At 36.0% G+C, this 144179-nt stretch overlaps 1 protein-coding gene across 3 annotated transcripts; it reads left to right on the top strand.

The window, feature by feature from the left end:
• The first annotated feature begins 57337 nt into the window (after nt 1-57337).
• RB1CC1 (RB1 inducible coiled-coil 1) lies at nt 57338-122739 on the top strand. 3 transcript variants are annotated; one of them, XM_015618636.2, is made up of 24 exons: nt 57338-57421; nt 69872-69989; nt 71962-72089; nt 74478-74604; nt 74866-75036; nt 84967-85169; nt 86347-86779; nt 90713-90883; nt 92696-92880; nt 93782-93968; nt 94051-94132; nt 94962-95023; nt 96033-96136; nt 98535-98661; nt 103696-105611; nt 109321-109480; nt 111686-111794; nt 111915-112155; nt 113742-113793; nt 114840-114887; nt 117870-117928; nt 119688-119815; nt 121349-121419; nt 121763-122739. In XM_015618636.2, exons 3-24 carry the CDS (start codon nt 72019-72021, stop codon nt 121838-121840), a joined length of 4785 nt encoding a protein of 1594 aa, XP_015474122.1. In that variant the 5' UTR covers nt 57338-57421; nt 69872-69989; nt 71962-72018; the 3' UTR covers nt 121841-122739. The 3 variants fall into 3 exon arrangements, with proteins under 3 accessions (XP_015474122.1, XP_015474119.1, XP_015474118.1); XM_015618633.2 differs by having other exon boundaries at nt 119688-119824; XM_015618632.2 differs by lacking the exon at nt 57338-57421 and adding an exon at nt 61065-61084 and having other exon boundaries at nt 119688-119824; nt 121349-121418; nt 121761-122739.
• The last annotated feature ends 21440 nt before the right edge of the window (nt 122740-144179 follow it).

Genomic DNA, 144179 nt, shown 5'->3' with positions numbered 1-144179 from the left:
ACCCCCACTTTCATCAGCACAATTTCATGCTTGGGATCAGAGGAATGGATTGCAGTGCTGAAAAGTCAGTTCAGGATGCAGTTCCTGAATTCCTAAGGATAATAATAATAATAATAACAACAATAATAATAATAAATCCTAACTGCACTAGGTGGTGAGCATATTTAATTTGAACTAGAAAATCCATGAGAATTCAGGAAATATGGGAATCCTGAAGAACTGTGCAGTTGTGCAAATATTTCTACATCAGGAAATTAGCATGCACTGTACCACTCTGGCTCCTGTCAGTAAAATGGTGAAGGAAGACATCAGACCCCTTTAGCTTCATTAGCAAAACTACATCTCTTTTGAAGCTAGCCTTTCTGTTGGCTAATTAGGCATTTTTTTACTAGTTCTGAAGGTATTGATTTTCATTTCTTAACAAAATCAAACCAAAAAAACTTAACATCTTCAAAGAAGAAACTATTTTGAAAATACCTTGTGCTGTGACTGTGAGCACTCTGGCACTGCCCATCCTTATCGCTTTGCATGTGGAGTGATGGAGTGTTTCCACAGTTGCCTCCCAGAACACCATTAATCCAGGCTGAGAACAATCAAATGCAATGTCCCTCATGTCAAGTGATTGATAATGACAGTTGTTTACCACATTATCAAGCCCTTTTTAATATTCTGCAATTTGATTTTCTGTGGGTTTTTTATTGACTTCCTCTCTGATTGATGAATTTATATTTTTGTTTGTGTTCCTTGATGTTTGTCTTCCACAGAGGGAAATAAACAATGATGGAGACTTCAAGGGTTTCAGTGGGTCTTGAGGAGGGTTAGCCTTAGACACAGAGTATCAGAATGCTTCTTTTTCAGGTGGATTTCAGACTTTGCTCCATTTATGTCTCATTCACCTTGCACAGATGCTGCCCCAGTACAGTCTCTTTTCTACACCAAATGTGATGGAAATGAAGTTTGCCTGCCTTGGAATGCACTGTGATGAAGAAGGCTGTATACAGCTGGTAAAGCAGATAAGGTGTAAATCTGTTTGGATGTCACAGTTATCCATTCCATGCCTGCTGAGATTCATATTTCCAGTACTGGAAATAGCAAAAGACCTGGAATTACCTGAGTCAATGTGTGTAAAAATCACATTGCAAAACTTGTCTTTGGCCCAAGACAGCATGAGACCAACATTTAAAAATTCACATTACAGTGTATTGTACCTCCTCTTATGTTTCATACATCTATTTTTTCCCTTTTATGAATGAAATAAGGAGCGAATCTTGTCATTAATCATGCCCAAATACGGTGCTGTTTGCTCATCAATAACAGGTTCTACTTTGTCAGTTGGATAAATTATTCTTGAAATAAATAATTCTCTTGTCCTGAAAAGATTGCAAAGAAAACTGTCAGCTGCTAAACCAAACATTATTCTTTAGCAAGAAGCAAATTAGTCCATAACTGCTTACTGTTGGATGGGACATGGCCAGGTTTGCTTTTATTCTTTTGGAACTTTTTATTCCTGCTGAAAAATTAGCTATCTGTCACATCTAAGTATTTTAACATAAAATCACCAGTTTAAATGTAGAATATTATAGTCTAGGAAAATCTAGAGCTCTTCATAGGAAGTGTTTCTAGAACATCTAGATTGGCTTTACCCAAAAGGAGCAACACTTAGCATGGTAATTAGATAGAACCAGCAATGAATACATGAATGAAAAAAGGGATTCACAAATTTTAAAGTTAGAATATAAAGTATAGGATAATCTTTACACAGGGATCATCTTGTGAGTGTATGGAGTGGCTACTAAAAAGCAATCAAATGTAATATATTCGCTAGAGGTCCAATTCTTTCTGAAAGATACCTATTTCAACTAACATTCTGGTAGTCTAGATCCTTAGGTTAAGGCCCTCCAAAAAAAAAACTATAAAACAAAACAAAACAAAAACCAAAACAACAAAAGAACCACACACAGCCCCACCGTCCAAAAAAACCCAAACCCAAACCCAAAACCAAACCAACATGAAATTGCTGTTGGCATTAACAGAGAGAAAAAGTTCCTGTTCCCGTGAGTGCAAAGACCTCACAAATCAAACTGTTCAGATACCAGAAAAAGAGAAACATTGACTAGTCTAAGGGTCTGTTGGCAGCAGTGTTTCAGACTTGTTTTCTCACTTAGGTACAGCAGCTTCAAACACAGAGCCACTGCGTCATGTGGAGCAGAAAGGTATCCCTGGGGTGTAATCACATCCCCTCCTAATGACAGGCTTGTACTAGGAAGTCACCTGGCTTATACCGAGATTTTACAAATCACACTGCAACAATGTATATTTTTAGTAAATGCCTGCAAACTAATAGTAGTGATAACTTTGGCAAATGGAAATTTTTAATCTAAAAAAAAGTCAAATGATTGAAAAACCCTGAAGTTCTACCCGCCCTTCCCATGCATCTGAGAGTTTTTCCATTTATCGTGTTGTGAAGAATAATTTATATTTTGTTACTTGAGGCTTAGAGAGATGTAAAAATTTGGGTTTTCTTCCCCCAAAGTACAGTATCTTAACAGATAATTTACACTTTTTCCTCAAAGTAAGTATCATAAAACTACCTGTATTATGAAAGGAGCAGGTATCCATGGTGATCAGCAATTTACTATCTTTTGTTCTCACTTTTCACTTCAAAGAAAGTAAAATAATGACTCACTATTTTGCCTAATGGCTAATTTCTTCATAAGACAAGGTAAATTGTAAGATTTTAGAACAGAATTATAAATTACTTGCTAAATTAGCTAAACTCATCTGTCTCAAACCAACATCTTCAATAGAATCATGTTATTGATAAAATATTTTCATTCTAAATGAAAACAAGATATTGCAAGATTTTATAGAAGGAGAGGTAAGTTACTGACATTTTATCTGGGCATTTTTAGTTTATTTTACATTAAGAAATTAGAAACTAAAAATTAAGAGATCTGCCAAAACTGAATCTCACAATCTGCACAGGATTAAGTAATAGCTGTATGAATATCTGTAGTTTCCTCCTTTTTTAGCTGCAGAGTGGTTGCAAATTCTGAAGATGACCAAGTTTAATCCTTTCAAATCCAACACGTCAATAACATTAATGTTATTATTGATAACATTAATAGCATAATAATGTTATTATATTATAATATTATAATGGAATTATATAAATGAAAATATTATTTTAAACTTTTGTTTTTTCTTGTGTAAGAACCACAAGACCTCATTTTCTTACTGTAACTTTTATTTATCATCTTAACTCTCACACACAGTATTAAAAGACAGAGATGTTCAGCAGCTGAAACCTTGATGGCTTTCCTCCATGTCGTACTAAAACATGCAGAGAACTCTTTAGGTTAAAGAGTTTATTTCACTTTATTTCACTTTATTTAGTGAAATAAAGGGGGAAACCAGGAAAATCCTTTTTTGCTGTAATGAATTGTGTGGGGCTGAAAGAACTTTCCCCTTATACCTTGGCACAAACACTGGAGCCTGCTGAATCAGATGGCTGGACTGAGAGTGAGTGAGGAGGGACTCTGTGTCCTGAGCTGTGAGGAGAGGGTAAACTCAACAGGATGTGCTGAGTGGGCTTGTGTGAGATGTTCACTTGCCTGCCTCTCCTGCCAAAGAGGTTTATTATCTAATTTCTAGCTAGGAGATACTGCTAGAGCTCTAATTTCTGGCTAGGAGGTACTGCTAGAGCTCGTGGCTATGGCCATGGCTGAGGACAGGCTACCAGGCTGGATGGGTCTCTGGCCAGACCCAAACCCAGCTGTGCTTACACTCCTCGTTCCTTAAATAGCCAGATGTGCAAATGAATGTGTCTTCAGCAAAAGAACGGAAATGAGGTATGCTTCAGAATTATATAACCCTATCAATCTTTTATTCATTTATCATAGATTGATGTTTAACTATGGGTTCATTACATGAAGATCTAAAAAAAGATGATGGTGAAGTTTATGTATTTTCAAGGAAAGCAAAACTTCTACCTTTTACACTTTCTTACTCTTTATTATACAACCAAAGAAAGAGATTAGATAAAAAATAAGATAGAGATTAGAATTTGAGTAGAAGTATTTCATGCTGCAACTTGGAATAATTCTAAAAAGGGGAAACTAGAATAGGTTATTATTATTATTATTATTATTATTATTATTATTATTATTATTATAATATTTTATTTATTATATTTATTATATTTTATTTTATTTATTATTATTACATTATTATTGTTATTATTTATATTATTATTATTTATATTACTAAGAAAAAAAAGAGATCAGTATTGATACCACTTTATGAGAAATTGTGAGTTTTACATCAGTGGATGTAGAGGAAATAAAGATATGGATATCTTTTTTGGTATTTTATTCTTCCAAAACTACAGAAGATGTTGCAAGTGAAATAGAGCAGTTTTCAATAGCAATTAAAATGTCATATTATTTGATTTATTAATCCAGAATTTAAAGAAAAATGTGAGGAAAAAATACTGCTCCCCTTGATGAAGCCTAGATATAGGACTGTGTTTTTGAGTCCTATTAGTCTTGCAGGCTGACCACTCCAAATTAATTAACCTTCTAAGTACAAAAGGTAGATTTGCTGGCATGCAAAGACTATTAAGTCTGTATGTCTGGCTTGCAACTCTGAATTCAATGTCTGCTTTTAGATAAATGTAGCTATTAGAACATGACACATTTGTTACCACGCAGAGAAATATGTTTCTACCAAAATGTATTGGTAAATAAAGCCCTTTTAAATTGCTTTTCAAATCAAATTAATGCTTTTCTACCTCTAAAACAAATATAAAAAGGTAAAGATTGATAAAAGTCCAGACACCAGACACCTTTTAGTGTACAATCTCTCTGTCTGCATTTAGATTATGCTTTTCCCCCAGCCTTTTGTTATAGGATATTTTAGCGTGGTTTTGATTAAAAGTAATTTGCTTCCTTGCTCATTCTATCTGTGCAGTAAATGGATGGTCCTCTGAATCTTTTCATATACTCTAGAGCACAGTATTTTGCAGATATTCTGGTTTTCTTACAAAAGCTCTCAAACAGCTTTTCATGGAGAAGTTTTGATGCTGGAGATGCCTAAATAGGTAGCTGTGTAATGACGGTTCATTCAACCTTCATTCAAACCTTCAACTTTGTTCTCTCAAAGTGATATTCTCTAGTAGCACTACAAATTATTTTCCAAAATATCATCTGTCACAGCTGTGTTTCCTGGCATTACTTATAGCTGGATTTTACTCAGAGCATGTGAAAAATAAGGGAAGGAAGTCTTTGCCTGAATGTTATTTGTAGTGCCCATAGGGTTTCCACAGGTTGTAAGTTGTCAACACCACTATGGAGCCACATGGGACACCAAACCCCTCTCACCCATAAGCCACAGAGAACAATTGCCCAGAAATAAACTGTGGATAGCAAATATTTAGAATGGAAACCAAGTAAATAAAAAGGAGACTGCTCTATGGTTAATGGTTTCGTTTCAGGTTTTCATGCTGTGACAGAACTTAAGCCAAGAGCTCTTTTTTAAAAGGCATCATCATTCAGTTTGATTTGCTCTTTTCCAGACATGCAAAATGTCCTGAGTCTAACAGCCACACCCAGAATGGGGTTGCTGGAGGAAATTTTTCTTCCACACCTTTACCTGTACGCTGATGCAATGTCTAGGCATTCAAGTGATGCCAGAGCCCCACTCTAGACTGCTTGGCCAACACTTTAAACAGTGTGCTCATCTTTCCTCTCCCTCTTCATGGTCTCAGAGAGAAATGAAAATAGGAGTAATAATAAAGTCCCTAAAATACTTTTTCCCAAAGTATGTTGACAAAGAAAGTAAGTCTTTTATCTGGTTTGATACTTCAGGGAAGAGTATTGGGCTGTCTTTAGTGAATGAATAGTATACTTTTGTCCTCAGGCCACAGAACATAAATAATAAAATAGTGGCTCATTTTTAGACCAACAGTTTGTCAGATCTAGCCTTCCTAATGTTGGAACAAAGTACTGTTTTGTTATATGATTAAATATTAAGAACACTTGCTGGAAAAGAATATTAGTTTATCATACTAAATGCCAGAGCTTTAGAATGAGGAATTGTTCTGAGCCCTGTGAGGTGACCAGTAGCAGGTGTTTGCTAGCAGGAAGGTGTTGAATTTTCCTTCAGCTTTATCAGATTAGTTGCCTGAATGTTTGTTTTTTTTTCTGGGGAGCATCTTTTCTGTAGCTAGGTGAAAGTAATGCCCAGGCATGGGGGTAGAAGAGCCTGGCAGTCTGGATTTTCTACAAGCAGTTCTTAACTCATGAAGACTCCAGGCAGAGTCAGTAATTCTGACTGCCTTGGTAGGGCTGCAGCCAGACTTCTGTATCATCATACATAGAACCAGTCAATAAACCAGTGCTGCTGTTTTTAAGCTGGGATAGTTCATTGACACCTTCCAGGATGTTCTGAATTCTCAGCAAGTATCCATCACCAGAACAGGAATTCCTCTGAATGTTAACACTACTTTTCTCAAGGGGTCACCTGAGCTTTTCAGGAAAAAAATATCTGCACTGTGGCTGTGGCAAGATTATAACATCATAATTTACTAAGATACATACTAGTCTATTACTACATTTATGTGTCTTTCTGTTCTATTTATTGTTCAGCTATAAACCTTTATATTTACACTTTTTCTTTGTAACAAAAAATGAAATTTAAAGGGATTTCCTGTGAAACAGAACACCTCACTGTAGCTGGGACTTTCATGGACATTCTGCTCTTTTTGTGGAACAATGCCTATCAACAGATTTTTCAATATGATTTGCAGGAGCAGGTTGGACTATGTTGTTTGAGGTAAAAATAAATTATCTAATTAGAAACCAAAGTAGTTCATGGGATGAATTTATAGTTTCTGGTGAAAAGCATCACTGGGTGCTGTGCTGAGATCTATAGCATTCCCCTCAGCTAACCTGAAAGTTATTGTGAGGTGCTCATCTCAGCACTCAGAGCTCAGGCACCAAACCATCATTTGGTTTAATTTCACCAGAAATCACAGCCCACTGTAAGGATGCACAGCACATCCAAACCATCTCCTGCTCCATAGGGCAATAATGCTACTGCCTACAGCCAGTGATTTAACATGTTATCCTTCAGTAATTCAGAAGATTCAGTTATGTCTTCAAAGGCAAACAGATTTGTTGCCAGTGTTTGATATTGTTTTCTAAACTCTTTGTCCGTGCAAAGTATAAACTCAGCTAAGCTTTAATATTTACAATTCAAGCCTTTCTCCCTTCTGGGACTGGAGTGTCACTGGAAGAGACTTGCACAGTTTTGAAATGGCAGTATGATATAAATTGGCATAAATTGAGCTGGTGGCTTGTAAGAAGTGTTTATGAATAATGTATCATATTTTTCTCAGTATTTTGGAAGTTCTGGAGTGTTTCTTATTCTGAAACAAGAAATAGAACTAGATACATAATTTTCATGAGCCTCAACTACTTTGGGGGCATTGTTGTGGGTGTAGTGGCATTAGATAAGCACATTGGGAAATAACTTCTGTTCATTACATGTCAATATTAAAATCACAGAATAAGAATTACAAAGTATCTAATGGGGAAAATGTTGGAATAACTTTCTCATTGTTTCTGTTTAATATTTTTTCCAATTTAATCAAAATTAAAATACAATGAATCTGTACAACCCATGCTAATATAATTTTCATTTTTATACAGTATTGTGCCTATCTTTGTACCTAATGCAGTCATACATAATACAATAAATACTTTGGGACTTAATATTAGTGGTGATCATTTGATCTAGGCTCTAAACACAATATAACTTTATTGTCTATTCCCTTAAAATCTGAAATTTTGAATGCATGTTAGCTTGCATGTTTGCTAGGCATATATCCTGAATTTCTTGGGACTTGATTTCTATGGTTGGACATCAGGAGCCAAGGACTAGTTCTAACTGATATATGCTGCATCATTGGTTGCACACTAGTCTGTGAAATCAGTGTCACAGCAAAAAACTCTTTTACTACATGTCAAAGAATTACTTCACCATGCTAAAACTTAGGGATTTTAGAGGGGCATCTCAGGACCTTTGTCTGCTTCTGGACTCCACAGTCTGCTGGAGTTCACAAAATGCCGTGGTAAATAAATAACATCATCTCTCTGGAGTCAAACAGTGAACAGTTGAAAAGCTTATTTCAACTCACATCTCTCTTGTTAGTAGCTACCCAATTGTGTGTGTATGATCCCACCAGGGAACAAAAGATGAAACATGCATTTATCATCTGTGCCCTCAAACCAGTTCTTTGTCTCTTCTCTCTTGATTTTTCTTAAAATCTTTCTCATTATGAAGGTTTAGAAACTCTCCACTCTTACCTGTTTGGCAGCAGTAGGGCAGAGCACCCTAAAGGATTTTTGAAGATGGGACATCAGGAATTTCAGTCTATTCAGTCACCATTCTCAGCAACAAAAAATTCTTATTTGTGCAAGAAAAATATTTTGGCAATGAGAGAGGTCAATCACTGGAACAGGTTACCAGAGAGATTGTACAACCTTCATCCATTGGGATGCTCGAATTTGGTTGGACATGGCCCTGAGCAACTTGATACAAATTGAAAGTTTGATTTTGTTATCCCTGTTTTGAATGGGGAGTTCTAATAAAATCCTCATTTTTCTTAAAAGAGGTGATCAACTTCTGCATTGAAACTCTTACAGTTCTGCAGCAAGTTAAGAAGAATATAATAAATTACTGAGAAGCTCTATAGAAAATGGCATGTTCCACTTAGGTGCCTTTGTATTTATACTATACATTTAGAAATGTTTAAGTTCTTGGTGTGTCCCAGTGTTCATAGTTCCCACAGGAGAGGAGTAAATGGGGTAAATTATCCTGCTATCCTTTTCAAAAAACCATAATATAAGGTCCAACTTTTTCCTAAATGCAGTCTGGAAAATTCTGGGCTCCACAAGTACAGAGTTAATTCCTGTACCTAATAACTGGGACAGAGTTCTGTGGGATATCAGACGATTATGTCTGCCTGCTCTGAAATTCATGTGGTCTGGTTTGCTTTCTCTTTTCCTCTGGGTTGATTTAATCATAGTGAAAATTCACTTACATATATGACAGCAGAAAACCGGAACCAAAATTTAAAAACCAGACAACTTTTTGACCTTAAATATGGACTCTTACTCCCACAACATTATTCAAGCATATAACTGACCCTGCTTTTAGTAACAATTGAGAATCTTCACTCTGCTAGCCATACTTTGTTTACAGAAAATTCATAGTATGAGACAGAATCAGGAACATAACTGAAAATGGAAAATATATATAAAGCATACATACATATATTTAGTGTACTCTATATATGTACAAAGTATGCTATAAAATATAAGATTCTCACAAGAGAACTTGTATCTTTTGTTGTTGTTTGTTTGTTGGTTTGGCTTCTTCATCCTGCCCACCCTGAGCTAATTAACTGAATTCCAAGACAAGCACACTGCAATCTACTGAGGGCAGCTAATACTTGATAAACACAATGCATTAATCTGGAGACTGTGAGAACTGCAGGCACACTCAGACAAAATGATAATGGCAAATAGACTTGGCCATCTCTTGTGGCTCAAGTTGGAATATGTAAAGACCTAACAGATAGTAAAACAGTTGCTAATTACTTTTCTTTAGTTTTGACTGTAACTTTGAAGCAAAGTGCATCCCTGGAGTCTTTAAAAAGTTCTTTAGCTTCCAAAAAAGGCCACTGAGGAGCACATAGGAAGAATTTTTCATCTACACTATAATTTGATTATATAATAATTGATAATAATTGATGAAAACCTTGAATTAAGATCATTAACAGCAAAAATAGCAAAATTGCCTTTGAATAATCTATTTTTGATAGAGGGTAGTAACTTTGACTCTTATGCAGTTTCCTTACAGATTGAAATTCCATAAGCCAGAGAGGTCTCCATGGTAAAGAAAAGCAGGACTGCAGCTCTCACCTACTGTTTGGGCAACCACTGTAGAATGGAAAAAAATAATTTCTTTCGATGCTTTGGCCAAGGGATAATTAGCATAAAAAAAATTAACATGGAAAATATAGGAATGTATTGAGGAAAAAAGTTCATAACCTGGGACCTCTCATTTTTTAAATAGCTGGTCTTATAATTCAGCCTCTTAATCTGCAGGTGCCACAGCAACAATGCCAGTATACCAATACCATTAAATTCATAGAGGCAGAATAATGAGGCCAATGTTGATTAAAAAATGGTTTCTGAGTTCTGTTCCTGGTCCTGGGAGAGAAATTCTCTGCATCTGAACAAACTGAAAACTATTCATTATTGATTTTGCCCCCCTCTTTTTTTCTTCCCCCACATAGGAGGAGGTTCAGAGTGCAGAAGAAAATGTGAGTTTTTAATTTTCCTGTTGTGTAGGCCAGCTGTTCAGGCAATCAGTCATGGGTCTGAGCCTCAGAGTAGGACAGTATCCAGGGAGAAGGATTATTTCCAGGAGAAATAGGCATAATGGTACTTTTGGAGGCTAATCAAACACATTTTAAGGGAGGGAGTTCAGATGAGGCAGAAATGAAAAAAAAAATAAATCTAGAATACACAAAAGACTGTCTAATCTTTATGTAAAGTGAGGTTTTGAGAGCTTCTCCTAGGAGTGTGAGTAGAACTGGTTAAAAAAGGGACTCGGCATAAATGAAGCCATTGAATTTTGTGACTGCACAGAGATAAGAAAACAGATAAGGACATAGATAGTAATGAGAAATGAAAATGCAGAAGGATGTAGAGATATAGAACCTTTTTGAAGAAGGTGTGATGTGTTTCAACACTTTGGACAATGCTCTTCATCTTTCCTCTCCTTCACTGGCTTTTAACGTACTTTGTTACAAATGGAGAAACAATTGCATGTGCTACAGCTCTATCAGCCTATGCCATCTTCAGATATTTTCAGTCAGTTTTTACCTTTGTTACTGTAATTATCTCTCACCTAAGTAAAAAAAAAGGAGGCTCTCATTCTGCCTGTACTATGTCCAGAAGTAGAAATGGCATCAGACAGAAAATCACAAATTTCAGTAAACTTATTTTTCTTTTTTGTTTGTTTATCCAAAGCATTTGCTAGGAAAATATCAGAAGAAATATTTGGAAGATATCCTTATTGTTGTTCACAGCTGTTATTAACATACATATGATTTATTTCAGCTGTGTAAGTTTAACAATTTCTATAGAAGAGAAAAAGAAATTGTAGTGACTCTGTGATGGAATAAATATTTTCTGAAAGTGAAATATATTCAGTATAAGATGAATCGGGTCACAGTCTGTGCTTATAAGTAAAATGCCAGGTTTGCCTGTGTGCTACCTTGCACTGATTCACTTTGCTACTCATTTTCCATTCCATATTAAAGTAAATACTTGTGTGTTCTACCTTAGCCCTCAACTACATGTTACTGGTATTTGAAGGGACAATTCAATCTCTTAAGCAGAGACTTAAGCAGAGCAGACTATCACTTAAGCAGTACTTAGCTGCAGAAAGGAAGCAAAACAACCTCGTTTTGAGTAGATCTCAGACAACTACTCTGTTTACCACCTTTCAGTATTTCTTTGCCATGTGTCATTAACAAAAAGAAAGGCTTCTTGATGCTAGCAGTTACATTCAGCAAATATATTATTTAACCATCTTATTGTTGATTTTTCTTGAGAGATTCTTTTCAGAATTCTTTATCTCCTTAACCTTTCCGTAAGAGACAATGAGATGGTATCCAAACAACAGCCATTCCTTTCAGAGAATCATAGTTTTTCACAACAGTGTCTTCTTACATAACATTACTCCAAATTATTTCAATGGGCATGTTACAAATGTTTAAAACTGCAGGTGTCTCCTGCTGTCAGCTGTTTTCCTTTCTGATTTCCATAGTCAGAGCATCCTGGTGATGGTGGGAAATGGCACTATTGCAATAAACCAATTTAAAGTTGAAAGCTAAAGCACAATTTTATTTGTTTTCAGAAAACAATAGCAGGATGTGAAAGGGACAAAAGTGACACAGGAAATACAGTGATTTTTTTAGTTGTTAAAAGGAATTTCTCCTGAATTTATTACTGCAGAAAATAAAAAATCTTAGCTGTTAAAAAAATTGCTAACTCACCTAAAAAAGCAGGACACTGTTGCCCTGTTGTACTGTGTTATACCTTCTGTTGAAGTGTCTGGTCCTGGAACAAGTTTGGACTAAACAGTCAGTGAGATTAATCTAAAGCAGAATCCAGCTAGGAGAGGAAATATGTCTGTGAGACTTTGCTGTTGTTTGAGCATAAACTAGTAAAGCTTTCTAGATTCTTTGAAATCTTCCTTTTTCCTGCCAAGTTTTGAAACTTTACTCCTCTGTCATAAGGTCTTGCAGTGTCTGCTCCAACTCAACATAAAAATCCCCTTTCTCCTCTACCATCTCCAGTCAGGTGTTGTCCATAATACCCATAATGGATTGGAGATCCTTTATTCTTCTTTCTGGATGACTAGAAGATGACAAAATTCCATTTGAATGCTCCTTTGTTTACAGTGGGATACTACAGGGTAAGATCTGAACACCTCTCCTAGCTTCATACAGCTGAAAATCTAGTTTGAGGTAGATTCAGCTCCTCTAAAAATTGTAAACTTTACTTACTGCCTCGGTTTCTGTTGATCAGACTATGGTAAAAGAAAATATTTTTATTTCTAGACACATAAAAAAAGAAGAAATGGGAAAGGCAAGAAAAAGGATAATTTGTTCAGTCTCCTATGTTGAATATAAGTTGAGATTCCTTGGAAATAAGTTCATTAACTCAAAGTGTCTGAAAAAATTGCATGGGAGTATTAGAGAAATCAATAAACAATTTGTAATTAGGTGTATTTAGAACTATTTGTAGTTTCAGAAAAATGTCTTCAAAGCTAAGGTCTGCTACTAAACTTCATTAACACTTTTTTTTTTACCTTCAATACACAGTCAGAAGTCTCACAGGACTATGTTTAAACTGAGATAGACTCAGGGACTCAAGCACTACAGAGAAACAGTACAAAACGGAGGATTTGACTGAACCAGTGCTTAATGTTTATAAGAGAGGCCCAGATTTTAATGGATCATGGTGAAATGAAAGTTGTGAAGGAAAGAAGCCCAAGAATACAAACTAGGTTAATAACAGCTTGAGGAAGTATTGTCTCATATCTTCTTTGATATCCAAGATACATCCCACCTCTCCTGGGAGGATGGTAGATGTCCAGACTTTATGTCAGAAGTGGGCAAATTGCCAAGTTCAACTCTGTTGTGCAAGTCATTCCACATGGTATTCTTCTAAAAGAGATGAACCAAATGCTTAAAATCAAATTGATTTTGCTTTAATATGTTTCCTTTGCTTATTTTAAAATGGTGGGAATAGGGAGCCTATGTTGGATTAGATATCTGGGAAACTTTGTATTACAATGGCTCAGTGAAGCCATTACACAGTGAAATCCAGTTTCTTGATTTTCACAGTGCAGCTCTGAGCTCAGATCCATTTCTGCCTCAAAGGTTTTGTTCCCCACCTCATCTTATTGAATATTAGAGGAATTTCTGACTGAATGTTTCCCAAAGGCATGAAATTTCTATGATAAACCCCTGTTGAGAAAACATGCAATACCTTGTATTTCTTTTCTCATATAACTCCAATTAAGTTACTATGTTCCAGGGAATGTAATTTTGCAATACTTTGGACAACTATAAAATCCCAACATGTAATGTTCTGCATAGTAACTGATCTTAGGAAATGGTTTCTTAGCTGCCTACTAAAAACTTGCATTTCATTTTCCCACAGTCTCTGTTTTCAAACAACAATCCCCACCACCAATAAATAAAAAATTCCCCCAGAAAAAATCCAGCTTATCCAGCTTTGCTTTGCTTGTGATACTTTTTCAGCTTGATCCTTCTCAGTGGTGGCCTGGATTGTAACTGGAAGTTTTTCCTCAGAAGTGCTTCCAAAATTTTTCTGGGAGATGTATTAGAAATAATATTTTAAATATATTAGCTCCTCACTCTACATTTGGCAGTTTTTATTTCTCATCATTTGGCCACAAATGTGAGAGTTTTTGTGGCTTTCAATAGGTCTCATTGTACTTTAAAATTTCAATTACTTGAATAATTTGAATTTATATCATCTCATTGTATATAGTAATTTGAATGCACATGACATGTTGAACCTCATGAGCCTCTGACTCTTTGGAAGCAACTCGGAATAACATCTGTCTTTGGTTGATCATAATCAACCAACTTGTGCTTGGAAATGGCCTGCCATATCCAGATCATTCTCAGTTACCTCAAACTTGTGGGCATTTATAGCAGTATCAAGTTAAGTATTGAATTAAGTATTGAGTGCCCTTAATTTTTCCTACAGGATATTTCCATCTGTATTGACAGTGCTCCTAGAATAGGTTTATCAGCAAATATCACTGACATCAAAATAATACGGTGCATGCCTTGTACAAAAAATATATATGAAAATAATCAGATCCATCCCAATTCCCACCCTTCAGGAATTCTGGTAAGGAAGTTTCTACAGGCAAATATTTTTCTTTCCAGTGTTCTCCTTCATCCCACCAAGTAATTCGCCTTTAGTTACTAGCCATTACCAATCCATACTTTTGCTGATTTCCTACAAATTTTACATTTCTTCCACATTTATTATCTTTCTTTTTCTTTAGGAAACCCATCTTTCATTTAAAATATGTATTCTCCTCCAGAAAACAAAAAAACCAAACATTTTCCATTGGAGAGAAGGACATGGTTTTCCAGTCAGCTCCTGTTATTACTGTTAAGTCACTACACTTTTTGGAACTCTGAAAATGCACATAATCCTTTGAAATAAGCTTAAATGAAAGAAGTCTTGCATTCATTTTGACACCAATGGTGAATAATAATCTTTCATTTTTTTAGCATATGTTTATTTTGATTAGTAAACTATGTAAAAGATTTTGAGCTGGTAAACATTCTGTCTCTGTTCCCAGAAAAGTTAAGATCTTGAGTAAATACTGAAAAGCTTGAATGGTGTCACAGGCAAATATTGACAGAATAAAATAAATTACTTGTGAAATGTGGCATAATGCTGTAATCAACAGAAAACTGAGAGGTGGTTAAGAGGCCTGCTTGATGGAAAACAAATGTTCAGAAATTCTAATGAGAAGACTCATCTGCTCATAGATGAACCTCCCTCTCAATATCTGAATACAACATTTAATATCTGAAGGACAACATTTATTTTATACTTTGAAGCACAGAATCAAGTTTAAAGGTTTGAGTTTAAGCAACACGTAGTGTAGTCAGATTAATCTTGAAGGAAATAATTTTCAGATACAACTGTGTGGGAGATATAGATGTCTACAGGACAGATGGAGAGATATTGCAGTTTGTCATTCTTAGATGAAGGAATGTGTTCAAATACTTTATTCTAATTGTATTTTTATGCTTGCTACAGAAGATCACTTATAAAGGCACTATCTATAATCTGTCAGTCTAGCACAGCTTGCTTTAACTGAGAAAAGTAGAGAAGGCATGAAGAAAGCTGTGATATCCTTTAATATTTGTTGAATAAAGTTCCAGAAGGAAGACTTAACATTTTTCCATGTGTCTGTTTAAAAACTCAAAGTAATTTTGCTCAACCTTGATTTCAAGAGGAATTAAGAAGCTTGATTAAATAGGAGGTTTGTTATGGAAAGTAGAATAAGATGTGAAAGTAAGAATGAAATAGGATAAAAAATATACATTATTTGAAGTTTTGAATGAAATGTCTGTGCCAGGCTGTCTCACTATGGGATAACAAAATTCTGGCTCTCAGGCAAAAAACAGATCTATTTTTTTACTTCAGACACCTCTTTTCTGACCATTGGACTCTCAGTTGCATATCTATTTCTTTTTTGTCATCTAAGACTGTTGTGAAGTTGTCAAATGCCTACTGCAGCTGTGGCACTCTAAAATGATTCCATATTGATCACCAACTTCGAAATGTGGATCAAGCTTTTGAATACACTTGGTTCCAAATATTGATCACTTGGCATTTGTTTTTTTTAAGAGATGGTGAGATGACATCTATTACAACTGTTGTCAATGTGAGAACTGAATTTCAGGACTGGGTTTTGAAGAAAACTTAGAGAAATATATTTTTTTATTTGCAGTATTTCTGTAAAACTTCATCTAGAACAGAATTCTTTTAAGCCATATGGCCTCTAGCTCCTCTGGTTTTTAAAGGCGAGTAAACAATTCTTAAGTTTCCTTCCCTGAAATCTACAAGATGGATGGGATTTCTTCATCAGAGGAGCGTCTTTCATGTGGAAAACTGTGTCATGTGTACACATTTCAGGTCATACACATCTAATTGTCCACTTCCTTGAATAATGAGTAAGAATTATTGGGACCCCTGCTTGGGAAGGATAATTACTTCCATTTTGCTCTACTGCCTTGGTAGGAGTTGGTTGTCCCTTAGATACTGACTTGATAGAAATGGTTAGTATGGAAATTCAATTTTAATTTGGCTACAACTCAGAAAAAAAATTCAGCACTCATTAAAGTTACTAATGATGAAGCTTTGATTTTGTAAATTTCTCAATACTGTCTTATTAGATGGAAGTGCCATTTTTCTGATGTAAAATAGTTCATATCATCTTGCAGGTAATTTCAGCCTATGGGGTAACTGCTTCCTAGATAGATGAGATTTATTACCCTGTGAGACTTTTCTCAGAAAACAGACAAAAAAAAATTCATTGAGTTGCCTTCCAAATACCTTTTAAAATGTGTTGTTAAATTTCTGCTTTCTCTCTGTGTGTGGCAAATCCTATAGTTTCTCATAATTCTATCTGTAGGGTATAAAGAGTGTCTTTATGAAAACTATTTTTGTTTTTTTTTTCTTTTTAAGTGATTAAACATTCTGTGATGTTTGAGGGATTTACATTACTGGTGTAATGTGAATATTTTAACAAATAAAATAGTTATTGTTGTCTTTTATAACACTTTATGCAATAGTTTTTAACTTCAATTAGACATATCATCTCAAAAATACAAAGATTTCATGAGTTTTAAGTAGCCTGATATAAAAACTCTCCATTAAATTCAGAATATAATTACAGAATATGCACAATGCAGGTCTGAGGCCTGATTAAACTGATGTTGAATCTTCAATTGTTTTGATTTAGCATTTGGACTGTCAATTAAATTACATTAATTACATTGGTTAAAATGTGTTCCCCAGATACTGTGAGTGTTAAAGTCATCAAATCTAACTGTTGGATAGCAACCATTATTTCCAGACCAGGTTAATAATAAGTAGCAGCATTTGACACAAAACCTAAGTCTGTTTCAGGACTCCAAGATGGAAAACTGCTGTATGCAGCAACAGTTTATCAGGGATTTCCAAACAACATGCTGTTTATTTAAAAGCTGATAAATATGGCACATCAGCTCTCTCTTCTGCAAGGTGTTCACCTTACTCTTCTCATCTTCCCTGCTTGATACACCTTCATTCAACTACGAGATAAAACACCTGCAGACTTGATCCCAAAACCAGCCACTCTGAATTAATTCCCATGATTTAAATACAGTTCCTGAACATTTTGGTATTAAGAGTGAATGTCATGATGGAAGATTTGGTTCCATAATTACAGCCTGTTGAAGTCAGTGGGATTTCTGATAGAGCAAAATCTTACTGAGCATTATGCAAATGAGCCCAAATCATTATACAGTTATTAAATGACTGTGTGCACCAGGAAGGAAGAAAACTGTTGGTGGCTATAAATGCTTATAATTAAAACTGATGGAAAGAATTGGAGCAAAGGGCAATTTAGGCTGAATGTTAGAAAAAAAACACTTAATGGTAAGGTCTATCAAATTGTATAAAAGCTCACTGACTAATGGAAGCAATTTTCAGTTATTACACTGAACAGGACAAAGAACTGAATTGTGTCCTATGAACTTTTTCTGGCACAGTGAGATGAATAGTAACTTTTCAGACTATGTGAATAATTATTTTCCCTAAAAATCTTGTTAGCCAGGCTGTAGCTAGCTAACAAGATTTAGTTGGTCAGTAGCTTCCTTTCTGCTTGAAGATTTTATATTCTGAGTTGCAGGTGTAACATGAAACACGTAACTTTGAATATATAATTCTGTTTGTGTGACAGGTACAAATTTCCCAGTTGCCTTTAGAAAACAAAACCAAGGGAAGTTCAGGACTTTCAGGAGAAATCTAGACTAAAACATTTCATGCAGAATTGAGAAATGGGAGAATGACCACAGGCTAGACAAAATTGTATTTAATTCTTTAATGGTTCCCACAATCACAGAATGGTTGAGGTTGGAAGGGACTGCTGGAGAGCATCTGGTCCAATCTCTGACTCAAGCAGGGTGACCTACAACTAGCGCTGTGTCCAGTCAGCTTTTGATTCTCCCCAGGGATGGAATCTCCAAAGCCTCCCTGATCAACGTGTGACTCTCCTCGGTCATCCTCACAGTCAAAAAGTGGTTTTTGTTGCTCAGAAGGAACTTCCTGAGTTTCAGTTTGTGTCCATTGCCTCTAGACCCATCACTGGGGAAGCAAATTACCTGGTTACAAGCCAATGTAAGCTTTTGGCTTTTGGATGCTGTTTACTAAAATGGCCAAAACCTACCTGCACTATTTTTTCCCCTTTATTTAATTCCCATTCCAGTTGCCAGCAGAGAACTCCTTATAAAAAGAGTTAACTCTGTAGCTGTATTTTAAAACTGTAATAATCTGATCTGTGAGAAGTGAGAAGATGTAGGTTGTGCATGGATTTCATATCATCTCTGTGAGGTGAAGCAGTGAAGCTTGAGAAGGATTCTGAAAAAACTGAATTTGTAGGCCTGGAGTCATTCAATCATGTGTTGTTCAGTCATTAAGAAGCTGCAAAATACAATTCACCCCTCCTTAAAAAATAGGCTGGTAATACCCATACTTTCTGCTTTTATGATTAATGCTTGAATTGGAAGCGTCCAACATTCCACTCTTAGATGGTGACAAAAAGAACAAGAGGTTGAGATAAGAAATCTGCTACCACCCTAAGAAAATGCATCTTAGAATAAGGTTTCACATGGCAGTGTTATTAGTATAGACCTGGCAACAGTTTGTCATAGGTTTTTATGAGTGTATTTGCAGAAGATTCAGAACCAGTTCAGTCCAATATCTACATAGACATGTTTGTGTTCATATGGAGTGCAAGAGGCCTTATATACATACTTTACCATAATTATCAAGAGGAAAATTAATCACCACAATAATATCCTAAGAGATTCAGTAAGCAATAATTTCATAGTAAGCATTTTATGTATTAATATTTATTTGTGAATAAATACGCAGAAACAGTTCCCTATAAGCTGATCTATTATTCATAACAAATAAAAGGACTTGACAGTAATTCAAATACAGAATAACACAGAATAAATTTTTTTTCAATATCAGTGACAGATGATTTTTAGCTTAAGGTGATATAAAATGTTGGAACACGACTTTGGTACCTAACATATAGCTGCTAAGATTTAATGTTGCTGAACAGCTTGCTTGGATGCCTTTCCAATGATGTGCAAAGTTTTGATGATTTCACAGTGATTAACTCTACCATATGTTTTTTTTCAAAGGTCAGTCTTGCCAGGCCATCAGTTTATATGCAGATTAAACTGGCAAGCGTGACCAAACTTTTAGAATCAAGTAAAGTAAATGTTAATTGCTTGTAACTACTTTTAGTTTTCTTATTACAATTAAAAAGTTACAAAATAAAGAAAATAGATAGGTAATAAATGAAATTCCTGTTTGGGATGACAGCTGAGTAGCAGAAAATTCTCCTGTTGTCACGGGCTGTAGCTACCAGTTATTTTACATATAAATCATTTCACTCATCTCTGGTTGGCAGGATTTCTTGGCACCACCAATATTTACAGTGGCTGATTCTCCAAGAGAAGTCTGAGAAATATTTTTCTTTCTCACCGCTTATGAATGATTTGTGTTTGGTATGAGAAAGAGGGCAGATTTCTAAGTACACAATAGAGATTTTGGGCCCTGGAAATGACAGAAACAGGCAGGTATGAATAAATACACCATGAGATTAACTTGGTTAGAGCACAGAAATAAAAATACACCATGAGATTAACTTGGTTAGAGCACAGAAATAACACCAGGATCATGGGTTTCATTCCTGTATGGGGGCTATCACTTAGGAGCAGGACTTGATCCTTGCAGGTGCCTTCCATCTTGAATATTCTGTGATTTAACCAGCAAGAAAGGTGGGTAGAGAAACCTTCCTTCTGCAGCACCCCATTGTCCAATGAGTGATAATAGGTGGTGCTTCTCTGGCCATTGACAATGAAGTGAAACAGAACAGATACTGGTTTGTAGGAAAATGTGAGGTGTCTGCCATAGTAGGCTTCAAACCAGGGTCAGTAATTCATTAATCAAAAAATGCACTTTATTGCTATTGTCGATAGCTCAATTAAAAAGTACACACGCTGGTGTCTGCGTGACTCTCGGACTGGACCAGCTAGAGGTTGTGACAAGAGAAATAAAAGGGATGGGTTCAATGAGGGTTACCAGGAAAATAAAGATTTTAATAGCAGAGTGAAAATAACTGAGGCGGTAAAGCCATACGCGGTATGGGGTGATCCTCAAAGTCCTGGTAACAAGATAAACATAACAATATGTAGGGTATAATCTGAAGGCAGGGGACCAATCATTAATGAGAATAAGAAACATTACCTTATATGTAACATGTTATGAACCAATCTGGAACAGGAACTAGAAGCATAACCATATGTGGAGTAACCTTATCTACATGACAATCCCCATAATTCCATTCTTCTCTCCCTAACCTCTCTAAGTGTCTCCTATCTCAGTGTTCCATTTCCCAAGGCTTTAAGTTGATGCTTCCCTGGCAATCCACTGGGGATAGCTCACTATCTATCCCAATCAGCTGAACACCCACACACACATAATCTCATAAATATATATATTTATGTATGCAACATAGACTTACTCTTTATAAATAGGTGGATAATCCCCTGCTTTTGTCTTGAGATCTAAATCTCTCTCTGCCCACAGGGAAAGAATATTTTGCTCTCAGAAATCTGATGAACTGCTTATATCTGATTATAGATGGCTTCACTTTGACAATAATGTTTTATTAATAATTTATGTGCATGTGAGGAAGTTTTCCCGAGGAAAAAAGCTAAATTCAAAATCTTGACTGATTTCTGCTCTCAGAAATCTTGATGCTATGAAAAGGGACAAGTCAAAAAAAAAAAATGCAGGGAGAGATTTAGGTTTAGAATTTACTTGTGTCTTCGGATCGTAGAACCCTTCTAGTGTGTCAGACCTATGGTTTATGTAAGAGCAGTCACACAGCTGAGTTTGTGGCTAGATGACGAGGGAGGTAAGTGCTAGACGACAAGAAGGGAGAGATCTGACACTGATACAGATGAAAGCTTGCAGCTTGTTTTATTTCTGTGAACCTATTCATTAAACTTTTGTAACTTTATTGTCTAATTCTAGACATGGAAATGAATTATTAATATTCACTTATTCTGTGTTTGCAAAGAACACAGGATAAGTGCAAATACTTAAGCACATAGATAACTACTTAATAAAACTTCTAAGGGTCTTAAGGGAGAACAGAGCCATGTTCCTACTTAGAGGAGCTAAAATATCCTGTATTTGTAATGCAGCTTCTCTGTTGTGGGAATACTTTCATGTGAAGAGACTCTACAATGACTCCCTGATGATGGGAGAAGCCGCCAGAAATTCAAGGGTTTACAGTATTGTTTGTAGATAGCTTCCTGATCTTTTAGACTGGAGATACCTAGAAGAGGTACTGAAAGCAGTCCTTGTTTACACTAGTAGATCCTGGCACTAATTTTTATGTTCCAGGAAAAGGTTTCTATGCTGAACAGGTAATGCACATTCTGAATTAGGGGAAGAATAATTATATTCCCCTTAACCATATTAGTAGCTACCATGGTGAAAAAAGTTAGCAGGATCCAAAAAAAAGCACAACAGGTATTCAGTAGAATGTAGTTTTTTCAGAAGGGATGAGGTGGGAAGTTCAAAGTCTAAAATAGATATCACAGCTTAGAGGGGTCAAAAATTTAAATTAGGGGAGCAAATGAACACGGAATAAAAAAGAGGAAATGAAAACAATTTAATGGATAGCAAGGAAATGGAAATATTAGCTATAATTAAACACTTATTGGGGGAGACAGAAAATTAAGTAAGGCTGTAGTGAGGAAATAAGTGATTTACTAATCAAATCATCTAGGGGAAATCAATAAATGCATCAAGGTGGTACACCCTAGAAAGAAGAAATTGCACCATCATGAATATAAATGACTCAATAGGAAAGAAGACTATGCATAAATATTGAGAGTCTAAATAAACAGGAAGTAAATTATATCTCATTAAAGAGCAGGTGTATGAGTACTTGGAAATATTGCCTGTATTGATAATTTGAGACAATATACATGTCCCATGATACTGGTAAACAAAATCCTTCATTCATTCATTAAGGAATGAAGCTGGACTTACAGATGAACATTTCTCAAACTTAAAACCAAGTTAAAAAATAAAATTATTTTATTATAATATTAATAAATTACAATAATATTAAATAATAAAATGTATAAAAAAGTTAAAAAATAGGATGTCACGCCACATTTAGAGGTACACATCTTAAAGATGTAATTAACTCAGTTAAAAGTTGTAAATTTAGTCTTGTTGTTTTGTACAGAAAATATGTTGTAAAGTCTAAGAATTTACCACATCTCAACTTTTAAAGGACTACCTTTTTCATTTTTAAAGGTATTTTTTGTTTGAGATCAATCCTAGGAAAACATAAGGTTTAGTAGACTAAAACAGATTATGAATAAATAGTAAGATTAGAAACTTCATTGTATGAAGGAATTGACCAACAGAGAATGAAGGTTTTCCAAAGCTCTTTCATGGAGACAATATAGAAGAAAACTTGAGGGATGTGGGAAACTGAATTGTTGACCTCAAGATTTCCATTTTACTTATGGTATCTGTCAAGGAAAATAGAAAAGTTCTAAATCCTTTGTAAAGTTTTTTCCTTCTCACTATGTCTACACATGTACACAAGGAGAAAGCATGACACATGGAAATACAGTAGCACAGAGTAAAGGAGGAAATGGAAAGAAAATAGCACTTAATGAGAAAAGTATATATAACAAAATGCCAAGGCTCATGGACATATTAAGGAAATAGCTGAATTGTATTTCATCAGTTTCATGATGTTAGCCCTTGTGTTAGAAAAATATATTTTAATGAATATACTGAAATACGGCCTTTATTTTTGGCTGTCATCTTCAGAATAAGGGTTAGAAAATTCTCTTTGTTCCCCCTCTCTCTCTGCTCCCTGCAGGAGAGGTAACCCAAAACCACAAGCTAATGCTTACCATGTCCTTTTAAAGGGACACACAGGAGGAAATCTTCCATTTACACTAAGACACATTTGGTGGAAAATGAGTCATTAATACAGAGCCTACTGTTGCCCACACTAAATTTATCATCTGATTGGTGTTGCAAATTAATCTTAAATTAATCAGTTGGCATCTTGAAAAAGTGGATGTGTCTGAAAAAAAGTAATTAATATAATACCTTGATTGTAGACTAAATAACAGGAAGTCATTTAGAGAGCCAAACACAAGCAGTTAGATGAAAGGTACCTAATTTCATGCTAACCTTATGAAGACAAGACTGGTGAGATTGCTACAAAAAAGAAGAAAAATTTTGATTCACTTTAACATTGACTAAAAAAAGTTTGGTGCTCTGGAGATATATTTATGAACAAGCCCCCTTATGATTTCTGATACCATGGCATGGCAGGTGGGTCTTGATGTAAAAGTTAAAACCACATCTTCCTCCTGCAAAATATGGAGATAATCTTCAAACCAGAGGCATGAATCTAGGGCTTGTCTATTTTGCAAGCCCCAAATGGCTGAGGTTGGGAGGCAGCTCTGGAAACAGCAGACCAGCCAGGCCAGCCAGGCCAGGATGTTCAGTGCTACAAGTGGATCCCTAAACCCAAATGTTATAAAGAATATTCAGTTTCTTTCTTCAAATTCCACAGCTGGAGAAAGAGTAGTGATGTGCTTTTAGAGAAATAGCATATCACATAATCACTTTGTTTATGTGCATGCTGGGACTCTGGGAGGCATAACAGTAATCAAGAGATTTTTAGAGAGTAATAGATTTTTTGGATTAGTGCTCCAACAAATATGTTACAGCTTTAGGCAACTTATTCTAGACAGAACCCTCCTGGGAGAGAAAAGAACCCCTTGTGGCTTTCCAGCTTATATAAATATGCTTGTTACTTGTTCAGCAATGTTATTGGTGAGTAATTCTGCACATATAGCAGAGAGATCTCTGCCCAATTTAGGAGACAGACTCCCTCCCCCACTTCCAGCTTACTTTCATGGAATCAGAGATTTCCCAGAGTGAGATAGCAGCTGGATGGGGGTTTCTTGGGTTATTTTGCATTCAGGGAGAAAGTTAAGTCACTCCCTCTCACTTTCAGTACATTTTTAATTTGAGCTGGTTGCTGAAATGCAGTTAGGTAGATGGCAACATAATCATCTGTAAAGTTGTTATTTTCTGCCATTTAAAAAGAAACTGAAAATAGCAGATAAACTGAATTAGTAAGCAATTATAATGACCTGTTAATTGCCACAGTACAGTTTGCCAATCCAGCTGATTTGCACATGATTTTCTCAATCTTCTGACTTTTTCTAAGGGCCCTGAGAAATGTGTGGTTGAGCACCCAGCTGACCTCCCTGCTGCACTGGGTAAACTACACATTGCCTGAATGATTTGTGATCCCACATCTCACTGCAACATTTAAATGCCTGCTCAATCAGATTGGCCACTGGTGAAGGTGAACGAAATGAAACTGCTGAGCCATCAAGTAGGGAAGCAAAGTCAAAAGCATATGTTCCCCCTTCTTGTCTCACTACAAGGATATTTCCTCAGGGATGGGACAGAGAGAACTGTAATTTCTGACTTGCAGAAGGATATCTTGAATCACATATATGTGTGCAAAATAAGAACAAGGATCAACTAGTAAAAATTTTATCTCTCTTAAAAGGAATGGGATATTAGCACTGAAGGAAAGAATAGTCTCTTCCTGTTAGTGTATCTGGTCTGAAACTGAAACATTCAGGATTGTGAGTCTTTTCCTGCTGTCTCCTAGACAGGGTTATGAGCCTTTGTTAGGGATGTGCTGATCTGCAGACTCCTGCAGACCAAAGTGATGGGTGACAATCACACTGAGGTCTAAGTACGTGAAGGATCAGGGTGAGATTTGTTCAAACCCTGGGCACAGGTTGTGATAGCTCAGTAACAGTGAATCAGGAAATGGGCTGCAGGTGAGTTAAGATAAAGAGCTGATAGATATGATTGTCCTGAAATCCCAGTGTGTCTGGGAGGAAAATAAATAAAACATTCCTCTTGTCAAGTATTCCTCTGTACTCATAGTAGAAGAGTATGTAATTTAAATGGAAAGTATATTTTTTTCTACTTTGCCACTGTTACAGGATGAAAAGAATGGAAACTACAGAGCAGCAGTCAAATAGAAATTATGGAAATAGCACAAGGATGGAATGGTTTTATCTGCAAAAAGGAGAGATTTAGATTAGATGTTAGGAAGGAATTCTTTACAGTGAGGGTGGTGAAACACTGGCACAGGTTGGTCAGAGAAGCTGCGGATGCCCCAGTCCTGGAAGTGTTCAAGGCCAGTTTGGATGGGGCTTTAAGCAATCTGGTCTAGTGACATCGTGCCCATAGCAGGGGAGTTGGAAGTGGATGATTGTTAAAGTCCCTTCCAACCCAAACCATTCATTACCATAATTTTATGAAATATTTTGATTCAGGATGAAAAGAAGTTTCAACACAGTTTGGGAGGAGGAAGGAAGGAAAAGAGTGTCATTGATTTTGGATAAATTTTGGTTTGGTTTAGTTATATTTGATAGAATCTACTGTCTTATTAACTGGATAATTTGAAATTAAATTTTTAAAACATTTTTCAGTTTGGAAAACAAATTCCAAACCCATTTTCAAACACATTTTCAGAAAAGCAGAATTCTGCTTTAATGAAAAAAAAAGTGATGTTCCAACTCTTGGTTTTCTTCCACAAGATGGAGAGTAAAATCAAGAATAAACTTTATTCAAAAGCAGCCGAAAGTTTGTTATTTAGACACAGGTTAAGATCCCAAGCCTCTATTTCTCTCAAATACTGCATTCTGAACCAAAGAAAACATCTTCTTTCACTGCTATTATTATTTCAATGATAGACTTCCACAATAAGTCTTTTTAGAAATTTGTTTTTTTTTTTAAATTACACATATATCCATCAAATAAGTGCCATTGTAATATAGCATATGTTTTATTTAAAATCCTAATTATGCCAGACATTTATAGAAATTCAACTTCCTGTTTTATTGTTCTATTTCTTACACACATACATAACATATTTCAGAGCACAGCAGGACTGCATAAATAAAAGGGCTGGGTACTGGTTAATATGGAAGGCTATCATTAGTGAAAATTAAATTAATTGTATTATGCATTATGTGCTGCTGTTTTTTTATTAAAATACTAGAACAAAACAGCAGGATTTCTTGAGAAGGGAAAAATCCTGTAAACAAAGCATCAAATACCTCACCAGGAAGCATTAACTTTCTGAAAACTAGAAAGAAATCAACTATAATTTCTAGCCTAATGGGGATGTTAGAACCACAGTCTCTAAAATACAGTCTGTGCTTTCAGTTCACATCAATGACTGCTTAGTCTTTTTAGCCCATTGCTGGTAAATTCAGGTTGTCTTCAGAGTAATTTTTTTCACACCATAGAAAGAGTCTTCAGACTCTGGACAACTGGATAGGGCTGGATCATATTTCAACACAATGTCTGTATTAGCCAATTACTTCATTCTGCTTGAGAAATTCTTGGAAATTTTTTAAAATCCTTTTTTGTTTTCAAATGATATAGAAAAAAATCTGCCAAGACTAGATTGCAAAAATCTGGCAGAAGGAGTTGCTGTCCTCCATCCAAATAAACTTTTAAAATTTTCCTTTTTATGTCTGTGTGCGTAATTTTGTATTGATTATACATATATTGAATTGTTCCATGAACTTTTAGCAAGATAATTTCTGTGATATCTATTCTAGAATTAAATAAACAGAGGTTAGTCAAGCTTGCTGTTATCCACCAAAATATCCACAGACTTTGAAACATATTGGGTTTTTCAGCGTAAGGGCATAGATTTTGTGGATTACATTTGTGCAGTGCTAAAATGGAGCTATTAAAAGTCTTTTTAATTCACCACAAGACCTTGCAGCCTGTTCTAATCTGGAGCCTGAAAGCTGCATACACCATAAATCTCTCCTGAGTATTTACAGATTCACTTCTCTTTTAAAAAGTCACCAGAAGGAAAATTACCCCATCTGAACACTTTTCCAAATAGAAGCAAGCCTGAAGCATCTATTAAAATGTCTCATTTTTTTTAGTGAAATATTGATAGATAATGCTCACTAAAATGGTAGGTGTAAATACCTAGGCTGTATGCAATGAGGTATTTAAATCAAATGAGCATTAAGAAAATTAAAGTATTGCATTACTGCAGTAATCTATAACTGTTGTTTGCTTGCTTAGATAATTTCCTTTTTCTTTACAGGTGAGAATTTACATAAACCATAACTTTTATTTTAGTAATTTTTTTCTCAGGTATTTAATTTGTTGCTTTACTCTATTAGCTCTTCAGCTGCAAATTGCACTGCAGCTCAGTATGACACAAAACTATATGTTTTAATGGAATAACAAGATGACCAAGAGTTGTTCCAATGGGAAAAAAAGAAATTAGTTGAAGGAGAAACAGTGAAGGACTCTGAGAAGTGGCAGTGATGCAGACAGAAACAGGAATCTGTAAAACAAACCTTTTGATCTGTGGAGTGAACTTGGAGTAAGAGTGCTAAGACACACTGCCTAACATGATGAAAAGCAGGACAGCTGGCCAAGGGCTTAGTTTTCATGTGGGGACTGATATTTCAAAGAAAGAAGGAGAGAAAAAAAGTTTTTATAGAAACAGCCAAATCACTGTCAAAATGCAGTTAGAAAGCTTTAAATCCTACTGAATTCAATGAAATTGTTTGATTTTTTTTTCTTTTTCTTTTTTCTCTTGTGACTAAACTGAAATGAAGAAAACAAAACTTCCAAATGTAAAATGAAAAATATTTATTTTCTGGAACTGATGGTCACCAAAAGAGGTGTAACATAAAATACTTTTAAAAGTTTTTGAATACTATTAGGTCTGTGGTGTTTGTGGGAATGCTTTTAAAACTGTTTTGAAGCTTATCTATCAGGATCTAACACAGAAAAGTGGAGATGGGATGCTGTGCCACATGGTTTTCAGTGATATCACAGCTAAAAAAAGGAAAAAATCACAAAACCTTATATCTGACAAATCTTGTATCTGTTTTTTATGGGTCCTTCTAGGGTAAAAAATTGTTCAAACTAAATAAATTCCTGCAATATCTGTTTCCTTCTGTTTTCCTTAGATTTTGTTGCTTAGGATCAAGAGATTTTTTTTTGTTGTTGTTTTCAGGCCACTGTTAGTAAAAACTTAGGTGATTTAAAATATGTAGGTTTAAATCAGGTTTAAAAAGTTGCATTTATGCATTTGCTATTATTTCCAATTCTGTGCATCATGTGGTAGCAAACCTTTAAAACTGTGGTATCTACATTAAAAAATTTAAACTAAAAAATTTCATGTAAAAAATTTACTTTAAAAATGTGGTAGGAAGTGCTAGCACAGCTTAGCAGGATTTGCTTTACCAACATCCAAAGCATCAGACTTACCTGAGGATAAGTCAGAACTTCTGACTTTTTCTTTGACTTCAGTAGGTGCTAAAGAAGGCTTAGTTAATAGACACTTATTACATCCTCATATAATGACCTTTAATTTTAAAATTAAAGCAATTCTGTAATATCTCAGATATTAATGCACCTATAAAGGTGCATTAAGTGGTGGCTATGGCTTTCTCATTGGCAGGGAACACACGTAGTGTTGTGCCTCTCTGTAAATTACCAGCCAACTTGCCTAAAGGTGGCATCTGAGTGAAGCAAATAAATAATAAATGTCCCTTGTAAGGCTCAGAATTAACACTGGTCTGTGCAGAAGGAACTTCTGTGACATATCCAACATTTTCATAGGAACAGTAGGATAAAGTAACACTACTTCAGTAATATAAATTCAGACCCAGTGGGACCTTTCCTTGTGGCAGACTGTAGAACACTCTTTTGTACAGAAGCATGGATCCCTCAGACATCTTTGGTGTTTTTCTCTCCATTTAGCATTTCTTGCCATTGTAACTCTGATATTTTTTCAGTATCTTTTATTTTGAATTTCATTAAGCTTTTGTCTTCACTAGCATTTATCACAATTAATGACAGCACACAGGACATTTGCTTACTCCGTGAAAATTACTGTTTCTGCTGTGAAATGTAGATTTGGTGCTTCTGATTTCATGCACTGGCTAGGGACTCTCACCTTGGCATTTCAGGCTTATCTAGCTTTCTTCAGGTGTGTTCAAGAACTCAGTGCATATGGTTTTATAATGACCCCATATACAGACAGAGTTTGTGTATCTATACTGCCTTGGACAGCTAACTTGATGTGCACCCCTGATTTGGTCCATCTAGAGGGATATCGTTTACAAAGCCTCTGCAAGAAAGAGACAAGATTCAGTCCTGAAACACTGCATGTGCTTATGTGCATTGGATCCATGCCTAACTCAAATAATAAAAGGCTGTGGCATTGTCTTGGAAAATGCAAATGAACAAGGATCTTTAAAGAAGGCAACAGTCACACAAAGGTAATTGTCACAGTACTCTTCTATTGTATTTCCATGCCTACATTAAGTTAATTTTATAAAAAAATTAAGCATCACTTAATTTTCAAATTATATCTTCATTTAATTTTAACTCATGACAATACAAATGCATTTACATTCAATTTCCTCTATTATCTTTTGTGTAAATCGGAAAAGCTGACATGCCATTCCTTGTTTTTTGAGGCTGACTCTCTCCTCATGCTCATGGTGGTAGCACTACACTTGTTCACAGATTTAACAGTACTTTACCAGATGGATGAAAACAGATGGGCTGGTTTTATTTCTTCTTTTATTCCTCCCTCTTAGTCTCTAAATAAGACTAAATTTCTTGCACCTAGTAAGTTGTCCCTACTTATGTATGGGAAAAAATAATCGGTTCTTTCATAAAGTAATTATTTAGCCATAATTAGCAATTCATGCTTGAAAATTAAAAAACATTCAGAAGGATGTTCATAAAAAAAATATTGAAAATACATAAGTCAATGCAATTCCTCCACTGAACTGTAAGAAACAATTGAAATGCAAATTCTTTTATTATTAAACCTTTGTTAAACTTCTGGCTTATAGTATCACCAATACATTTCAAAAATTCAAATGAGTACTTCATTTTATTAATTCCTCTTAACAATACTGTTAAAAAGATAGGTTGTACAAAACTATGTGAAAACCAGCACTTTTGTTGCCTTTAAATTCAGGTTTGTGCCTATGAAAATCTTCCTTGTTCCTCATTTTCTTCTTCAGAGAGAAAATAAAACCAATAACTCCTTCATCAAAGCCATTTCATGCACTAGTGAAAAGCTAACCAGGTATGTACAGTTTCAGACATTTTAGCTGTCTGCTTCACAGGAAGCACCATCTTCTCAAAAGAGAAATTTGACTGATTGTCTGCTCCTGCCAGCCCAGACAAGTGACGTGATGTGTTTGGTACAGGGAAGGTGTGGGCAGAGCTGCAGGGAAAGCAGTCACTGACACAGGCTGACTCTGCCATGGTCTCTCTGTGTGAAAATACAGCTTCTTGTGAGACAGCTGAGCCTGAAAGAGCTGTGACCTTGGATAAGATCTGCCTAAGGAAACAACTATGCATGCAAAAAGAAGCTTTCAGTGAGGAGGCTGAAGGTTTTTTTTGTTTTGATTTGTTTCTGTTTCAGCAGCACCATGTTTGCAGCAAGCAGCAAAGTCTTGCAAAAGAATATGTAGGAAGGGTTTGTAGCTACAGAAAAATTCCATCCCCCACTCCATAGCAAGTAATAAAACACAAAGCCTTTTGGGAAGATTTACAGAATCACAGAACCATGGAATGCTTTGGGTTGAAAAGATGTAATTCAATGTCATAAGATGTAATCTAGTCCAACCCTGCTGCAATGAGTGAGGACATCAACCAAATCAGGCTGCTCAAAGCCTGTCCAACCTAACTGCAAAGTCTACATTTATTACCTCTAATGTGCTCTCTTTGGGAGAAGCACAGGGAAAAAGACTTGGATCTGGCAGGCATTGCTCACAGTTCTTCACTGAGGCAGCTGGACACATCTGGACAGTCTCCATCTGTAGACTGAGGATCTTGTCCCTTTTTGGGTGTCAGAGGCTACTGAGAGAAAGCAAAGAGTGCACATTGGATGTGGTATGTAGTGTTCCTCTCCAGGGAGGTTTCAGATCATCTGAAGCTATGTCTGGAAGGTCAGTTCTGCTGAGAAGCATTTCAGAAAGGCATGAAATGAAAATGAGCCTACTCAGTCCTTGCTGAACAAGGTTTTCATGTTTTAATAATAATAATAAAAAAGCCCCCCCCCATCAAATCCTTGGGTAATATTTTATTCTTTTTTTCCTTTTGGAGAAAGTCACAAGGCATCAATTATGACTTAATGATGGGACTTGGGGGGATGACACTATGAATGAGACTAAGTTATAAATGAACACTCTTATGCAATATGTACCTATCAACAAAAATGGAATAATGGGTTTTGCTCATCCTTCCACTTGCCAATGGTGCATTTGAATTCCATTTTAGAAGTGTGGAGTTTTATGGCAGAGGCAAGAGACACGGTCTGTGACTGTTCTTTTGAGCTTTCCAAGTGTGGGATGGGTGTCGAATGATGTGTCAGCACTATCATGAATTCATCTTTCTCTGAGCCTTGTAAAACATGCCCTTGTGAAACCTGTCCAAATTTCATAGCACATCTCTTAGAAAGATATGGTACCATCAACATTTGTAGTAGTAAGATTTTATAAGTAATAGTAATTAACAGAGAAAAAAGTTATGTTTTTCTAATTTTAGAGGGAAAACAGCATGAACTGCAGGAAAGATTCTCTACTAAAAACACATATTACCAAAAATTGTGCATAGACATGAGGAAAGAGACAGTAAATACAGGAATTTTATTTTAAGGCCAAAGGAGAAATAGAAACCTCATAGTCATTTCATGACAGCACAGCATCTGGTTAAGCTGCAGAAGATAATGAGTTTGCTTCAGAAATGAATGGGATAATAGAAGTTCTGGTTAAGTGGAATTTTAATAGCACTGGGAATTTTTGTGGCAATGCTATTGCACTACTGCAGCCCTGTGTTTTCAGAAAAACCCAGTTTTATCTTTCAAAAAGGTCTCTAGGGATAAAATATATCCTTACTCCTCTGATATATCAAGTCAATCTATTCCTACCAATATTGAAATCCCTAAACCCATGCTATGGGGAAAGCTCTTGTAGTCAGAAGCATTGCAATAAAAATTCTCAAGGGAACACAAATGTACAGCTCTGCCTTCACCTGTTTTCTCAAATACATTTAAGAGTGCCCTGATTCTGGCCACAACAGAATTAATTTTTGCAGCAGCCAGGAGAGGACACATCTGGGACACAAAGATTATTCTGTACCACTTCATGTTATTTTCCAGGATGAGGGAAGGTCTCCCTTCCATGTCATATAGTGTGGTGGAGGGGGCTGTTGGGTATTATGGAGGTTTCTGTGAGAATCATTTGCCTCTTTCTTGTACCCTCTGTCATTAGTATTGTTGCTGTTACCATACCTTTTCTTATCTCTTTTTTGTTTCCAGTAAATTGTTCTTATCTCAACCCCTGGTCTCTGTGCCCCCAATTCCCCTCTCCAGCCCCTTTCAGGGAGAGAGGGAGGAGGAGTGGGGTGCAAGTGAGTGGCACATGGTTTGGAGAGTCTCAGTGGAAGAACTAAACTGGGGACTACCATTCCTAACCACAACAGCCTTATTTGAAAATTAACCCTGTTTTGGCTGGAACCTGGACAAAGAGCTATTCCAACAACCCTACAAAAGCTCCTGCTTTATACAAATGTAGTTGTGATGATTCCAAATCTATTTAACCTGTACTAGAGTTGGACTCTAGTGTTTTTAAAATATTAAAAAATACCTTATTCTCAACCTTCCTGAGCATAATATTAGTGTATTCCTCTTTGTAACTGTCAACTTTGTTTCCATTTCATTATTATCAGTTTGAATTTCTTGCCTCTATTTCCTGTGTGCTATACATTGTTTGTTTTCTCACAGCTTTCTTTTCAACTCAGTAAGTACTGAGTTTAAATTTAAAGGGCTTTCCTTCTCTGGAACATGCTAAAATATTTTAAAGTAATTCCCCTTTTTTAGTCACATTTATAAAAATTTTGTTTTAAAAAAAAAACCCAAAGCCCTTGATTTGTGTCTTATCTTTCTAAATTAAAAATAAATCATCTTTTCACTTTTTACTGAACATATTAGAAACCAGTTTTCAGCTTCCAGACCCAGCAACAGTATGTCAACATTCGTATTGGACTAACAGCAAGTGGTCATTAATTTTGTCATGACAATGTGTAGGACAATGTAAATAATTTTTTAGAAATGCAAAATATAAATCAGAGGGAGAACTAAAGGATTAACCCACCTGTCTACAACTGTTAATAAAATTGCTAATCTGCTGCTTGCTTAGAAAATGAAAATCAGATCTGATTCATTGCAGCATTTTCATCCCCACAATTTGCAGTGACAGACAAAAAATTACAGGGAAGCAAAGCCTACAACAATCCTAACTTGGTTTAGTGCATATAATTTATCTCTCTATCCACTCTCAATTAAACAGTATGGTATGAAGCTCATCTAATTTCCTTGTTCCAACACAGAGACACCCACCACTGAATTTAATGGGTTTTATATTATTTTACAGAGCTCTTCTAACTAAGTTAATTAAACAGGAACATTTTATTCAGCATTTGCAATGGATAGTCTCTTGCCAATCTCAGGGCCATTACAGCTTGGTTCACACAGAGGGTGTGTCTGGTTAAACACATCCACACACTGATGTGTGCTCCACTCATCCCATGAACACAGACCAGCTGGCTGAATTGTATCATATGAGATACTTGAGATCAGAGCTCCAAGAAGCTTGAGTTAATGTCAGCATTACCTTTCTTGCTATTTTCAATCTCCAGAATGAAATTACAACTGGAGTTTTTGGAAAAACACGCATATTATAAACCTTTGGAAACTTATGGATTGAGCACTGGTGAAGCTAGGGTTGAAATCATGACAGTTTCTTTAGGGTATAGAAAACAATTCTTATGAACAGCAGCTCAGGGAGCTGGAGTTGCTTAGTCTGGAGAAGCAAAGGCTCAGGAGTGACCTCATTACTGTCTACACTCACCTGAAAGGAGATTGCAGTGAGGTGGGAGTCAGTCTCCTCTGCCATGTCCCAAGTGAAAAGATGATGGGAAATAGCCTCAAATTGTCCCAGGGGAGGTTCAGATTACATATTAGAAAAAAAAAAAACCCAAAAAAACAAAACACTGAAAGAGGCATCAGGCACTGGGATAGATTACCCAGGGTGGTGGTGGAGTCACCATCTCTAAAGGCACCTGTATGTGGCACTTGGGAATGTGGTTTTGGGGTGATTATGATAGCGCTGGGTTGACAGCTGGATTAGATGATCTTGAAGGTCTCTTTCAACCTTGATTCATTCTGTGATTCTGGGGTTCTTGCCTTGCTGTACTTTCTTCAGCATGGAGGTGTAGTTTAATTTTCAATTGTACATTGTGAAACATTTGATGTTTATTTTCTTGGTACTTTTTAGAAGTGTTACCCCAATAAAATATCTAATTTCAATGATCACTTGTTCAGAAGGAGCATTACTGTGAGATCTCTTGTATTTTCCTGTGTCACCTCCCATCAAAGATGAAGTAGAAAAGATACAACAGCATCCCTTACTGAAAATAAAATTGATTTAAGTGAGATTAGTCTGAAGTCTCAGTTATTAACAAATAGCACTATATATCTAACAGTGGGCAAGTCTATTTTGGTCCTCTGGAAATAATAGAATTATTATTTGCTATGTATTCCTAGTCTTAAAAAATTTCACAGCTATCAAAAATCACAGGAAACATGGTTGCATTAAACGTGTTCAATGAGTATATTTTCACACCAACACCTAAGAGAAAAAAAAAAGTTCTTCTTTACTTTCACACATACTACCCAGGATTACCATACCAAGAAGACAGAGACTGGTTCTTCCCAATGGAGCAGGGGGAGTATGGAGAGCACAGGCACAAGATGAAACAAGAGAGGTGCTGCCTGGGTACACAGAAGAACTTTTCCCCATGAAGACATTGTCAGTCCCTTACTTGGGTCTGGTAAAGCATATCCTGCTCAGCTCCATCATGTGAAGTAACAACACACACACACACAGTTAGCCTTGCATACAGTTTATGGACATAAAATCAGGAGAGGCAAAAAGTCAAGCTGTCCTTTGGAGGGTTTCAGTTCTTCCTGAAGAATTCTGAAAGATTTATAAGAAAAGTAGTTCAAACTCAAAACCACCTTAATGATGCTTTAGATAGCTAAAGCAGGTGGAAGAGCCTGTGTGTGAACATTTTATTTAGGCATTTGGAAAGACATCCAAAAAATCCCTAATTTATTGCTCTATACTGATTGTCTAACAGGAAGAGAAAGAATTTCACTTTCCTTCTGTAAGGTTTCTGCTAATTTCTTTACTTAATACCCTCTCCTCTTCATTAATAATACCAATAATGTTTCATATGGAAAAAAAAAATTGTGGAAGAAGTATTTCAGTATCATTTCTCTTAAGAAATGACACAAATGTTGCATTCTACTGACCCAAAATGTAGTCTGAATTTTGTATTTTATCAATATTAATCAATATATCTAGATTACTTGCCATTCTATTTAATGAAAATTATTTTTCATTCACCCTTTCAGTCTTCCAAGAGATCAGCTTAGCTTGCCAAGTATCTAACACGGCTCCTCAGTGTGCCATGACCTTTTCCTTCTGGGTGAGCTAGGGGAGGATTTGATGTGGAATAAAAATAAAAGTAATTAATTTTTGAATTTTCTGAAGGATGGGATTTCTGTTTTTCAGTTCCAAATAAACCCAGTCATTGTCTCCTCCATAATCCTTTCTGGTCGTGTTCTGAGAGGGTTATCAAGTTGCACAGACAGATCTCAAGGGATGAAAAATACTAGTGGAGAAAATTAACAACCTGAAGACATTTTAACCAGGTTCCCAAGAAGAAGAATTGAAACTGTTTCCAACAGGAATTTCCATGCCATGCACATTCCATATGCCAAATTGTGCCAAACCTCCAAGTAGAATTACCAGCATATTAAGTTATTTCTTACAGTAAAAGAATAGGCTTCTTCCAGCCCCTATCCCTGCTTCTTGTCCCACTGTCTTATTAATATATTGTGATCAATTGGAGGGGGAAATTCATGGCTGAAAATTAAACCAGTAGTGAAAACAGACTATTTTTAACTTGTCCCTGTTCCTTGCCTATCAAACAGCCCCACAAACAATCACAGAGATGCAAATGAAGCAATGAACTGGAGCAAGAGCTGACACGACTCTTTAAAAAAATTTAAGTATAAACTCATGATTTTCCTTTGTCATGATAAGCTGGGTATAAATGCTTGTGAGTCTTCTTTCCCCTCATAAAATTATCCTTTGAGAGCTGTGAACTAACTAATTTTAATGAAATGCCAACTTTGAAATTTAAAGATGTTAAGGTTCATACTGCACACTGCTTTGTCACTGATGATCCTGGCAGAAGCAGCCAGCTAATGGGATCCTCTCCTGATTCTACATTTCCATTTCAAATATTTGGAAGCCAAATGTACATAAAACACTCAATGAAACTAACAAAAAGTTCTTAGGTTCCTCTTCCTCACTCCATTTATTTCCAGACTTTATGGATGTATCTCTTACTGAACAACTGGAACTATGACTTAGATACATATAAATACATACATATGGTAAAATGGATATTAATATTGGTTCATGCTGTCTTCTTCCCTGAGCATATTTTTGTGCAAAGATTAATATTGAATAGATATTGTGCCATCTTTACTTTTCAGAACTATATAACTCTTAACAGCATTCTTTTCTCTTGCTTAAAGTTTTTCTTTGATTTAGTCTCCTCAGCTTTTCTGCACGTTTCATTTTTCCTGCTGTTTGATATGATTATTGAATGTCTTGAAGACTGAATATCTCAAAATAGTAGCAATCTCCTGGCACCAAGTAAAAATGGATGAAAACAATCTAAGATGGTTTCTTTTTGCTCACATCAACATGCAGCTCTAAGGTCTTCTCAAGCCATTAATGAAACATCCACTGAACATATTCACCAGACACTGAGAAAGAATGTGAATAACTCATTAATATAATGTAGCATATCTTTCTGTTATGAAGACATGTTTCTTATTAAATAATGTAAATGCTGTTACCTAAAAAATCCTTAAGTACTTCCACTGTGAAAATTAGTTCTACATGTAAATGGATAAAGTTTTCTTTTCAGTGATCTTTTGTAATTCAGAAAGTCATTCAACTGACTTGTTGTAAAATTGAAATTTAGGTAAAAGTCTTTAACTTTTTAAACTTTGGGTAAAAGGTTTTAACTCTTTTAGATCAAATGCATGCAGTAGGACCACAGATTTTTAATTGGTTTTGATTGACTAATTAGTTTTGAGGGAAAGAGGTCTGATTTGCTCATACAAAATGTATGTGACCATAAATCTGTATTTAGTGATGACTTCTGAAAGTACTGCAAACTCCGTTTATATTTCAGCTGTACAGAGTAATCTATTTCTTTCATGTTTTCCATTCCTGTTTGTGCTCCTTTCTGCAAACTGTGTTGCTACAGTATATTCCTCTAATTTCTCAAAAATTATCTTCAATTTAGGTGTTTTGTTTTGTTTTTAAAGAGTGGGTTTCAAAACACTGTTTCAGAGCATTTCTTTACGCCTGGAATTTCAAGGAGTATAATTGCAGTTTTCAGTCATTTATCTTTAATAACTAGAGATATTTAAATAATTATCTCTATATCTTCTAATAAATCCCTTAAGAAATTTGGAAGAAGAAGCTATGCAAATAATTTTATCTATTAGTTAGAAAGATTTTTTAAAATTAATTTTCCCTCTCTTTCTTTTGTCTCTATCCTGATTCCCATTATGTACATGGGAAGACAAAATTTTTTTAGACAACTATTTCTCAGATATCCTTTATTTTGACATCTCTAAATCAACTTGAACATGACTTTCCACACTAACAAGTTATTTTTCACTGAGTTGAACTTCATTCACCTTTACTAGCAGCAGGGTGAATTTCTGGAGGAGAGGAAAAATATAATTTTAAATAGATTTTGTATTCAGGGATGGAAAAATGAAGATAACAAGCTGTCACAGTTACAGTACAACTTTTTCATTTCTCATGATGTGATTGCTTTTGAACCTGCAGGTTAGCTTTAGGTGCTTCCATGCAGGCATCAGTTTGGAAAGAGTTAGCTATGGGCTTGAGTGAATTTATTGGCCTGATATCACTAGGAGGAATTTCTAATGAATTTGCTCTAGCACCAAAACCCTTGCTGTTCCTTGACAAAATTTTAGGTGGTTGAGCAATTCAAGCAAATTTTTCAACTTTCACACATTTTGCCAAGTCACAACTACAGATCAAATCAGTGGAAGTGTTTTTCATTTATATAGGTACATCACATTTTTTGGTTTTCCATTACCATGGTCTCATCTCCTGCAGAAAAGCAGCTTTTTCTGGCTGACAGTTCCAAGGTGCTGCTGTTTGAATGGAAGATTGTTCAAGTTCCCAAACACTTGTTGCTATACCAACCCAACTGATAGAGCACAGCCTTGTTACTGAGCAGCTGACTTGATACAAATTGAGGTTTTACAAGCTAAACCACAGAAATATGCCTTGTTCAAATAAAGGTTTTACAAGAAAATCTACAGCTCCTGAAATCTGCCTTAACACATGTGCTGAACTTTAAGTTTTCATTTAAATAGTGCAATTTCTATTCTCATGAAAAATAAGCTGTATTTATGAAATCTAGTTAACAAAATATAACTGTTCTGTAACAAAATTTCTTAGTGACATTGATCTTCATGATCTGTGAAGACACTGAAATTAAAATTAGAGAATTTTCATATATATAATCTGGAGAAAATTCAATTTGCTCTTGCAAAATTCTCTCCTCTTTTATCACACAGGAAATTATTTGACAAAGTCTCAGTACAAGAATGAGGTAGTATTTCAGAATCTCAATTAGAGCTGACTTAAACAAATATAATTCTGTGTCCTCCTCCTCTCCAGCAAAAAAGAGAGTCTGAGACAGAGGAAGAAGCTCAGCAGGAAGGTTCTAATGTGGCTGGGGTGCTGTAATTTAATATATGAGGAGACTCTAAAGAAGGTGGCCTATTTCAGGCTGGAGAAGACTAAAAGTGTAACTAGTCTTCAGCAACATAAATGCAGGCTAAAGAAGACTCATTCCAGATTCTCTATAGTGCATAGAATGACAGACAGTACCCTCAAGTAGTAGCAGGGGAAATTCTGACAGGTACAAGACAAAACAAAAAATAAAACTGAGAGTGGTTAAGCACTGGAATATGTTAACCAAAGATGTGAAATCTCCATCCTTGCAGATATCTAAAAGATGACTAGACAAGGCAAGAAATCCCTTCTGGACTAAAATATTCTGTGATTATAAGGTCAAATTAAGCAGAGAGGATATCTGTTCTTTCTCAGGAAAGTAATAAATGGCTACATTTAATCACTCTGATAAGGTCAGCAAAAGCAATAAATGCCTTCCTGGAACTGCTGAAAATTAATTAAACACAGCCTTCAGCTAACCCAACATTAGAACTACCACAAACTCTCCACTCTTTGCCACTCATTGTCCAGTGACACATTTTGGTAATGATGATTAATCAGATAAATGTATCAATTGCAGAGCTGAAACTTACTTTGTTTAGTGAAACTTCCCTGAACATCTCTGTCATCTAATCGGCACTCCACGTACTATGCTTACAATTAGTCAACCTCGGAGATGAAGGGGTTGGTGTATCTTCTATCTTTTTTAAACTATGACACAGGCACTACTGGACTGCATTACACTGACATTTATAAATACAGGTCTTCATAAAAATGTAATTTTGACCTTATTGAAATGAGCGGTTAATCCCCACTAATTGTAGTAAGGAATTCATCCCGGTCTCTCTTCATGGAAATGGTGTATGGGGAAGAGTCTGGAGAGAAACACCCACAGTTATTTCCAACACCCAAAATAAAGAATGAATGATGCTTTTCTCAGTCATTTATTCAACAGCAGTAGCTTCAGCAGTTTTATAATCACACTCAGAATGTCTCTCTGAGAATGTATGTCATAAAAAATGCCACTGGAGACAGCATTACTGTACCACACATTACAGGTCAGAAAGCTCTGCTATTTGCCACAAAAGCATAGAAATGAAAGGCTGTATCTAAGTTTCCTGTTCAGTCAAAAAATACTTTACGCTTTAAAAAGGTTGCATAAAAATTTTTGAATTTAGCATTATTTTATTTGTTATCTATGAAACATTTCTTTTCCTGCATCTGCCTTGCTTCTACACCTACAACAGCACTATGTCCGGAATGCCTTCAATTTGAATCTTTTCCAAATGATGACACAAACCAGCTGGACTGTATTTTCATTTCCCAGGAATACTTCCTGGCCCAAAGCATGACTCTGTTAAACAGTTTTATCTTTTTTATGTCTGTGAAATAAAACTTGAGTAAAAGGTAATTATTCTCAGGCAGAAATCCCTATTTGCTATCCAGACAGTGACTGTGGCTGTCTGTAGCCCTGGAGCAACGTCATTTCACCATTTTCAGGTTACCTCTGAACACAGAATGACTTTTGTTGCTCTTTAAGAAGACTTCTATAAGGACTCCTCACTGACTTGCAAAATAGTATGTGGCTTGGAAAGATATCCCTGTGTTTGTTTAGTTTCACTTACTTTTCAGAGAGAAAAATGTGGGGCAACACTGGTTTAGCATGTTTCATTCTGCCTTAAAGTTTCCTCAACTGAAAAGAACCAGTCCTCTCTTCAGTTTTCTTTTTTTAACTGCCTTTTTAAATCAGCATTTTTATCAGCATTAACCTTACCTGAGTGTGGCAGTAATGAAGCAATTCATCCATCACTTTTGGATTACTTGCTGTGCTATAGTAGGGACTGCTTGCTGGATATGAGGAGCTCCTTGTACTATCAAGACAACCCATAGTGCTCTATGATATTCAATACACAACTCCACTATCCTGAAACCAATTAAATCATATGGTATGTTAAAAAAAAAGACATACTTTCATTCACACGTTAGATTCACTGAAAAAATCTGAGATAATTCTGTTTGTCATTTGCTCAGACAGTGTCTCATTAACCCCCCAATATTCTTGAGATATGTCTTGGGTGTAAATTTTTCACTTTTTAATAAGACAGGAAATAGTCTTTTCTAGTTTCCCCTCTACACTCTAGATCTGCCTCTACAGAGGCAGTCTGGATCTTATATCAAAACACACCAAAGTCTTCTGAGACCTGAAAAAGGCTTTGTGATCTAATCTCTGGAGAAGGCTCCCTGTTTCAGTGCCAACTATATGTTTGGAACAAAGATTGTTAACTAGTATTTTCAATTTAACTTTCCAAAACATACTTTCTCCATTTACCAAAAGGCATCATGATTTTTAAATTGAGTTCTGGTAGGCTATCTCATGCCTTTAAAATGCAGTGTCCCATTCTCAAAGATTTATATAACTTTTCCATTTTTATTGTGAACAGCATGCTTCTTTTATGTCTGCCCTATTACTTTTTCTTGTTTTCCTTTGAAACAGAAATATGTTGCCAGTTCCTTGGCTTTGCCACATGTTTAACTATTCTGACTGTTTTCATTTCACTCGTTCCAAAGACACTTATTAAAAAGTGTGCTTTTATTAGTCTATTATTACACTCCATTTATTGTTGATAGCAGAAATAGCTCAAGGCAAGAAAAATTAAGATGACTGCTTTTTCAGACTGCAGAGCTTTGCTGCGCTTGAATTTGTATATAAAGTACCTGATTTAATCTAGTTTTCCAAGTCCTTAATGATGAGACTGTCAGTGATGCAAAATTTTGTTTTCTTTCCTTACATACACAATGGAACATTTTTTTTGACCAAATAAAAAATTCAAAAGCAGACCTTTTACCAGAATATACTTTACATCTATCTGGCTCTCTTAACCCTGGCTGTGAGCTGGATGCAGGCAAAAGGAAACTGGAAATGACGGAAGAGTACCTTAACAGGAGTTGACATAGACATTCAATATCTAAGATTTTGGATACTGGATTACTTTTCAGAGATGGACATCTAGTTTTAAAATGACTGTGAGCCAAAGCACAAGCTCACTCCATCCAGAAGCTATGATTTTCAGAAATAGTCACAGAGTATAAGAAAAAAAATCTTTGACTTTATCAGGATAGGGTAATTAGAAATAAAAAGAATGTTTCTTTATTGCCCATACAATTACTTTTTTTTTTTTTCTGTTATCAACCTCTTCTTTCAAGTCCAATATGAAATGAAAGTACAGAGTGGATCCTGTTCTTCTGTTATACAACTTCAGCTCTTAGCTGTGTCACAAAACCAGTAATCCCATTTATCTTTGAATTAATCATGCCACAACTTTCTAAGAAAAAAAAATAAAATTAGGTCATTAACATTCAAAATACTAAACCAAAAACATATTTAAGCACAACTGACAATATCAATAATATTCCTTTTTACATGCAAAATAACACCATAAATAACATTAGTGATCATAGTAGATAACCATACAGAATGTGTTTCCAATTGTCAGTTATCAAAATCTTGTTTGCAATTACTATCTTTCACTGTCATCTAGTGTACAAAAATTCTTTCTGCAAGTGCTTGGTGAAGAAGGAGAATGCAAGAATGCACAGAAGAATGAAACACTTATTTTTCCCAACTTAATTTAAAAGCTTTTAATCAGAAAGTAATTCCTAAAGTTTACTTTTGTCCATCTAGTTACTCGTTCTTGAAAAATCTATACTGCTGAACATGCATGGCCATAAGGAAATATGAAGTGGAGAAGAAATACAGAGCTTTAAAGACTAATACCATTACAGAACATAGAAATCAAGGATTTTAGGCCTCAGTTGTATCAGGTCTTTAAGGGCTACCAGAACATACAGTCAAAATATGTCTGTCAATTTGAACAGAAGGAATAAGTATGTAGTGAAGAAAACCATTAGAATATATTGCTAAATAATAAAAATTTTATTGCCCAAACAAGAACATGAATTAAATATATTTCCTGCTTCCCATGTTCCCATGAATTGTTCATCTTTTTTTACATAAAGTAGCAAGAAAGCAAACATGGCAGGTTTGAGTCAAGCTCTCTTAGGGCATTTGCGAGGTATTTCAGTGAGGAGTGTTTCAGTGTGCACAGTGAAGAACAGAGCCATATTCATAGCTTATATGTTTGAGCCTTACTCCTCACAAACACCCATGCTTATAATTTTAATTAGCAATATTGCACTGAAAGTATCTGATCACCTTTCCAAGGAAATATTTATTAATTTTAAAAATGAAAATCATATGAAACGATTGGTTCTACCTATGTGTTCCTGCCACAGTCACATGACTGAATTTGGTTTTCATTTCACAACATTCAAATACTGCACAAGTTATTCTGAGTAAAGTGAGGAAGTGAGGACTATATTCACACATCCAAAAGGAAATAAAAAATAAACATGAATAACCAGAGACAATTTTAATCCCATTTAGTCCTTGTAAAATTGGCCTCAAGGAACCATGGCACAAGATATCTAAAACGACAAGCTTAATGCAGAGAATTAGTATCTGTCCTTGAGTGTAAGTTTGGTACCATATGTTCATTACCTGTTCACTTCATAAATGTTATTCATAGTGCAAAAGGCGGTATAGTGAAGCTAAGTAACCTGAAACTACATAAGGGCAATTTTTAACATTAAAAATATGAACAAAAGGGTGGTTTTCATAAATCATATCTAAAAAAAGTTGCCTTTGCAACAAAAAAAACCAACCACAAAACAACAAAACCCCACTATTAATAGGAATAATAATAGTAATAGTAATATAATAAGAAGAAGAAGAATAAGAAAAGTAGTAGTAGTAGTAGTAGTAGTAGTAGTAGTAGTAGTAGCATTGAAGAACAGGTGGAAGTTCACTGATTCAAAATTTTTTAAAAAATAGATTCATATTCATCCTCTCATACTTGCAAAGTGGCAGAAATATTATTACAGGTTCAGCTGAAGGAATCTGGATTGATGTTCATACAATTTAAGATTGAAAATAAAATGAAGCCCTCATAAAAATTTTGTTTTAAAATAATAATTCGGCAGTTAGTGGAAGAGTAATGTAAACTCAACCTTCTTTCTTAAGGTAGATATTGGACTTAAAAGGGTAAGGAAAATAAATGTTACAGCCTATTTAATATTACTTTTCTTAATTAATTTTTCCTGTGTTTTCTATATCTAGAAATAACCAATGATATTGACCAGTTTTCAGTGAGCAAGAAAACACTGTTCCTATTTCTTCACTTAGTAACTAACAAAATTTCATTAGTTCAAGGTTCTGAAAGTATTTAAACTCATTTTCTATACAGAAAACAATTTCTTTAAGTTTGAAGTGTCATTTCCTTGCATTTTTTTACTATGGTTATCTTTGAATTATGAACATAGTAATTTTCAATTGGAACATAACTCAGAATCCATTAAGCAATTTCAATCCTTTGTGAAATTAAGTATATGTATCTAGTAAAATACCTCTATTAGTACTTGAACATTTGATGTCATGCTGCATTTGACCTCTACATTTCTGATTGCTGTTTATTAGTGCATTAGAAATATTCAAAGATATAACTTTTGGAAATAGTAAAAGACTTTTGGAAAATTTTGCAATCATTTGACTACAAAAGAAATATAATAAAGTTAAAATAACTTTCTGAAAATTCTCCTAGCCTCACAAAGGATTCTTTATATGACATTCTGCACTAGAATTCAGTAGATATTCCTAATGTTGTCCTTTAAATGAAAAATATCAAAACCAAAATCTATCCTTGTTTGAGAGTTTGGAAAAATACTTAAGAACCAATTAGAGAGAAAAAAAGAAATTGCACAGGACTGGCATGCAGGTTGCTACGACCATTGTGCTTTTTAATGTATATATTTTCTTGTCTCTTCTGGGATGGCTGTCTTACTCCTAAAAAAAAATAAAATAAAGGAACTATTTTACAAATATTTTTTTAAAAAAGTCCAAAAGGAAGTGTGAGAACTTATGAAACATACATCAAGATGGATATTCATCCCATACATACTCCACACCATGCATGTTTAAAGAATTTTAGAAAGCAGCTCCTATCACCAAATTGAGAGCTCCCAATGCCTGCCTTCAGAGAGATAAAAAATGCAAAGACTATCAATGACCTCTAGTGTTGTGGTTTCAGTACTGCAAAACACTCTTGCTAGCAATAAACCACAGCATCCATGGAGCATTCACAGAATTTTAGACTGTATTCAGTTACTAATGCAGCACACAAGAAGATCATTTAAAGAAGAGAAAATATTTTGTCTGTTACCTAAGCTAACAGCAGCAGAAATACCCTGCTACTCCTCCCATTAAAAAAAAAAAGAAAAAAAAAAAAGTAGTTTACTCTTTGGGTTGAAAGTGTCTATATCTGATGATACAGTGGGCAATTTTCTGAACTCCTCTTTGCACCTGTTTCAAGAACAAGGACTAAGTATCAGGTGGGATGCCACTCTGGCTGGCATCCCACCTGATACATCTACCCAGAGAAAGTAGGACAAGGGAAGCAGGAGATAGTGAATGAAATTCCAAGAGGAAGAGTAAATAAGAAGGCATTGTATTTCATGGTATTGCTGGATACACATATTTTGGAGAGAAGAGACAAAGTAGTGTTGCTTTCTGAAATTACCTTCATGCCATTACTGTCCCCTTCAACAGGGTTGTATTTATTAGCCATGAGAGTGAACAGAAAAAGCCTGGATACACAAATGCTGTTACAAAATGGCAAAATGACAGTACTGGGACCTAAACAAATTGCCCATTTAGGCTTGAGAGGAAATGCACTACTTTTATTTGGTAACACCACAGAATTACTGGCCTTACTCTTACAGCTGAGACCTTGCTTTTAGATTTTTTCTGCACTTATTTAAGATGCAGGATCCTTTTTTTTTTTTTCCTCTCTATTTCATATTGAACAAAAAAGTGTACAGCTTCAGTGAAATATGAAATATTGTCATTAGGGACAAATTGCCATGGCACAATGGTTAAAAAGATCATATGAAATTTACTGTGAAATCCTTGTGTGGGTTACCTGACTATTGAGAGGAACTTCCCAAACATAGCTGAACTGAAATTACAAAGTGATCTTCTGACGTTTTCCAGGCCTTCATCTTGTCACCAAGCACTGAAGAGAGTACGGTTTCTGTGTCTAATTCCACTTTTGGATCTTGCTTACTCTCACTTGGGCCTCGTTTTTTTCCTTCTTAATATTTCCTTCTTTTTTTCTCTCTAACAACGTTAAACACACTGTTGATCTGTTCCTTATAGTAAGAGTTTTCATGTGCTCTTTTGTTGCTCTGAAACTTAAACCTTCTGATCTTGTTTTCATAGTTTCTAGTCACTTTCCCAGGAAAGTAACTATAACATAGATGTTTATACATTCTTTGTAAGAAATGTCTTTTGATGGACTTTTCTCATGACCAGTGTGATTGGGAAGGTGGTAACCTACTATCCAATCCCAGGTCATTGTTGAGAATCTATAAATAATGGAGTCAGAAAAATAAAAGTACTTTTTTCCTGATCATACATTAAACTGTGTCTGTGTGTATAATTCCACGTCCTGTAGCGACACTCTTTAACACTTTGGTGCTGTTTAAATGCCTCAATCTTACTGCTACTTTCTATATCAATGTGGATATATGTTTTGTTTTTTTTACAGAGTACACCTGTGCAATACTCTAGCCAATCTATATCTGCCATTTGAGATTATTTTTATCACAGACTTTCAGAAATGTAATCCTGTAGTTAGACACCATAAAACCTCCTGCCACAGGTTTGACTCTGCTGGCTGTCAATTGGCAGCAGCAGTGTGGTACCACAGATGCAAGAACACTGAGCTCAGGCTGGGTTGGCCTATTGTGGATTTCCTCTTCGCTGGCTCTGCCACACAATGTTTCCTAGAGCTGTGTAAAGCAAGTTCCCCTATGCTTTGATGGTCTGAGATCCCATATAGAGCATTAGCAACGTGTGCTCATCCTTAGATTAGCTGCCTGCAGTAAAATCACAAAACACCCCCTTCATGCTAGAATATACTTTAGAAAAAAGTTAATAACTGCAATGACCTTAGTGGTGTGGTGAAATGTGTGGAAAAAAAAAGGCTTTTTGAGACGGTCGTCTGGGGAATTTATGAATTGCAGATAATTGCACAAAATCCTTGAGTTTCTATAGGGCATTGGAGAGCATAATGCAAACTCAAATTTAGGCAGGCTCAAATTATAAGAAGTATTTGGGGCAGATCAAGGTTTCTCCTCTTCTGTATCCTAAGCAAACTCATAAACTGAGTTAGCATGTAGAAAAATAATGAACCAAATTTTTTCTGAGAGTTTCTCCAGCACTGTCTTTAAAAAATAATCTCGTAAGTAATCTGAAACAGACCCTAAAAATTTCTTCTTTAGATAAATCTAGATAAAACTAGATTAACATTTGTGACTGTTCTGTGACCACCAACAGTTTGTATTTTATATTCAAGACAGATATATTTTCTTACCATTAAGGGTCATACGTAAACTTGGAAATTACTTTTGACTAACTTTCCAGAGATCAAAATACTGAGAAAAAATAATTGAAAACACACAAATTAAATTAAAACACACAAATACAAATTAAAACGTAGATGAAAATTGAGTATCTTAAAAAGAATTTAATAAGCAGATAAATCTCCCAAATTTCACAGTCTAGAGAGAGCTCCTTCTAAGAGCTTTTCCAGATTACATAAAAATACAGTTCAAAATTAAACAACAGCAGTAACAAAACTAATCACTATTACGTAACAAAAAAGAGGAAAAGAGAAACTGACAGGAGTAACAAGAACTTGAAGCTATGAAACACGGTCCACAGCCAGTCAAGGCAGGGATCAGTTGCTCATTTTTTTTCCCCAGAGTCCCAGAACTAAACATTGAGCCTACCAAAATGTGCTGAAACTACTAATGACATCAAATTATCTGCTGCTAATTAAGAAGGTGACTGGACAGAGATGGAATTTAAGTATGTTGAGCTAACTTGGGATTTTACACTGTAGTCCACTAAAGTCAGTACTAATAACAATGTGAAAATCAAGGAAACTTCAGAAAACTGGAAGTATTAATGCTGGGGAAATGTTCAAAAAAGGCAAATAGATAAAAGTGCTTAATCTATAGTCTCATCTGATGTCTACAACACACTTTTTCTTTATGATGGCAATAGTGCAATTCAGTTAATACAGACAGAAGGATTAAGAACAATAAATGTTGCTCAGAAAGGTTTTGTGAAAATGGACTCCAACCAGTAAATTTTAATTGACTGTAATTATGTATTTGAGTAAAGCACATACTGCTTACTGAAGTTAATTTCTTCCTTGTTAAATAAGAAACACTGCTAAGCTTTATGTATAAATCTGGTTTTGTACCTAGAATGTAAAAAAAAAAATAAAATAAATCAAAGCCCCAAACCAGTCTTCAAAGAAGCAGGAATACTGTGCCAGGAGCAGGGATTTTGGGCATCTCTAGCTGAAACCTCAAGCCACAAGCGAGCCAACAATGCAGCAGTCAGCCTGGAAATGTACATCACCAGGCACTCCAGTGAGCCAGACTTGGCATCACAGTTTTGACACAATTTTTCTTTCTTTCCTGTGCTCAAATAATTAGGCAGGTATTGATCTCTGTACCTCTAAATTGATTATTTCAGTAGAAGATAGTAATTTGTAATTACTAGAGATCTGCATGTGTCAGTTTCTATTTGGTTGTCCTTTATACACTGGCATAAAAATGTACTAAATGAGATAATTTTAGAAGTTTATTTTAGAAAGACATTAATTTAAGAGCCTTGGTATTTCGAACTGCAAAATAGCCTACCACAATCTCCATCTAGCTAAAGAATTCCCTGTCTACACAGATTTGAACAATCTATACATACTTTTAAAATGCATAGGAAACATAAATGATGCAATCAAACCAGCAGCCATCTGAGCTGCTGTATTGGGAAACTCAAGTGAAGAGCAGATTCCAAAGCTGCAAAGCTCTGAAAGAGGACTCCACCAGCACCCACGCCTGATCTCATCAATGAATATAAAAAAGCTCCTAAGAATGAGTAATGAATGCAAGTGCACTTAGAATAGTCAGTTTTCTTTTTCTTCTTTTTTTTTTTTTTTTGAAAATGATTTAAAACCTAGTTTAAACTAGTCTACTCCTACAGTATCATTTAAAATAATGTAGCTATGTATTTAGGAATATTTGAAAGTTATAGTCTCCTCTGGAAATGCAAAGAATCACCATTTCAGTGCACTTAGTTCATCATTTCAGTTTACTCTGTTAATTGAGGTCAGTGACTAATTCTTTGAATTGAGACCATGGGAGCTGTAAAAAAAGGAAGATGGTTTTGTTTCTATTTCATTCAGAAATACAAGTGAAAGAAAAAGGACTGAATACTATAAGTTACCAGAACAAAGGACAAATAGTATTCAATATGTTAATAGATTATATTTTCAGTTAGCAATTCATCTTTATGTAAGTACAAAGTGGGTTTTATTTATTTGGTTTAGGGCTTCTTGTAGTTTCTTTAAATACATTAATAAAATATATTAAACAAAGAGTTTCAGTATAATGAATTTCTGGTTTGTATTACTAGAAAGGTTGGGAAGGAGAGGGGAATTTAGATGCTTATTTTTAAAAGGCAATTAGTACTTACTAACAAAATGTAAAAAATCCCAAATGTCTAAATTAGTGACTCAGATTAAATATAACCATACTTTTCTAGCCTCTAAAAATAGACAGCACATTAAAAGCTAAATATAGAAGGAGTGGACATAGTCTAGAAGCATTTAACTTTGGAGTGCTCAATGAGGTACATTTCCAGGTCAGTTGCTGTGATGCTGGCTGGCTTGTGACCTGTGGTTTCAGCTGGACATGCCTAAAATCCCTGCTCCTGGCACAGCACTGCCACTTGGATCTGGATTCCCATACTCTTCCATGGGTTATAGTGAGAGACAAGTCCACTGGCATGCACGGCTAAGGGAGAAGCTGAAGCTTGTATCCCTTGGTTTACAGATTCTGTCTTTATGGTTACCAAGCCAGGAGAGTGAGTAATGCAAATGATTAAAGGATTAGAATATATCATCTGTGATAAGAAAGATTATTAGAATGCTATTTTGTAAGTGGGGACAATATTTTTTTTTCACGACTGTAAAAAGGAAAAATACATCACGTTTCTAGCCATGCAGGCCAAACAAATTCCTGGTATAACTTCTTCAGCTGAAATATATGCAATTATATATATTGCAATTATTATATGTAATTAATTTTTTGTTATAAGGAATTAAACTTAAATTTTAAAAGTAAGACTTTATTTGTGAACAAGGAGACCTGCATGGATTAACAAGGAGCTCCTGGACAAAAACAGAAAAGGGAAGCCTACAGAGGGTGGAAGTGAGGTAATCTGGAAGGAATACTGGCAAATTGTCTCAGCAGCCAGGGATCAGGTTAGGACAACTAAAGCCCTGAAAGAATTAAACCTGCCTAGGGATCTCAGAGACAACAGAAAAAGCTTCTATAGGCAAATAAGTAGTAAAAGGAAGACTAGGGAAAATGTGGGTCCTCTCCAGAAGGGAACGGGGGAGCTGGTTACCCAGGATATGGAGAAGGTTGAGAAACTCAATGACTTTTTTTGCCTCAGTCTTCACTGGCAAGTACTCCAGCCATACCACCTATGTTGCAGAAGGTAAAGGCAGGGACTAGAAGAATGAAGAACTGCCAGCTGTAGCAGAAGAGCAGGTTTGAGACCATCTAAGGAACCTGAAGGTACACAGGTCCATAGGACCTGATATCTCACATCCATGAGTCCCAAGGGAGCTAGCACAGAAAGTGGCTGAGCTACTTTCCATCATATTTGAGATGGCAGTCCAGTGAAGTTCCCACTGACTGGAAAAGAGTGAGCAAACCCCTTTAAAAGGGGGAAAATGGAATACAGGCCTATGACTAATGCCAATTTGCTCACCAGTGTCTCCCCAACTCTAGCCTTTAGTAAAACCCTAAGATATAAGACAGAAGTTTTTTACAATGAAGGTTTTAAAATGACAGAATAGCCTGCCTGAGAGGTGGTGAATGCCCCATCCCTGGAAACATTCAAGGCCGGGTTGGATGTAGCTCTGATAAACCTGGTCAGGTTGAAGGTGTTCCAGCCCATGGCAGGAGGGTTGGAAGCAGATGATCTTTAAGGTCCCTTCCAATCCAAACCATTCTATGATTCTATGAACATGGCTTCAGTGCTTTAATATAAAAAAGCTGATAGTAAAGAATGGGAATTCTATTCTCAGTAACACTAAATATTCAGTAATGCTTACACAGCTATAACTTTCTATAAATATTACTAACAGTATTACTGTTATTCTCTGTAGTCCGCACTGTAATGCTGTTTGACCTTGTACTCATTATCATGTGAGTGCTGAGGAGAAGTGGTGGTATTGGAAGGTCTCTTACACAAACGGAGCCTCTTAAATGAAAATGCACAAGGGATTTTTACAGGATTATTCAGGCTGTGTGTTTTCCCTTGAGAGCTTCTGTCCTTAACCACTTCTGAGGGTATGTCCATTCTGACTTTTTAATCTGAGATTTAAATGTCCTTCATATACTTCTGCAAAGGACCAAGGACTGATCTCATGACCTAGACGTTAAACTGAACCTAACTATACCCTTCCTACGAGGAGCTCTGGCAGCAAACAAGAAAAATCACTTATGAATTCAAAACTTGTGTAGTCAGAACTACTGAAACATTGAGAAGCCACACGATGTTAAAATCACTGGTTAGGAATGATCCATAATGAGGTCAGGGGGAGTGGCATGCTTTCAAAATGGCATCAGGTGTTCTTGAGTCACTGACCATTCAAAAACAAATTAGTGATTACTTACGAACCAGTCAGTGCTCTGGAAAAGAAGCAAGAGATGAGATAGGACTTGGTGTTTACCATGGACTGCCATGCTACATTAAAGGATAATCGAAGTTCTTGAAGTCTCTCTCAAAACACGCAGGAGCGCTTGTGTTCTTGGAGACTGGTGTACACTTTGCATATTCCAGGTCAGAATGGTACTTTGTCCTTTAAAAAGTATTCTGTTTCTGAAGTGGTTGTTTAGTTGGAGGAAGACTTAAATTGAAAACAAATACTTGTTGAAGATTACTTTTTAAGATGTCACAAAGCATCAACAGAGAAGGCAGGAACTTGGGTTTAAAACATCAGCCTGACCTAGCAGGGGAATGAATATAGCTGTTTCTAGTACTTGAAAAAGAAAAAACAAGCAAGCAAAAAAAAACCAAAAAAAACCTAACAAAACAAAAATAAGGGAAGATAGCAATGTGTTTGGTTTTAGCTGGGGAAGAGTTAATTTTCCTCTTAGTATCTGGTACAGTGCTGTGGGTTTTTTTTATTTAGTGTGAGAATAATGTTGATAACACACTGATGGTTTAGCTGTTGCTAAGCAGGGCTTATTCCAAGTCAAGGACTTTCCAGTTTCCCATGCTCTGGCAGTGGACAGGTGCACAAGAATCCAGGAGAGGGAATGGCCGGGACAACTGACCCGAATAGACCAAAGGGATGTTCCATATCATAGAATGTCATGCTTGGTATATAAACTGGGGGGAGTTGAGGCTGGGAGGGGCTGATAACTGCTCAAGGCAGGGCTAGGCTTGCCAATGGGCAATGGGTGGCGGATAACTGATTTAGGCATCACTTGTTTGTTTCAGGTTTTATTTATCTCGTTATTATTATTATGTTATTATTAATTATTATTTTACTATTGCTTTATTTGAATTATTAAACTGTTTCTATCTCAACCCATGTGTTTCACAATTATTTCCTGCCTCTTCTCCACATTGCACTGCAGGGGGGAGCTGTGTGAGCAAGCAGTTTTGTGGTACTTAGTGGCTGGCTGGGTTTAAACCAAGGCACAGCAGTAAGGGAAGCAGAAGTACACAGGGAGAATTTCTGGCAAGCAGAGCTAAAGAAAACAGGAAGATGTGGGTTTTGAAGTACTTTTGGAACTAAATAAATACTGACAGTATTGGTTTGTTACCGGCACGCAGATAAGAATTGTACAGAAAAACTGTCACCAGACTTCACTGATACTGTGGGACTGTGCCCCCTGTCCATGACAGTGCCTCTTGCTGCCAGCCCTGGCTCCCAGTTTGCTTTCCCTTAAAGAGCAGCCTGCTCTTTTTGCTCTCTGACTACAGCTGCATAAATAGGTAGTTTAAGAGACATATTCTTTGGTATGCCAAATTTAGTACCCAAAATTAAAAGCACACAGTGAAAAACTCCTTCAGCCCTCTTGGTTATTTCACAGAATGTGAAAAAATATACAGGTTGATCCTAAACAGTATCTTGAAAGAATAACCTATGTTTTGTACAGCACTTTGAAAATGTGAAGAATACTCAGTAACCTTTATTCAATGCTTTCCTTTCGTATATCCTAGAGCAAAACCTTCTTCATAAAATGCTGCTTTTTTAGGATAGAAGTGCTAGATATAATGTTAGATTTTAGGTTTTGTTCAGACAGGCTCATGAAAATACCCTGTAATTAGTTGTTTGGCACAAAGAGGCTTTGGAACACTTTGAGAGGAAGCAACATAATGAAATGTTACAAGAACAAGCCAGAACAACCTGCTCTGCTAGCAGCATTTTGCTTACTCCCCAGAACTGAAGTTCCTGCTTCAGTCCTGCCTGAGCTGCCTCTCAAATCAATCAACAGTTGTCCCACACGTGCTGTGAAAACCAGAACCATGCTTAAGTGCCTGAAGCCTCATTTTATGCAATTGTTGAAAGTCTGACTGGCAGAGGTGCTTTGCCAGAAAACTACAAGCCCTGTTGGTACTGCTGCTTCAGTGTTTCAAGAGATGCTGCTGCTTCTCTTGCCAATGTTTCAGCTTCTCAAACTTCAGGAGGTCACTCTCAGTAGCTTCTCCTCAAGAGAATTTTAATGAAACCTATTTGTGTTTCAGCCTTACCAAACCTCAAAGGTTTTTTGTTTTGTTTTTTAACTTCTGATAACAGTATGCATGCCACTTGTTCTGTCAAGTTTATCTGGATATCACTACTTTGACACTAAAGGTTAGTCCTTCATCACAATCAAAAAGTTTATTAAGAAGATGGCCATTTTAGGGGATGCAAAAAGCAGAAGTCAACGTCTGGAGAGTTAAAATAACACAGCTTTGATATAATCAGTGTTATATTACAGAAAACTGCCTTGAATTGCTTTGATAGAAACTTTTATTATTCTTCCCATTGCATTACACCTGTTTGAGTACTGATGTCTTCCCAGCTCCGTTTATTGCTGTAGTCTGAAGTGGCAAAGATGTGTTTCAGAATTTGGACTCATCTCCCAACAAGCTGCAGAGCTGGGGACTACTTGTTTATGTGGTGCTACAAGGTGGTGACTGGGGACGTTCTTTAAAAGGCCAAGAAATTTCTGTCTGGACAGGCTGTGACTATTCAACATAGCCTTTAATGTGTCAAACAAGCATAAAACTCTCCAACATTGCAGAGGTGGAAACCATAAGCTTGGTCCAGCTTGTGAGAAGTACCTTAAGGTACCGGAAGGCAGCAATTAGGTCACCCTGAAGCCTTTTCTTTTGTGGGATGAACAAAGCAAATTCTCTCAGCTTTTCCTCATAGGAGAGATTCTCCATCCCTCTACTCAACCTAGTGGCCTCCTCTGGACTCTTTCCAGCATGTCAATATCCGTCTTGTGCTTAGGACCATGACATGCTTACACTCTTTTTTGCAATCCTCCTCTGCAGAGTATATTCTAAATCTGAATATACCCTGGCCACAACATTATGCTTTGCCATGACCTGTTGCCTATGGTGTATGCTACGGAAGGAGAGGTGAAGGTAGGCAGCAGAGAAAGTACAATCCAGCTATATGGTGTTCTCAAGGTATCTTGGCTTGAGGATGTCCTTGACGCCAGAATTGTGATCCTTTCCTCCATCGCCAAGTCAAACAAGCCTCCTGCTTGTATTCCTCTCAAATTCACTTTTCTTTGATTTATATGGAAATGTCCTCAACCCAAAGAAAGGCTCTGTGGGCTAAGCCTCCATAGAAACTCATAATACCACAGAAACCAAAAGCGTGTGAGGTTTACTTTTGTTTTCTCAGACTGGAGCAAGAGGTCAGTTCCCACCCTACAGCTTTATATCAAAAGCTCTCCAAGGGGGATGGGAGTCCAGCCTGGACACTGAGTGTACCCGGGGTCACCCTCACATGGTGGCACTGGGATGAATTGAACATTTGCTAAATTCTGCCTTGCAACTGGAAATGCAACAGCCATCATCTTAAATGCTGAAATAATAGTCAATGCCTATGGCAGGGAAAAGCCCTGTGTCCCTAGTGAGAGGGAGCGCTTGATTACCATGCTATGAATCCTTTTCTTTTTATTTCTTTGCAGTTTATCCTTGCTAGCAGGCCTTAAATTTTAGTCTTAAAAAAAATTCCTGTGTGTCTGGGAAACAGACACATCCTTTGATTGGACTGTCCATGGTGATCTCACTTTCTTTAAGTGACAGGTGATACCTAGAAGTTTGATAGGAACTGGTATCCCTGTAAGTTACATTTCATAGCAAAAGTGCTTGGTAAGTTTCTCTAGTAGAAGCTGACATTTTTTGGTTTGTGTGGAGTGTAAGAAAGTTTTGCAAGCAATCTAAAACCATATTTTCTTAAGATTTCTTTTTATAATAACAAATGTCAATTAAGCATGTAAGTTATTTCAGCATAGTTCATTACAATAAAACTCAAAACATACAGGACTAAACCTATTTGTAGATTTCCTAAACTTTTGATCTCTCGTCATCTCAGATTAAAATGAAATTGAATAAACCTCTCGCTCGGGTAAGGCCAAGGGTCTGACTTCCAAAAGCCAGCCGTGTCCTGGGCTGGACCAAAAGCAGTGCAGCCAGCGGGGCCAGGGAGGAGATTCAGCCCCTCTGCTCTGCTGAGACCTCACCTGCAGGGCTGCATCCAACTCTGGGGCCCCAGCACAGGAAGGACATGGACCTGCTGGGAATGAGTCCAGAGGAGGCCGACAAATTGATCAGAGGGATGGAGCACGGCTCCTGTGAGGAAAGGCTGAAAGGAGTGGGGTTGTTCAGCCTGGGAGAGAAAAGGCTTCGGAGGGACCTGATTGAGGTCCTCCAGTATCTCTAGGGAACTTGGAGGAAATACGGGGTAAGACCATTTACAAGGGCATGCAGGGAAAGAGTGAATGTGTTTAAATTGAAAAACAGTAGGTTTAGATTAGATAATAGTAAAAAATTCTTCAGTGTGACGGTGGTGAAGAAATGGAACTGGCTGCCCAGAGGTAAAGTGGGAGGATCTCGAACACATCCCTTGAAGTATTCAGGGCCAGCGTGGATCGAGCTCCGAGCGACCCGTTCGAGTGCACGGTTCCCGTGCCGCGGGCACAGGGGGCTGGAACCGGAGCACTTCAGGGCCCCGTCGCTCCCACACCGCTCCAGTACCGCGCGCGCCCTGCGGGGCCCTCGTGCCGCCGCCGCCGCTTCCGCCGCGCGGTCCCTCCCGCGGGCCGCCCCCTCCCGGCAGCCCTCGCGCCGGAAGCGGCTGACGACAACAACAAATACCGGCGGCGGCGGCGGCCGCGCCAGGCAGGGCTCCCCCCATATCCCCGCGCCCCCCACCCCGCCCCGCCGGCCCCGCCGAGCCGCCTCTCCCGGCCCGCCGCCTCTCCCCTCTCGGCCGCGGGCCCCGCCGAGGCGCTGCGCGCCCCCGCGGAGCCGCCGGGCCCGGCCGCGCGGCGCGGGGGGGACGCGCCGCCACCGCCGCAGGATGAACGGCGCTGCCCGCGCGGGACCCGGGGGTGAGTGCCGAGCACTGTCCGGGGACGTGCGGGCTCCCCCCGCCGCCCCGCTCAGCCCCTCCCAGCTGAAGTGGGGAAGGCGGGGACTTCGGTACCGGGAGGGCGGCCTTGGCGAGGGGCGTCGGTCCCGGCGCTGGGGCGCAGGGCTGTACCTGTGGGGCGGGCGACAAAGAGCTGGGAGGCGGCGGAGCGGGGGTCGAAGAGGATCGGGATCCCGCGGCTGGAGCCGGTCGCGGGGCGGCGGAGTGACCCCAGCGCAGCTGCTGTGGGCAGGCGGTGGCTGCCAGCCCGCAGAAGGGAGCAGCGCCGGGCGGGCCGGGGTGCTCCCTGCCTGCCCAGGGCTCCGCTGCCAGGGCGAGGGATTCGCGGTGAAGTTACTACAAGGAATGACTCAGCCTGGCAGCGCCTCCGTGCTCGCCCTCGGCGGCGGTCGGGCGAGCGCCGTGCAGAAGCGTTGTGTGTTTACAAACGTTGTTCTGCCTCTCCCTCGGTTGTTTACTTGGTCCTGCTTCCGAGGAAGCATGTGTCCTGTAATGAATTTTCCCTTCGGGTTTTTCTTACGGCTCTTTAGTAGACTTTCAGGCTGTTGTGTGGATCAGTGCTCACTCTTCTTTCTCGCTGACCCCCAAAAGTACTGTCTGCAAGTGATCCAGAGATAGAAATACTAATATTGGAGAATTAAATGAGCTGACCTTTGTAGCGTTCATATTTCTTACTTAACATCATCTAAACATGAAATAAAAAGTCATGTCTGGTCCCAAGAAACCCAGAAATGTTAGTTTATACCTCATATAACCATAGCTTTTTTTTCTCTTGTGTCATTTGTTTTTGTCTGAAGTAATTACATGGTATGTCCTGGCTATGAGCCATTTCTTGTGGTTCATATTTTAAGCTTTCACCTTTGTTTCTTTATGGGAAAGAGTGAGGAGGTTGAGGTTTGGTTTTTTTCCCCTTGTATTTGCATATATGTGTGTCAGAAGTAGTTTGTGCTGTCGGGTTTGTGGAAGGACTTTATGCTTCTGGAGGTGTGTGCTTAACTGTATGGTACTTCTGCAATGCTGGAGAAATAACAAGAATGGGAAAGCGTGTTTCAGACAGTTGAATTTTATACAGCTGAGAAGTACTGTGTGGAATAACACTATAAATAGAATTAGAGAATGGCCTGGGTTAGAAGACACCTTAAGGATCATCTAGTTCTAACCTTCCATGCCATGGGCAGGGACACCCTCTGCTAGACCCGGTTGCTTAAAACCCCATCCAACCTGTCCCTGAACACTTCCAGGGATGGGACATCCCCAGCTTCTCTGGGCAACCTGTTCTGTTGTCTCACCATCTTCACAGTAAGGAATTTCTTCGTCATGTCCAATGTAAACTTACACTCTTTCACTTTAAAGCTGTTGCTCCTTGTCTTTTCACGTACATATCCTTCTAAAAAGCTCACCTCCATACATCATGGAAGTAAATTATAATAATGATCATAATAATAATGAAAATGTGCACTATTATAGTATATTTGAGTTGTGAATTTTAAGAATATTTAGTATGTAATACCTTGGGAAATTTTTCAAAGATGAAGCACATGAAAAAATGACCTTACTCTTATCTTGAGGTCTAATACAAACTTCTGTGCCAAGAAGCAAATATTAACAAGAAAGAATTTAGATATTCTAACATCATTAAGTTTAGATTGAAGTGCGCACAGGGTGTATTTGTACTTACTCTAAATGTTGCCTGGATCTCAAAATAGCTTTATTTTATAATGCTGAGAGTAGTAAAGAAAATTACTTACTGAAGAACACATGGTAAGGGATTTCAGCTAGCCCAGTTTTAAAGCTGGAAATACAAATGAGCTCTTTTGGGTAGTGGATTATTGTAAGATAGACCTAACTGTGCTTTGGAAGTATGTTATTGTTGTCCACTCTGTACAAGTAGCTGTGTGTTTTATAGATTGTAAAATAGCAATCTACCTTAGCCACAATTGTGTTGGTGTAGGCTTGTGCTCAGCACAGTTTTGGGTTAGTAGTTTCTGAGATCGTGTTCAAGGGGCTGTCTCTCTCACCATGTCAGGTTACTCTATTTATAATTAGAAGTGTATGCAGCAGACTTGTGCTCTGGCTGGAGAAGAGGGCAAGGGTTATTTTGAGGTCTTTTGTGGTGTCTGTTTAAAAAACGGTGTGTCCCTGCATGTTGTCTGAACACAGCTGTTACATAGCCTTGCACAAACTAAGGTGGAAAACATAATTTCTAAACTGAACTTCAGTTATTTTGGTTAAATAAGGGACTGAGTGTATGTTGGGGATAAGGGAGTAGTGCATGTTGATTTGTTTTTGATAAGAGTGGCAGTTACAGTGGAATCACTGGAAAGAATTTTTCTGTATGTTATCAGTGTGTCCTTAAGTCTTTATTTGGTTTTGAACCAGCAATTACTTTCTGTGGAGGACTGGCTTAGAGAGGTATGAGGGTCTTGAGACTCAATTGCACAAGATGGGTTCATTAGCATGTTGAAGTAAAGAGAAAACAAGTTAAAATGAAAAACTATAGCTTGTGTACCCAGTTGTTACTCGAGCCACTTCAGTCATTTGGATAGTGCCCAAGCAGTCATGTGTCTCCTTCTGCATTTGTAATATTGCTCAAGAAAGTTGTGCTCCTAATTTTTGGTCCACAGCTCTATGACATTATATGAATGGTTTCTGAAGATGAGGAGGAGACAAAAAAATAATACCATACTACTTTCAAGGAGCCTGTTAATAGTTAGCATTCTGATGCAAAGTTGTTAATCAGTATTACTGAGTAGCAAACACTTGATTACAAGATGCCAACTTACATAATAATATTGTATTATACTGCAGGATGTGATTGAATGCAGTGATACCAAACAGGCCAAAAAAAAAATAATTATTGATATGTAAATTACTAATCCAATTACAAGAATTACAGAGTGTCTGTTTTCTAGCTGATTTGCCAGACTAATTATTTTGGTGTACAAGTTGAAAGATCCTCACATGAATTGTGTGTTGTAAAAGCCTATAGCACGATTAATGGTGATAAAAAAATTGTTAGCAATTACTTTTGTGAGCTAATTAAAATTCTGTGGTTCCTGAGAAAGTCACTTTTCTATTTATGAGTTAATTCATAGTGCAGATCCACTCTTTATTTAGTTTCTATTTAAATTTTAGTTTTTTTAATGTAGTTCAGTTGAAAGGCAAGTTGGAAGACATCATAGCCATGTACCAGATCTTTTTATCTTTTCTATTTGTAAGCAGGGTTGGAAGTGGATATGCTTGGCGTTTTCTTACAGGATTCAAGCATAAGTATATTGTTACTGATACATGAATAATACTTCAATACTATTTTTTGTAAGTTGTGAATAGAAATACCAAAACACATTTATTGATGCCACATTTACGTTCATAGATTGAGACAGGGCTGGTCAGAAGAAACAGCGGTGCTGTCAGGGCAATTCTTGCTTGTCTTCCATCCATCTCCTGTTGTGTATTTTCCTTTTGTTGTTCAGGTTTCCAGTCCATGGTTCAGCAGGGTTGTGAGCTCAAGCTACCAGCTCAAGCAACAGCTCAGTGTAGCTTTTTATGACCATCCAAGATGCTGGCAGTTTCTTTTGGAAACAGATTTTGCAGCTGGGCCTGCTGTCTTTATCGCATCAAGGTGAAACGATTATGGTGTGCTATATATAAAGCTCTAGCAGTTTGTGCATCTAGGAAATAAGCTGTGCTAGAATGTGGTAGACTGTTTTCTGTGAATTAGTACAAATAAGTACAGAAAAGGTCTGTTTGAGTGCTGTATGAATTTCTTTCTGAACTGCATTAGTGGAAAGTAAAATGTAAAACTGCTTTGTCAACTAGTTTGGTTCCAAAAATCCTGCATCTGTCTTGCTGTGTAATGCTATAGGATCAATGAGAAGAATGGTGTGTGAATATTTGAGAGCAGCTCTGCCTAAGTAATGTTCTAATGTTTTTTTAACTGACTTCAGAACGTGGATTTTTTTTCTCTTTATAAAATAACTCATGTTTTCTTGCCTTTTCAAACTTTCTTTTAAAACAGTATTTTTGCTTTTTCAGGAGAATAGGAAAGCTGTGGTGGTGATAGTAAAATAGTGTGTTCAGTATTTCAACTGCATGTTGCTTTTATTTGGAGGGATTAGATGGAATTAGTATCTTTATGATACATCAATTTTCATTATTTTTCTTGACGATGTGTTTGACAGGCCAGTATGCTTTTTTCATTTTGAACAGATTGAACATGATTTGTATGTTAGAGGTAGTATGCAGTATTGAAGAACTAATTATAGGGAGAGTTTTACTTACATCATGAATTCAAAAAGTCATACCACTCTTAGCAAAGCAAAAATATAAATTCTGTAAGACTTGCAGTTTGCTGAGGTCTGATTTTTGAATGTTTGAATTAGCTGTTTCTGAGTTCCCAAATTCTGTTTTGATTTAGTTTCGTGATTGAATATGTTATGCTCTTTTGTGTTGCAGTTATAGCTGTAGTATTTTTTTGCTCTTTATCACTGGAATGGTGACTCTCAATGTCAGTGGTTTATCTCAAACTTTGAGTTTGTTGATGCCAAGTAGCTGTGCTGGTATGTCATAAGTGTGAAAATCTGACCCTTATTTATTATAGTTGGCTTAGGATAAACAATTCATACTGACAAAATGGTGCTTTTATTTATACAGTTTTTCTTCCATCCTCCACAGCATGTATTTTTATTAAATTCAGATGAAGTGAAGATTCTTACATAAGAATATATTGTGTAACAGAACTAGAAGCTGTCTTCTAATACATTGTGCTTATGCTATATTGTAAGTGTTCTACTAGTAAATTCAAGCTGACTTATCTATTTAAAAATATTCTTTACAAGTACTTGTGTTGTCTACTGATAGAGACTCGATTCTCACTCAGTGGTTTGAAGACATGACTCAAAATTCTCAGTTCTGTCTGAATGAAGTGGGGGAGGGGTAGTGTGTAAACTTTCTTTTTTATATGAAAGGCTTGGTTGTAAAATACCTATATATTTCAAAAGGCAAATGTATTGTGACAACATTTCCACACGCATGTTATGGTTCTAAACAGCACAACCAGGGTTTAATAAGACAGTTACAATACCTCAGTTATTGCAAGTTGTATTTTTCTTTGGTTTTCTTGGGGTTTCTTTGGTGGTTGTATAGTTCTTAAGTTGGTAAAACTGCATGAAAGAATTTATCAGTGCACGTTGTTAAAGTTATAAACTAGCAAAAATTTATATTCCAGAAAGGTAAAGAAGAAAGATGAAAATGAGAAAAAAAACCTTGAAATTAGAGACAATTTAATATTCTGCAAACTATCCTGCAGCTTTTCTCATTTCTTAGCACATTGCTGTTATCTTCTTTCACACTGTTGCCAATAGAGTTCCAAAGGTGATTTGTAAATATGTGATATCCAAGAAGAGCTAGTAAACTGATCTGAGAAGAATATGACATTTCTGAATATGTATTCCTAGGGAGACTGGGGGTTGTATGAGCTCTGCATCTTGCTGGTGGTCATTTACTTTCAGATACCACTGAAAATAAAAGAATGTTGATGAATAGGGGGGAGGTTGGTAGGTGACATATGAGTTATAAGTAACTTAAAAAAGAGAAATTTGATAAATTCTATCTTTAGATCATGGAAGTTAAAATACTAATTTTATAATTAATATAGGATAAGAAAAATTTGAAACAAGTTTGAAAGTTGCAAACCAATTAAACAGTTTATCAAGACGGTAGTGGATTTCCTTATTACTAGAAAGCATTAATGTTTTTTTTAAGATCTGATTGCTTATGGATAGAAATTAAGGAAGAACCTGTGACTTTAAGGTAGGCAGTCAGACTAAATCACAAGGATCTTTACTTGCCTTACATTTCATTATTGTCAATCTTTGACTTTCTTTTCCATCTGTAGTGTTTTTATTCCTGTGAAGTAAATGTCATTTAATCAGTCTTATGTTCTGTATTTTTGTCTTTTAAATAGTTCTGCCCAAGATATTTTTCTTTTCCACATAAAAGAAAAAGTTGCAGCATTAGGATGTTGTATCTAAAGAGGGAAGAACAGGGGAAATGGCCTTCTAGACGGTATTTTGAGAAACTCTGTCCTTAGTTGCATCTGTAGTAATTACAAATTTTTAAGTTATCTTAGCCTGTGCTGGTTTGGGTTTTTTTACTAGGTTTCCAGGAAGTGATCTATTAGTAACTGAGGATGGCACAAACTATTAGAAATATGAATGATGCCTTCTGAAAATTTTCACCTGTCTTCTTGAATGATGATTCTGGTGTTGAGTATCATCTGTACTCATTGGCCTCTTTGCAGCCTTTGTTGAAGTGTAGTTTGTGAAGTTATGTAATGAACCAGAGCATGGAACCAATTTGAGCTGTCAGTATCCTGGTGAAGTATGCTGTTTCTAACTTACTACAGCAAAGTCATCCAGTTTATTCTGCAGAAATACTGATAATCGAACCACTGAAAGATGGTGCAGGGAAAAGAGCAGAAGGACTGGCTGAGGAAATGGATTCATAAGTCTGGTGCTCTTTTTGTTACCCAAGTTTGTGGTCTTGGTTGATCAGAGTGTTAGTGGAAGAAGTGTTGGTGCCGATTTGTCTGAGTTGGGTATTAGAAAGAATGGAATTTTTGTTGTCTGTTTCTTGCAGAATTGTTTGTAAACACTGAAAGATTTTACATGCTAATTACTTTAAAGAGTATATACCTACAAGAAGAACCTTCCCACCACTCTGGAGTCAGTCAGTACCTTGAATAAAACCACCTGAAGCTCCATGTACCTGAGAGTACCAATCTTTGCAAAGAGAATGTATTAATCCCTGTAATTCAAGGGAGGCTTGTACTCCACAAATGCTTTGAAATGGCAAAATTATACATTAAAACCAGAAAAATCTGACAAAACCTTGAGTTAACTTTGTCAAAAGCTAAGGCGCAGACAGCTGTGTAAAGATTTGTTTCCATCAATTAAAAACAAAAAAAGGAAATAAAGAAAAGGGATACTTCTATGTGCTGTGGGCTGTTTCCTAGCAATAAGATTGTCAGAAATCCTAGGTTTGTTTTCTGGCTTGTACCTGCTAACTGAGGCACAGAAGTTTCATTTTCTATCATGTAAGAGATGTGAGGCTTTGAAAAATATGGTAAAATTGTATTTACTGTTGGAAGAGGAGAACTTTTGTCTGATCTGTTAAATGGACTGTGTTTTGGCAGCTTCTCAACTCAGTGAAAACAGCAGTGTAAATAGATGCTAACCATGAGATTGGAAGCTTTGTAATCATGTCCATATGGAATCATGACACAGTGCCTGATAATGGGCTTGTTGCCTTATGAACATGTTTGAAACTATTGCGTTCCTAGAAGTTTTGTTTGAACTTGTGAGATGCTGCATTGTTTTGGGCCACACTGATTTCAAAGCCCATTCTTTAATGCACAGTGTTTTCTTGTCTGCCCAGGTTTGCTTTTGATCTGCTCTTTCACTTTTGATGTTGCTGAGGACCTCTGAAGGCATTGCAGCACCTACTTAGCTGAATGAGGAGCTCCCACGTAATTCAGAGTTGTAGGAGCAACTCTGAATACGATGGCCATATGTAACTGAAATATTAGATTAGTAATATATAAAATGATTCATCTTAAAGGAGGGGAAACGGGGAAAAGAAGCCTCTTAGACTATGAAATACTGAATTACTGACTTTTGAAATTCCTCTGTTGTGAATTGGGATGGAGGGGTTTAGGAATGTGTCCTGGTTTGTGTGCACAGGATTGTAGCTTGGCTTTTGGCTTGAGTGGAAAAGACTTCCTTTGCTGACCAGCAGCTGAGTTTGAGAGCTGTTAAGAACACAGTGACTGTTGGAGATGCTGTAATTAAGTAACCGCCTCTGTGCCTGATGCACATCTCAACATATAAATAGAGCTCCAGATGGCACCTTACAGATGTCAGGGATTGACAGCCTTTCTTTAAGACTACAGTGTGGCTTGAACATGAGGTTTAGAGGCTTTGATATAAGGTGGTAATGGGAGATAGGATCTCTATCTTCAGTAATATGTATCTCAGTGATTAAATGTGGCCTTCTGATTAAATTTATTTTGGAGGAGTAGGAAAATTAAATTAGTCTCCGCAGCTGGGTCAGGAGGAGCCCTACTACTTACTCATCACACAGCTTAGTGTTTTTAGGTTTTTTCTGTTTTGTTTTGTGAGGTTTTTTTTTAGTTTTTCTTCTTAGTTTTTTAAGTGCCTTTTAAAGCACATTTCCTTTCAACAGTTGTCTATACAGAGAATGGTATGCATTTGCACTGTAGTTTAGAAACATAGCCATTTCTGTTGCATAAAGCACTACTAAAGAATGTATGGCCTCACAATGAGGTTGTTCTTTCTATTCTTCTGGTGGTGGTAATAGTAATATTCTGCAAAATTAAGGTATTTCTGGTTAGATGCATTAAGTTGCAGTGTTGAAGGAAGATCTTGAAGCCTACTTTTAGAGAGGATCTTACAAATGACATTAAGAAAGGTGTTAGTTGCATTAAATTTAGCTTCAGTTTCTATTTTCATTTTCCTCTGATTTATGTCCTGTGAAATACTCTGCTTTTGGGGTCTGCCACCTGGAGCAAGAGAGCATTTTTTGAGAAGGGCACTTGGAAAAAAAAAAAAGTGGAGGTAGAAGGCAGGTTTATAGAAGGAAACAAAATGAATTGTAAGGAATATTCTGCACTGGTCTTGTACCTTTGTCTATTATAGAGTTGCTTAAGTCCAGGTGAGGTAGGAAATTCCGCTCTGAAAGGTGATATCAAGAAACTGAAGCATCTGAGAGGTAAACCTTAAGATTTGCGGTATGGAAATGAAACACAATTTAATAACATGCTAATGTGCTCCAAAGTTGACTCCATCTCGAGAAGTAATAAAGGCATATTGGCCTTGAGGGGAGATGTTGCTCAGATAAGATATTTTTTGAATGAAGGATAGCACTTGAATCTTTTTAAACATGTCACAGACTTGTCAGCTTTTGCCTCAGATGAATTGCCCTTTCAACAGGCAGAAATTCTGTAGTGGTGTCTTATGAGACTCCTGACCCTGGAAGTTCAGGGTAACATTTATGACTCATATAGCCGACACTATTACCTGTAGTGTAGCCTCAGCACTTCTGCAGTAAGGGAAGTGAAACTTCTTTATCAGCAGCACACAGATGGTGATCACACAGAAGCATGTGAATGTCTAATAGCAGTGTGGAAATGCAGGCACTGTGTGAACAGTCTTGCCTTGATCAGGTAATTCAGCTAGATCTGTCTGCTTTCAGGCTTGAGCCCATTTTGATATGGACGTACCCACAGGGGGAAAAGACTTTGGGCCTCTTGGTTCTGTCTGACCTGGCAGACGAAGCACTGATAAGTACTACATTTAGCATTTAGATGTGGAGCAGCACTTCCCTGGGAACAAAAAGCAAGACGCCGTATACTGCTTGTATACGTAACGTTGCTGTTGTGGAGGGAAGTTTACGACACTGAGTTTAAAGGAAAGCCAGTACTTTGGCATAGTTCAGTTTAAATTGTATGGTGTTAAGGAAAAATTTATCAGTATCTCTGTTTGTTCAAGTTTAGTTTGTATTCCAGATTATAAAGGAAGTATGGGAAATGAGATGTCAGAAGCATGAGCATGAACCATTAAGTTAATACAGAGGGAACTTAATAGCTAAAGTGAAGTTGATTAATGTCCCATTAAACCCAAACAGCATAAGTGTTGGTTTCTGTCTTTGTCCTGCTCTGAATGCCATGATTCACTGTTTGGGTTTGTGAAGTTGGAAAGGATTGTACCATGAAACAATGGAACAGTCAACATTGGGTAATTAGAAGCACGGATTCTTTATTTAAGGGCAGAAATGGATGGTTAATGTAGCCATAGGATTATTTGTAGGATGCTGTGAAACCTGTGATGCTGGTGCTCTAATGGCAAAAGGAGTCTGTAAAAAGAAATTAATTTCCTTTTAGGGATGTAACAGTGAGCAAGTTCTGAACTGAGACACATCTCAACACTTGTAAACAGCATGTGTTGACAGTGTTGATCAACAACGACTTCAAAAGTAGTTAGTTGTTGAAGAGCTATTATTGTATAGGAGAAGATTGTAGTAATTGCATTGCAATGTAAATAGAGTGTAGATCAGTGAAATTTATGTTACAACCAGCACAAAGTATTCATGACTAGTTTTGGTGTTTTGTTAACTAATATGACAATAGACATATTTTCAATTAATTATGGAAATTTTTTTATACTTTGTGCCATTCTTACATTTTTGTCATCTCATTTATTTTCTTTTATTTATGCCTACCTTATTCTGTCTGATCTGGCAGTTGTTACAGAAAATTTCAATTGTTCAGCTATTTTTTTTTTTAATGGTATTATTGATAATTCATGGAAGTTGGTCATACAGACTTCTATCCCATAGTGTGAAGGATCTCATTTATATGATAACATGAATCTAATGCTCCAAGTCATGGAGCACAAATAATCTGGGTGGATTAGTCATTTGTGGTTTTGTTTGATTATGTAGGTAGCAGCTCTGTCTTCAGTAGCTGTCAAATTGTCGTTGAACCTCTATTAAAACAAATGAAAATAATTTCAGCAACATAACACTAAAAGCCTTGAAACTTGTAACATTACATAAAAGTTTAAAGCTGAAAATAAATAAATAAAGCCTGTTACTCTCCTAATGGCCTGTTGTGGTAATACAAACAGAGGAAGAAGAAAATGTGTATGGATATATTCTGCTGAATCTTAATGGTGTGACTTTCACTCCAAGATTATGTTGAGAACTTCTGTTACTGCTGGATGATGATAATATTCTGTAATATTTGGAAAAATCTTAAAGGCTGATCTGTGATATGTAGCTGACCTTGCCTGTAGTAGTCTGCAATAACCTGACCTTGGAAAGAAAAGAAACTTAGGCAACTGTTGTAGTTGCATATCCTCTGTAACTTTGAACACAGTCAGGCAGATGTTGTCCAGAGACGCAAGACTAGGGAGAGCTCTCATAATTAATTCTCTTCCAGTGTTGTGAAGACAGGCAGCTGGAGAGAGGAACTTGACATAGTTCCTGCTGAAGGGAAAAAGGGCTGCATCATGTCTTTGTTGGACATAGGTGAATCTGCAGGAGAGGTTGCTCTTTATTGCATGTGTTCCTGGAACCTTGTATACATTTCCTCTTCTTGAAGGTGTCCACTGAAGTTTGTAACAACCTTGAGTGGGTGAATTCAGTGGAATTTTGAAATTTGGTGAATTCTGGTTGTTTCCCTTTGCTTCTGATACAATGTCATGTGTGCATCTTGCATAGGAGTGAGGAGGGAGTGGACAAAAGGGATAATTCCTGATAATTCTTTTGTTTCATGACCATAAAATAATTTTTTCCTTTATTAAGGTTTTCAAGTGTGGGATGGAGTGTTTTGATTTACCTCTAGTAGCATAGGTTATATGAAATGGTTTACATGTTCTAATGGTTTTCAGGCTTCACCAAGCCTATTTTTAGTAATGGATTATCACCCTTTATAGTGCCTGATCATCTTCTCAGAAAGCTTGCTAGGGCATTAACATGATAGAAATAATGTTTACTTGCAGTTTGGAGTTTGTGCACTTGCTTCACTGCCCTGAGCCCAACAGCTCACCCACATGTTCTTTGCCAAGGCTTCTTCTCTTTTGGCTCTGCTACTTAACTGAGCACAGTTAAAATGAGCTAGGGTAGCCTAAAAAGGTGGTTACCTTTGCTGATCTGGCTCATTTTGGTTGTAGTTTCCATTGCAGTTTAAAAAGCAGTTCTGGGAGAGGAAGCCCCTGGCAAAGATGCAGTGACAAGCAGCTGGGAGTGGTGACATCTTCAGCTTATTAAAAAGAAAATAGAATAAATCTAAGACATGTTTTGAACATAGGTGAATGGCTTAGCAAAATAGATTACCTTTCAGGTAGGAAAGGTGATACTGGTTCCTGAAGGAATCTGTGGGAGATAGCTGCTGGATAAGACTGTTCTTTCAATAGCAATAGCATGTGTACCTTTTAATGCTGGCTTTTCTAAAGTAAATTGCATTGTTAAGACTTTCTCTATTGCTCTCAGCATCACTGTATCAGCATTCTGCATCAGTTCCAAAAAATAATTTCAGTTAATAAAAAAGCAAGCCGTTCTCTATAATGAACTAAATTTCTCTCCTTGAAAACACTCAAAAGTATGATTAACACTTTAAACAAAAATGATGAGCAGAAGTATTCAGATGTGTAACAGATCTGGGAAGACTTATGACTGGATGGCATTGTTAATTAACAAAACTCCAAACAGCTACCACATAATTATTCTTCTGGTATTTAACATACACTGATTTCTGTATTAGATGCAATTATGATCATAAAATCTTGACATTTTAGTAGTAATTGCATTCTGAATCTTTTCTTTGCAGATCGACTCTGGCTTTGAACAGCCATGCTACTCTGTTGCCAAAAATCAAGTAAAGCGAATGTGTGCAGTTACTCTCCTCTTGAATTTGAAGGTGGTAGCTCTGAATATAATGCCTGAAGGTAATTCTTTGTCTGAAGTTAAAAAGTTAGAGACTCCTGATGTATGGCAGGTGCTGTCATAAATACTGTTGATCTTAATAATATTTCTTCTTTCTATGCTTTAGTTAGGTTTAATGTTATGGTATGGATGGATAAATCCTTGATTAAAATTTTTCTTTGCGTGTGTGTGTGTATGCTTAGATGGAAATGAGTTTATTGGGTTTTTGTTTGTTTGTTTGTTTTGGGTTTTTTTTTCCTACGTGGTCTGTGATGTTTGCTTGAAACACTGTATTATTTAATACCTGGATCACAGTCACTAGTACCCTTTGGGAAAAGAAGGGTGTGTGCATGAGACTGGTCAATTCTGAAACATGGTCCAAAGAATTTATTAATAAAATAAGGAACATCTAGCTTGTTCTTGGTGTTCAGCAGCTTTTACCTTTCTAATAACTTGGTTTATAGAGTATGTTCTTATTCAAAATGAAGCTGGTGGTACTGAGTACAGTAGAGTTCAGGTGTAAGGACAACAAAACTCTCCTCAGATCCAATCATTTAACTGGTCCATTTTTATTTGATGCGCTTCTGTTTCTGAAGCCTTCTTGTGAAAATGCATGTTTCAACTAGGACTATAATTACTGCTTGAAAAGTGTGAAGATAGCTCCTCTCTAGTAAGCAAACTCTTATGACTTTATTAAATATTCTGATAAAACCTCTCCCCCTCCTCATATTAATGGCTTGTTTGCTATTTTTCTCTGTGGTTTATCAATTTTTCTATGTGAAGGCAAAGAGATAAATGCAAATTTTTGAGGCATATGATTAGCTGCATGGACGCTGTGTATGTGTCCTATTAACATTTCAAGGAAAAAGGGATGACTTATATTACCTGTGTAGTAATCTAATCCAAAAAGTCATATTTATAATGATATAAAAATATTGCTTAGTGGATAAAACTTACAGCTTAACTTTTTTTCTAATTCCTTCCACATAAAAATGTCAGGTAATTAGTGACTACAGTTCTTATATTTCTGCAGCAGCTTTGGTAGTGTGGTGGAAATTACTCATAAGCTTCCTAGCTCCTAAGGAGAAGACAAAAAGCCTCAGGACTATGAAGTACTTCAGTGATAGAATCTCAGATTAAATCTCAGTGTTTTATGTGGCAGATTGAAGTTTATCTGTCACATACACTGGAAAAACACGTGCACAGAGTTACTCACCCAGGTTCTTGTAGGGCACAGGACTGAAAATGTTTGTTGACCTGCACATTCTTGCTTGAATACTTCATGTTTGCTATCAGTAACAAAGAAAGAAGCTACTGATTTAGCTAATGCTGATAACAGAAGAAAATATTTTTTAAAGCTATTACTTATTGTAGAGAAATACAAAAAGGAATTTTTCCTTTTTTTTTTTCCTTTTTTTTTTTCCTTTTTTTTTTTCCTTTTTTTTTTTCCTTTTTTTTCATTTTTTTTTTTCCTTTTTTTTTCCTTTTTTTTCCTTTTTTTTTTTCTTTTGCCAGTGCTTCAATTTCTGAGGGCAAAAGCATCGATAAAGATAGCAATGAGCAGATAGCTTAGTAGCTGTAAGTTGAGGAATTATTAGATTGTGCTGCTGTTTGTAAAATCTAGAAAAGATGCCTGGAAATTACTGTCTGGGGCTTTAAAAAGGTATTTCATAATTGAGAAAAGCCAGGTAATGATCTGGGATGATGGTTTCTGCAATTGGAAGTCATATTTTGTTATTATTTTTCTAATTTAGTTTCTTTTATTCTTCTCAGTGCATATTCTCATGTGTTCTCCTAACTGCCTGTATATGCAGATACTTACCTTGCCTGTGTTTCTGGATAGAGAAACATCATCTCTGTATTTGGTAATAAATAAAGAACTGTGGAATGTGAGCACTGATGTATTCACACACTATCCATCTGAAAGAGTATTTTTGAAATCATGTGTCTTTTTCATAACTCCTGTGAAACTAACACTTGACATTTTTGTTTCAGTTTCTAAATGATTTTGGCAGTGGAAGTTACAAACTTCAGAGACCCAAAGAAATCATCATGAAGCTATATGTATTTTTGGTCAACACTGGAACTACCCTTACATTTGATACTGAACTTGCTGTACAAAAGTAAGAGACTAAATAAACTGTGTATTGTTTGCTTTAAATCAAAAAGTATGTATACTTTTATATACTAAATATTTGACAGATGAAGATTAGGTTGGTTTTTTTAGTACGTAATTGTAGTTTTCCCATAGGTTTTCTGGTATTTGAGTGAATTTTGGTGGGTTCTTCTTTTTTTTTTTTTTTTTTTTTTGTGATTAGCATTTTCAATGCCTTGCCAGGTGACTGTGTGTGTGATTCCCTGAAACAGTAGAGAAGTTATTTACTTTCTGGGACAGTGGCTGACCTGCTCCTTACTGAGTGTGGTGTCATGTTTGGTGTATTTTGAAAAAACTGTCAGAATTACTTCTGATCTTTTGTGGCCTTTTTTTGAGTAGTATTTTTACTTGGGATTTTTCTTTAAAAGACTTAACTTTTACTGTCTGGCATCATAGAGGGAGTTCTGCAAGCTGTTCTTTCTCTTGTCAGTACGTTCATCCTGAAGAAAATGTGTGCTCTGGGATGTTTTTAGGTTGGATGCTAAAGAATTGGCATGAAGGTTTTTTCTCATGGCTAGATGGGTAAAAGTTGGTTTTCTGCTATGTTGTAAGGCTCCAAACTATTTTACCTGATTTTGTATGTAAGCCATGAACTTCTGAATGCCCAACTGCCTGAAGTGTGATCAGAATTAGAGGATCGTGGTTAAGTCCCGACAGATTTTCTCTGTATTTTTTTTTTTCACTGCATACTAAAAGCATCTTGGAGATGTATAGATGCTTTTTAGAGAGGTTTGTATTGTGTCCCTTTTCATTGTTCTCATGTACAGGACACCTTAGGAGTAGCAAGAGCCAAGCTCACCTACTGTCTTCATATTCTGTCAGTGATGAATGTGTTGCAGGAAAGATCTCTGCCACGGATTTTTTTTTTTTTTTTTTTCAAATTCTCTGTTTCCTTTCTCCTGAATTCCTATTTGTAATTTTCATGACTGAAAAAAGACTGTCTCAACTGTTTTTGTGTGCTCTTCTCTAAAGCCAACTGGCAGTCAGGCTGTTACTGAGGATGAAACTGTTACAGCCATTCTGTTTCTACTGGGTCATTTACAGATGTGCCCTGTACACTGTCCGATACATTTAGATATTACATTTCCAAATCATGGTGAGTGAGGTGCAGCATCTAAGATGTCATGCCAGGCTCTTAATAATTTGTTTGGGCCTACTTTTTGCTCAGTTGGATTGTTCTTTGAGAAAGCTTTCCAACAAAGTGAACCGCACAAAATCAAAGGCTTCAGTTGAACAATGTAACTACTTATTCTGTATATTTGTATGTGCAGACTTTTTCTTTCTAGTAAGACTAATTTTCTTGGGTTCTTCACCTGTCTCCTTGTACATGGACAGGCCAAGTTATCTTCTAAAGACCATAGAGGTGATAGGTGAATGATTACTGTACCACAGCTAGCAAGTACAAGCTTGTACTCATGAGAGGATTGTAATGAATTTATGATGTCATGCTGAATCATGGTTGTTTTAAATAACAGATATTTATGATCTTTTTCAAGTAACAGCAACACTGTTATGTTTCCTGACAGTTATATCAAAATTATTGATGCTTATTCACTTCATACTCTGAAGGGTTTTCTATACCATTGCACTGGTGCTGCCGTAGTGTGTTGTGTTAGGTGGGGTCAGTAACTGTATCAGATCAGTAAATTCTTGTTTACTTTGCGGTTTAAAAGTGTCTTAATGACAGTCTAGAACTGTCTAAAATATGCAGTAATGTTAAGATGTCATCAACTAGAATTAAATGTGTGAGGCTAGTGAATTAAAACCAGAAATGGTCTATTGATATACTGTTTCTGTGTCAAAGTGTGTGGTATTTATATTAATTTGTTGTATATATATATTGTTAAATTTCCTGTTATTGTTAAGTGCTTTATGGTACTTCATGTACAGCAAATCAGTCAGAGTTTATTAGGTGGAATTGTGGTTATGTTATGAATAATGAAGTGTTTATAGTCTTGACTTCTAGGGCTTTAGCAAGTCAGCTGTTTGGTCACAAAGTATAAATTCAAGGAACACAATATGACTTTTACAGTTGTTATCCTAAATGCTTGGTGTGACATAATCCAGAATTTCAGCATGCTAACAGATCTTGGAAAAAATATTGCTGGTGGCTTATCAGCAGTGCAGAGGCTAGTTTCTTTTAGCTGATAGGTTATTAACTGAATATGCAGAATGTAACACATCACAGCTTTTACAAAACTTAGAAATATGTCATTGTACAGAATAAAAATATTTCTTTTAAAAATGTTCTGCTTTGATACAGACAAGTCACCTGTGTCTCTTAAAGAAATACATAAAATTAGAGACATAAGTGATCTGAAGCATCATCTTTTTTTCCCATTTTTTTTCTTTTCAGTGTGGCTGATCTGAAACATGCAATTCAAACAAAGTATAAGATTGCCATTCAGCACCAAGTACTGGTTGTCAATGGAGGAGAGTGTATGGCACCAGACAGAAGAGTGTGTAGTTACAGTGCTGGAACAGTAAGTGCATGCTGCATTCTTAGCCTAAACTTTCATTTATAGGGGAATAGAAAGATTAATTACTAAGGAATTTTTAAGTATTTTTCCATAGTGTGTTGTTTGCTGGATTTCTTTGATTTGAGAAACAGGTGCTGATGTATTCAGTGTCTTAAGTGTAGATTTTAACTTGTTCTCAAGACACACTACCCACATGAGGAAATAATTGATGATTCAACAGTAAGTTGCCTTTACTCAGTGGTTTCATTTCCTTTTTGAGTATAGGACACCAACCCAATTTTTTTGTTCAACAAAGAAATGATCTTGTGTGAGCGTCCACCAGCTATCCCCAAAACCACGTTTTCAGCAGAGAATGAGATGGAATTGAAAGTAGAAGAATCTCTTATGATGCCTGCCGTGTTTCATACAGTAGCATCACGAACACAGCTTGCTGTGGTAAGTGGATTGTTACTGGATTTGCATACCAAAGGAAAGTATGTCAGAGGGAAAGTTTGATGTGAAATATGAAATAGTTTCTTCAAAAAAAGGCAGTAAGAATGGTGTATTAATGATGATGTACTCTTCAGAGCCTTTGTCTCAGGGTTTCAAGGTAAATTTTGAAATGTGCTTGCTTCTTCAGCATGTTCAGAGTCTCTTTCAAAACTGTGGTGCATGAGTGATGCCTTTTGGATGTGTACATTTGGAGTATTTGCAAAACAAAAGTAATCAGGTTGCTTTGGACCATGCCTTAATGCACTGCCTTCTTTTCCATGTCCTCCGTCTGCCTCAACCTGAAATGAGAAAAGTAACTTTGAAAGCGTTGTTAACTCAAACAGAAGATTAACACTATAATTTTTAAAAGCATCTTTCCAAGCTTCTGTTACATTTGTTGTCTAAAACAACTGATGAGGAATTAATAAAACTTAGCTTTTTCCCAAAATTCAAGCTGCTTATTACTGAGTTCTGCCTTTTAATTGCATATTGTATATATTTACTTGCAAACAGGTCAGAAGTCCAATTTGATTATTTCTGTGTTGTTTCATTAGGGAAAACTCACTCCTTGCAACATGGTCAGTAAGATACCAAGTGTACATGCTGTACAAAACAGCTGCATGCTCAAGACACTGACATAATGCCTTCATTAGCTGGACTGAGTATGTTTCTGTATTAAAAACTGATCTTGTTTTCTTCACAAATTTTACATTTAAATGGATTAAATTTTTTCATGTATCTAAAGATTATTTAAGCTTCCAGGGGCTGGCAGCAGGAGAATAGTTATGTGGAACACTTCACACATAGTGAATTGTTTTTTGTCTTGGTAATAAAATTTCTTAGTTTCAGTGACAACTGTAATGCAGTCAGGAAGAACGTTTAGCGCTTGAAGTGGCTGGGGTTTAAATACTATACAGCATAATTTAGAGAAAAGTGTTAACTGTTGCATGGTTATTGGTTTCCCTCTTGGCATCCCAGCCTGTCAGGAGGGGGAAAGTTCTCCTGAATAATGTGAAATAATGTGACCTTGACATAATGTCTGATTTAAGGCAAGGATTGAGAGGCACTCTCTCCCCCACCTGTTGACAGTTAGAGCTGACTTTGTAAATCGGACCTTGAGTTATTTGCTATCTGTGAGTCATATGACTGTCATAGAGAAGAGGGGATATCCATGTGAATTCAGCTAAGGAGTAGGAGGTTTGAATTTGTGCTCTGAAGAGCATGAGGGTTCTGATTTTACTGGCTAAAACAGAAAGTGCTTTAAAACCATTTTTTTATGAAGTAATAAGAGAATATTATAAAAGTAAGCAAGACTGATAGCTTCTAAATACTTCCCTTCGTTATGAAGGGGGAGTTGTAGTAATTGCTACAGTCTTTGTGTTTTGTTGAGGGTAATGGAAGTGAAAGGTGATGATACTCATTCTCATGTTTCTCACTGTTGTTTTATCTGGTTTCTCTATTCTGTGCCCTGTTTTCTGCTCTTAGATTTGTAATTTGGTTTTCAGTTTGGTAAAATTACTATACAGCAATGGAACATATTTAGTCCCTCTGGAGTTAGCTTTTTTTATTCCAAGGTTTTATAAAAAAATCTATTTAGATTTGAAAAGATTTGTTGGTGCTGCCTAATCTTCCCCCTTTGATTCTAATGTTTGTATTAATATGCAGTTCATGCAAGTTTATTGCAGTGCTTGTATCTTTAAATATATTACTCAGATCTTTACTGTCTCATTCTGGTGGCAGGCCTATAATACTATTAATATTTAGCTACAGACTGGAAAGTTGATATAGAGACAGTGATCGTGAGTTGATTTGCAAGGAGAAAAGAAATCTTTCCATATTCAGTGTCACCTATTAGTAGTATTTCAGGAGTAGAGGGGATGAATTGTCTTTAAACATGGATCCAAGTAGACTGTTTTTAGCCTGCAGATTTATTTTCAGGAAGATGATTATTTGTTCCCCACTTTTGAGAATACTTCCATGCTTATAAAATGGTTATAGTGACAGTATTTGTTTACTCATGAAATTATTTAAAGATTAGATAGATAGGTAGTAAAATCCTTAAATCTGATTCACCTTTACAGCCACAGTTAATTTCATCCAGATTCATAGGCTCTGTGTTAGGCTGTGAAAATGAATTGAGTACTTCTCTGGGATGTGAAGGGACTGACAAATCCATCTTCTGTGATTGAAAATTAGTAAATAGTCTGTTGTGATTTTTAAATGTACCAAGATGTGAAAACTGTATAAAGAAGTATTGCAGTATTGTACTGAAGTAGTTTTTCATGATGTCTGATTGAAGATTATTAAACAGTAATTCAGAAGAAACTGAGGGAAGACTGGAATGTGGTTAGAACATTAATCTTCTCCAAGGTTCACCATAAGCCTCTTGCCTGGGAGGAAGAAGGAACACAGGATATTAATCCTTCTCAAACTTAAGATCTGGGGAGAGTTAGAAAGGCTCTGAACCTCTGTGGTTGTGTGATTGATGGACCCAAAGCCACGCTGAGAGTATTGTATGGGAGAGTTCCCTCAAAATAGACATGAAAAATCCAAGCTTTGTCTTTTTATTAATTCTGGAGAAACAGTAACCTGCTTTACCAGAAAGCAGAATGGCAGTACTTGATGATGGAGACGTTTTTGCCTGTTGTAATTTTTTAGAGCATTTTAATTAACTAAATTTGATTAATTAATACTTACCACTAATACGGGTGCTAAGACATGATGATAATGTAGTATGTAGTAGGAAAATAAAGGTTGCTTTCTAAATTATTGCTCATGAAAAGGTCTTACTTGCTCTTATCAACAAGAAGCAGTGATGTGTAAATATTAAAAGAATGGGAGAATATTTGATAGCTACTTGTTTTTATTTAATCTGGTATCTGCTCTGCACAGAGACTGTAGGATATGATCTTTAAAATCAGACTTGATATGAAGTTGCAAACATACAGTGATGTATGAAAGTTTTTTTTCCTTCTTGATAAAAGTAGTTCTAGAGTCTCCTTTAACAAGTACTTTCATGAATCCATGCCATTATGGCCTCTCCATCATTTTTTCTATTTCAATGATTGACCATTATTGACTTAAATTATGCTTTTTCTCTCTTTTTATTTTTCCTCCATAATCAGTTGTTACTACTCAGGTATAGTCATATATGACAAGAAGTCATATTTTAGTTCATAGTGGAGGTCCTGGCACTCTTATGACCTGTTGCATTATATATTTGTAGGATATAAGTATATGTAAAAGCAGCATTTCCCGCCCCATCCCCCCCAATTAATATGAATTTCTTTGAGTTACATATAGCCTTTTTTTTTTTAGATTCCCTTACTCCTAACCAAAAATTATTCCTCTGGGAATTTATCTTGTGTTTGGTTTTCTCTGGTACTGGGTTTGTCATATCAAGATACATCCATTTTCTGTTTCTTTCTGTTTTCATAATTTTAACATATATTACAGATTTTCTTAAGTTCCTTTTCACTACCTGTGATCTTATTATGTAGAATTCACAGCATAATGACTAGGTAGCTTTAAAGAAGCTGCATCTGTTTTGTTCCCTTAACTTGTTCCTTTACCATTTAAACTAAAATTCCTGCCACAGGTTTTGTCATTTGCAATATGATGTCTTCATTTCTATGTTTTTTTAAAAAGCTCAGTTCAATCAACTTTCTTAAGCCTGCTTTCATTTTATGTCTTAGCATTCTAGTTTCTTCTGGGCTAAAAACTTATATGTAAGATGTCTCTGCCTGAAGGGTTCCAGGTTGTTTTTTTTTCCAACTAGCCTGGTCTCCCACCTTTCTTGCAGTTGAGCAGTTCTTGCCTTGAATTCCAGTAAGTGGACAATGAGGTGCATACAGTGTTTGCAGAAAGTTACGTGCACACCAGCTGAGAAGACAACCTGTTCTCTACACACAGTATGTTGTACAATAGGCTGTGTTGTGTAAGTCTTGTGGTCTGTTAACATGACTGCTTAAAATGATTTCTGGAACTTAGCCTTTAGGAAAGGATTTTTTTCTTTTTTTTTTCCTTTTTTTTTTTTTTTTTTTTGTGTGATCTAAGTGAAGTTCCCATGTCATTTGTCTGAGAAGGATATTGAACTTTTTGTGAGTGGGTATGTTTCACATTTCATGGGATGCTGCTGCTGTCATGATCAAACTGTCAATTACTGTCAGTTCTTCTTTGAGAAGTGGAAATGAGGATGAGAAACTGTGTGGTCATTTTATTTGGTTGTGTAAAACCATGTCTGTAGTCATAGTACATAGTCATAGATCATTCTCAGTTTAGTTTCAAACACTTCACATATTTAAGCCAAGAAGTATAGTCATGCTTCCTGAAAGCTGTGGCTCTACTATTTAGAGAAATGCTCTTTTCTACTAGAAAGTTGCTTTGAGACTCTCTGGAAAGAATTACTTTAAAATATTAATGTTCTTCAAGGTGTGTAGTGTTTGAAATAATCGTGTGGCCAAATTAATTTTGGTTAAATTATGCTGCCAATAGTCAGACACACTTCTGGCTCCTCCAAAGAAGTCCAGATTTCTGTGTAATTCAAATTAGTGATCAGTCTCAGTCTTTTAAAGTAATGGAGCGGGGTGAAGTAAAATGGGTTTTAGTTTATCCTAAGGTCTAATGAAAGATTTAGTCTAAGATAGATCTTTCTAAATGCTACTCTAGCATTTTTTATTTTATCTTTGTAACCAGAAGGAAAAGAGTTGGGTATCTTTGAGTCAAGCTAGTGGAAGTTAACACTTACGTTGTACTGTGGTTTGACTCCCTGACTGTGGTGGTTCATGTCACTTCTCAGTGTGTTTTTGATGATAAGTTCTGTCACTTGACTTCTCCAAACCTGCTTATAAGAGAGAAGTTGCCATGAAATATCAGCCTCTCTCAGAGTGAAGTCTAACTACAAGATTCAAAAACTGAGATCTTGAAGTGTATCTTAATCTAGTAGGTTCACTATATGTTATAGCTGTGTATGTATTAGAGATAATGGTCTTGGTTGGTACTTTTGGTAAACAAGGTAACAGTTCCTTGTTGTGAGAGCATTTATCTGCTGTTACTGTGTATGAGTTTGTGGAACTTTACTTTCAAAAATCATTTTTATCGGTCTGAGGTTAATTTTTATGGTGATTGAAACCTGTAAGGAGTCCCTTTTACAGGGTTTCAGACACATGGCAATAGAGGACTTGGGTGGCTTATTTCCTTCCACCACAGGGTTCTAGAGAATGGAAAGAGCCCTGCATTTCCTGAAAACTTCTGTTAATTGAGAGGTAAGTCCCAAGACCACTTAGGACATTTGTCAGATTTTGCTCATTCAGATGAGCAGAATTATGACAGTGGGATGCAGAGACAGTCTTGAAATTGCTGAAAATGCAGTCTTTAAGTTGATCCTTAACACTTCACCAGTTAATTTCTGCTTTAGATAAAACTTACGTTGTTACTTCTACTGATTTTTGGTTGAAACCTAGAAAACTGAGTTATAAGCAGAAGAATCACCTAAATTTAAGTTGCGATTATCAAAGGAAATAATTCAACTAAACATTGTTACAAAACCCAGCCAAAGTTTAAATGCATTCTGGTGGCCTTGTGGATTTCTTGAAAAATTGGGTAGTGAAGATGTCTTTATTTGCTCTTCAACAACATAACATCATGTGGGGGTTAGTCTGTGTCTCAGTACTCATGTTCTTGTAGTGGTGCTCTTTTAGGTCCTCATTCCAATGGTGCAGTGAGGCAGTTGGTGTTCTAGATATGCTGCTGTAGCCCAGTAGGATGAATGTAGCCTTACAAGGCAGCTGAAGTTAACTTTTGTGCTCTATGAACCGTTGGGTGTCTGCCAGTAAGACTTGAGTGCATCTGTGAATAGTCAATGACAATAGCAAGGCTGTTGTTAGGCAGGCTTCATTTTCTGTGCTGGAGCTGGCAACCTTACTGAGAAGCATTAAAACATATGTTGGATTGCAGGCCTTTATTTCTGTTCCTGATATAATTCAGTTTTTAGACTTTATTAATTTAACAAAAAGCTGCTTAATTCTTTCTTACATAGAGCCATATAGTTATATAAAATAAATTGGTCTAGATCCTTTTAGAGTAGCCTGAGATCTCTCACAAAAATGTTGTCTATGGAGGTAGATAGCAGGTAGGAAGAACAAGCCACAGCACCCAAAGGTTTATTTCAGAAGTGGTGGCTAGATAAAAAAAAAGTATATTTGTGTAGCTTTAAATTTCATAACTTTAAAGAAAGTAGTTAAGTTACAGAGATACTCCAAAGAAAGCAAAACAACCTCTCTGCTTTGTTTTCCTGCTGTGTGCTTTCACATTTTAAAAGCAGGATTGACTAAAACAAAACAAATGAAATACTGATTTAACATAGTGTTCTTCTTGTATGCACTAGTGTCTGCTTAGTATAGTCTGACAGAAACAGTTCTGGCATTTGGACAAATAGTTACTCCATGTGGTTTGACCTTCATTAGAACCATCTGTTTGGAACCTCCTGGATTCAGAGTAATACTCTTTACTATTTGAATGTAATGAGCTTATTTCATGATATGGCTTAAGAAACCAGCATCAAAAGCAGTACTGTGTTTCTGTGGATTCTAATGATGTTCAGGTTCATCCATGTTGACAGAATTCTTCTGTTTGCCTCCCACCACCTAGACAGAATTTCTTAGGCACGTGTAAAAATAACTTTGAGAGATGATAATATGTGATGCTGTTGTAATACCTTGCATATGTGCCCTGGAACATGTCTGTTCATTTGTACAATCTGATTTGTTGTCTGTTAGCATATGGGTAACTTTGAAAACGTGTTACTTGAAAGAAACTTAGCTAATGAATTTTGATCTCAGAGTTAGCTCAGAAAAAATATCTTTTGTCTCTTGAGAGACATAGTATTTCTCAATGCTTATGATTGAGATGATTTATGAATATTTATGATGGCTTTTATAAGGGGATTTTTATTTTAATGTCCACATCTCCTGTGTATACATTAAGAAGCTGCAGCTCATCTGACAGTGAATACCCAGTTGAATACTTAGATGGCGCTTGGGTTTTTTTTATGTAATAGTTCTTTTGGGCATGTATCTGTATATATGAGAGATTCTGGCACTTATTAGAATGTCCTTCTGTTACAAGGTTTCTGAGAAATTAACAAATACTAATTTGCTACTCTGGGAAATACTGTTCACCCTTGCTTTTCTAGGAGCTAAGAAAAGCTTTCTTTTTTTATTTTTCTGGGATAGGGGCTCCTTGTTTGGTCAAATTTGAGTAAATTACTACAGGTTAGACTTAAATACAGAGTGTCAGTGCTGGTTTTCAGTTGTGTAGAAAGTGATGTCAATTGTGAGGATTTTTTTTTTTTTCTCCTTGTAACTTGTGTTTTGTGTTTGAAAGTGTTTTGCTGGAGAAACAAGCTTGTTAAAACTAAAATCTGAAACTGGCAACACTTAGGTTCTGAAAGGAGTATCAAAAGTGACATATAATAAAGCTTCATAGGGCAGCTCTAACTTGTAACTTTTGACTTCTGTTGTGAACACAATAAATAGATCTAGCTGAAAAAGCAGACATTGTCCACTAGTTAAGAGTATGTCTCAGGGTGGAAAGTTTGGTCATATGAAGCCTAATGCATACTTTAGCGTGTTAAACATTTGAGCTGCACTGTGCTGAGTTTGTCCAAGGGAAAATAGAACTGGCAAAAACCTCTGCTCAGGGCATTTAAAGAAACAGCCGAGTCCACTCTTTACTTTGCCTGGTTGGTACTCATTTGGAGGAACTGCATAAAAAGACTTTATGATTAGTTTTGATTTTGTAGGTGGCTTATGTTGTTTTAAACGGTTTGAAACTATTGTGTGTTTTTGTATATGCTCTCACTTCTGGAACTGTGGCTTGTAGCGGTTTGGAGTAGTATGGTTCCTCATTTGGAGGAAGGCTGACTTTGAGAGAGAATAATTTTTGTGAGTTGAGAGTAAAATGTGTACATTTCCAGGATGTGCATTACAATGCAGCAGAGACATTCAGTTACCTTTTCAGCTTCATATTCTTGGTATATTATTTTAGTATATCTTAGGGTAAAACAGTCTGTTCTTTTGGTTCTCAGTATGATAACTGAGGAAGCGGTAATTCTGTTTTTTTTTATATACTGTGCAATTTACCTTTGAAAAACTTGTATACAAAGTAAATTCAAGACAGTGAAAAAATATTCAAACGTTCAAGTCAACATGGCATTAGTCAGCTTATGTACATTTAAATTGTATAGTCAAACTGGGGATCTGGAGTCTGGAGAAATTGACTTGCAGATTTCAGCATTGTCTGGATATCATTCCTGTTGTGTTATTGGTTGATTTTTGAGTTAGGAAGCAAGAGTTCCTGCAGCAATTAAAATAACCATTCATTTCAAACAGGAAATCATCATTCTCACATGCACAGGAAGCTGCCAAAGTTCAGAAAACAAGAAGAGAAGTACTAGCTTTACTACAAAGTGATAGGAACTTGTAATAACAGCTTCAGATTTTGTTGGAGTTGCATATATAACTACTTTGAATATTCATTGTTCATCTGCTGATAGCTTAGCTATTAGTGATTTGAGGGATGGTAGAATTTTGCCATGCTGCTTGAAACAAGGCTTGGACTTCTGATACAGGGAGTATGATCATAACTTTCAGGTTTTGTCCATATGAATTGTAAAGTGTTTGTTTAAAATGCTGTGTAGTTTTGTGGTTTATTTCAGAATGTAAATGGTGTTGGTCCCTAAATTTTTTTGAATGTGCATATGTGCTGCTAACCATGTGTTCAGCAGCAAATGTATTCTGAAATATACGGATGTGTTAGTTTTTAACACTGCTTTCTCACTGTATTTTGTATAACTTGTTTTTCCATGCATGGTTTTCTCACATGTATGACAGCACAAGAGAGTTGTGTTCAGTCCTGGTTTAACAGCATCCTCAACCTGCAAAACCTTTTTCTAGGTTAGATTGATACTAAAGTACAGGTGTGCACAGGAAAGTACTTTCCAAGGAGTCTGTTACTGGTAATGTTTTGAGGTGAAGGATTTATTGTATGACTTTTTTATTACTTCTTGATGTTTTAGTAGGCCTTTTGAAAGCAACAGCCTCTTTTTTAAATTCCTAAACTTAAAATATTTTCTCTTGCTACTAGTTGAAACTTTAGAATTGAATATAATGGTCAGTGCTGTTAGTACAGTTTTATTAAGATCTGGTAATCGCCATGTGTAGATCTCTGTTCTAACTTTGCCAAGTAAGGTGGTAAATTCTCACCCTCTTACGGCAGTCAAATGCCTCTGTGTCATCCAGTATTTTAACAAAAAACTTGCACATTGGTTTGCAGATGCCAAATTTCAGGGTAAGTTTTAGAGTTTTGTGGACACTGCTGCTTGTCATGTTGCATCTGGTTTATTAATCAATGAAAGGCTTAAATTATTTACCCTCCTTTTTCCTCTTGCATCTCTTCTTGCACCTGATCCGTCTGTGCTTTTTGCAGACTGTTTGAGCATTTTATTGTCTTGTTCTGAGCTTCTGCTTGGCTAGTCAAAAGTGTTCTCCTTACTGGACCTTGATTGCCAAGTTTTTCTATCACATTATTAGTACAAAGGTTATTATTCATGTGGGTGTGCTCTGAATATTTTATATTATCAGCATTTAATTAATTTTGTAAGGTGGTTTTGAAACTACGGTTTTCATCTCTCAGTTATGAAGGTACTTCTCAGTAAATACTATATTTTTGTCATCTACTTAACTTTGTTTATTCTTAAATTTTAAAAAATGTTATTTTTTATGAAGTTTTGAGGTATACAACTTTTTAGCTGTCTAAATTTCCTACTTTTATGTTGCTATCTTCAATATATTTACAACAATAGCCTGATGTGTATTTTGTTGATTGTTTTTTCAGGAAATGTATGAGGTTGCCAAGAAGCTTTGCTCCTTTTGCGAAGGTCTTGTACATGATGAACATCTTCAGCATCAAGGCTGGGCTGCCATAATGGCCAACTTGGAAGATTGTACATACTCTTACCAAAAACTGCTTTTCAAGTTTGAAAATGTGTATTCAAGCTATTTGCAGTCCATAGATGATATCAAATTGAAACTTACACAGTAGGTTTCCTATTAAATTCATTCTCCATCTCCAAATTTACTATATTTAAAACTTAGAGGTTTTTTTAGTTTTTTATGTCTGGTGCTTATTCTGATTAACCCTGCATGTATTTGTTTGATTATGTGTCATGGAGAACATTCTTTTTGTTCTATGCTAGTGTCTTTTATTAACTGACATTTTTCCTTGTATTTGTCAGCCCAAAGAAACCTGTAATGAATTACGTGGAAGATAAGCTCGTTAATGAGCAGCTGCTTAAGAGCTGGAGTTATTCCAAATGTGCACTACAAAAAGCTGGATACCAAATTTAGACATTAGCATTTTTGAATACTTATTTACACTTTTGAATTAATTGTTTTATAATAACTTGAATGGATATTTAGAATTGCAATCTGTGTTGAAAGTATGAAGTCGTAACAAACTTTGAGTGAATTGGTATACCTTTAAAAGTGATGGGGGACGTGTATGTAGATATATATATATAGATATATATATATATATCTATATATATATATATATATATATATATATATATATATATAATATGTGTGTGTGTGTCTGTACTTGTGTCCTGCAGACTCTGGGTATTACTTCAAAGAAAATCCTTTACGTCTTTGTAACCACTGTAGTATTATGGTATTTCCATGAGTCCTTTGCTTAATAGAGTATAGATGGATATTGGATCCTTAAAAAATAAACCATAAATATGTTTTGTCTTTAAAAAAAAAAAAAAAAGTTGAGGTTCATGGCTTTTACCAAATAGAAACTATTCAAACAATCAAAAAGTAGCCAGACAGAAGATACTCAAACCTCTGAGAATAAGCATTGATATCCATGCCAATAGGAAACATAAGTCCCAATTGTGCATTTAAACAAAGTGGTAAGTGGGTGTCTCTCAGTTTATCAAACTGTCCTTTTTTTCATTCACTGTAAGCTTGGAAGTGTAGATGTCATATTCGGCAGTGGAAGAGAGCAAAAACTCTTGACTTCTTTAGCTGTCCTTCCATGATGTTGTTATTCAGCATTGAAGTTTTCAAGGATAGTTGTACAACAATTTTGAAATCTGCTTCAGTTCTAAAATGGATAGCAGTTCATATTGTGGGTGATTTTTATCTAAAATTTCGTGTCATGTTGGCTTCTAGATACTGATTTTTTTTTCTTTTCACTTTTTAAAAAAAGCTTGGGTTCTGCTGTTTCTATCATGGCCAAGATACCACTGCTGGAGTGCCTAACAAGACATAGTTACAGAGAGTGTTTAGGAAGACTGGAGTCTTCACCTGAATATGGAGGAACAGAAAGTGAAGAAACTGAGGATGGGAAATCTGCTGAATTGGTGCTTTATCCTGATGTATCTAAAGTGAACAGTAAATCAATGTTAGCATCATTTTGCAAGTCAGTTGAACATTCAGCTTTGGAAGGCACAGATCCTGAAAATGTAAAAGATGACAAGGAATCTGGTCAAAGTGTTACTGTCCAGGACAATGAAATGTCAGTAGAATTGAAAGATGATCAGCCTTCCTTCAATGTGTCTTTGTTAGACTGGATAAATGTTCAAGATAGACCTAATGATGTTGAATCCCTGGTCAGAAAATGCTTTGATTCCATGAGCAGGGTAAGTTAATATTTATTTTTTTTTAATCAAATTGTATTGCATTGAATGCTGCTGCTTTTTTTTTTTCCCAGATGCAGGTGCTTTTGAAGTGACTGACTCAACTCTTTTGTAACTTGTTTCTTGGATAACTTTCTGAATGAAAGCCGAAGCAGAGACTGGGGAGGGATAAGTGTGAGAAATGTGTTTTACAAGTTTGAATGTTAAGAATTTTATCTTTAGGAAGATGAATAATTTTATGAATGTTTGTTATCTTCCTTATTTTTCAAATGGCCATTTCTTTTGGAAAGCCAAAAGCTTCTTGTAGCGTGTAAGCAAAGTGCCACTACTATTATTCCTTTGTCTTTTTCATAGAAACTACATTTATAATAAAAATAAAGCTTTTCCTGGACCAGGTTTAATACTCTTTGAGTTCAAAATAGTTAAGCCTTTATTAAAATATGGAAAAGAAATTATATGTTTAATTGGGATAAATTTAAATTCTATATCTCTGCATTCTCTTTGTTAGCTGATACTGGGGTGCTCAGAAGGGCCCGGTCAGTCAGTTTGTATTTCTGCTGCTGAAAGAATACAACAGTGCTCACTTTACTTTCAAAATTAATATTTTAATCAGTGAGCATTATAACCTTTTAAAACTATTTTGCCTATAATTTTCCTTCTCTCTTGGCTTTCACTGTAGCTGATATTTCTTACATTGTCTAGCTTTGTTTGCATAGCTGCAATATATTACTACAACGCAGCATACCTTGAATAAAGAAAACAATTTCTATTGTCTTTGACACTTTATTTCCTCTGTAAAGTAGGACTGGAAGACTGAATCAGTGATTTCCAAAACCCATCCGTGTAGGGAACATCATGGTGTGGTCAGTTCTATACATTGATGTTTTGAGTCTGTCTGAAAATTAATTGGAGAATTTGGCTTAATTTTAAGGGTTGTAGTAGTGTAGACAAGGCTAAGGAAAAAATTGGACGAGTTGGTTTTTTTTCTTCAGCAAAAAACAAGAGTTGATTTTGTGTGTAGAAGACTTTTGATTGGCTGGAGTCCAAGACAGTCCTCTGTCCTTTTTGTTCAGTAACACTGAGGTATTTTTTATTCTTTTAAAGCAAGAATAACAGAACCCACTAGATGGGTTGTGAGACAATAAATTCAGTTTGTACGTAATATTAAAAGAACACAAATGTAGTATGTTTTAAAAATCAGTGTTTGAAGAGATGGACATTAAAAATTGCTTCCAAATAAATTATAGAGATCCAAAAGACACAAAATGCAAAGAATACTTTAAGTATGTACTCTACCTTTTTGATCAGCTTGTAGTCTTATCTCACATATATCACATTTTAGAGGCACTGTCTTGTACTTGTCTTTTCTGTCCTCTTCTTACCTAAGGTTAGGCAGAAATCCTTTATTTCAACAATTGTAATTGTTTTGTAACTGCAGCCAATTTGTATGAGAAAAAATTGTGATTGAACCTGCAAAAAATGCAGTTTCTTTTTGTATTCTTGGCATAAACAGAATTGGCAGGTAGGGAAAGTGCTTCAGTCAGAGTATTCTGGCCACCAACACAGCAGTTGTGACTGATCTGTCCTAATCCATTTTGGTTCACAAAAAAACTGAAAGCTTTGAAATAATGTGTTCCTGATTCTACTTAGGAAAACATTAATTTACTCTGTTTTGATAGCAACATGAAGGATTGAATCTTTGCTTACCATTGATTTAGAATTAGTTGAAAACAGAAGCTGAAGAGGAAAAGGAAATTGTAAATAAATACCTTGCAACATTCTTTTTCTTTTCATATTCATTGGAGGTGACACTGTAATATAAAAAAAAATAAAATAATAGAATAAAATGGCACTAACTTTTAAAAATTGTTCTGCCTGCATTCTCCCTATGCACTTCTTGGAAATATGAACCATACAAATGGTTTGTGATAGCAATTCTTATTTCAGAAACTGAATTCAGGTAAGATTTTCCTGAAAGCTTAAAGCATTGGAGTAAGATTTAAAAGAGTAAAGTTTATACATTTGGGACTGGTAGTCTTGACATGACTGGTGTGTTGCGCAGAGTGGTGCTAAGTTTATGATGGTTCTAGCCTCTAGATGTTTCTACAAAATGTCACTTCTAATTACAGAAACCTTGGCTGCAGTAAAAGCACTGGGTAAGTAGGAGCCAAACAGATATTTTTGTTAAGTGCTGTTGTAGCCACTTAAATAAGAGGATAGAAATGGAAGGTACTTTCAAATGATGAAAAGAGCAGTATTACCTGCCAGTGAAAGTAGAGCTGGATGCTATAGATGCAGTTAAATTAAACATGGGATGAAAGTGTAGATGGAGGAAATAGGTAAGAAAAGAATGAGAGGAGTAGCCATTCTTTGTAAAAAGAGATAAAACACCATTAGTTTAAGAAGGTAAAAACAGAAAAAACCCACCATATTGTTCTTTAGTATTTTGTTAAGAAACTCCTCTGGATGCTGCAGTGGATTAATTCAGGGTGTCTTGGGGAGTAATCCTGAATAGGATGGTAGTGAAAATTGTCCTGTAAAATGGATCTGATTAAATACTTTTGTTACTGTTTCTTGAAGATGGACAAGTGACTTAAGACCAATATTGATAAGACATAACGTATGAAAAACTAACCTTTGTTTTCAGAGAATTTGGTTGTATTTTGTCACATTAATAACAGCACTAATTGTTTATTCTAAGGAGTTCTGGGCTAATTACTAGGTTTTGATACATTCTCATTAAGTTTTTGGTTGGCTGGTTGGTATTTTGTTTGAAATAAATTGACGACCTAGTCTTTATAGTTGCTCCTTAATTCTTAATGTCTCTCCTCTGCAGATTCCTCTCTGCCCACCCATGCCCCTGAGGGGGTTGTTTCCAGAATGAAGTGTTGTGTGTGAAAACTTAAATAGTAGATTGAGGGGAGAATACACTTTCACTTATGCTACTATTGAGTCGAATAAATGCTTCTTTTTGAGGGTGGGGATTGATTTGTGTGCTCTGGAAGAGGCATAAACCCTGCATGTTGATGAAAGAGGCCAGTGCTGTGATAGCCAGTGTGACCTCACAAATAGCATTCTTTTCAGTGGATTCTCTTGTAAGAGATGGCATACCATAACCATTTTGGATAAGTTTGGGCAAACTGGTTCATCTACTGCTATCACCTAATGATTTTTACTATATGCTTAGCTATTATATTTCAGGTTTACACTAAACTGTGACCTTCACAAGAAGTAACAATTACTTATGTTGTTCCTAGAACTCTTATGTTAATTTACTACTCTTACAATGAAGCTTGAAGAGAGATACCCTTAGTATCTGTGGACATTTCTTAATGTTTCAAATGCTTCTTTTTTTCTAGATAATGGTGTGTGAAGGAATATAATGAAATAACTTTTAAAATGTGTTTCTGTTAGGGGAAAAAACCCTCTAGCTAAAAGTATGACAGATAAACTATTTTTCCATGGGGTCTTTTCAAGTTGCTTAGAAATTATCTCCTTTTTCAAGTACTAGATTAAAACGCTCATTTGGTGGGAAAAGATTGATGGTTCTTGCAGCTTTTTCTCACTACCCTCCCTTCTGCTCTTTCCATTGAGCCACATTCATGATTGGTTTTGATTGTAGCTTATGAACTCTGTCACAGGTCAGACTGTCCATTAGCTATAAAGTGCCTCTTCCCCCTTCATCTCACCTTGTCCCCTCAACCAGTGTCCCTTCCCCTTATAAGGATCCAGATTGCTGTGGTGGTCTGGTTGGAATACTTCAGAAAAATTCATGCTGTGATACAGAATCCACAGACTCATTTACTCAGAATCCTGAAACAGATGATAGATGTAGCCATACATTAGATTTAAAAAAAAAAGAAAATGTTGAGGTTAAAAAACCTCATTTAGCTAAACCTTTCAGTGTATCAACTACTAATAAATTTCTTTTTTTAGCTTGATCCAAGGATCATCCAACCCTTTCTGGCAGAATGTCGCCAAACTATCGCCAAACTAGATAATCAGAATATGAAGGCTATTAAAGGTCTTGAGGATAGACTCTATGCATTGGACCAGATGATAGCAAGCTGCAGCAGACTGGTGAATGAACAAAAAGAACTTGCTCAGGTAATACACAGTTGTGTGTGCAACATTGGAGGGTGGAAGGTTTTTGATATGTGTATGCTGTTAAAGTTACAATGAAGCAATTGCATGTCTATATGCAAAATAGTTTCCAACATGTCACACTGGGGTTCGTCAATAAGGTGCTATTTCTTCATAATTTGACAATTAAATTTTGGCAGTTTTTGCATCTTGTCATGTTTTCACATGGTTTAAAGCTACAGCTAGAAAATCAGAACTTTAGTTAGAGATACAGAGTAAGAGCTAAATAGATAAATTTTAATTTTGAAGGGAAATATTAAGTCCTTGGTAATTTATCACTCAGTGATATAGGATCAGAGAATAGGTTAATGGTTGATCATCAGTATTGTAGTAAGGAAAAAAAAAGGTAATATTCCTTCACTGGACAGTGTCATTTTGAGTGATAAGAAATTCAGTTAAAGACTATTTTAAGTATAAAATATGTAGCTCTTATTTTTAACAAACACTCCAGTATCATATGGAAGTTATTTTATTAAATCCAGTTTCTGTAAAGAGCTTCAGCTAAGTTGATAAATAGGATTATCGTTAATGTCTTATTTGCTACTGAAAGTAAATAAAAGTCTATTTGGCAATACATGATGTGAGATTTTCATCATGACCTTGGAGTTGGGACTCTGAAAAAAGATATGATTTTCTTACTCCTGCTTCCACACTGATATATTATTAGTAGGAATAAATGAACAATCTTGCCTCCCTATTTTGAAGAGGGTTAGAGGGCCCTTTTGAGGAGGGCAGTGCTGGGCTGAGAGTTGTGTCGGCCCATGCTCCCTGTTGCATCTTTGGTCTGGTATGTGAAGGTGGATACAACCAGTACTTCTGGCAGCACTGTTCAAAAGTAGAGCCTGACTCCAGATAAATTCAGTGAGTAAATTTAGATGCAAGTTTGTGCTAAAGCAGTCTTGTGGTGTTTATACTGTAGGCCAGTGCTAAACCCAAGTGAATTTAGCATGACGGCTAAGCTGGTTTTCCCATCCTTATGCTTGGTTGCCCTGTACTGGGAGTGGTGCTTTTAGCTATTTTTGCTTTAACTTGGATAAAGAGCCTACCTCAAGTTTATGAATGCCACTCTGGAGTGAGAAGCCTAGCAGTGAGCTGGAAAGAGACTTTGTCATCTTGTTTAAATGCTACTGTAAATTTAGAATTTGTACCTTTTCAAGACTTGGCAGAGACTTAAACTTTCAAATCTTCATCCTTGCCATTCATTTCTTTTTATAAATTGTCTCTTGCTTTACTTATGTAAGTAAATTTGATGTAAGGGTACATTCTGCATGCAAATAAGGTGTGTGGCTCTTGATCTTGGTACTTGAGAAGAATTAGTTTCATGTGTGAATTTCTTTATGCAAGAAATATAAACTCTTTAGCCCACATCAGTATTGAACATGCTCTAAGTTGATGTTAAATCTTGCAATTGCCAGAAATTAAGATGGTTGTTAGCAGAAGTTAGAATGATGGTTGATCCCCTCCATCCTAGTAATTATGTTTCTGTTGCACTGCATTTTGTGGTCTTTCACTGCTGTTGGTTAGTTGGGTCAACTTCTGTTAGGGTTGTGTTGGTAACTATTTGGGAGTGAAATATGGAACAAAACTGATTTGGACTAGACTACAGAATGGAAAGAAAGCAACTTTGACAACCGCTTTCTTCATGTATTATTCTGGTATACTTCACAATGGTTACAGTAAGTTTGTTAAAATTCTTGCATTCTTAAAGAAGATGTATCACTTTCATACCTTTTGATTGTCACAAAGCTTGTGTAACAAGTGTTTCTCTTCCTCTAGGGATTTTTGGCTAATCAGAAGAGAGCTGAGAATTTGAAAGATCCTTCTGTGCTGCCTGATTTGTGTTTGAGTCATGCAAATCAGCTGATGATTATGTTAACTAATCACAGAAAACTGTTAGATATTAAACAGAAATGTACCACTGCCAAACAGGAGCTTGCAAATAATCTGCAAGTCAGACTGAAGTAAGCTAACTTTTCAACTTTATATTACTTCCATTTGCAGCAAAGCTGTTTAGGGAACATGTCTTAAGGAAATCATTAGTATGAAAATGTCTAGAGTGTGTATCTTGTAGTGTCTCTGTTGGTATATGTTTCTGATTGCTTAATGTTGACTTTTTGTTTCATTTTTGCTTCACTTCTGTGAATAAAAGTAATTTTATGTTTTTTATTAGTTGTGGGATATACTTTCACTGTAAGTCTTCTCTAATGGCAAAGTTTCTCCTCAAGCACACCAGTTCATCACCTTCTCAGTAGTTATCCTGTGGTTTAATTGTATTGGTGTCTGTGCTTGAAATTTGTCTATTAATTGTATAATTAAGGGAATTTAGATATGGTTACAAGATCTGAGAATTTATTACATGGCCTGTTTGCTTGTAGTGTGTGAGTGCATTGTGTGAACTTCCCAAACAGTGTTGTGTTCTTATTTCTTTGACAGTACACCAACCCCTAATATGTCTTGCTAAAGCTTTTCAATAAGCATTTTTAAGATTTATAAAGAAGAACTATAAATTTTTTTTATCAGTGTATATCAACTTTTTTAAATTCTACTGGAGAAAGTTGCATTATTACTACTCCTAAGGTTATTTTTGCTAAGAACTTGTCAAAAGCAATGTCTTAACTGAAATAGAGGTAGATGTTAATTTTGGATTACTGATGTGGATATTCTGTTGTGAGACATTAATAGGAAACTGCTGGGTGACTACTGAGTTCTGAATAGCTTGGTACTTTCAGTTAGCCTGTTGTTGTCCCATGTGAAATGATGTCATTGTACATTTCATCCAGACATGTTGCTAATATAATTTAAACTAAAAAAACCCTCAAACAACTAAGATGTGATCTTCTAAAGTGTAATCTACTTTTGTAGGTGGTGTTGTTTTGTGATGCTTCATGCTGACCAAGATGGAGAGAAATTACAAGCACTGCTTCGTCTTGTAACAGAGCTCCTAGAAAGGGTCAAAGTTGTAGAGGCTCTCAGCACTGTTCCTCAGATGTACTGTTTAGCTGTTGTTGAGGTTGTGAGGAGAAAAATGTTTATAAAACACTACAGGGAGGTAAGTAAATAAAACTTTGAGACCAAACCTTTGTTATCAGCATATGAATTAACAACTAACTACTTATCTTCCCCTTTCACAGTGGGCAGGTGCTTTAATAAAAGATGGGAAACATCTGTATGAAGCTGAAAAGGCAAAAAGGGAATCTTTCGGTAAACTCTTTAGTAAGTACTTTCCCTTTGTGAAGTTGAATTGTGTTACAGTGTATCTCTTGTTTTTGTAGTTAAAATAATTTTCATCATATCCTAATTTCAATACCTGAAAATTTTCTTTTACTTAAATAGGAAGTGCATGCTGGTCCTATTACAAAGAAAATATTTTTCTATTAATCAAATCAATTAACTATTTCATGCTGATTATCCAGAATAATGTGGAAGTTGTGATTAATGGTTGTAAAAGGTTTCTCATTTTCACATTTAAATGCAGTTTGTGCTTAAACATGCCTTGTGAGCTCTATTATTCTTTTAAAGAACACTTCTAAAACTGTTACTGAATATTTGGGTACTGCTATGACTTCCTCTGTACTATTCCAGAAAAATCCAAGAACTAAGACCCATGTGTAAAAAACTAGACCAGAAGTTTTTTTTTAAAAAATAAGTAAAAATAAAGATTCTGTTAAAAGAATTTTGATTACTTTTTGTGCAGTCTGCAAATTATGTTCTGATGGACAGCTAAAATAAGAAAATTGAGTGAAAGTTCATAAAATTTTTTTGGAAAGGTGAGGAGGAAGATTACAGTGAAAATTCTGAAAATATGTTGAGGCTTCTGCCTGTGTGAACATTAAGCAAAAAGAGGCTTCCATGGAGGGAGCTCTTCTTGAATGGTGGCTTTTGCCTGATGTTCTGTGGTCATTTGCAATTTTATGTAGTCATCAATATAAGTAGTAATGCTTCCAAATGTAGTTCAGCTATTAAACTGCAGTAACTTTAGATTTCTCTTGAGAAGTTGCATTTCTTCCTTTAAATAAGTTTTTTGTTTGGTTTTTTTCTTCAGGGAAGTCTTTTCTAAGGAATCGTTTGTTTAGAGGACTTGACTCCTGGCCTCCATCCTTTTGTGTATGTACTCATGTCTTCGTGTTTTATTTAATTTCTATATAGTTTCATAAATTAAAAACCTGGGCTTAATTCATTGAAGCTATATGCCTTTCACATTTCTGTGACACAGATGAAAAACCTGGGAGCTGGTGTTCTCTGCCATTTCAAGTGACCTATATTAACGTTGGTTTGTAACTTGCAGTGCAGTGAGAGACGAAATGTCAGCTCTCTTTTTAGCAGTCCTTTTTTAGTCTGTGGTGTTGAAAAAAAAATTACTCTTAATGGTCAGAAAAAAAGAAGTCAGGAGGAATAATTTGATCATCTAATTGTCTTGTGAATAATAGAGCAATAAAATTAATTGGATGGTAAAAGCAAGTAAAAGTTTTCCATGTAATCACTGGATGAGTGCAAAAAGCATTTTTGCTTCTTAATTGGCTGATAACATGAGGGCATTGTAATTAAGCATTGCCTGTTAGCTTTGATTTCATACAGCTTGGTTAATTGAAGTAAGCTAACTCCCTGATTCTAATGTTGCCATCTCACTTTGCCTTTTTAACCTTTTCAGCTTCTCCTTTCAGCTTTATTTTTTATTTAAAGGATACTTGGAAGATAAGAATGCTACTTATTTCAATGTTTTAAATTCTGAACTGAATTAATGCTTATATGTATAGCAGCACAATAAATAAAGCTTCAATGCCATCTCTTACCCCTTAACTGCTAAACATATCCATAATGTTTATGAAGGTGGGTAATAGGGAGGAAGTTGGACTAGATGCTCATTGTAGGTCCCTTTCAATTGGAATATTCTATTCCACTGCTGCCCAAGCACTATGGAGAGTTAATCATTACAAATATAAGGGTTTTTTTTTAGAGGCACAGGACCAGACATGGTTTCTTAAAAATTCAGAATCTTTTGAGTGAGAGATCAGTTGACTGCTAACTTTTCTGTGGTATTTATTAAACTCTTTTGAATCCTTCTTTAGTAATTGGATACTTTACAGCAATGTGTAAATTAGTATCTTCTTTACAGACACGAAAACCTCGCAGATTTGACAGTGAGCTTCCAGATATCTCGTTGAGTGACTTGCAGTTTTTGCAGTCTTTCTGTCCTTCAGAAGTACAGCCATTACTCAGGTAAGGCACCTTCTTACACTTTGTGTGTCACAGTAACAGCTTTGCCATGGATCCCATCCCCATCAGTTTTCCACCCCCTTAGGTCATCTTCCATAAAGAACAAACAAGGATATTTTCTGATCTGTTACCATTCTTTAGCAGTGATGTTCACTGATTTAATGCAGATACATATGTACTCAAGCTCTGATGATTTGAATGTATCTATTCTGGATTGAGATGAAAAGGATTTTGATCAGAGCTAAAAAGAAAAAAAATTGCCATAAGTTTTAAACTGAAATAAACTCATAGCTATGTTTGGTCAGATCAGAATGAGATTTTATTATTTTTTCTTTTTTTCTTTGTTGTGTGGTATTTTGGAGGAAATAAAATAAATGTATTTAGCTCAGCATGAGATCATAGAGATTTCCTATATTCAATTACTACTTTTTCTCCAATTTTATTAAACTGATTTTGCTAAAAAGTTTATTCTCTTAAGCGCCTCTGCTGTCTATGGCAAGCCATCATTTTGAGTAGAAGCTCTATTTCTGTTTCTTACTTCCCAACAATGAGGCAGACATGCATATGTAGACAAGACAACTACTGGTTTGTCTCACAAGCAATTTACAGGATTAGTTCCTTATCTAGAACTTGGAGATAGTTTTGTGAAAAAGATGACTCTCATTGTGAGTTTCCAAACTCAGCAATCAAGGTGATGGGCCAGAAAAGAGCAGTAGTAAGTTCTGTGTGAGGTTCTGCCTAGGAGGAGATCTTACCAGTATGACCAGAGTCAGATGTATGTATTATCATCTTCCTCCTCAGAGAGATCCGCAGTTAGAGATTTGAGATTTGCTATGATTTCTCTTTTTGTTGTTATTTTTTGTTTGTTTGGTGGGGTTTTTTTGGGTTTTTTCTAAGCCCCAAGGCCAGAATCTGACAAAGTTGGGATTGCATTTACAAAGGTAAATGCAAGAGGAAGATGCTTGACTGCCATCTGTCAGATTCACCAACAGTGTCAGCCCAATACCTGTTACTGATCCATAAGGCAGGAGTTCAGTTCACTGCTTTTTTTCTCCTGTGTTTTGGACTGGCATTCTTTTTTCATTCTTTTTCATTCAGAACTCCTGACTATCTTTATAGTGGTGTTGATGGAGCTAACAAGTGTAGTGAGCTTAGTCAGCTTGACAGTGGATTTGCTTTAGGTCATTTTACAACTGGTATACCCTTTTAATTTCTCATTTTGCTCCTTGGCTTGCTCCTCATTAATTTTGTGGGGAAAAAAGTGCAACTTTAGGATCTTATTCCTAATGTTTGCCTGACTTTTAAATTTGTGAGAATTTTACAACCTTCCTGGAAGTTTATACTGAGTTCAGAAAGAATTTTACCCTGCTAAAAAATCAAAAAAAATCAATCCCTGACTTAGGTGTTTTAGTTGGTTTGAACTGTAGTGACATAGCTTTCCACTTGGTGGCAATAGAGGTGGGATTATGTCATTCTCTCTGGTTTCTGGGCTCAGGATTGCATTTGGTGAGAAATACAGAGGATAGTGGTGAACTTGCAACTCAAGTGAGCAAAAGCTGTCACAGAGCTTGGGTAGATGCTGATCTTCAGAAGGAACTTGAGAGCAGTACTTTCTTCGGTGTTTTCATTTAACATGTAAAGAGCAAGCAATAAGCAAAGTCCTTTTCTGTCAACACTGAACCTCTCAGAGGCATAATTAAAATGAAGATGTTTTAATTTACTTACAGTGCTTCAGTCTTCTGACTTTGTGTTTGAGCAGTTATTGAAATCTTAATTCTGCAAAAATAAACTCAATGCCACTTGCCCTATATATTTAATAGAGAATGCAGAATACATTGAAGTGTAATCTGCTTTTACTATATTGTTAGTCTAAATGAACTCTTGCTTTGTGATTTCAGCTTATCTTGAAAAACTTGAAATGTGATCATGACACATTAATCAGTTGTTTAATTTAGGTTACTTATCATGAAAATAAAATAGTAGAGAATTAATTGCTTCTTCAAAGGAAGAGCTGGGTTGGAGGGAATCCAGTTGGAGACAAAATATAGTCATTTGCAAACACAAGTGCTTCAATTCAATCTAATCGCTTCTGTTACTGTCATCAGAACTCTTGGTACTACTGGCAAATGCTTGCCTTGGGAGGAAAGACTAGAATTACTTGCTCATCACTGTGTTTATTTTTATGGACTCCTTAAAAATGCCTAAGTTTTTAATTTGAAACAAAAATTAAGAGCAGGGAGTCTTAGTAGACTTTTTTCCATATAAAATAGATGAAATTAAGAAAGTAAAGACCTTGTACAGAGGGAAGCTTAGTGTTGTTGAAATATACACATAATAATTTAATAGATTGGAGCATTAAACTAACAGTGTGGAAAAAAAGTAATTCTGTACTGTTTTTAAGGGTTCCCATACTTTGTGACTTTGAACCTCTTCACCAGCATGTACGTGCTCTACATAACCTGGTCAAGGCAGCACAGAGTTTGGATGAAATGTCACAAACCATTACAGACCTGCTGAATGAACAAAAGGTATTTTTGCTTTTCTTTATCAAGAAAAAGAGACTATTATATTTTAAATAGTGGAATATTTTCATAATGCTGTTTTTGTTTTTCCTGATATGAAGATGAATTAACTGCATAAACTTCCTTTGTAATCATGAACTAGTAAATATTGAGAATATTTAACAGATGTTTGTATTCCACACAAGTTGTAGAAGTAGAATTGCACTGTTTATATTTTTTTTTCTGTCATTTGCAAATCGTCTGTCTGCAGAATGTGTGCATTCTGCCTTCATTGCTTTAGTTTGTTTTCAGTGGATTTGTTACTTCTCTAGATTTCTGCATTGTTTCTTAGGTCCTTTTGGCACAAACAGTTAAGGAGATTTTAGGGCTTTGGTTCACTGTTGTGCAGTCCTTTTCTTTGAATATAGAAGGAACAGATGGTGAAAAGATTTCTTCCTAGTTTCACTCTGCCTGTCAAAAAATTCCTTCCCCTAGAAACTGTGCTTCTGCCAATCACTTTTGCTTCTGTGTATTGCAGCCTCTAACTTTCATAATACACCCAATAGGTTCCCTTTAGCTTCTGACTGTGGCCTCTCTCAGGGAAACACTGGATAAATTTAGCAATGCTTAAGATTTTTTTGTGAAGTTGACTGCTTCAAACTGGGTTTCTTTCACTGTAGAAAATCAGTAGGTTTTTCCAGGGGCTGTGTTACTGTCTGCAGTGTAAGTTGTTGTATGCACTTGGCTGACTGGAAGCATCTTACATAACAGATGAGGCTATGGGCATGTTTAATTTTGAATAGCAGTTTCCTGTTTAAACCACGTGACATAAAGTTCTCTTTTTATTTCTCTGGTATTTGGACAGGAGATTTATTGGAAATCTTTTATTTGTGTAAAATATGAAATCTGGGCTGCTCTTCATTCTATAGTACAGAAAGGTGTGTCGCGTAAATAATTCCCAGCTATTTTCTCTCTTTATGAAGATTGTTTTTCAAATGAATAGCCATTAAGAATAAGGATATTATTCTGAACACTAAACACTGTAACAGCCATTGAAATTGCTGGAAGTGAAATTCTGTGAAATCTTGGTGTTTCTTAGCATGCCATTACAATAGACCTTACTCTAAAACATAGAAGTTCTCTCAATATGGAGCATCCTGAAATTCATCTTGTAAGAAATCAGGGCAGTGACAATTGCTCTGATAAATTAATTTTTTCACTAAGGCTTGCAGCGTCAGAAGAATGTGAAATTTAATGTTTTAATTCAAAATATGCATAATAACAGTAGAAAGATAAACAGGAACTATGCCTGAATTTTTGAAGTCTTTGTAGTTTCCCTTTCTTTGTTCAGACATGCTTATCTGAAAAATTTTTATCAGTATCTGGCTGTACAGAAAAAGATGTTTGCCAAATCAGGAAAATATACTCTTTTGTTTTGTTTTTGTTTGACTAATTTGGATTCTTCACTCACACAGAAATGTCAGGTGCTTAGACAGATTTGGACAATTGTCTCTTTCCTTAGAGCAAATTGCATTGCACAGTCAGAGCTGGGCCATTCATGATGTCATCTTGAAAATGCCCATCTCTGTGTGTCATTTAAGTGATTCATTTCAACTGTTTTTGGAATTGAAGCAAACAGATTTGTCAGAGAATTTTTTCTTTTCAAAGGCAGTGTTCTTGCTACTACTTGATCAAAGACACAAGGTATTTCTCTGTGTTGCGTTTCTCTGCAGATAATATAGAAGTGGTTTTTTTAAATTATACTTCTTTTGCCTGCGTAGAATTACTGAAGTAGTTATTAAAATGTGCCTTTTTGTATCTTCAGTATTGCTGGGAATTCACAGTAAATAATTAGAACGATGAAGACACATTTAATAATTGTCCTGAAGATGCCTACATCTTCATGCATCCACTTGTTCTGGTGGTGAACTGTCTCAGCTTGGTGCAGAGTTGACAATAAATGTGCAGGTGTTGAGAGCTGCCTGTATTACTACTCTACCAAGGACACACATTTGTCCCCAGAGTTTCCCTTTCCATACCAGTGACAGCAGAAGCCTAATTCTTCAAATCTTACTGGGATGGTTTCCCTGGATTGTTGGTAGTGCAGCAGTTGAATTCTGTCTGGGTCAGGTCGAAGTTCATCCTACTGCATCAGCCACAGCAACTGTCTTTTGATAGTTGCTTTAGGCAGGAAGGAAAAGTTGCAGACAAGTGGGCAAAGAGCAAGTTAGAGGAGATCAAATACCTAACTGGGGGTGTTGAGAGTATTTCTTTTCAAGTGACTCCATAACTCTTACTGTTTCAGCTTGAAGTTTATAAAACATTAATGATAATGTTTTACTTTAGTATTACATCAGAGTAAAGAACATTTTTGTGGGTATTTGTTAATATTTTGCAATCTGTTTTCTTTTTTAAGACCTTCTACTTATTCTTTGTCATTTAATAGCCTCACATCAAAGATGTGTTGCTGTGCCCTCTTATTTCCATAATACAAAGTTTAAGCAGATCAGCAATTGCGTTAAAGATGCCCAGGAGAGGCTAAGGTGCTTGTGGGTGAGATGATTAACGTGTCTTCTCAATGGTTATTGATAGGTAATTTACATATGCAATCCTTCGGTATTAAGAGTTTTTCTTATAAGAGAAGCTGGCTTTTCAAATCAGATCATAAATCTACCATTTCTTCTGGTTGAGTTTGGAATTAAAACACTGCTTGTAATCTTTCTGTGAATTCCACCATTCCCTGACTATTGATTTTGGTAGTAACATAATTAGAGCAAGGCACATAATCCTGAAATACCTGAGAACTTAGAAATTAATTCAGCTTTTCTGTCTCTAGTTTTTTATTTTTTGCTCTTGATTCCTCTTCCTTTGCCATTACAAAATTTAGTGTATGACGTGCATACATTGCTGCCTGTAGATTGTGAACAGACTAGATGGACGCCAGGCACAGGCTTCTCAGTAAACAAAGTTTTCATAAAGTTTCAGCTGCTCAGAATGTGAGGTTTAACTCTTCTTTAAGGAGTAATCTGGTGCTCTCATTAGACAGTCAGCTCACAGCAGCCACTGCTGAGGCATGTAGTATGTTATAGCTGCAGGTCATGAGGAAACCAAGTTCATTATTGTTCCACAGAGTGGCAATTTTTTTTTCTTCTTTATGCTATATCCTTACTCTTTACCTTCTAGAATGATTCTGCAGTAGTAGATACTATCATTCCTTTGAATGTGGATTTCTGTAGGACTTTCCCAAATTCAAAGTCTTTGAAGTGGTTTTTTTTATTGTGTGCTTGATATCTCTAATGCTAGTTTTTGTTCTTGTTAAATCTTTGGTTTATTAATGGTAGATGTTTGTCACTTAAAGCATGCTTTGAACCCAGGCATGTATCAGCATACACAGTACCCTTCAACATCTATTTTTGTCAGTTTTCTTAGATAAACAGCAAGCTGAAATGAAATCCAAGGGAAATGCTTAAACCTGGGCTAACACAATAATGTAAAAAAAAATATTTCCTTTTAATTTTTTGTCTCATGTCCTGTTCACTTTTCATAAATACAATATTCTGTATGCAGTGATCACAAGGTTTTTTTATAAAATGTTTAAGAATCATTGTATGATTTAGATCATAAATAGTCAAAAGCTAAGGAAGCTGAGGTACAACTCTACTAAACAGATAAGTGTTGAAACTGGAAATAGATTCTTCCTAATCACAGCTGAGAATTGCTAAACACGCTATTAAGATGTTCTCCATTAAGAGAACACTTGTTACAGAGGAGGATGGGGTCCCTTTTTGAGTGACAATTATCTACAGAAGATCAAGAAATCAAAAAGTGGCTATTTATACAGCAGCAGATCAATGTCTGTCACTTCTGGCATTTTTGGAGTTCTGTTGCTGAACATTTATTACCGAGCTCCGTTGTCGCCAGTCAAGTAGCTGAATTCAATGTGTGGCAGAAGTTTCTTCAATAATAGCTAACATAGTAAAGAACACCAGACACACATTGTAGGTGCGTTGAGGCAGTGTGGATGCCTTGGGAAAGAGGCATGAGCAGGATCACAGAATTATCAGCTGGAGGCAGTGTTGCCTTTTTGAAGAAGAGCACCACCAGATTTCCAGTCTCAGTTGAGACTGAACATCTTATGGGAATTTTCTACTGGAAATATTCCCATGAGTTTTTCTTCAGGAACTATTTCTTTTCAAGATGGTCCTGTTTCTTAGATGAATACAATCAAACAAGTTTTTAGTGATGAAGGATGGAAGAGCAAGGTAATGGTTGAGCTGTGGTGTTACAGAGAATACACCCAGGGTCTTTCAGAGCACTGATATGTTCAGAAAACTTAGCATCTTTTCCAGTTTGTGATCCTGATGATCGTGTGCATACCCCTTAGTTATGTTTGTCACAGCTACTTGCCTGATGTATTTTAACTGTGTGTGTTTCACTGTAATTTTCCTAGGAAAAATTACTTTGCTATCCATTCTATTACAAACTTTTTCAGGAATGCGTCCTTGGTGGATACTGAGGCCGTACATTGCTTTTTGGCTTACACTGGGATGTGTTCTGCACTTGCTGAAGCTTAAGGTTTATATTCTTGTCTTAAGAATCTACAGATATATCATTGGTATTAGGGCTTCCATAGTCCCTTTTGTATATGATAGTTAATAGCATAAGATACTAAAGGAGCTTTTAATAGCAGTATTGACAATAATAGAAGGCAAATATTTTAGTAACAAAACTATTAGGAAAACTGAAATGAGTAGGCTGTAAGGAACCAAAGCCTATTTGTGACTGGTAAGATACAGTTGGGTATGCCCTACGTAGGACTTTTGGCTAGGTGAACATTTTATATTTGTGTTTACACATGATGCTTTTCTGAAACTTAAAGGAAGATCTCCTTGACTTCGTGCAATTTTTGCTTAAGTTCTAGTAGTACATATTTTTGGATTGTTGTAAATAATAAAGCTGATTTTTTGAAGTACTTGTTTTGTCTGGTCGTTTTGAATTCATTTTTAATATTAACAGTTCTGCTTATCACTTTGTATTTATTTCTTATTTTATAACTTGTAGGCCTCCAATAGTCAAGCATCGCCACAATCTGCTACCACACCAAGGATGGAAAGTACTACAGGAACTGCAATTGCTACCTCTTCAAAAACTCCTCCATCACTCAGTCTTCAGGGTCCCCTGTGTCCTCCTGTGTGTCCCCCAGCTCCATTAGAAGAATTGTCTCCAGACAGCATTGATGCTCACACATTCGATTTTGAAACTATTGCCCATCCGAACTTGGAGCAAGCTCTTAAGCAAGGATCATTAGACTTGGATTCACTAGCTGAGAGTCCAGAATCTGACTTTATGTCAGCAGTAAATGAATTTGTAATAGAAGAAAATCCAGTGTCTCCTAATGTAATAAGTGACCCACAAAGCCCGGAGATGATGGTGGAGTCTCTTTATTCTTCAGTTATCAATGCAATAGACAGTAGACGTATGCAAGATACAAGTTCTTGTGTAAAGGATGTTTCAGTAGAAAATGCTTCTCTCAGTGTTTGCGTGGAGAAGTGTAGGGTTATTGCTCAAGACTCAAAGGTACATTTAAGAGGTATAAAGGAAGATCTTTGCCATTTCAGAACACTTGTACAAAGAGAACAGTGTGACTTTTCTAATTCCTTAAAATGTACTTCCTTAGAAATAGTAAATACAATTGAAAAGGTAAAACTTTCACTTGAAAAAACACTGAATGATAAACACCAAAATGAATTACAGTCTTTGAAAAGTGAGTATGAAACTAAAATTAATAAATTATTGGAGGATGGGGAAGAAAATAAAAAGAAAATCAAAAAGTTAAAAGGTGACCTGTTAGGCCTTGAGGAAGTTCTTCAGAATAAGAATGATGAATTTGCAATAGTAAAGAATGAGAAAGAAGCCGTAGTTTGCCTTCAGAATGAAAAAGACCAGAAATTACTTGAATTGGAATGCCAAATGAAGACACAAAATTCTGAAATCAAGGAGCTGAGGCAGTCACGTGAAATAGTACTTGAAGACTTGAAAAAGCTTCATGTTGAAAACAACGAGAAACTACAACTCCTGAGGGCAGAACTTGAGAGTTTGGAGCAAAGCCATTTAAAAGAACTGGAAAGCAACCTACAAGCCAGGCATTTACAGGAATTTGAGAAGGTCCTAGCTGAGCACAAGGACTGTTTGGATAAATTAAAAAAAGAGAACCAGCATAGACTTGAACAAATGCAGGAATCTCATGAAGTAGTTATGCAAGAGAAACAACAACAAGTAGAAGAGTTACAGCTCAAGGTTTCAGATCTGTCTGATTTGAGGTGCAAACTAGAAGTTGAACTTGCCCTGAAAGAGGCAGAAACTGATGAAATGAAGCTTCTTTTGGAAGAAAGCAGAAACCAGCAACAAGAGACCTTAAAGTCTCAGATTGACAAGGAAACTGAGAGCTTAAGAAAGGAGATAGATAAATTAAACAATAAAATACAAATCAGCAGTGATGAATATCAAGTGGGCTTATCAGAACTGAGGACTCTGATGACAATTGAGAAAGATCGGTGTATTTCTGAGCTAGTAAATATACATGAAGCAGAATCAAATTTGCTTAGAACTGAATTAAATAAAGTAACTCTTCTTCATCAAAAAACTGCTGAGGCAGAAAAAAGGCTGTCAGAGCAAATAACAGAACTGCAAAGTAAGTTAGAGTTGGAAATGAGTGCCCTAGAGAAGGAAAAAACAGAAAAATTGTCTCTCTCTGAGCAGCAGGAAAAATACGAAGCTATTATCCATAAGCTAAAGGAAGAGAAAGAACTGTTAGTATCTAACCAAGAACAAGACAGGCAGTTGCTCATTCAGAAGCTTAATTGTGAAAAAGAGGATGCAGTACAAACTGCTTGTAAAGAGTTTGAATTGCAGAGGGAAGCTGCTGAAAAAGGGCTTTTGGAAAAAATACAGCAACTTGAGATGCAAGTGAATCGGAGGTACTGTAAGAATTAAGTTACTGTGTTTTCCTGGTATTTTAATCAGTATAGTATATTCATGACACACTGTGAAGTAACTAAAATTGTTGTCTTTATAATAGTGTTTATCTGTATTGGTTTCTATATTCACATTTCAGGTTGCTTGCATTTTATAGGTAGTGATGTTCCCAGGTCTGTAGTTAATATCAAAGATTGTAAAATATGTTACACAAGATTATTTCAAGACAGCAATGAAGTTTTTATGTTTCAGTCATGTTTCCATGTTTTATATGAAGGAGTGTTTCCACAGTCAGTAGCAAGTTACTTGAAATTCAGATTTGATGGACTTTCATTATTTTTTGCTGCCCCACCTACATATTTCAGGGTCTTCAGTTTGAGCTTCATAATGAAACTCAAAGGTGCAACATAGTCTTAAAGAATATCCTAACATCACTATTTTTCTTCATTAATTTCTGCAGAGATTTCCATTTTAAAAATATATTTTTCCCTTGCCAAGATTGCATACAAATATTCTTTCTGATTTCTCGTATCTTACATACTTATGAGTTTGTAATGTCTGCCAGCAGCCTAGATTATATTGTTATAGAATGGAAATAGTTGAATTTTTCAATGTGACTAAGGCTTAGCAGCAGTACTTTTTTTAAAATGCTAGCATTTATCATTTATGTTCTTGTAGTGTGAATCAATGCAGCAGTTAGATCTTGTTTGTAAAATATCTTAGAGGAATTTTTTTCCCAGGTATTTGACTATACCAAGTGTGCGAATGGGAAAAGATCACTAAAATGGACATAATAGACATGAAAGCAGAAATACTGCAAAAATTGAGTGCAGACTTAAGTTAGCTTTTTAAATTTTGAGTATCAATGTACTGTTAAAAAAAGGGTAGGAGAAGGGAGGTCATGCAGAGTCCAGCAGCATAGTCCAAAGGAAATGGGAATATCTGCTTCATTGGAATTGTCTGCTACCTCAGGGGTTTCACATGCAAGCAAATCCATCATCACGTGATGTTGTGTTAGTGCCTGTGTTTGCTTGTCAGTGCATAAAGAAGTGCATCAAGATAATACTGCTTCTTTGAATTAAGATTGGGATAGAATGAAATTTAAAAACAGCCCTTGTAAATTGAAGAAAACATTCTTTTAATGAATTATGGTGAAATAAGAAGAAAAATGATAAATTCTGAATTCTTTTCCTTTTCTGTGTATTAATGCATTGTAGAAATTTGAAGAACTTGACTCAACAGGAAAAAGATGTAGCTGTGTCATCAGACTTTTTAAAAATCCACCTACACTTAAATTTGAACTTGTGTACACAGCTGTGTGTATTCTTATCCAAACTGGATAAAACAGATAATGTATTTCAAAGAAATATTATGTGCTTTAATCTAGAGAAGTCCTGTTAGTTTTTTACAAATTCTGTCAAGTAATTTAATTTTTAGTGTGACATAGAAATATATTTTGCCTCCTAAGGCTTCTTTTTGTGCCTTTATTCTGGTATTAGGTTTTTTTTCTCTAGGAATCAAGATACACTGTGTTTTATCTCCGAAGGGCATGTATGTTAAGTAAATCTGTCCTAATATTTCAAAGCCACTGTTTAGTTGTTTGATTTTTGAATTCCCCAAACCCCAAGCTGTTAGTAACTGAAGTTGATCTGTTACCCTCACTCATTCTTTAGCAGTTAACTTGTAATGGTAGAATACAACTTTTATTTGCCATGTGACTAAAGGTTTGTAGTTTCCTGCAAGAGTAATGTTACATTTGCCATTCAGAAGGTAGAGACAGACAGAAGGATTGTTAAATTTGACCTGAGTATTGCAGTGGTGTCAGGAATTTAATTTTTGAACTTCCATGGAAACTAACAAAAATATTTAGAGGTAACAAAGAAATGTTTGCTACCCATGCATTACCACAGTATAAAAATTAACATGGTTTGGTGTGTCAGAAAATCAATTTTTATTTTTTTTATTTTATTTTTTATTAGGAAAGATATTTTTATTAGGAAATTTTTATTAGGAAAGATAATTTTTATTAGGAAAGATAATAAAACTGCAAGGCATTTCTAGTTCCATTTACTCTTTCTGCACTATGTAGCAGTGTAAAACAGTAGAGAAAACCACAATAACTTTAATGATTTGTTGTTAAGCATTTTGAAGCAGTTTTGTGGTTAGCTAAAATACCTATAAATACTGTAAAGAACATTAAAAGTAGGATAAGAATCCTAGCTGCTTTGAAGATGGAATTACTTATTTTGGTATCTTCCAGTCTTGGTATTGTCCAGCCACTTCTGTCAGACCAGCATAAGTAGTGAAGCTTCTCCACAGACCACGTCCTCTCTCTCTCTCTTAGCTAAGCTTCATTTAGAAGTAAATGGAAATTTAATCTATCACGAAAATGTTTTCTCGGTGGCACAAAAAAAGATTTGCCTGAGTGTATCCTGACTTTCTTTTTTCTGCTTGTTTTACTTCTGACTTCTAGAATGTCAGAGGCTGCTTAGCCACTCCAAAAACTTCAGTTGGCTTTTAGAGCTCTTTTATTTAAAGCTTCTTATGGGCTTTTTGAGTGCTTAGCTGCTGCGTTTTAGTTTGTATATTCAGTATATGCCCATATGGTAGATCAGCAGCAGTATTGTTAAGTACATCCTTTGTCATCTTAGAGCAGTGCATGTGTTTCCTTGCAAAGAAACACCAATCTGAAGATATGTGCTTTTGGTATCTTGAAAACAATACCGTTAGGCATTGTCACTGTTTGTAGTTGATAAGACCTTTTTGGATTAAATATTTAAACCTACTTCATGGTACGGTAATGAGGTATAAAAACTGGTAATGTGCTAGCATCCTTTGCAGAACAGAAATATCCTTTACTTGGCTGTCATTTGCAAACAGTAGTCCAGGCAACCCATCTGAGAGGCAGATGATTCCTGCTTTGGTTTAGTTCAGCTAAGAGCTTTGGGTTTAAATATGGTTAATTTTAATATCAATATGGTTTAAATATCATTCTGGTGCAGATGAATAGTGGAAATTGAAAGTAATGCAACTTTTTACAGTTATTGCCCAACAAAGGGGTTTCTCTATTTTAAAGTTCTTCAGGTGGGTTCTTGATAACTCAAGCCAAAACACAGAAGAGTGTAGTTAGCTTTTGCTTCAGTGGTGAAAAATACTTGGCCTATGTAACATTGTTTCAAAAACTATTTTAGGTCATTATCCTTTCTACCTTTGTGACTACTAATGGTTTCCTTCCTTTATGATCATTACTGCTGTCCTCTGCAGTCCAGAGTTTCGAATTTCACATCTGGATTCCTCAGCATCAGATTTACTGCTGAATTGTTTTACTTATGTGATATTTCTGAAGGCTTTGATATACTAAGTATCTTTGTGAAGTTGATAGTTGTTTATTCTTTTTACAACTTTCAATACCTTCTGTTACATTAGTAAAATTATAAACAAAAGTCCTCCCCCACAACAAAACTTCAAAGTTACAGCCAGCGTACTACACTAAAAAACACAGAATGCCCAAGAGTAAGAATTGGTGAGATGCTTATGAAGAAAAAGTAGAATTGAAGTTAGTAATGGCTTATTTGTAATATACTATTTATTAAATATTTCAGAAATAATGTCTCAAAATGAACATCTGACTTTTTTTGGTGTGTGCTTATTTCATATCTTGTGGGGCTTGGTATATGCTGCATATTTAAAGCCTGAACATTTTCTTTTAAGTCCTCCTTCTGAATCATCTGCTGAGTCAAACTTAGTCGCTGAACTTCAGGAGAAGCTTCAGGAAGAAAAAATGAAGTTCTTAGAGCAACTTGAAGAACAAGAGAAAAGAAAGAATGAAGAAATGCAGAACATCAGAACATCTCTCACTGCAGAGCAGCAGGTAAAGATGATTTTTTTTTTTAAAATATTTTTTGCTCCCATGACAATTGTGTTCTTTCGCTGCTTTGAAGTTAGAATATGATTTTCTCCTTTGCTCTCTAACACTTCCACATTCTAAACTTGTGTGATTATCTGAAACCAGGATATGATGTATTAGTGGAATCAAGTATTTAAACATAAAAAAAAAAAAACAAACAAAGGAACAAAAAAAAAGCCCTACTGGAAAAAGAAACAAAAGGCCAAACCAATTACCGAACAACTGGCAGTCCAGATTCAGTTTTTGTGACTTCTTTTGCTCAAGTGCATGGAATTTATATTCATTCATCTCTTTAACTAAGCAGAAAGATACCAGGTATTACAAAATTTGTGGACAACACTAAATTGATAATTTGAAATACTAATTGATTTACATTGCTGTTTACCAGCTTTTAAAGTTTATTACCATGGTCTGGTGATGTTTTGAGGTTCAAAGAATAGCTATATATTGCATTTCAAGGTTCAAACAAAGTATGTTTCATTTTACATAGTAAACTTGAAACCTCTGTGTAGTTCTTATCTTGATAAAAAATCACATTGCTCTGGATTAATATTTTACATCTGTATCCACATATTTTTTCCTTTCAAAACATCTTGAGCCTCTTAGTTTCTGTAGATGAGTCTCAAGTTCTTAAATTAAATCTCTGTTAGTAATAGCTATTATCTGCAGCTTTGTTGCATTTAAACACTGAGAAAGGATTTTCTGTTTTAAGCACTTCTTACTGTAGCCGTGGCAGGATCAAATAAGGACAAAGAGACAAGGGTGGTGATCAGCCAGCTTGGTGAATGAATGCTATGAATCACTTGGTGCAGGGAACACAAAATTGCAGATGGCTATAAAGAAGAGAGTATTATTGCAATTGGGCTACAAGCATTAATACTGAAGTTAGTAAATCTAATAGGGAATTTTGCCTATATTGGTAATTGTTGGATTTATTTTTCAGCCACAGTATTCCTTAGTATTCCATTTTCCTCATTATCTAATAGTATTCCTCATTTTTGCAGCACAGCATGGAAGGGAAGTTTCTGAGGCATTGACAGCAAATTCCAGGGAAAGCTGGAACTTTTATAAAAAACAACAAACAACCTGTCTGCCTCCCAAAAAAGACCCCAACCAAAGCAAACAAATACCCCAAACTCAGAAAAATGGTGTATCAGACAGTGCTGACAGTTTACTTCACTGGCTCTGCCTATTACTGAATATTTTGGGTACTTAGCCTTGCCTATGTCTTTTTTGGGTTTTGTTTTCTTTCCTCTGTGAAGTTTCCTCTGAGGTGTCACTTATGCTTGTGATGAGTTTTGTTATGCAGACATACAACAAAGGCTGCTTTGTTGCCCTATGTAAGGTGTGTAGCTCACCAGATAGTTTGCATTTTAAGACTGAGAGTTGATAGGCATATCATTGTATATGATTGTATATCAAGACAATCTTAAGATTCACAGAAAAATTAAAATCAATATGAAATATCCTTTTAATAGATGTTTGTTGGTAGGTTTTGTCTGTCTCTTCAGCAGCACCCTTAAGAGTAAAAGGGCACAATGATCAGTAGAAGGATTGAGGAAGTGGAAAGATTTGTCTGGTACTGAAGACTGGTACTGAGGCCTCTTTTTAAGTTCACCTATTCAAGCTATTAACTAGGATTCCTGTGTATCTTTTGCAATAATTAACTGAAGAATTAATGCATGACTTGAAATATATTTTTAATTCAGTTTATAGTGTATTGATAATGGTGGTTTTCTTTTTCATTGTATGTAACATATCTGGATGCAGTTCAGCTATATCTCAATAATTTGAAACCTTCAAGTAACTGTTTTAAATATAGAACATTCAACTATTTCACATTAACTGGAATATAAAGTAGTATATTTAAAGAAAAAACAACTTATTATTTTTTTCTAATTATTTCTTTATTATTTCACTACTGGTATGTATCAGGCTTGAGGGAATGAGTAGGTTAAAAATAAAATTAATTACTAAAAAATTTTACAGATGAACATAATGAAATGTACACGCATTTTGTCTCCTCACCAAAGCAATGAGTAGAAAAGTTTTCATTTCTTGTTTAATTGCAATGTAGAAAACGGAAATGCATGTTGTCTTTTGTACTTTCTTGAATTACTTTTTTACAGTACATTCCTTATTTCACTAATACTTCCTTTCTGTTTTCAGACCAACTTTAACACTGTTCTGGCAAGAGAGAAAATGAAAAAAGAAAACATAATTAATGATCTTAGTGACAAATTAAAAGTGCTTACACAGCAGCAAGAAAAAGATAAGGGTAAGCAAAGTTCTGAAGAAGTATTCATCTTTTCTAATAGGACTATTCCATTCTTTGCAGATTGGTTTTGATTTTTAGTGTTGCTGTAATTCAAAGAAATTCTGTTGATTTGTGTCACAGATTTGATTGAAACACTTTCTGAAGATCGAGCTCGCTTACTTGAAGAGAAGAAGAAGCTTGAAGAAGAAGTGAATAAACTAAGAAGTAGTAATTTTTCTCCATCAACCTACTTAGCAGCAGCATCAGAAGTTTGTGGAGCCTGTGCAGCTGATGTGCCCACTGACACAGACAGATTAGTTGCTGACTTTGGGGCTGAGGGGAGAATGGACTCCACGATGGAAACCAGTATGATGGCTGTGCAGTAAGTATTGGGGCCTTAGACTAGAAACACACAAAGCATGCTCTCATTCTGGAAATGTGTGCTCTTGGGAAGTACAGATGAGCATGTTTAACTCTTCTCCTGCCTTTGATGCTCTTCCTGAAAATACTCTTTTAAACATACATATGTATAGAATTGTGGTGTCACAATCATTAGGAATGAGTGGGTTTGATGACTTTGAAGTATGCAGCTTCAAGGTGAAACTTGACCCCCACAATCATGACATAAAAGAATATACCTAAGTATACAAAATGTAAGTCAAACAGAAGGAAAACTGTAATGATGAATGAGCTGGGAGGCTGCATATTACTGACACATCTTTTTAACAGTCTCTCATGCCACTAGCATTTTAAAGATCCCCAGGCTTTTCCTCCACACCTTTCACAGAAGTAAGAAACCTGACTGAGAACCAACAAGAGGAACAAGGTTTTTACCAGAGGAAAAACCAAGGGCAGAATTGTCAGATGTAATTACATTGGCTTTTGTCAGTGTCCATCTCAACCGATGCTGCCTATCGGTTGAGATGGACACTCAACATACCAGAATCACATACCCAGAGCACTAAACAGCTTGATGGAAGTAAAGATGAAAACAGTTTGTCCTTGCCATACTAAGCTTGCACTTGTAATAAAACAATGAAATACCAAATCTTTAGAAAAAGAGCTGTTTCTTATAGTAATCATTCTAGTCCTGCACTCTCAAAACAGATGTACAAAAAAAATTAAGCTGAGCTTGTGAACAAAGAAATGGTGGCTCAGTGTATGATTAGACAGAAACTTTTACAGGTTTCTGTTGACTGCTTCCTATTACATGAGAGCTAAACATCCTTTTAAGTGAAATGAAATAATGATTACTGTGGTTTAATTATAATCTGTTTTATTTGCTAAGTATTTTGATTGGATTTATAGCATGTTTCTTCCCAAAATTTTTCCGTTTTCTCAACCAAATTAGTTTAAACTATAAAACACATTGTTTCTTCTCTATTAAACTGCTTTTAAAGTACATTATAACTGCTTTAGGAATTACTGTTTATTTTCTTAAGAAATTACTTGGGATGTTAGTATTATTTTATCATGCCCCAGTGCTCAGTTTATCCCACAGATGAATGGCAACAACTAGGGTGTTCACATTAAGTGTCTACCAGAGAGGGCACTTCAGACTACTCTCCAGGAGCCTTTGAGCTATGGGACATAAGAGAGCTGAATTGCAATATCAGGGATTAACTGTCAAAACATGTGGGGCTGTATCTTTCATTCTGGTGTCTTGAAAACCATGTAAAATACCAAGAAATGCCCCCATGTAGCTTGCTAAACTAATCAGTGGCTCAAAATTCACTGGCTTGTTGCAACAAAAAACCTCCTTTGTTTAAAGAAAAGGGAAAAAAAGAATCCAAAACAGCCAGAAATACCTATGCTGATTCCTAATGTGTCTTTCTATGCTGTTTCCTCTGTGCTAGCAAATATATAACACACTTCGCTGAGTAAAGATGGCAGGTAGATGCAGAAAAGGCAATTTTTGATTATTAAAAAAAGTTAGTTTTTAACCTGACCATTTTCTTTCTCTTTTAGTGAAAATCTTCATATGTCTGAAGAAAAGCAGAGGATAATGTTGTTAGAAAGAGTGAGTAGATTGTTTGTGAGGTTAAGTGTTAACTAAGTTCTCAAAAATATGTACATGTGAAACTGCTGCGGTCAGTTATATGCTCTGATGCTATATAGTGTCTGCAAGGATTATAAATATTATTTCAGGGAATGTTTTTCCTAATCACTGAAGAAATTGGATCACTAATTCACTGAAGAAATTCAAAATAAATATTAAAACATTACTCTTGGCCTATCTTTGTTATGTTTATGTAGGCTTTAGTATGAGTGTAATACTCAGGTGTAATACTACTTCTTAGGAGTGACAGATCATTGAACCAGAGAATTTCTGTAGAAAGAAAAGTTACCACAAAAAGTAATTTTCTAATTCAGGCATACAAAACAGCTGAACAGGATTTAAGATGGATTTACCGGTCTCTCATGAAAATGGGTAATTTCTCCTCATAGGCTGTATTCTTGGTAACATATAAGATTAACCCCTGGTGGTTACACTGGAGTATTCCAGATTCTAGTAATTTTTAAGTATCCTGTCATATCTAATTTCATCTCAGTTGTCTTTTTAAAGTTGACTTTTTTTATAAAGAAAAAAGGGTGTTGTTAGCTTCCAGCTTTCTAGGATCATATGGACTAAAATTTGGGACCGAATAAAGAACAGAAATGCTTTCTGTTAAAGGGTTGTGACACTGTATGATGCAACTGCCTGGATGTTTCTGACTATAAGCACATACATGCTTTTTTCTGTCATCTGTTTACAAAGGATTTGTCATGGGTAGAAACTATAACCTAGTAATATATTACATTTCTTTTTTTGTTCTATCACTGGCATGTTTTTCTAATGGAAAGAAAAAGTATGAGTATGGAGGTAAAATCTTAGCAGTGGGGTTTGGAGCACTAAGATAATTACTAGACTTCAAGGGTTTTTGTGCATGTCTTGTTCAAAAGATGCTCTGATAATTGTTTTAGCAGTATTGTACAAGTAGTTGGGCTCTAGTCATATCAGAACTTCTTAAAAAATTTTTGTACTGTATATATTATCCAGTTAATCAGATTAAGATTTTCTTTCAGACTTTGCAGTTGAAAGAAGAGGAAAATAAGAGATTAAATCAGAGATTGGTAAGTATTTGTGCAATCCATTTTTTAAGCCTCATGAAAAAAAAAGAAAAGGTTAAAAATGTTAAGTTTGTTAAAATCTAATAATTTTTATATTAATTTTTATATTAATTTAAACTATATTTTAAGTGCTAAGGCAAGTGGTAAATAGGTAACATGATAGCCTTCCAGAACTACCTGAGCTTAGTCTTCTCATGGAAAAACATTCACAGGACAGGAGAGTGACTTCTTCCCAAAGAACACAGACCATCCAGAGCTGGGGTAAGGGGGTATTAATTTCCAGGGCACCATGACTCAGTTTGCAGCAGCAGTAGATTGGAGGCCAGTTTACAAGATTATAAATATGCCTGCACTTTAATCACAATTGGGAGTGTTAACAATAAGTTACAGATTGTTTTGGGAAAACTGCACCTGCCAGCTTTGTAAGGTGTGAAACTGTAATTTTGCCCAGCAGCTGGAAATGCAGGCAGCCACCATATGAAATGCTCAAATACAATAAATGCCTATGGAAGGAAAAATAACTTGGTGAAAAAGAACCCTTGTGTCCTGTACTGTAAATTCTCTTTTATTTATTGCCACTTTATCCTTGCTAGCAGGTCTCAATTTTAACTCTTAAAAAAATTCCTGAGTGTATAGGAAATGGGCACATCCTTTGGTTGGACTGGCCATGGAGATCATACTTTCTTTAAGTGACAAGGTGATACCTAGAAGTTTAGTAGGAACTGGTATCTGTGTGGTGAGAAGCTATATTCATATCAGGTGTAAGAAAGGATTGCAAGACATGAAAAAGTATAACTTTTAAAGGATTATTTTTAATTTATGTCAGTGAAGTACACAGAATTTATTTAAGTGTAGTTTTTGCAATAAAACTTAAAACAGACCTGGACAATTTTCTAAACTGCTCTGTAGTTTTCCTGAATCAAACTCTTGATCTCTTGTTGTATTAGAGTAAAATAAAATTGAAGAAACAGTGTGTACAAGATAAGTAGAAGCTTATTCTTGTTATGATTAATACAAAGCCATGTAGGCGAAATTAGCAGTTCATTGCTCTCTAAAGCGATTCAAATTTGGTTTCTAAATGGACATAGGAACTTCATATCTTTTCAGCTCCTTACTTATAAAATATAAATTTACATAGGTAAGTTTGTTACTTGCCTCTTTATCCTTCTTTCCCTCTCCCCCTCTTTTAAATGCACTTCTAAAATTGAAATATACATCAACACTAACATTAAATACCAATGTTTATATCTATTGAGATATTTCAGATAAGGAGTTCAGAAGGCATTCTGTGTGAATAAGAAAATCTTCATAGGTCACTGGCTTTTGAAGAAGAACTTGTGGGTTACTTCTGCAAGGAACAAAAAGGAACTCCTTTTAATACTTAGCATGTTATTGCAGGATTTTTGTTAAAGTAATTGAATTACTGAGAAAGGAAATGATTTTTTCTCTAAAAAGGCAGTTACAATTGTACTCCTAAAACATTCCTTACTAGGTTTTAATATTATTCTCAACATGCTAATTTGTACTGTTTTTATTGAAGTTAGAAATTAAGGAAAAATACAGAAATCAAGATACTTTGTGTTTTCATTTAACACTTGTTCCAGTTTTAAAAAATAGCAAGAAAATATCGGATCTGTATATCAGAAGAGAACTCAAACACTTTCATGAACAGTCTAAGCAAATTTGATGGATTTCATGCTAGCTGCAACTTTCTCAAGAAGGAAAGGTGGCCTCTGAAAAAACAAACAAAAAGTCGGATCCTTTAAAGAAAACTGCTGAAAGTGTCATCAGAATTTGAGAGCTTTCTGTGATATACTGCATTCAATTTGGACCCATTCTTTGAAGAAATAAAGAAAATGAGCTGTGAATAGGTTTCAAGCTCATATGAAGACAGAGGATGGTACTGCCTCAGTGGAAGGCAGGGGGCAAGATTAACAATAGTAAGGAAATTCGCTGTAGGGAACAATATTTGAGTTATAGCTGAAAAATCACATGTTAAACTTCAAGTGTGAGCAATCTAGATTTGAATAGCATATATAAATGGTTCAGGAAGTAGGAATGGATGGAAAATCTGCAGGACCTCTAGTCAGAGTTTCTGTGGAGCAATTATGAATTGTCTTTTGTAAGGATGTTACCAGATGATAGGGGAACTGATACATTTACATCTGAACAGCTTCTCCAGCTACTTCCTGCATGTGGGATAGATATTCCTTTGGAGATAGAAGTAATATTAACTACCCATTGTCGTTTCTTGTTATCACAGTTATTGTAGAAACTTCGTGTGCACTTATATTTATTTTTAAGTCTTTTTTGTCCTATTGAAGTTGGTCCATGTGTCAGTATTATATTAATTTAAACAGAATTAATGGCAAATATACATATTGGAGATAATCCTTATGTCCAAAACCTTACAGAATTGAAACTTTGTTTGGTCTTAGTCAATCTGACTCCAGTTTTGTTCCAGGGAGTGCTGCCCTATTGATTACAATGAACCTCAGATTTTGTGCCAGTTCATAGAAAAACTGAGAGACTATATTGAGCTCAACATCTGGAGTTGAATTGTAATTAACATGTTTAATCTGTGGTGTTCTCTCTTCAGCCTTTTCTAGTGCCAGTGACTTCTCTGTTGGAATGGACAGTTTTATCATAGGTCTTGTGTATGCCCAGAATAAATCTTCACTGGCACGAATATGAAAAGCCCTTCCTAATTTTAAATAATGAGGAAGAAGTTAGTTATGCAGGAACTTTTATAATCAAAGGTAGCTATTAAAAAAATAAAGTACAATAATCAAAACCAAATCACAACCAACCAAACCCACTACAGAACAGGATGATAAAAGTGTGGTGGGTTTTCTGAGTGAATATAAAATCTCCAAAACTAGGCACTGTTTGAAATCAATTAAAAATCTTCTTGCCGTATTCTTACCTGTACTGTATATTTCATCATAGCTTGCCAGTACTTTATAGGTTTTCTCTTTTTTATAGATGTCCCAAAGCATGTCGTCAGTATCGTCAAGACATTCTGAAAAAATAGCAATTAGAGAGTAAGTACATGTTAATTTTCTTATAAACAGATGGATATGTTTTCAGTAAAATAAGTGTGTAGTTAATGTCACAATTCTTCCGTTCTTGCTCTGTGGTGAAAAGATGCATAGATCACTATAATTTAGCCATCAGCTATTGAACAAACCCAGTTGAGCATAAATCAAATTTTATAAAACTTCTTTATAAACAGTAAAACGGTCTTTTGGAATTCTGTGTCAGTGACTTTCTTGAATTCTGTACTTCATGGGATTTTAGAATTCTCCGAGGCTATTAGATTACTTCTTTGTTTATCTGTAACCTTGAAGTCATGCTAAGAAAAAGGAAATCTATTCATCCTGAATATGCATTGTGCTTTGTTATATTTCAAGAAAAGTCTTACCTTCCTGATGTCTTCAAAGTTCTTGTCTAACTCTAACGGAATTAAATAAAATTATCTCAAACATTTTGTTAGGTATTATCAATCTATTAGCAGCTGCATGTAGAATTGTTGCTGGAAAAAGAAGTATTCTTGTGAAATGTGAAAGCTACAGACAACTTCTTAATTAATAGTAGGCTTATAAATTACTTGAGTAATACAAAAAAAATCTTTTGAGAAAGAAAACCTGCCCAGATTTTTCTGTTAATGTTTTCTGAATTACACCAATTTTCAATTTTTGCTGTAACAAGATCAGCAGGTGAAGGATCGTTTTTTTTCCCTCTAGCATCTGAAAATTGTCACAAGTGTCTTGTTAGTTTTTGAGGAGGAAAATGGTATGAAAGAAGAATTTGTCTGTCCAGTAAGAGATGTTATTAAGTCAATGTAGCCTGTCTTCATAGTAAGTCCAGGCTTGGAGTCCAGAAAAGCTTGGAGTATTGTTTATTTAATTCAAAAATGAACTTTAAAGATGATGACCTTAATTTCTCTAGATCTACTCAATTGACTGTGTATCTGTAGTCTCTTTCTGTGGAGAAGTTTTTCACTTTCCTTTGCATTTCCTCATCCCCAGAGGAGTAGTAATATTTATTTTTAGACTCCCTCACGATCTAATGCTTAATTTGTAACTATTTTAGACTTCATTTCATTAATGGGTAAATAATTTACTTGCAACACTTCACACTGTGGAGCAGGAAGTTTGGAGACAGAGGTTGTTCTTTGAATTCTGTTACTGTAACTTCACATGAGAACTTGTTGGCTTCTCGTGTTACCTTGGTGTCAGGAAGAAACAGAGTTATACTTTCCCTACAGTCACCACAGTGTTTCCTTGGCTTTTCATCATTTGGTCACAGATGAACTCTTCATCCCTTCTTTGTCTTTTGTGCTTACAATTTTAAGATGGAAAGCTGCATAAATGTTTGTGCTGTATTTTTCTGTGTTCAAATTTGCTTCAGTTTAAAAGAACAAAAGAATGCTTGTAAAACCGCTACAGTGATGGTGAATAAAAAAGTAACTGGTGAATAAAAAGTATACAAAATTGAAACATTAGCATTTAATTAGGTACTTCTGATTATATTTTAAAGAAAAACTGACAATTCTTTTGAGAAAAATAATTTGAGCTGATGGGTGTACATTCTAAAATACTTTTTAAAGATAGCCTGTTTTTGTTGACTTCAGAAAATAGGAAATGTATATGAGTTGGTGTAGCAAGTGGAAATGTCTGCTGCTGTTCAGTTTAGTCTGTCTCATGAAATGCATGAGGGAAAAAATGTAGTGTAATTATTGTAGTTTTAAGCTTCTGTGCTTTTTTTAGTTAAGTTCTGTGATTTTATTTTTTCTCCCAGTTTTCAGGTTGGCGATTTGGTTCTCATTATCTTGGATGAAAGGCATGACAACTATGTGTTGTTTACTGTCAGTCCAACCTTATATTTCTTGCACTCAGAGTCCCTTGCTGCATTGGATCTCAAACCAGGTGAGTGTGGTAAGTGTCAGATTTTTTTTCTAATTATTATCTCAACTTACAACTGAAACTCTTAACTTTCTAACAGTGAATGATTTTTATATGTATGTGATAAATACAAGAGGCATGTAATAGTTGTCAGCTATCTTTGTAGCTTTTTCTGCTTGTTCTGATTCAAAATAATTTTCAAGGCAGAACATTTTTAATTAAAAATTTATATAGATGTTGATATCTTGGAAAAGTGGGAAAAAATATCTGCATCTTCAAAGTAAGCTGAAAAAAACAAAAAGAGAATATGCCAATTCGGAACACACACAGAGTATGTTAACATTCCCATCAGGCTGCTTTAACTACTCAGTATAAATAATAAATAAAAAAATGTAGACAACTATATATGTGAATTTGCAAGCAATATTTTTGTTCATCGTTTTTCCACCAAATTAAAATGGTATCTATTATAAATTTTCAGAGAAGACTATCTGTATTTCTTTCTTTATGTTCAAGTTGATGGCACATTTACTTTTTTCCTTCCATGATTTTCAAGGCTTTTTATTGGCTTTTTTTTTGACAGCTATCTAAACTTGGTTTAATTGAAATCTTTTTAAATGAGGAAAAATAAAAATTCTTTGTACTAAACCATGAGCTACATGAAATGGATTCATGGAAATGTCTGTAAACAATCATATTTTTTTTGAAAACCCACCTGTGTTCCAAACTTTATAAAAACATCTAAGACTATTCATCAAAAGAAAATCTGTATTAATTCCAACTTATCAGTGAAAGTTTCTGTGTTATAGCATGTCACAAGCTGTCAAATAATTTCCCTGAGCAGACTCACTGTAGATTGCAGTTACAGTGAAAGATGATAGATCTTGAATAATTGTCTTGAGAAGACCGCTAAGCCCTAACTGGATTCTGAATTTGTTGAAGGATCTGTGCCATGTGTCATCTGTGAAACATAAGGGAAAAATGCCTGTCTTACTTCCAGATGTAATGTATTCTGAACTATGGCATTACTAGTGCATACATAGCTGTGTGAAATACTGGGTTTTTACATATATAAAGTAAAAGCAATGCCAGTTTGTATGTTACTGTGAGTGCTTAATTCACTGACCTGTTTTTAAATGGACTTAGCTTGCTCTGCTCCTGACCAATTCCTGAACAGAGTTAATCTCTAATTGGAGAAAACTGCACATAAAACAAACACCAAGACTTACCAATTGCCTCAGGGACACATTTGTCTCTGTCTCACTGCTTCAGGAAACCATGTCTTGATTCTATTCCTGCAACAGGGAAGTGGGGAAAATGAAATTCAGAACACAAGCTGTATTTGTGAAAGGTTAAAATTGGTGTTGGCCTAGATACTGCAAATTATTGTACTAAGGGCCACCAAAATGTTGCAGTTAAACCTGACCTTACTTAGAGTTTGTTCGTTTATTTAAACTGAACTTTTTTCAAAAAAATTCTGCTTTTAATGAAAATATCATGTTATATCCTGGTACCTGTAGTTCATTATCCAAAATCTTACATGTATTTTCTCTTTAGCCTCGGGTGCATCTAGGCGACCTTGGGTGCTAGGAAAAGTGATGGAAAAGGAATATTGCCAGGCAAAAAAGGTAAGAAAATAGTAATGAGAAATATCTGTGATTAATAGAGAAGAAAGTAAATTTTAGTATTTTTAACAGTTGTGACAAATTCTCTCTGCATAAGAAGTTAGATGAAAATTGTCCTGAGTTCTGCTATTCCTGCTTTTCTTTTGAGTCAGTGAACAGCAAGAGTAGGGGAACCAGAAGAGTTGAGCAAGCAGTGGGTTGGGTGTTTGCACCCACACTGTCGAGAGCCTTGCCAGACTCCTGAGTGACTCCTGATTATTGAGTAGTGGGAATCAGTTTGAGCTTAAAAATACAGATATCAGCAGAATAATTCCACGTTTTAATTTTTTTTTTCTTTTTTTTGTAGGCACAAAACAGATTCAAAGTTCCTTTGGGTACAAAATTCTACAGAGTGAAAGCAGTACCATGGAACAAGAAAGTATAACACAACAAAATTTTGGTTCATTCTGTCTCCATTCTTTTTTGACTTGTCCTTCAGTGCTCGTTCATCGCTCCAAATACCAGGCCATCTTTTTATACTGAGGTCATGTGACAAGATACGTCATTGATGTACTGCTTTTACTTTTTAACAGGTGACATTTTAGGAACAAGAAATTCATCAAAAACTCTGGCCCTAACTGCTTCAATTTTTTTACCCAGATAACTTTAAGAGTGTGGACCAAATGAGTTCATTTTCTCGAAGGGCAGCCACATGAAACATGGTTTGTTTGCCATGTTAATTGCCTGTTAAATATACATTAGCTTGTATTTAGATGTTAAATGTTAGTTACCATTATTACCAGCATATGTCCTTTTGTGAAATCATTATCAAAGTACTTGCACTCTTTAACAGATTCTTTATATGTGTAAAATTCATCAACTATTTAAAGAGGGTGTTCATTGCATGCAGATAATCATATAATTTTTCTTCAACATGAGTTTGCCTCAGTAGATGAATAAAAATAACTACTGCAGCTTGTTTCATTACATGAAAATGCTCTTTAATGTTAAAAAAAAACCTTTGTAATTTGATGGGCTGATTTGGAAAATCAGTCACAGTTAGATCTGCAATCTTCAAAAGCACTTTCGATGGATTGATCACACAGATTCTGAAGGGAAGACACCTGTGCCATTTATTCAAGGTGAAGCACTTGTTCTTCCCAGCAAAACAGAAGTCTTGTATTAATCTATTTAGAAAAATCATATTGATGAAATTGTATTTCATGGTTGAGTTTCAGGAAAAAACTCATTGTACATTAACCATACAAGAGTCATTTAAGTAACAAATTATTGTAATTGTAAAAGACATGTAGAATTTTAAAACAATAAAGATTTGAAACTGTATGTGTTTGAAGTATTTGTGTGCCTTTTAAATGCTATCTCTAATATTTATTTCATGTTAATCTGTTGCATCTTCTCTGCAATTTCTCCAGTGGTTTCATTACATAGGAGTACCCAAATTTTCTATGAGATGTAATTTTCAAAATCATTTGGGAATTACAAGAATTACCATGTAATCATAAAAATGAGTTTAAGTAGACAGAAATTTTAATTTTGTCAGGATATTAAATGGATAAAGGACATTTTTTTAGTAGTTATACTGCCTACATTTTTAAAATGTAGCCTTATTTATTTTATTTTTAATAACAGCATAAAAGAGATGTACTATAAATGTGTAGCCAATGGGAAGTGAAATTATGAGTTCAGCTATGAGCTTATGCCTAGGATTCAATCCATAAAGTTATTCAGCTGTGATTTATCTTCAGGTGTGGAGTGGAAGAGATAAAGAAAGAACCACATGAAAATCTCAGTGCTTCTGCTCATATGTTGGAAATAATACTTCTCGAGACTAGCCAGTCCAGTTGAATACCCAGCAGCATCTGTAAATGCTTTATTTAAAATCTTGTTCCATAAAAATTTTAAGTTAAGGTTTTTATGAAATGCATGGGCTTGTAACTGTATCATATCTTTCATCAAATAAATCTGAAACAGTTTCTGTGGAAAACAGAATGTCATTTCATCAAGTTGCATTCTTACCTGGTTGTTAAATTTACTAGTTGATGTACTGACTTCTTAAAATTAGTTTTCAAATGTGCCCTGTTCTTCAAGAATAGTGTTACCATAGTTGAGTAGTGCCCAATGTCAAATGTGTACATACAAATAGCATACATCTATAGGACAGGTTTAATAAAAAAGGCATAAAAAAGGCAAGCCAAAGAAACAACCCATGGTGCAATTTTTTTTTTAATCATTGAAGTTTTCACCTTCAGCTAAACAGGAATTCAGTTCTGTCTGCAGTTTGGTGCACTCTTGTTCATTGAGTCACAAGTGGTTTAAGAAGTTGCTCACATGCTATAACTCATGTCTTCTAATATGCCAAATGTTTAGAAGCCTTGATGTCTTTTACCCATTGACAAAACTTTCCCAGTCTCAGATACTACTGCTGTGAATATTATAAGTCTTCCAGGGATTAGTTATGTCTTGGAAGCCATCAGGCTTTGCTAAGAGGCACTGAATGCTTCCATTTCTGGGAGGGCAGTTATTCCTTGAATAGCAGCAATGAATCTGTGTAGCAAGGGGCGGGGAAATCCAGTGCTGTAACATAAAACCCCACTCTTTTGTTACTGACTAGTCTACTTCAAAGAGAAGTGAAATGTTTTTCATTTCATGAATTTTCTCCATGGAGGGAAAGGATGTGTTGTCAATCAAGTTCTTCCAAGTTGGATAAAACTGCTAATTTAATGATGGCCCTACATGACAGAGTACCTACAAGTGGCACTCCTTTTAGGACATACTAAAATAAGCATTTTTCTTATGCTGTGAGCACTAAGGCTTGTGTGTCTTTCTGCTTTGTGTTGATGACGTACCATGAAGTTCATTTGTTGCAGGCTCTGAGATGGTGCCATGAGTGCTGAAGTCAGGTAAGTACAGAAATGCTGAGTTAACCTCCTCACCCAAAAACCTCAGAAATTCCTTCATCTTTGTCTATAAAAACGTCTAAACTTTCTATTCTTGTTTTACTGTTGCCTAGATAAAAAATACATACTTTTAAGCTTATATAGGACAGTAGCAGTGGTGATTTATGGTACTATGAAAGTTGGCTTGATTTCTAGTTTAAGACATGTCTGAGGTTTATATAACTCAGAAACACATGTACAATATATGAAAGTGAACTTGGGAAGCACCTAAATAAATTGATTAAAACAAAGTGCTGTAATGCAAACTACGAGGGAAGAAAAACTCCTTCCCTGCTGATATCTGCCACTTAAAAGAATGCCAGGATGTATCTGTTATTGTTACATGACATCATATTTTTAAAATATAAATAAACAGCAGTGGCTTTGGGTTTTAGGAATATTTGTCATGTGATTCATTTTATAATCTTTATGTATATTCAAATGGAAATTCTGTCAAACAAACTCCTAACGTATTCAGTAATGATTCTTAACAGTCATTGAGAAAAATGTAGTTTACATACTTTTTGTATGTCACAGCCTTACTAGTTGTTGAAAGTATGTTTGTTATGTACCACCTATGTGCTTCATTTTGCTCCATAATAAAACTTTGTGTATAGCTATATAATTTAGATGAGGAGCATGGTCAGGAAGGATGGGGGAGAAGTTACAGGATAAATTTGATGATCTCAAATTTCTCAAATTCTTTTGTGGAGCAGCATATTGGAAACTTAGCAAATATGAAAAGAAAAAGCCTTTTGTGCTACTGCTAATACATGTTTATTCCAAAGTCTGCCTTTAGAGAGAGGAAACTTATTTTTCTGCAGAAAGGAAAATGAATGTTAGAGAAAGTTGACTGAAAGCAAATGCTGTCCTGCAGACTTAACACAGAAGGGATGTGATAATTTAAAAGGGATTTCTTCCAGTGTTCCTGGAAAGCTATATACATTTGAATACTCTGAAAAGGATATCAGTTTTTGCACTGCTCTGCAGTCAGTCTCCTGTCAGGAGCTTGTGCTGTTTAGAATTCAGCTGTGGTGGTTTTGAATTGTAAGATGGTCTGAGCAGGACCATTTTTACACTGAAATACACACTTTTCCCGAAGTTACCTATATTGCATAGTAGAACTGAGTAGTCTGCCCTCTGCTAAACTATTATGTGCCTTTTTGCAGGGCTAGTTTTCTTTGTGACCTACATTCCACCCTTGTTTTGTGGAGTTCAGCTAAAAGCCAGATTGGCTGTAAGCAGCTATGGCAAGAATTAATTAGTATTTGGAGTTCTGTTGCATTCCTATAATTTTTTTCATTAATAAATTGTAATGCAGGGAATTACTGCTTAGTGCCAAATTAATAATTCCAGAATTGGAGCCTTCTCCGTACAAGAACTCCTTTGCCTTCTCAAGCCTTTTGAATTTCAGTAATCTATCTCAATGCTGTGTTTTAAGGCCACTGATGCCTTTAGCTCACTTTAAAAGCCATTCTGCAGTCCTGAAGCACTAATGATAAATGATAAAGGGTAAACAGGTACTTCCTTTAGCATTCACTCTATTAACACTCACTCATATTAACAACATCCACATAAAATACTGAGGAGCATGGAGAAGTCTAGTCCCCAGACTCCAGATACTCCAAATACTGGCTAAGAATTGAGTTCAGTGTTGATGTTCCTCAAGCAGCACCAGATTTAAAGAACAGTTGAGGTTGTAAGGAACCTCCTGAGGTTGTGCCCAGCTCTGTGTTGGGGCTGGAATCTTGTGACATTTTTAATAAAGATCTTCAGTTTGCAACTAATTTGGCAATTGAATATTTGCAGCATTCAATTTAGGCCTTTGTTTCAAAGCCTGGATTGAAACTGCTATTGTAGTTTGAGTAATTTTTAAATTATCTCATATTTCTGGCTCAATTTTCTGAAATTAATCATGGGTGGCATCCTTGCTTTTGCTTTTGATTTGGATTTAACTTCACTATGTGTTTGACTTTTTAGGCAAAATTACTTAGTAAGTAGCAGATTTTCTTTTCTGCAGTGGGGAGAGCTAGTTTCTTACCTCCTAGTCAGAGAAGTTTGTACTGTTTGCAAAAGGGTGTTAATGAAGAACTTTTTCACCACGCTTAGATTAGTAAGTCATGTTTCTGCCCCAGATCTCAACGTGAGACCTGCCTGTTCTGAACACATGGATGCATGCTTGTGCACACAGCTTCAGCAAATGCTGCAACAAGCAGCATCTTGGGGCCTGTTTACCTCTGCAGGGAGTATTAAAGGTGCAGAAAAAATGGATAAAATAAGTAATGCCTCATTTTTATTTTTTAGTGAAGATTAGGTACAGAGCTATGAGGTCCATATGACCAAAACATCCTGCTTTGTTGGAATTTTACACTTACAGGTTGACACAATGTATAGTCATTATCAAGGACATCATAGTGCTTATATGTCAGTTATCAAGGAAGGACAAAAAAATGGCCTGAAGATTCTTAAGGGGTAGCTGTCCTTCTCTGGACTCTGGACAAATACTGATTTGAATATCAGTCCATCTCTGAGCCTGTTAATGTAAGCATAAGTTGAAATGTCAGCACTTAATGTCTAATATAATCAAAGTGCTAATGAGGAGACTGCTAAGCTATGCTTCCTGTGGGGCTGCTGGTCAGCATTAATTGTCTACTATGTCTCTTGTGATTTGTGGGCTGTATTTTTAGCAGTGATTTAACAGTGATTGAGATAGTAGAAAAATACATTGAATACTGTAAATAACAAGTGATAATTTTGTAGACAATGGACAGCTTTTTAAGCTTCAGAAGAGACCTTTATGTAACTATACAGAAAAAGAAGGTATTTATTTTCAGTTGAAATCAACTGACTAAAACTGTCTGCTTTTAAAAGTCTGTAAGCTAGAAATAGCCTTTTTTGGTATATACTAAGATTTCTTGAATTGGAGTGAAGTAATTTTTCAGAGATTGTATTTTTAAAAGTATTTAATCAACAAAACAGCTAAGCAGTAAAATATTTTCTTTTAATTTTAGACCATGTAATACTAATAATATTTCTATTCCTTATGTTTGTAGCTCTTACTTATAAGTGAATTTTTGGAAGCTCAAATAACTTGCCCCAGATATGATACATGAAATTAAATATGCTTCTGTTGACCTTCTAACACTGCATTTTAGAGTTGGAGAAGAATTTCCAAATTAACAGTAGAATGTAAGTGCATATACAGCGTTCTTGCTGCTCTGGAACACCAGCTCTTTTGAACGTAGATATAGGATAGGGTGACTGGTAATGTTTTTTAGCTAAAGGAGGGTAGATTGAAATCAGATAAAAACAACTTTTTATGATGAGGATGGTGGAACACTGGGACAGGTTGCCCAGAGAGGTCGTGTGTGCCTAATCCCTGGAAACATTCAGTGTCAGACTGGATGGGGCTCCCAGCAACCTGATCTAGTTGAAAATGTCCACTCACATTGCATGGGGGTTGGACTGGGCATCCTTTAGAAAGACCTTGCCAATCCAGAATATTACGCAATTCTATGTATGATTATAGTATGTGTGTATATGCTGTGATAGCATATGCTTAAATTTTGGCAGTTTTTAAGCATTGAAAAATTGAGAAATGTTGGCTTATGACTGCATATCAAACTTGGATTTTATGTGCCTTAGGACGCGCTTCTCAGCTAATTAGGTGCTCTTTTCCTGCGTTTGTACTTTCACATCTGTTCTTAGTTATGCATTAAAACCTTGCCTTGAACATATGATTATATTCTTGTCCTTTTTATGGTGACAATTTCTGAGCAGAATGCTTGCTATGTATCTTATGTAAGACCTGAGTGTCTCCAGATAATTTACTTATTTTTGGTACCTGACAACCAAAGTGACCAATGAGAGATACTTGGGCTGCTCTTTCAGACCATAGCAGTCTTCTATCTTCAAATTCTATTCTTTCATCATATCTCCATTATGTAAGCAAGAGGGTAAAGCAGTGTGTTCAAAGCCATGTAACACTTCAAGTAAATTTTACAGCCTTGCTTCTCTGCCCTGTTTGGTGCCTATGATTCTCAGGCACCTCTGGAAACTGTGTTGGTATCCATGTGGGTCAGTTCTTACTCTGTAAACCATTTTTATTTATTAATCCAAGACACACAGTTGTAATGTGGTGTGTGTGTTGAATCACATTCTTAGTATTTTTCTTTGACTGAGACCTGATACACACTCACCAAAAAAATCAGCTTTTTACAATTGTATACCTGAAAGTGGTAGTTCATTTTCAGTGGACTTCTGTTTGATTTCTGTGTAGAGATCTACATTTTTTAGCTTTGTTTTAGGTTTCCGTAATGTATTAAAAAAAAAAAAAAGAATAAAAATCCATCTTGGTGCTTCTCCATCTGCAAGATTATTTCTTTGCTAAGGTAGAAATGTTGTCTTGAACTTACTGTTCCTATTGTCACCTAAAAATCATCTTGAGAAATTTTGTTTAAGTTATGATCCTATATACTATATAGGAAACAGGATGAGCCATGATTCTTACATGGTGCCTTTGGATTGTCTCTTAATTTTCTTTCTTCAGCCTTTTTAGTGTCACTTGTTCTCTTCTGAGCTCTTAAGTAAGATCAGAAAGAGGAACTTCATTGACAACTCAAGTCCATTTGTCGATTCCCTGTATGGTTAAATGAAACCAATGTGTTTGTCTCATTGTGAGGTGAATCACATTTTCCATTGCACGTAGGTAATTTAACTTACTCACTGGTGACAAAAAAAAAAAATGTTGTGCAGAAGTTCTGATGCCTTGGTGCTGGAGCTGATTGGTTGGTGTGTAGTACAAAGTTCTTGTTTGGAAAATCTCAGCTCTTAGGAGCTTGAGAAGTTCATAGATGTACATGAAAGCTGCTGTGAGTAGAGATGCCACAGTGCGGTCTGGCATGAAAGGGGCCATCTGCTCTTGAGGGAAGACACCTCATTTCTAACTGCTGGCCATTGGTTAAACAGCTTTCACCAGGGGGTTTTAGTGCTTGGGGTTTGGTTGGGTTTTTTCTCCTTAACTGCAAGAATTAACCATCAAAATGACAATGCTTTCTGAGCAGAGGAATAGCTGTTTAGTAGGCATTAGTGGCACACTCTCTTGCCTACAAAACATTCTTATAACCAAGTATTTTAATGGATACATTAAGAAACTATGAGGAGGGGAGATGTTAAAGTGGTTTTATTTTCTGTAACTATTAAAAAAATAAGCGTATTTTAAATTTTTTTACCAACTTTCTTGTGTTCCTTTACCCATCAGACAGTGACGTGACTGGTTTTGTGTTTCTCAAGCAACTGAAATCAGTACATCTGTTATTGTGTATCTTTTGTTTTAAACAACAGGCTACAACAGTCTATTCTGCAGGAACATCTTGGGATGTCATGGACTCTCAGTCTAGCTTAGATAATTCTGTCATTTCCCTGGCAATCAAATTTTCAGACAAAATTGAACATTTTAGAAATGGCATTGTCTATTCCCTCCTTGCTTCCTGTGACAGCTGTAGAGGATGAAATCATAAACCTATGCAGGTGTTCAGTGCATATTTTGATTTTTTTTCCTAACTATGGAAATTTTTGTTCAAGCATCCTTAATATTGATACAGAGAACCAAAATTATACTCGGAAGTATTATTTTTATTGCAAGGAAAATAAATCTGTCATGTCTTATACTTCTAAGCATAAATTAATATAAATAGGAAGGCAATCTGAAGAAGTGATTGTTCAGTAGATGTTCTTGGAAACTTGATTTAAAAGATGAGGTGAGAAAAATGACAAATTTTCTGTGTTGTGCTAGTGGCTGCATTTCTCATTTGCTGCACTTTGCCTGTTGACCAGGGAGAGAAGAGTATCCTTAAGAGTTTATGATACTGTTGACTTTTTGTTTTCTGCTCGCCACGGAATTTAGATCATCTTCCATAAATACTCTTCATCTGGCTTTCATGTTTTCAGTTTCTCCAAATTTGTTACATTTAACTTGTTAAATTGTTTCCCTGGGTTGGTGGGATTTATTTTTCTTTTCCCTCGGGGATTTCTGCAGAAACCAAGTTGCATTGCAATGGGCTGGATGTTTTTTTCCTTTATGGCCATACCTTGTTGTGTTCAGTAAATGTGGTGCAAAGGAGTAATGTTGGATACCTGCTCAGGAGCTGTGGACTTCAGCAGGATCAGAGCTCTGATGCTGACAGTGGCCCATGATCATACAGCACAGGGTCACAGGCAGGTTCTTTGGGATTCTGATTTGCCTCAGGAATTTTCTTGCATTGATCCAGGCTTCTGTGGCTATTCTGACCCTGGATATAGGGGTGAGGAAGATGACATCAGGAAGAGGAGGGGGTTGAAATAGCTGTGCCACAAGCTTCCTGTGATTCCTCTCAACATTAATCCCAGAAACTGGTACCCAGATGGAAAAACCATTTTAGCACATGTTTTAGAGCCTTGGCCAGGGCTATTGGAAGTAATTTCTGAAATTGTTCTTGAAGTTGAACCCTGAAGCATGTCCTCTGCAGAGTCACTGGTGAAGCAGTTCTGCACATGTTCTGAAAGAAAGTAAACCCAGGACCCTGTTTAAAGCTCACCCCCTTTTATACAAAGTGTGATGCTGCAAGAGGTAAAGATTTATGAGCCCCCTCAAAAATGCAGTTGGCTGCTCTGTGAGCTCTGACATTTCCCAATCACAAATATTCAGTTCCAATGACTTGCAGTTGTGGCATTTCCAGACTCTTAACACACCTCCAGGAGGTACAGTCTCCACATTTTTAGCCTCCTAAAATAGATTAATAGTTTCAACAGGATGTCTGTCACTGTTGCATACCTCTGTTGAGTTCTTTCCAAGAATATATATATTTTTTTTAAGTCTATGAACACAGTTATTAGATAAATGACAGAGAAATAGTAGCACTTCCATTTCTGCATGGTTAGTTACTCCTTTTTAAACAGGCATGTGATTATGCTTCCAGATGAAAGTGGAAAGAGTTGATTTAGTGGTTATTGTCATTTGAAAACCTTTCTAGATGTGGAAAAAAATAAAAAAGAAATTCCAACTCAGGGGAGGTCTATTATTAAATTTTTGAGTGCTTAAAATGACTTATGGTAAGTTACTATTTTAAATGTGTCCCAAGAATCCAGGAGTCTTTTTATAACAAAATCTGTGGGTTACTTCAATGAAAAGCAAAAAAACCCCATGCTATTATTCTCATACAATTCTTTGACATAAGTAATGTTTAAATTTATTTTTTAATATATAGAATTAGGTTCTTTCTCATTTTAAAACCAGACTTAAAAAAAATAAAATCCTCTTTTATTGAGCTGCATCCAATTATGTGTGCAAGGTAGTTAAACATTTATTTTGTGGGTTTGAGACAATTTCTGATTGTTTCTGGTGATCAGTAAAAGTAGAGAACAAATGTGGAAACCCCTTCAGTGGAATTCCCTGCTTTCTTCCCTCTGTGCTTCATCCTTTGACTAAGGCAATATGCCTGGGCCATGCCTCTAACACATGTTTCTATATGGGTTATGTAGCATGAAAACAGCATTGCTGTGTGGATAGCTGTCTTACTCTGGATATATTGATTGTGCTTAATGTAAAGCTGATAATTCTCCTTGTCTGTTTCTGTCTGACTTGAGATTAGTCCTTTCATTAGACCAACGTCCTCTGGGCCTGCTTTGAAAAGTTGCATGCGTTGAAGACACATAAAAAAAGGAGTAATTTCCTGCAAGGAATTAGTTTAGCCTCTGTTTCCTTTCTTTCCACCAAGTTCTAATTTTCATTTGTGAGTGAAAATATATTTTATTTAAAAAGTTATATAAAAAGAATTATAAGGGAAGCATGGGTCTACACAGTCTTTGTGCTTTGGAAGGAGCAGAACCCACAGCTTTTTAAAAAATTAGAGTTTTGGAGCAAATTCGAAGGGGAGAACTACAGATAATGGGTAAAGTAACTTGCTGACTACTGGACTAGAAAATACTTTCCTAAGAATAAGTAACAATATTTTACTTTACTTCGAGGATGGTTTCTTAAGGATAAGTAACACTGTTTTACTATACTGTAGTTTTGCTCCCTAGGAGCTGTTATTCATAATTCCAATCACTTCTCTGTATCACTTTTTGGTCGTGGAAATCAGGGTCTCAATTGAGTTGCCTCTTGAGCTCCTGTTTCATATAAACCAGGCCTTACAAGTCTGCAGCTGCTTGGCATATTTTTCCTATTCTCCAGTCTAAGATTTTTCCCACCTTCTTAGCCTTCTTTTTTTTTTTTTTTTTTTTTTTTTCTTGTCTTCTGATTTCTAATCTCTGTTATTTGATTCTGTGAGAGAATATATATTGATTTTGTTTTGCCTCGAAGAAATTGTATCGCTCGCTACCCCAAAGTGCTGAGCTGTGAAAGAAGAAAACAAGCAATGCCCTGCCAGGCAGCTAAGGTCATCTGCTGATGATTTGCTTCTGACCCAAAGACTTCACACTTTGAGTGACTCTTTGATGGCAAATTTAAGGAGAAAATGGCTGCTTGCATTTCAGGAAGATATTAAAAGACAGGCAAGAAAAAATTTGTTGTCTTCAGGGTGAAAATGAAAATTGATTATTCATGGCATTAGCTACTTGGAAAAGCTTCAGTACTTGTAAGAAATACCAGACTGGAAATGATGCTGTTCAGGTGTGAGGCAAACATTAGCAATGAGATACAGATTTTAGAATGATCCTGGAAGTTCACAGATATTTTGACTTTGAAGGAGGAAGGAAATTCTCATTCATTTTCCCATGGCCAACATGAGAATCGGGGGAATGTGGCTGGGCACAGACTGCTGGGAGAGGTGAGGGCCGTGGTGACTGGGACCCAGGGTGAGCCACTGGAGCTCTGGGGATGGGTGACATCTGCTGGTGCATGCTTCCACACAGATGGAAAGATGACACCCTGGGCAGAACAGCCACAAATGCAGCTGTAGCACAGCTGTGCTGCTTTTTCGCTGTGCTGAAGATGAGGGATGTTTTCTGAAGGCTCCTGGGTGCTTCACTGGGTATTCCGATGAGTCCTCATTTTCCCAGTGACTCTGGTTTTCTAGAGTGGAAGAAGGTTCCCATAATCCTCACTGTTCCAAAGGTGCAAATATATGGAGAAGTTAATAAAGACATCTGATCCTGCATGGGGCTGTATTTCCAGAGCAGAATGCCATTCCCTCATCTGTTACATCAAGACAAATTAAAATAATACGTGGAAGTCTCTGACCATTTCAGAGGTTTGAGGAGCTCTTTCCAAATACACCTTTGGCTAGACATCCTAAAAAAATGCTCAAGGTTTGGCTGTACATGTTAAAAATAAAGATCAAGACAAGCAAAAAAACCCCAGGCTGGGTGGCTTAGGAAAGATCACTATTAGGCTGACTGGTTTGTGGGGAAAAATAGGCTTTACACTTTGACCCTTGATTTCTTGTACCATTACCCTTGTTTAGGCTTTGGTGCAATGTTACCTATTACAGAGGAACATCACAAGGACTTCAGATGAAGGGTAGTCTAATGTTTGGAATGAGTCACAGTTTGAGCATGAAGTACAGGGCTTTGCAGAGAAGCTCAGGCTTAGACACATGACTCCTTTGGGATTCCTCATCCCAAAGCAATGGAGGGAAGAAAATTTCCATAGCCTTCAAAGATCTAGGATCTGTACCCTCAAGGGGTTTTTTTGCCATTTTCTGATTGAAGGAAAACCCAGAATAACTGTTAGAAACCTACCCATCTGCAGTTCATCTAGCACTCAAAAGTCAAAACACACAGTGGTTAAAACTTTTAAAAAAAAAAAGTATCAATCCTTGTTTTTTTAGGATGCCAGCAGCTGACACTGTGGCAGTAGCATGATGGATGCAGAGAGAAAGGTGGTACTTTCAGATAACAGTGTTTACAAATAAGATACTTTCATTTTCTTATGAGATTATCTTCAGAGAAGGGCAAATAGAGGATTAAATTACTTCAAGATACACAAGAAAGTGAATTAAAAATGCCAGATCTTCTGTCCTGCAGAAGGAAAGCATCTCTCTTGCTTTGAGGCCCAGTGATGCCAAATGAAATTAATGTAATGTCTCTTGATGGCAGAGTAGTGCTATTTAATGAAAGACTTACAAATCCAGACAAGGAGAATATCCCCTATAAACTGAATTTAGAAGACTGATCCTAACAATTCAGAGTTTGGAATATTTTTTGTCAAATTTTAGGAGGCATAGATTTATCTTCTTCTTTTTTTTTTTTTTTTTTTTTGTCTCTTTTTGACAATAGTAGGAATTTGTATGTTTACACAACCATTTCTTTATTAGTGGGAGAAAGAGATAGAGATTATTCTTTGGGAAAGCAGTCACAACTGGATGGGCATCTGTGAGAAAAGCAAATTTTTTGGGATGCTTTATAGGTCTGAGTATCCGAACCACAATAGTGGGAAATTCCCATGAAGTTGTGAAACTAATAAAAAAACTTCTGTTGCTTTGAAATATTGTTTTCCAAATTAGGAAAGAGTCATCTGTGACAGGAAATATGAGCCAAAAGACAACTGATTAAATTGACTTTGATTTTTATTTTTTTTTCATTCTTCATGAGAAGCCTTATCGTTAGTAAGAATGGTTTCTATTAGTGTCCTGCTGAGATGAGCCTTTGACTGCTCGAACATCTGTAATGCCATGGACAAGGCTGTCTGTTAACTGATATGGAGTGTTCTGCAAGAATTCCAGCAGTCCTGGATATTAAACACACCATGGGAGATGTTGCAAGATCATGCAGCTTGGTCAGAAAAGGGGTGCAGCAGCTTTTCTCCAACATCTTTAAAATAACGAAGGATTCAACAACCACCTACAAAGAAATAGATGTGCCAAAATTAAAGTACTCTTGGTGAGAAAGGCTGCCTTTTGGAATTTGATTAAAGCTGTCTATCTGTTTTACCTAATTTATCGTTTGGTTTTTCAAAAATTTAAAATAAAAAAAAATCAAAATCTAATCTCATCTCTGAAAAAGAATTTTAAATTTGCACCAAATATGTTCTTAAAAATCATTCTGCCCATCTGATACTTGAAGAAAGGTATTGAAAGAAATAAAAAAACAAAAAAGAAAAAAAAAGAGAAAAAAGCTGATAATTTATCTTGGGAAAAATAAAACAGTCATGTAAAAATCTCTTGGCATTATGTTGTGAGACTAAACAAATGTCCATTCATTATAATGATCTTAAAAATCTAGATAACTATTTTGGGAGCTGACCCTTTAGAATTGTCTTCCACTACAAGATAATTAGATGAAGTGCCTTCAGAAACAAAAACAGGCATTGAGAAATGAACATTAGCTAGAATTTATGTCCTTAGAGTAACCTTTGGGGTGACAATGTGTCTCAATTATGGATAAATAAGAATTTATTTTTAGTAATTCAATAGAAGTCCTTGTGTTAAAAAGTAAATAATGAAAAATATAAATAGTAGTTGTTTCTTTAGACTGATCTATTTCTACTGTGTTAAGGAAAGGCTTTAGACTGTCTTCAGCCAACATGAGGAATTCTTCCATCTGCCAGAAAAGCAAGGGATAACTTCTCTTGCTGCTGTTCTAATGAGTATCTTCATACTTATTTACATATTTTTAATTTTATAGTGTTTAAGTCAGAAAACTGATTAACTCACTTAATTTGGCCTTAGTTTGGCACTCTACAGACCATTATATTTTTTCTCTATTAGGATGGAACTGAACTCAACTTTCCTAAATAAAAATAGCTTAAAACATGAGTCTGTCTTCCATGAGGACACTCAGTCTTGATTTCAAGGCTCTCACTAATTCATAAGGATTTGTAACAGTGGTTAATCCTACCTTCTAAAAATAAGAACAAAAAAAATGGGCCTGACTTCTAAATCCAATGCACGTGGCTTCTTTTCCAGCTCATGTTTTAGTTTTTCTATTCGCTGGCCCACGGTAAATCTAATCTCATCTCTGAAAAAGAATTTTAAATTTGCACCAGATACATTCTTAAAAATCATTCTCCCAGGAGATGATTCCCCCCAAGTCCCATTAGATGTGGTGGCAAAATGATTTGTCAGTCTCTCCATGCTGGCCTTCTTGAAACATGATGAACATGATAAGCTGGGTTTATTGTTTGGGTTTTCTTCCCCTTAACTATATTCAAAGCTATATTTAGCCTTTTGATCTTTCTCTGATTGGTTTTGTTAAGTGACTGCCTAATTATTGTGATAGTATAGGTGATATTCAGGAGTCATTTAAACACAGATGACAGGCTTCCTGACAGGCAATGAATGGCAGAGCTTCCCACACCTTGGGATTTGAGCCTTGGTGGAGCACAATGCCAATGCTGGGAAGGAGCAGCTGAGTGGGAGGAGCAGTGGCAGCTGCTGTAGACACCAGATGTGCTGAGATCTCCAAACAGGCTGGATCTCCTGTGACACTCATGCTGAGGGAGGTGGAGAACATCCAGAACAGTGTGAGAGGTTCCTAGAAGCCATGAAAGATAATAAATATGCCTTAAAAAAAAATAACTTCTCATATACTAATCCATCCAGAGAATTTGTCAGTGGGGTAGCAACAGCCCTATTTAGCAAGATATAAACTTCCCTTTTTCCTAAACATCACAGGCGTTATGGAATTTGCAGCTTAAATAGCTGAAAGGAACATCTGAGGTATTTGAGGAACTGCATTGCATAGACAAGTAGGGTCATAACTTATTAAAACATTTGCAAAACACATTCCAGTGAGATGAAGTTAAACAGTTAGAGCATCTTCCCACGTAAGAAAGACATCGTGGAGCAGAATGGGTAATCATGGAAATAGGCTGCTCAGACACATTCCTTGGATTGTTGAACCCTCTTTTGATACCTCTGAGCTTGCTATCACTAGCTTTTAGGGCAAATTCAATTGGTATTACAGGAAGTGATGCTGGAGCTTATGTAAGAAATTTTTTCCCCCTATCACACTGTATTTCTAAGCTGTATGTGATTGTAGGCTGCCTTGAAAGCATATGTTTTGGTCAGAAATAGAGCAGTGTGCAACATACACTTTCTGAACATCCTGCATATAAATAGCACAGGTGGGAAAGATGAACTCAGTTGTCCTCTAGTTCAATGGCAGATTGCAAACTGGTCTGGCTATCCCAGTGCAGTGATGCAATATTGACAATGGTAAGTAGGGAGAGAACTGGAGATTTCAAGATAGTGCACAGAGCTCCAAGGCTGCTTCCCTGTGCCCCATCCAATGCACAGTCAGTGTAGCACCATGGTCATGGCTCTCTCCCCTTCCATCCCTGTCAGCTATGGCATTTGTTGGGCTAGAGCACTGCATGGTGTATCCTCCAAAGAAGAGGCAGGGTAGGTGGGAAGATTCTCTCCATCACTTCCTAAGAAAACTATGCAGCTACATGTAGTGAGAGTGCCTGCTCTGCAATGGCAAATGGCAAATGTAATGTTGACAGTGATGCAGAAATTTGTCCTGTTGGTGAAGATGAAAGTCAAAAGTTCTCTCTGTGGTCTCAGAGGTCCTTGTTGAGCTGGAAACACAAATCTCTTCAGAAAGCTGCAGGCACTGTTCTGAGAGCATGTTTGTTAATTTGTCTTGTGTCACAAAGATGTTCTTAATATTAAATGATAATCACTGAATGTATTCAGACTCCATACTCTTCACAATTAACCATTTAACCACATTAAATTTATTTAATCACCTTACTTCCTAAACGCAGAATTCAAGTGCATCATCATTGCTTGAATGCTTAGTTGAATAATGCTTGTACACAATAATGAGTAAAATCTGCAAATAAATCAGTGAATACTGTAACTGAAAGTGGACGAAAAAGCAGAGATCCTGGTTGTCATTGGCCAGTTCCTTAAAATGTGCAGAGTTGGGATTAGTTACTCTTAAATCAGCAATACACTTCTGCATGGCTGGGTGCTGATAAACGTCACATGCTGTTGTATTAAGTGTAAAAAATTGATTGTTTTTCTGGCTCTAAGGCTAATTGCTATTAAGCCAAATGAGCTATCAAGGTGATGTGATAAAGGTCTTGTTGAATATTTATACAGAATTAAATTAAATACGCATGTGCCGTTGGCTCTACAAAGAACACAAGGGAAAATATGACTAATACATAGGAACAAAGATTAGTTTACTTCTCAGTTCATGATCATGATATAGATGGAATTTCCTTCCATAAAAACAGCATGACAAAGAGTTCATGAATATTTTCATCAGTAGCTAATGTTTCCATTCCCAGGGGAGAGCAGGAGGCCCACAAACAAGAAAGGCTGCTACTTTTAAGATTCAAGGCGATGTCATCACAAAATGTAAACTGTAAGAAACTTGCAGCTTTGATAGTTTTACCTCATTACAGACAAGTGCATCCCAGCTGTGCAGTGCTTCATAGTACAGACCTGACCTGACATTTATATTTATATAAATGTTTGGCTCATATAGCATTTTGTTATATTGGAAATCTATGCTGGGCTCCACCGAGAGCAGTGAGAGTTTGTAGGTGGGATGCAGTATTTTGTTTCATTTTGTTACCATTTTTGCATGAAAAGTGCAGCTTCTACACTGCTACAAGTGTGAGGACATATTTTCAGAGAAAGGCATAATGAACTTTTATGCATTTATTGTCTGACATTTAGGTTTTTTCATAAATATAATAGATTCAAATATAGGTTAGTAAGTAACATGTAGGTGCAACATACATATGTTTGATTTTGACCGTGTCATAAAAAATAATTGACCTGGTTTAGTAGTTTAAAACAATTCTCTTCTAGAATAATGATAGTTCTCATAAATAAATATGGATTAGTTAATTACAATCTGACTTTGAAGCCTTGTGTAAACTGTTTATTCACTCAGCTGGTTTGAAATAGCATTATCAAGTATTTGGAGCTGTGCTAGCTTCTGCCAAAATGATACCTGTGTGTATTATTTTTATCATCCTGTGTATTCTTCTCAGGCTTTTTATCCCTTCCTCTTGAAATTGGGAGGGCTAGGCATATAAAATTGGAAGGAATTTCTCCATTAAATATGGGTAATAAATAGTGCTGCAGTAGATCTGCAGAAACTAGCACATAAATGAGAGTATCCCTAATAGTAAATGAACGAGAAAAGTGAGGCTAAAGTTGGAACAATATTATTAAAAGTGGATATTTAGAAGAATGAGTTAGAGATGACATAGGTAGGGGGAATAGTTTTACAAAAAGTATTATGGGAAAAGGCTGGCAGCCTTCAAAATGTGATAATGATAAAATCAGCAAGTTTCTATAAAGGGAAAACATCCACAACCTTCTAGAAATATTTTTATTTTCAGTTGAGTGCTGTGACATCTTTTCCACAGAAGGAGTACAGAAATTGAGGAAGTTCTTATTATAACTGCTGAGCAAACCCAAATGGGTGAACACTTATTTTTTTCCAAATACATTCAAGCTACAATGGCAAACAGCAAAGTTCTAAAAAAAATGGATAATTAAAGTTATGGGATTATGGTCATTGAGCTCTGAGGTAGTCTTATAGAGCATGTTGCTATATTTTCATTGTTTATATTATTTTAATGTCTCTGCTTAAGAGACAGCTGGCCTGTGTCTGTAGACCATGGTAATAGAGGCTCTGTTGCTGTTCTGTTTGGTGGGCAGTGTGGCCCCTGAAGCAGCCAGGATGTATCTGGAGTGGGACATAGAGTGATATATCCAGAAAAAGCAGGGGGTCTCTGGGCTCCCCTACTGGTGCTCTGTGCTGAGGGGACACTTGGAGGCAGCTCTTGCACCGTGTCACAGGGTGAGCCCACAGGACCAGGTACGTGCACACTGTGCTGTGCACTGGGGCACCCGTGCCCCTGATACTCACTGAAAGTTTGTCCCACCAATTTGTCCTCCCTATTTCCCCAGGATTCCCAAAAGTGTAGGAAAATAACAGTCATAGTAAGTAAAAACCATGAGCAGAATGATAATCGCTGGGCTCTTCTGGCTGGGTTGCTAAACGCCAATTGAAATCTGTTTTTCCTGTCTCAGTTTGGAGATAATTTGTTGCTAAATGTTGTAGCTGCTCTAGTAAGCAACAAGGTTCAAAACCAGAGTGTGAAGGAATAGAGTAGAATCACATTAATACAACTTGTATGCATTAATACATCATACATTGTTACCTTGCTCAAAATTGAATAATTGTAGTGGATTTAATTGCCTCAAGTGGCAATTAATGGCCACTTGAGGGCTAAAATATTAAATTCTTTATATATAAGAAAGATACTGCTTTTTGCTCTCTTGAGCAGCAAGAATTAATCTTGGTCCATTGCAGTTTGGTTTGCTTTGTAAACCCTGGGCACATGCACTGGAAATACACTTTATTTGCAGAATCTATATTTTTGAAGCATCTACTGAGAAAAAGCAGAAACGAGCTCTAAATGCTTTTTCTGCATTTCATAGCCTAAACATACAGACTGTTGTCTTCGTTGAGCAACAACATCTGTTACTCTGGGAAAACAGATGTGTGAACTATATTAGCAGTTGGGAAGTATCAGAAAAGGTGAAGATAAGGCTTCAGCAGCTTCAGAAGCAGCAAAGAAACTGGGACAGATGAACAAGGTGTGCAAAAAGAGAAAAAAACACTGTGAATTGGTTAATTTGGATTGATAAAAGAAAGTTCTAGGAAGAAAAGTATAATATTGTGAAGCTTTGCTCAGATTTTGTTATCTTCAACCACATTCCTTACTCCTACCAGAGCTGATGACTTAGAGGTTTCCCGGGAATCCTTTTACAGTTCTGGGTGCTGATTTATGCTGAATCTTGAGGGTTTGCTATGAGGGGAATGTTGGATTAGTAGAACAATAGCTGGGTATAATTCTTGGCCATCTCAATTCATGAGATGAAAGGCTGGCTCCAGGAGATCAAATAGTAGGTTTTTATTTGAGATCAGGACTTTTCTCTGTTTTATCATTTTTTTTTTCACAGCTTGATCAGAGAAGAGGAAAAAAGTAAAAAAGTGCTGGTATGCTGAATGTTTGTAATGTCATTAGAACTGAGAACTTCCAGCCCTTGTAATCTTGTGATGACTTTAAAAAAAACAAACCCTTGAACCATGGAATTTAATGCTTCATGGGTATTTGTAAACCTGGAAAATTAACTTGACAAAATGTTTTAATTTCAGATTAGTAGATTGAAATTTAACTATTAAGAAAAAAATTATTATGCTTTTAAGTGTATGAAGTGATGCTGACTCATAGTACTGGAATGTTTGGAAAAGACAGTCTTGGATCTCCCCAGGCTTCTCAAATCCTGATGTCTTTCAAAACAGCCTTCTTGGTGGTGCAAAAGTTGGCTAGAGGTCTTTGCCCTTTCTATCCAAGTCCAGCATGAAAAACTGTGTTCAGAAAAAATTATTAAATCAGTAAGTATAGTTCAGACAGCACATTTGAACTTCTAAAAGTTTTGATCTGAATAAGTTTGATCTGTTTTCTCTGAATATTTGCTTCTCCCTTTGCAGTGCTTAAAAAGTATGAAAACTGGGAGATGTTTTGATACATTTCTTCCTTGGGGCAAGGATTTCTGACCCTTTTATGATGCACTGGCTCTTTGTCTTCAAGAGCATTTTAGTCTCAAGGCTTCAAGTTAAAACAAATGTTGGTAATAGCTGCTCTGCTTATGGGCACCCTGGAGAGGGTTGGCAGAAAAACTTAATGTAGAATTGAGCTGGCATATAGGAAATACATCTTGGACTAGGTCCTAACCTCACCTAATCCCATACCATGTCTCCAGCAATGATTAGTGTCATATACATCAGATGAAAATGGCATTATGTGGTTTTGGCTAATGCACAGACATTTTAAAGCTTATTCTGAGTTGTAATCATTTGAAATTTGCTTAAATCCTGAAAGCTGTGGTTTAATGTCTCTTGCACCGAATCAGTTGTAATGAGTGATGCTGTGGATGTTCCTGTCACCTGCAGAAGTGACCACTAGCTCCTCAAACTTTGTTGTTGTCTTGACCCTAACAGTTTTTCATTGCATCCATGCTCTAATCACACTTGGGGTGAAAATAGTTTTGGAAGTCTGCTTTGTCCTGTATTAAAAGTGAAGGAGCAGAGAAATCTCTTGACTACATGCTCTAGAGCACTGGTTATTTCTGTGATAGTTTGTATGCTGTTATAATGGCATCAAATCTTCCTCTCGTTTTCAGGGTATTTCATATGATCAAGGGTTTTTATTTCTTGTTTGATCATTTCCAGGGCATTGCTTAGACTTCTTATGTCTGCTCATGTCTGACACTGATTTTCAGGATTGCCTAAGGTGGGAGGAATTTGTTAAGCAAGGCCCACTGCAGGCAGTAGGTTCAGAGTAAAGGCAGGATTTCAGGTTCAGCTTCAAAGGCAAGGTAAGGGCTTTTTAGCTAAGAAAGAACAGTGAAAAAAAAAGTCTTGAAGACAAAGATGTGGGAGAGTGAGAGGCAATTTTATTATTAACAGAAGCAGTGACAAGAATTCAGATCAAGGGTTTCTCTGGTGCTGGAAGGGAAAAAGCAAGCAGAAAATTTTGCAGGCACTGAATCTGGGATGAAATGTCTGGGGAAAAAAAACTATTATAAAATGTGATGCTGAAGTAAATTTTCATATAATTTACTTTCATCCTCCTATAATTGTTTCCAGTTTTGTAGCAAAAAATTTACCCCCTGTTGTTTCAAGTGTAAATAAAGACTACAAACAGTGCAGTGTTTTATATTATCAAGATAGTGTTAGAAAACTACAGATCACCAGCTACAGAAAAAAAAATATTCTAAAAGTTCTGCATGAACTTTATTGACAAAGTTTTAAAGTATGGTCTTGAGAGGAGGGGATTGCCTTTTGCTGATTTGGAAGCATTCAATTTAGGAAATGGTAAATGGCTTCTTTGTCTTGAAGAGCAGTGGTTTTTCAGGCAGCTCTTGCATTTTGGTCTGTTGAGCTGATCTATGCTAAATTGCATGAAAGGATTTGTGTTATCTGCACTGAAATACAAGCAGGAGTTAACTGAAACAACTTCCAACCACAGTCAAACCTCTCTTGCCTATTTTTTGTATAATAGTTGCAGCTAAGGGGCCACTTTTGTTTGTGGCAATGTTTCAGCCTCTTTCAAAGAATCACATGTGGGTGCCTGGGATATCTGAAATTGGTTTTTAGACCATGTACAGTTGCTTGAATAATTTCTTTGCTCTTTCACATTAGGAGAATGCTATTCTCAGCAGCCCATGTGCTGTGCCCAAAGCGCTTGCCAGGCCTGCCACATGAGGGTAACTGCAATGCTCCTTGCTTTGCAAGCCACTCTTACCAGCCAGCTGCGTGACTTACTGGCCAATCTTGTGATGCTGTGATGCACCTGAGGGTAGCAGAAACCTGCCTCTAAGGCTGCCACGGAGCTACAAACAGGCATTCACCGCGTTTCTTGATACAAAATGTGGGGCAACTACATGCAATTTGTAGGCAGCAAATGTAAACCAAAATTAATTATGTTTCTTTTCATAAAGTGTAGTAAAACTGTGTTGCTCACTGCAGTAAGATATGTCAATACAACTGCTCCTTGGGGTGCTGGAAATTTGGATCAGACAGTGTTCATACTGAAATTCTTTCTCTTTTTTGTTACTGGCCATCATGAGAACTAACTGGGGAAAAGCACCTGAGCTAAGTGCCTTATGGTCACTCCTAGTTTCTTAGCTTGACAAAGTGGAGCTGTGCATGAGTTTAATTATTTCACATATAATAATTTAAGAATTATATATGCTTTGCTGTCTTTTTTTACAAGTGTTTCATCAGATAAGTGCTTGTGATCCTGTATAGAGTAAATTAAATGAAACCAAACCAACCAACCAACCCCCTTCCCCAAAATAC

This window comes from Parus major, chromosome 2 (genome assembly GCF_001522545.3).
Source record: "Parus major isolate Abel chromosome 2, Parus_major1.1, whole genome shotgun sequence".
Taxonomy (NCBI): domain Eukaryota; kingdom Metazoa; phylum Chordata; class Aves; order Passeriformes; family Paridae; genus Parus; species Parus major.
Note: the sequence above shows the minus strand (reverse complement) of the source record. Positions and strands in the feature narration are given on the sequence as shown.

What these genes read in the sequence shown, in the direction of transcription:
- RB1CC1 (XM_015618632.2), top strand. Translation starts at nt 72,019, where the DNA reads ATGAAGCTATATGTATTTTTGGTCAACACTGGAACTACCCTTACATTT. An exon ending in AATCTGCAAGTCAGACTGAA is followed by an intron (nt 92,881 to 93,781) that starts GTAAGCTAACTT and finishes CTACTTTTGTAG; the next exon opens with GTGGTGTTGTTTTGTGATGC. An exon ending in ATCTTTCGGTAAACTCTTTA is followed by an intron (nt 94,133 to 94,961) that starts GTAAGTACTTTC and finishes TTTTTTCTTCAG; the next exon opens with GGAAGTCTTTTCTAAGGAAT.